This window comes from Lepidochelys olivacea (assembly GCF_965140295.1).
Source record: "Lepidochelys olivacea isolate rLepOli2 genome assembly, chromosome: 10".
NCBI lineage: Eukaryota > Metazoa > Chordata > Testudines > Cheloniidae > Lepidochelys > Lepidochelys olivacea.
This window is the reverse complement of record NC_140420.1, coordinates 78,346,043-78,473,600: the sequence shown is the minus strand read 5'-3', so window position 1 is coordinate 78,473,600 and position 127,558 is coordinate 78,346,043. Positions and strand designations below refer to the sequence as shown.

Genomic DNA, 127,558 nt, shown 5'->3' with positions numbered 1-127,558 from the left:
CTTTCTGTGCAATTACCACATCAGTTTTACAAGTCAGTTTTGCTACAGCCAGTTGTTGAGTCTTATCAAACAATGCTGTTCTGGAGATTTCTAGAAAAATCCAGAGTGCAATTAGCCTAGGTCAGTTAATGAATATTACAGGCCAGCTCTTCAGCTTGATACAAACTGGCACAGCTCTGTCGTTGTCAATGGAGCTATACAGATTTACAGCACCTGGGGATGCAGCCCTAAATTGCTTTGCACTCAGCAGAAAGTGTGACACATGCACCGCATTTCCGTGAGGATAAATGGGCCTGATTCTCTTCTCACTCAGCCCAATGGATTTACTTCCGATTTAGTGAAAGAAGAATCAGTCCCTGATTCTATGCTTCTGCCTCAGAAAAGTTCTCAGAATCATTTGACTCCATCAGATTTCTCAATATCATTTTTACGATTATTCCCGTTGCCCCCCCCCCCAATGATAAAGCTATTGCACCTACATGGTGTGTATATTGAGTAGATCCTGACCCATCTCTGAGCACCTTTCAGTGGTCCATTTAGCAATGTGACTTGCATTTGTCAGACTTGGTCACCAGGCATTGGCTCCCTCCCCATCTCAAATGCAAATTCAGACTTGCCCTGCTGTTTTTCAGTGGTCTCACTCTAAATCACGGCTCTGACCTTTTCTCCACAGGGCCAACCTAGGGCCGGTCCCAACACTGGGGAAGAAGATCCATCGATCCCCCTTTACTTGCAGTGTTCCTTCTCTTTAGAACTCTCCTCCTCCAATTGCCCATTCTCCCTCGGCCGCTATTTCTCTTGGAATCAAATCCTAGTCCTATGGCTGTTGGTGGAAATGACTGACATGTAAAGACAGCCACTTTGAAACATGTCACCCAATTTCTTTGTATGTTAAAGAAACTTTGTGCCAGAAGTCTTTGTCCTCCTAAAGAAACATAATGGAGAAATATTCTTGAGTGTACGTGTGCACTGGAATATTGTAGGCCTTAACTAAGGCGTACATTTTTAATGATGAGAGTAACTAACCAGCAGAACAATGTACCAAGCATCATGGTGGATTCTCCATCACTGACAATTTTTAAATCAAGATTCAATGTTTCTCTGAAGTATCTGCTCTAGGAATTATTTTGGGCACGTTATCTAGGAGATCAGACCAGACGATCACAATGATTCCTTCTGGCCTTGGAGTCTATGAAATGAAGGAGATGCAGCTTACAAATAAACTATTAATTCCTCAGTGAAATAGTTAGACTTAACTGTATTTCTCTACTGCTAAAAACCACTTAAGTCCCTAATGAGATAATGAAATTGAAGCGGGCATAAAGATGAAGAAGATCTTGTTCAAGGACTGTGGTGGGAGGGATTTGATTTCCCTTTGCAAAGTGTATTTAAAAAGAGGCTCTTTAAAAAAAAATCTACATTGCAGATGGATCCAAACAAGAATCCTATATCCAAAGATCCACTGATATCAACTGGAGTCTTTCCATTCACTTCAGTTGGGCCAGGATTCCACCCCAAACTTGGGGAAACTCTAGATCCACATTCAAACTTTGCAGGCCAGGTCCAACTCTGGCTTTTATTAAATTAAGAGATGTAGCTACAATTTCTCTGATGCTTCAAACTAAAATCGGTCTCTCTTGTCAAACTGTATTTTACACTTCCATCACAAGAGCACACTGGTCTTCAGTCTAACAAGTGTTGTGCTGCCATCCTATTCCCTAGGTGGTGTGGAGGCTATAGCTGGAGAGAGGATTTCCCTCCCACTCCCACCATTACCCCCGCTGCTGCAGTAGTCCCTTGGCTTTTCAGGGTGTAGAAGCATCCTTCAGGCTGCTCTAACTTATGCCAGGAAACCAGGCTGGCACCCAGCTGGCCCAGGATCAAGGGAGCACAAAGGTATATTAAAGCCATTTTTGCCATGGAATGAACTCACTGTTTCTTGCAAGCAGCACCACAATTATATATTTAAATGGACATGTGTTTTTTTATTTTCTCTTGTGTGTGATTTCCTATAGTGTCCATGTATTGGCCTGTTTCGTACTAGACAATGATACACAGGTTGGCATGTTAAAAATTAGAAATAAAAAATTCATAAAAAATAGCAAACAGCTCTCTTCTTTACTTCTTCCTTCTGTCACTTCAAGAGAGAACACTGGGTTCTTCTTTATTCTGGGCAATGCTCACCATCTGCAAATCCATTTTAAAGAGGCACTATGAATTAACCAGATGTTGGCTTTGAAGCACAGTATACATTCATCATTTGCTTGCACACCCAGTCATTCCCGAGCCCAGCCATGGCCTGCTTTGAAACATCACTGCTGTTTCCTTCCGTGTTGGTTAGGAAGGTGTTGATGAGGGTAGAAGGTTAAAATTCTAACTGATCTGCACTGAAACATCATCACCAGCACTTCATAGGCAAGCCATCGGGAAAACATATGCAAGCTGGAAGGCCCAGACTTGAGGTCACTAGCAAGTTGTTCCTATCCTTGCATCTCTGCCACCCCTGCGAGGCTGGGTCTAGCTCTAGGATGCTAAGAATGGTGGATGTCCGGGTTTGGTTCATACGTGGATTGACCTGTTCTCAATAAACAAACGTACAGTGCATGTAAATCATTCCCATCCTGTTGGACTCCTTTATGGGAAAGGGACATTTACACAAGTTGCTTTCGCCACCACTCTCCCAATTACTTGACCAGGTGACCAGTTTACACAGGAACTGTGTTATCGAAAGATGGAGCAGTCGTGCATCTGGCAAGCTCCCCATGATCTAATATACAGCACACACTTCAGACGTGAGAGCTAGTGTTGGGTAGACAGCTGATGTTGCCCAGTCTTGGACTCTTCCTTCCTTCCCTCTCCAACTGATTTAAAATAAACCTAAAATCTCCAAGGAACATAGGAATTGCCAGACTTGATGTGCCGCGGTCAGGCCTAGCGGTCAGAGCAGCAGTGGTCAGAGTCCAGGAACAGTGCCAAAGGTCTGAGCCAGAGTCAGGACCAGGAGTCAGACCTGGAGTTGAGCCAAGAGTCAGAGCAGGGGCGGGGACCAGGAACAAGGCAGGAGCCAGAACAGGTCAGGAAAGCAGGGCTCAGGAGTTGGCCAAGAAAGTAGGGTCCAATGTAGCAGCTAGCCAGGAATCTTATAGCACAGCCAGTCCAACTGGGGGCAGTGGGGGTGCTCCTTCAATCAGGACACCCAATGGGTAGTACCTCTGGTGGGGCCAGGGCTCCATTAGCCACTGGCAAGCCACCACCTGGTGGCCAGGCTGCAAAGATTGCCCGAGACCCAAGGTCAAGACCCATGGATCCTCACAGGATCAAACTCATGACTCATCTAGTCTTTTAATATATATATACAGCAGAATTAAAATGGACTGACACTGTCTGGACCTTAGGTTCTTGGGATTCACTATCAATATGATTTTGGCATTGCTGTTAGCTGCCCCTGTCCACTGCACTTTGTGATGGACGAAAGAGAGTGTGGAGTAGTTGAATGTGCTCACGTTGGTATAAACCCAAAGAATAATTCACAGTGTTTTATATGCAACAAGAATAGTCTGTATCCACTAATTATGAAATAAAGTAACAATATCATATCATATGATACAAGTACAGTCCTATCCCTTTAAGAATTCTCCTATCCTGCAAGGAATCTCCTGCCCTACAAGTGAGTTCCATTGAATAACACTGAGTTCCTGGAAAACACAGACCTTCTCTTCTGGCAGGGCAGGGGAAATTTTAACAGGAGACAATATTGGTTTACCAAATATAGTCTAGTCACCTAAGAAAGGGTCATGTGAGCTAAATCAGTTTTGCACTAGTCACATCTTAGCTGGACAAGTCCTTGGAGCCCAGAAATGGCCAGCTAGCCATGGAGGCCCTGTGTACTGCCTTCTTAATAATTTCAGAGGCTCCTGGACCCAGTGTAAATTGGGGGCCCCTGCCATATTACAGTAGGAAATAAATAGTAAATCTTGTCTCTAAATTTTATTGTGAGCCAAAACACAACATAGCTCTCCCCCAGATGAGGCAGTGGCGAGAACATCCTCTTTGCCTCTGGATGACTTTAGGCAATTCCAAGAACTACAAATCCTGCATCTGGGCATCTGATTAGATTAGATGACCCTTGTGGTTCATTTTAACCTATGGTTCTATGCTAGTGGTAATAGAAAAAGTTTTACACTTATTTTCCTGATTTTAAAACATTGTTTTCTGGATGTGTGGGCAGCAAAGTCAAGAATGACATCTGAAAATTCAATTTCCTGAAGCACATTGGACTCAATATTCACCGTAGATAGAGAATTCAATCTTGGCTGTAGCCTATGACAGATGTAGTCGTTTTTTATCAGCTTCAAATCTGAAAATGACCATTCACCACTGCAGTTTGTTACACTCACAGACAAGGAAATTCACAAAGCAATTTCAGTGTTAGTGAATTGAATGTGGAATCCAGCTTGTCAGTCTTTACTTCCAAATGAAGGCTTGACATGGACACTGATTCTTCTCCTTCTGCTGAGATATCATGCTTGAAATGCTGATATTCAGAAATAAGGTCTGCTTTGCCAAAGTCATTTTGTAGTAAAGAGAGGCAAGCTTCGCCCGCTACTTTGCGATTTCCTCAGTATTCATATCCTTTGCTTTCATAAAGAAAACAAATTGCCCATTGATGTCTTTGTATAACTTGCCTCATCTTAATCCATGAGTTGCTGATTGGTTTCAATCTTTTTTCAATTATGAACTTTTGGCTTCCTTGAAGAACCGCGTTACTAGCAGCTCTTTCAAAGTGACTTAGGCAACAACTTCATTGTTTTACTGTTACTGTAATCAGCCTCTGGACCTTCTGCCTTTGCCTTGTATTCATATTCATCAAACTGGTCTCTCAGATCTTGTGTATATGACTTCAAAGATTGGACGATGATGACAACAACAGACAAATTCACATCTCCTTTTTATATAGTCTTGCCTGTTTCACTGAACCAGATGAGAATATCATGCCAAAGAATGGTTACAAATACTGTCTCCAGGGTGCCCATTTTTTATGGAGATTTTGAGCATCATGCATGGTTTCTCTTGGCTGATGGTAGGTTATCACTGGCCAAAGAATCAAGAGTTGCTTGAATCCCTTCACAGACATCACATGGATCCTTCACTGGGTCAGCATGAGCTGACCATTGAGTGTTAGACAAGTGCTTCACCACCTTGTAAAGACACCAATGCATTCCAACCATGAGTAGATGAAGCAAAATATGTGTACAATCTTTGCGTAAAGTCAAAGTATGAAACAACTTGCATGCTCCATTCAGCAACCTTAACACCTACTAGGAACAAGGAATATCTTGCACAGGGAACGTACACAGGAAATTCATTCATTTCTTTTAGCCTTCCTGCAAATTTGAGTTGCTTGGGTGGAGCAAAATTTGGACCAGGGTTCTACTCATGTGAGTAAGGGCTAAAGGATGTCGTTCCTCATGTGGAAGGGGGCAAAGAAGGCTGCTGGGCAGGACATTGAGAGCATTATTATTCCTGTTAAATCCGTTGTTTTTTCCAAAGTCCTTCTAACCTGAATATAAACACCCTCTCCTGGCTGAAATGTGGCTGACAAGCTTCAGCCCCAAAATTAAATTAAAACCCTTTTTCTTTGCTTTTCTGGAGAATCAGTCAAAACAAAAGAGCCCTTTCCCAGCCTAAAATTGTTATTCCACTTAGGAAAAAAAGATGCTAACTTTTCAAATGTGATTGTTTGGAAGCCCTCGGTTCTACTCCCATGGGACTCAGCAGCAAAGCTCCATTGACACCAGTGAAGCAGAATCAGGCCCAGAGATCTTTCTTTGGTCTGATGCGAGCTGGCTTGTTGATGTTTGAAAATCAGGATCTGTGCATGAACATTATATTTCCCAGTATAGACTCAGGAATAACTCCATTCTGTGGGGAGACACCTTAACCCTCTGAAAGAGCCAACTGTTGAGATGCACTGGGCCATAACCTCAACCAGTGCAATACTTGGAATTGCTCCATTGAAGTCTATTTGTACCAGCCGAGTATCTGCTCCATTATGCCAAGGAGATACTTATTGGAGTCAATGCACCAAATTCAGCACTGGCATAACTCCACAGAAGACTGTGGAGATACACCAGGGATGAGTATGGCCTGATATTACTTAGCAGAGCTAGGAGAATCTTGGCCACTTTGCTTGCCAGAGATTTCCACAGACAGTTTCTTCTTCTTCTTCTGTGTGGCATTCACTTTCTACTCCCTCAAGTTTCACTGTTAATTTACATTTGAAGAAACCTAAACATCTCTAAGAGAAACGACTGCAAGTTGAAGCCACCAAATTTTCACATGGTTTTGCATCAAAACCTCAAATTTTCCCCAGTATCAATATGAAAACACAACATAACCTGCATTTCCTCAAAAACTGGCACCAGATGTGCTTCAAAGGGTCACAAACCTTTCAATAAACCCAGTCTGAGGTGAAAACAAGAACCCCAGCCAATAGACCACTGCCTATCATGCTCACCAGTATTGTCGCATTATTTCTTTGTGTTCCCCCATCTGTCTGTATGTATCCACCTGTTGTCTCATGTTTTATACTTAGACTGTAAGTTCCTGGAGTAGGAGATCATCTTTTCGTTCTGTGTTACAATGCCTAACACTGTGAAGGCTGTTGTGATAATTGGGCCTACAACTTTACCCTAATTATGAGCTAAACTTATAAGAAGTACATGAAAGTTCATAAGATATCACAGTGACCTATAACAACAAACGTTGATGGGAAAAGGCACGATAGGGAGACGCCAACATGGAAAGAGTCCAAACACAAAGCTCTACTGATATAATTCAAGGACTGTGTTAAAATCATGCTTGGTAAACAAGAAAAGTATGGAACCAGAAAACCGTGAACCCTAATTGGTGGGCAAAACCATGAGGGGATAAGCTATTCTGCCCACCATTCCCTTTGTGGGTCCTTAAAGAAAGACTTTGGCTTCACCATTATGGCTGCCTCTCCCACCATTTTCTGGAATGCCAGGCCTTCATCAACCTGATGCTGAGAGATGGCTGAGCAGACCAGGCCAGAGAGAGGGACCCAGATGACACTGCTATTTCTACTGGCTCCAGCTGAATCCCAAACACCACCTGGGATGAAATGGGATTGGATGTTAACAACAACAGGTCCAGCCCATCTCAACTAACTTCTTCTCTTACCATCAGTTATTACCATCATTGATACCATCTAAGAGACTGACAAACAAGGTTTTTTTTCCCTTCTAAGGACTCTTACCAGCTAAAGAAAAATGGAACAAGGGATGTTGTTAAAATGAAAGCCTTATTTAATAGTTTGCATTTCAAATACTTTAAGTGATTTTCCTTCTTTTCTTTATCTTTCATAAAAGGTTTAAAGGATTTTTAATGGGGTGTTTGCCATGTTACCAAGCAGGCTGAGGTCTCTGTATGCCCCTGGGTTATGTTAAAACCTTTAGCTCACATATTCCATCTAAATTAATACCACAGGTACTGGTCGATGACTAGGGCTCCTATGGGCGACAACAATCAATATATATCACAAAAAAACCCACAACAACGGTGACTGTACTTTTCTGTGGTTCCAGATGAATATTTCACACATAGTGGCTAAGAAAAAGTGTTGCCCTCATATTTTTGTTTTCAGGAACCTGCTTTTAATCCATGGCGTGGTGCATTACAACACATTGAGAAGTCAGCAATGAGACAGAGACCATCCTCCCCTGCTTGTTTTGTTATAACTATCCTGCCGTATTTTGTTTTGGAAACATTGATATGGAACATGCTTCCTGAGATCCCCAGGGACCATGTTTTTTTTCTTAGAACTTTAATTCCTAATTTGCTTGACATTTTAGGCAAAGCTTCCCAGAATTATAGTTGTAGCTTAAAACTAATCTTTCACCAGCCACAGATTCTCAAACTCCCACAGTGGTTTTAACACTTCAGAGGTAGCTTTTACATCTGTTACATAAATGATGTATGTAAAACTGAATAGCATTTAACCATGGTCCACAGTTTAACTCATAACCAAATCCTTCCAGTGGGAAATGTCTGGTCATTCCTTGACTCCTAGTCACAGCCTGTAAATTCTCCTTTGGGCAATAAAAGCAAACTACTGTAGTACATTTTCTGGATCTTTTCCAAAAATTTTAGGCAGATGGGCCACGATTTTAAGCTTAAGGATTGTTTGTTTTAAGTCACAAAATAATTTTGTGCGTGAAAGGTTTGATGATGGTTCAAACCTCACAGTGAGCCCCTGGGACTCTATGACATCTCCAAGACTGAATATATAACATGGAAAACATTGCTAGGGGCTGGGGTATCAAACAAGATTTTAAAAAAATAGTTGGCATTAGTTATCCCTGTAGAATGGTTGGATAACTCCAAGGAGTCAGGTGATAAATGAAATCAGAACTCCCAGCTCATTGTTCTAGAATGGATTTAATTTTATTGTAAAACAGTGTTTGCTGTGGAACCAAGTAGGCAATTAGGCCCAGATCAAAGGTATTTAGGTGGCTAACTGTCAATGGGTGCTGAAACATGTGAGGATCTGGGCCTTTGTTACTTAAAATCCTGTATTCTCCTGCATAAAGATGCAGGAGGGAGGAATTTACAGAGAAATGCACACATCAGCAGAGGGAGATTAGCATCAAATCCCTATGGTAGGCTGGCAGTGTGAATGGGAATGGAGCCAGGAAAACAAGAGTAGGTGCTCAGATACCATGGTTATGAGTGCAGCATAAGAACCAGAATAGAAAAGAATAAGGTTTAGATTAGCAGACTCATTGCCTTGAGATGTTGTGATAGCCAAAAGTATAATTGGGTTAAAAAAAGAACTAGATAATAGATCCATCAATGGGTATTAGCTAAAATGGTCAGGGATGTAACCCTATGCTTGGGGTGATCCTAAACCTCTGATTGCCAGAAGCTGGGTGGGGAAAACAAGGGTGGGTCTCTCTAAAATTGCCCTGTTCTATACACTCCCCCTGAAGCTCTGGTACTGGTCACTGTTGGAGAATTTATCAAGCAAAATTTATCAAGCAAAATTCAGATAAATATGCTATTGTTTTACAATTAGTTACATTCCCTATATCAAATCATAGAAGTAACTGTGTAAGAAACCACACAGCCTCCTGAGAGTTAATCCACAGTAGCAAACGGGAAGGAGAGTGAAGAAGAGCAGACGACCTGGCATGGTAGCTGAGCAGACAAGCCGCTAAAGCCCTAGACAATCTCTAAGTACCACTGGATGAATCATCCCTTTAGCCTCAAGAGGGACTGAATGCTAATTCAGGAAGAGATGAAGTTTCAATTAATTCCAGCTTTAAATTTAACAGGTGAAAAGCATTAAGGGGGAAAAAAAAAGAGGATGAAAAAATGTCCTTTTCATTCTAACACATTCCTCTGTCTTAAATACTGAATAAATTTGTGCTGGTTGAAAATCCTAGAAACCAGAAACTCTGGAGGGATTCTGAACTGCGAGTTCAGATCCAGATTTAGAACCTAGAACCGAAATTGTTCAAAGTTTGGGTGTTGTCCTGATTAGGGGCTCTTATTTGGACCACTGAAGATATAGTCTGACACTTGGCTCTGGAATGAGATCTGGAGCCCAAAGTTCAGCAGTATTTGGCTGTTCAGATCCGTGTCCACTAAAAATGGGTTAGTCTGCACACTAAAACACAGAGAAGGTATTTGACTAAGAAAATTCCCAAGTATCCCTCACACAAAAAAAGGGAACAGTGGAAGCTAAAACCTATCTTATATCACAAATAGTCTCTCTCACACAGCCTCAAGAACTACAACATTAGAAATTAATGAATTGTAACCCACAAGAATCATGTATATGTAGTAATAATATATTTACAAATTTTATGTCCTCAGTAGACTTCAGCCACTGGAAGGCGACATGGCACACATTAGAGACAACTGTACCTTAATAGAAGTTAACCACTACATGGTGACACGATCCTACACACTCATACACTGCTCTGCCATTACTTATGGCAGAGAACACATAAAACCTGTTGGAAGACGGGCAGACATACAAATACAGTGCATTATTATATAGACATCGTAGCAGTCGTGGAAAATGTGAGGATAAACCAAATTGGACAGGCCCAGGGAGAGCCATATATCATGTTTGTTATCAGCTCATCACACATTAGAAATACTCAGCTCTTGTCTGGCTGTGTAGCTTACAACTCCGAGGATGCACGGTAGCAAAGCAACATCTCCCTGCCAAGCCGGAGAACTGATTATATCTTCCATATTTGGCTAGTGGAAAGAAGCTGAACTCCCTGCGGAGAAATACCTGTCAGGCTCAAGCTCAGCATGCTACAAAATATGGCATTCAACATTATTAGGTAAAAATCCAGCTTGAGAGAGTAAATAAAACAGTTCAGCTCAATTTGGGAAGCCACTGCCTCACTAAGGAATTTCACACAAGTACATTCTTCCAAAACCCTCTTAAACATGTGTACTTTTCCTCTAACTCCTTCCATTGCTGATTATTACCAGAATATCTGCATGTGAACAGAAGATTCATGTCATTTAACAACAAAGTTAATTAAACTCGGGCTGTCGATTAATTGCAGTTAACTCACGCGATTAACAAAAATATTAATCGCAATTAATCGCAGTTTAAACAATAGAACACCAATTGAAATTTATTAACTATTTTGGATGTTTTTCCTATATTTAAAATATATTGATTTAAATTACAACACAGAATACAAAGTGTACAGTACTCACTTTATATGATTATTTTTATTACAAATATTTGCTCTGTAAAAATGATAAACTGTTTCTTTGCTATTATAATAGCTTTTGGTGAGCTCATTGGTTTTGTTCTTTTACACTGTAAACATAAAATCTGAGTAAGTGTAATTAGAGATCAGTTGTTTATATGACAACGCCACAAACATTTTCAGTTTGTTTTGGTCCGTCTGCCAGCAGGAATGAGAAGGATTAGAAAGTGGGCAGAACTCAATTTAACAACCCTTCCAAACCTCATTTTCTCCTTCATACTCAAATTAAAACAAACATTTGAAAGAATTTGCCTGCACTTCGGCTATTGGCTCCTGAGGATCCAAGACCCACATAGTTTAAAGGGGATCATTTTAGACAAACTGGCAGGCACAGGTGATAAGGGGATGTGAGACAGTCACTTTTTTTTGCCTAACTTTGAAACGATTACTGTTGAACTTGGACATATGGGACAATAAATTTAAAGTGGAACCAACATTCGAGGGGCCCAATTCTTCACCACCCCACAGGATATCAGTAACTCCCTCTGACATCAGAACCAGGCCCCAGTTTGCTAGAATTAGCTGAGGACCAACAGTAGCGTGCTTGTGATGGAAGGAACAATCTGTTTAGACTAAATGACAATCCCTCGACTAGTTAGGAAACCTTTTTTAAAGTCCTCCATTTGCTCCCTCCATGGCTCTGTGTATCAAGTTGGAATGCCTTGTCCTTGCTTTCAAACCCTACTTCTCAGAGACTCATAGACTTTAACATCAGAAGGGACCATCATGATCCTCTAGTCTGACCTCCTGAATGTCACAGGCCAAAGACCACCCACTCCTGTAATAGATCCCTAACCTCTGGCTGAATTACTGAGGTCCTCATATCTTGATTTTAAGACTTCCAGTAACAAAGAATCCACCAGCCACACACCTGGGAAAGAATTCTCAGAGCCCTCCCCATCCAGTGTCCCATCTCCAGCTGTGGCCGATATTTGCTGCTAACAATCATGGATGGGCCACATGCCTTTGTAGGCAGTCCCATCATACCATACCCTCCATAAACTTATCAAGCTCAGTCTTGAAACAAGTCAGGTTTTTTGCCCGCACTGCTCCCCTTTGAAGGCTGTTCCAGAACTTCACTCTTCTGATGGTTAGAAACCTTTGTCTAATTTCAAGCCTAACCTTATTGATGGCCAGTTTATAGCCATTTGTGCCAGCACTGGCCCTTAATGTAAATAACTCTTCCTCTCCTTCCCCTGTGATTATTTCTGTGATGTATTTATAGAAAGCAATCATATCTCTCCTTAGCCTTCATGTGGTTAGGCTACACAAGCCAAGCTCCTTAAGTCTCCTCTGGTAAGGAATGTTCTCCATTTCTCTGATCATTCTTCTTGGCACCTGTTCAAGTTTGAATTCGTCTTTCTTAAACATAGGAGACCAGAATGGCACACCGTATTCCAAATGAGGTCTCACCACTGCCTTGTATAATGGTACTAACACTTCCCTGTCTCTACTGGAAATACCTCGCCTGATGCATCCTAGGACTGCATTTGTCTTTTCCACAGCTGCATCACATTGGCGGCTCATAGTTGTCTTGTGATCGACCAGCGCACCCAGGTCGTTCTCCTCCTCTGTCACTTCCAACTGATGCCTCCCCAGTTTATAGCAAAAATTCTTGGTAGTCCCTAAGTGAATGCACTTTGCACTATTAAATTTCATCTCATTTCTACTACTCTAGTTTTCAAGGTCTTGTATGATATTGTACGATAATCTCTATATTGGCATACTTCCCAACCTTGTGTCATCCACAAATTGTATTAGTATCACTTTTTGCGCCAAGGTCATGAATGAAAATGTTCAGTAACACTGGTCCAGTAGTAGGGTCCTCAGAGGGCTGGGTGGCCTAGTGGTTAGTGTCCACTCAACTGTGGGACAGTGGTTGGAGACCCTGGGTCCACGCGTTCCACTGAGCTACAACCCAGGGCCCTAGGAGGGTTAGGAGTGTCAACCCCAGGAAGAGGCATGGGTGCCCCCTCTGAGTTACCCTCCCTGGGTCGCTTCCTACCATTGCTTCTGCTTCTGGTGCCAGATAAGGAAAAATAAAAAGGAAGCCAAACCGTCAGCACCAACTGGGCTCAGCGCATACTACTCAGAGACATGTCTCTAGCCCAGTGGCTCTCAACCTTTCCAGGCTACTGTGCCCCTTTCAGGAGTCTGATTTGTCTTGTGTACCCCAAGTTTCATCTCATTTAAAAACTACTCGCTTACAAAATCAGACATCAAAATACAGAAGTGTCACAGCTCACTATTACTGGAAAAGTGCTGATGTTCTCATTTTTACCCTATAATTATCAAATAAATCAATTGGAATATGAATATTGTACTCACATTTCAGTGTGATACTTGAGCCTGGTTTTCACTTGTGAGCCTTGTCATTCTGGGAGGCAGTGAAGTGACAGCAACCATTAGGTTTTTCTCCATGCTGAGCCTATTCCTACTCTTAGGCCTGGCGTCAGGGAGTGGCAAGCAGGGCAATTGTCCAGGCCTCATGCCACAGGGGGCCCTCTGAAGCTAAGTTGCTCAGGCTTCGGCTTCAGCCCTGGGCACCAGTGAATCTAACGCTGACTCTGCTGAAGCTCAAGTCCCGCCGCGTGGGGTTGAAGCCTTCAAGTTTTGGCTTTCTGCCCTGGGCCCCAGAGAGTCTAACCAGCACTGGTGACCCCATTAAAAGGAACTCATGACTCACTTTGGGGTCTCAACCCACAGTTTGAGAACCGCTGATATAGTAGACGGAGCAGGAGCCTGCGGGCTAGGCCTGCACTCATCCCCAGTCTCCAGAGCTGAGTTGCTCCCTTGGAGGGGCAGGTCTAACTGGGCTCAATACTGTCCTTTAGCCCCTTCTGTCCCAGTGTGGGGTCTGTATACCCCATCACAGGTCCCAAGACCGATCCCTGAGGAACAACACTAGTAACCTCCCTCCAGCCTACCTGTTCACCTCTCAGGGTGGCCTGTTGTAGTCTCCCCTTTAACCAGTTCCTGACCCACTTTTTGATTCTCTGATTAATCCCTGTCTTCTCCAATTTAACTAATAATTTCCCATGTGGTACTGTAGGAAATGACTAACTGAAATCCAGGTAGATTAGATCCACTGTGATTCTTTTGTCTAAAAACTCAGTTTTCATCTCAAAATAAGAAATCAGCTTGGTCTGGCACGATCTACCTTTTGTAAAACCATGCTGTATTTTATTCCAGTGATCATTTACCTCTATGTCCTTAACTACTTTCTCTTTCAACATTTGTTCCAAGACCTTGCATACAACTGAGGTCAAACTAATGGGCCCATGCTTTCCTGGATCACTTTTTTTTCTTTTCTTAAATATAGGTTCTACAGTTGCAATTTTCCAGTCATAGGGCACAACCCCTGAGTTTAGGGATTCATTAAAAATCCTTGCTATTGGGCTTGCAATTTCATGTGCCAATTCCTTTAATATTCTTGGATATAGATTATTTGCTCCCCTCTTCCCCCCCCCCATTTGGTCCCATTGAGGTATTCGACTTCCACCTCAGATATGGTAATTTCTACTTCCATGTCCTCTCTGCTACTGTCCCCAGGCTCCTCATTATTCTTATTAAAAATGAGACAAAGTATTCGTTTGGATAGTGGGCCATCCCCATATTATCTTTAGTCTCCACCCATCCTCAGTGCTTAGTAGTCTCACTTCTTCTTTCCCTACTTCATCACTCAGCTTCTGCCAACATCTTGGTCTCCTTTGGTGTGTTCCTCCTTCCAGCCTCAATTTCCCCTTCATCTCCTTCTCTAACAAACGTCTCTGCCCCTTCTGCCTTGCCACCCAGTATGCCTGCAACTCTCTCTCAAAATCTCTTTGCCAGCCCAGCACACTCACCTCGTTAAATCCCTCCTGAAACCCAGGGCCACTGCAGAGCCGCGGAAGAAAGAAAAGAACTGAGCGAAATTAAACAGAAAATAGTAAACAAACTTCTCCCCACCATTATCCCGCCCTACCCCAAAAATAACCCAAAAAGGTTGCTCTCCAAGAAGTGCATGTCAACTAATCAAGGTCTCAGTTCTGTGATGAGCTCTGAATGGGCATAGGGCTATTCCCATTAGCGCTCATTGCAGAGTTGGGGCTTATGTCACCACATAATGTTATGTAAATGGCCCTGTCTGATCCTATGCTCTTGTGTTATGACATCTAAATTTTAAAGTGTAAGCTCTTCAAGGCAGGGAGCTATCTATTTATCAGGGTTCTTATTTGGCCCCCACAAGCCTAGTATCTAAACCTCTTCCACAAGTAAAATCGAAAACAGTAATCTCTCTCCCCCTCTTATCTGTCATCCTGTTCAATGAGGCTCTGATTACACCTCCGGACAGGGTGTAAGTAATGAAGAAACAATACTCCAGTACTAAACTACATACTTGCTCTCCAGTGCAGTTTCTCTGTCCTTTGTCAGCCCCTTTGCTCTCTCCGGTTACTTATCTCCATTAGGGCACTGCAACTCCCCAGTCTGCCGTTGGCTTGCATTATTTTGCAGAAAGTTGGAATATGCAATCACCTTAAGGGATTACTCAGACTGTGGTTTCCTCACTCTTCTATTTGGTTTCCTCTGAGTTCTGTGGCTCAGTGCCACCTCCTAAGCTACACGCTGTGCTATATAAGAGACCCCAGTGGCTTCAAGCTGCTGAGATCGCTTGTACTGTACCATAGCTCAACTCAGAAGTAGCATACAGGAGACTTTGGTAAGCTGCAACTCTTATTTCTTCTACTAAAGGGTTGTAAATTCCTTAGTTCAAGGATGCTGTGCGTGCAACTAACTCTTGCTTCACCTCTCATACTGTAGCTTGGCTAAAAACTTTGCAGCAAGTGAGATTGGATTTTCCCTTAATTGTTGTCTAGGTGATGTATGCAAGTGAATTAATCTAGGGTTTTATTCCCCCTCTGGTTACACGATTATAGATCATAAATATGTAATTAAGGCTGAGTAATTGTATTTGACTGTGTTTATGGTTGAAAGATCTATATACTGTAAGTGGTAATTCATTGATGGCGTGTTGAGGGAAATATTTCAGAGACTGAGTGCTCAACAGCTCTGAAAATCATGGAAGGGGGGAAATATACATTGAACTGTGGTCTGGCGCGAGTACAGGACAGATCATTAGCCTAGGCAGAAATGATCACTTTTAATTTCTATTCAACCCAAATCAGTGCATGGGAGAAAGTCTCCTGACTTCCTTCTATCAGATTTCTATATTACACAGATATTAGCAGCCCTCAAAGCACAATCTTCCTTCTGTAGGTTTCAGACCTAGGGGTTTAAGCACAAAATCTGTACATCCAAGCAAGGGAGCCTCTTAAGGAGCTGTTCCAACCTCATTGAATGTGAATATGTTTCTACATTGTGACTAGCTCCTGATTCATAATCCTCTTTCCAGATAAACGGGAATGTGCATAGCATACAGAGTGCTTAAACTCCTCTGGCTTAGTGGGAAGCTCAGCTGGAAAATGAACATTTTAAAAACCCTCTGTGTCTTGGGCTTCCAGGAATGTAGGCGGTTTCTGGCTCCTACACCCTATGGGAAAGGGAAAAAAATGTCCTAATTCTTGGCTGAGATTTCCACGAAATCCAGTTTATAACAAGCTAGAACTGAGGTACAAAAGTAGCCTCCAAATGGGAATAGGCTTTTAACTAGGGGTGAATTTTCTTCTGCTATTGTTAGACTGTAATTTCAAATTCTCATTATAAAGCCACAAATTGTCCCGAATTTCCTGCTTATATCGTTTTTTGGCCACTCATAGCTTTTAAGTTATAATAAACATATTTCCCACCCCTATAGTGCCTTTTCTCAGAGACCCTCATAAATATGACTTTCTAACCGCTAGGCATCATCACGACTGTTATTAAACATCACCACCATCCTGCAAGGTATGTAAATCTTAGCCTCATTTTACAGATGGGCAAACTGAGGCGCAGAATGGTTAAGGCTATATTTTCAATATGTCCACTAACTTTAGGGACATCACCTCAGACACTGACAACCCCAAGTGACTTAAATGGGAGATGATGCTCAGAATTTTTGAAAATTAGGTCAGAAGGTGGGCACCCCAAAAATCTGGGACACTTGTAAATTTGGGCCTATGTGATTTACTCAAAGCAGCCTCATAATGGACAGAGCTGGGAATAGAACGTAGGAGCCCTAACTCCCAGTCCGTGGTCTGTAACCACTAATGTAATAATAATCCTTTTTTGCAGCATGTTGGTCCCAGGATCTGAGACACACAAGGTAGGTGAGGTAATATTTTTTATTGGACCAACTTCTGTTGCTGGAAGATACAAGCTTTCAAGCTGCGCAGAGCTCTTCTTCAGGTCTGAGGAAGGAAATCAGAGTGTCTGAGTTAAATACAAATTGGGACAGATGGGTCAGCAGAAGGGGTAACGCATGCTGTACATGATATTGTAACATGCATTACCCTTTCCGCTTAACAATCTGTCCCAACTTGTATTTAGCTCAGACACTCTGATTTCCTTCCACTGACTTGAAGAAGAGCTCAGTATAGTTTGAAAGCTTCTACCTTTCACCAGCAGAAGTTGGTCCAAGAAAAGATATTACCTCTCCTACCTTGTCTCAAAATACTTTGCATATATATAGAATTTTTACACTTTCAAAGCACTGTACAAACATCAGTCCTCACACCTCCCCTGTGAGGCAGTTAAATAAATAGGTAGCTTTACCCCCAACTTGCAAATGGGGAAACTAAGCCCCTGAGCAGTTACTATATAACTTACAGAAAGCCACACAGCAAGTCAGTGGCAGAACTGGGATTGGACATTAGATCACACTTGATGCTATTCCACTTTGCAAACAACAGAATGACATTGATGTCAGAGGCATGTGATCTAATCTACAGTGCTGACAGCTCTGGAACTTGTCTGGGTGTATGTTTCAGTTACATTTTATTTCCAAACCATATTTACTATTGGTTGCAACTCCTTTCCAGTATATGCCATTGTACTTGTGTCATTCTTGGAGCAAGGTTGCGGTTTCAGAAGGAATGTGGGACTGTCGGGCTTGGTTTCTGCAGCAGTCCTGAAACATCATCATTGCATAGAAATTTAATCCATGAGAAGGCGGTTTAATGATCTTCCATGAAATCATTGTCTGCAGAACACATCTAGGGCATGGCTTGAATGGGGTGGGAGGATACAAATACTAGAACTCTGTGCCAGATACACCTTTCACACAAATAGAAATAAGGAAGAATTCAACTGAAGTCAATAGAGGTCCACCAGGGTGAGAGAAGAATCAACCCAAATGTTTGCAATGGGGTAGAGACAGAAGCCCAAACTCTAAGGCCTGTGCTGTACAGGAGGTCAGGCTAGATGATCATATTAGTCCCTCTACCAGCTTTAACATCTGTGAATCCAGAAGTGATGCCATTGGTGATACAAGTGCCACGTCAAGTGGAAGTTGGTCAGAAGACAGGGAGGGTGGGTGTAAGTGGCAAAGGAGTGTATTTCACATTGCTTGGTCAATACTCACACTAGACTGTTATACTGTGAGGGCCCAAAAATGATTGGATACTGTAAAAACTTAACCATTGTACCTCAGGACTGTTTACCCAAGACGATCTTTGGCCCACACTGGTAAATGTATATTTAATGAGAATGGTCATACGGAGTAGTTCCAAGGAACATAGTCTTCAGAGCAGAACTCCTGGCTATTCCTACCAGACAGGTCAAGTCTTGTGTTTAGGAATCAAGGCCATTCTCGGCTCTTTTAGCACCAGATTTTGCCATCTATAATTATGCTGAGTTGTACTTCAGTCTTGCAGGAGCCCCACTGACATCAGCCATAGCATGCTGGGGCCTGAAATCACCCAGCCTCTAACTGAAGGGAGGTGTTACCCAACACAAGGAAGGCTGGGAAAATCTGGCCCTTGATGAATTGCCTTTCAGGACCTCTTTGAGAGAGCCATCACATAGGGCCTAGGCCAAATCCCATTGATATCAATGGGAAGATTGTCATGGACTTCAATGGGCTTTGGATCTGACCCATGATAATTGAAATTGTTTTCACAGGTGACCTAATTTAGGGAAACTACCCAGGGACTAAAATTATTTGAAGACTCTCCATTCTCTGTGGGGGCTCAGCCAGTGAAGAAAAGGATGATCGCAGCAAGAGGATGGATTCTCTCACTCTTTCTTCTGGATGCCACAGCTGTTCTAAGTGAAGGTTAAACAAACATTATGGTTGTGGCCCAAAGCTGTCACCTGCTGATAGCTGTTTGATGGCCTACATGAAATGAGCTGTTGTTTTCAGGTCTATTCCAAGGGGAATTGCCCATGTCAGAAAAATCACTGGTGCATTGGCACTATCTGCTAACATTTCCCATCTAGATTACTTATCTGGCCCCCATCACTGTAGGAGCCGATCCCCTCACACTCTTTAACACCCCCCTGAGGTAGGGCAATTATTCCAGTTTTGCAGATAGGGAACTGAGGCCCAGAGACACTAAGTGACTTGCTCAAGGTCACACAGGAAGTCTGTACCAGAGGTGTGAATTGAAACTAGGTTTCCCAAGATCCAGGCTAGTCCCCTAACCACTGGACCATCCTTCCTCCCTAATCAAAGTCCCATAATTTTCACTCCCACCTCTGCTCCAATATTTGAACCCAGGACCACGCACATTGTAAGTGAGAGCCATACCCCAGACGAAATGGTGTAGTTTGTGGGCACTCTACTACACTGTCGCCTCTTAGGCAATGTCTATTCTGGGAATTTTCCCCAATTTCAGCCGTCAGCAGGCAGCCATCAATGGCACTGCTGAATTGTTGGCCCCCCCATATAGACCAGCGAAGATGTGATTTGCACTGATACAGGTTACCCTGGATTCAAGCAGGAGTAAATTAGATTGGTGCAAATTATGGCTTATAGCAGTTCATTCTTTCTACACTAGGAGTTTGCACACCAATGATCGGCTGCCCGTTGCTGAAATCCACAGAGACAACATGGTCTTAGACATGGTATCCAGGGCAGGATCAATATGTGAATGGGGCAATGTGGATTAAAAAGCCTGCAGTTACACCGCTTGTGCAATAAAATAGAGCAGATAACCCCTTCTGCCTCGAGGCAGGATCTCAGTCTCTGTCAACAGAGATGGCTGGGAAATTTCTGCAAAAAATTAAAATTTGACAAAGTAGAAATGAAATTTTGAGAAAATCCATGGTGGTTTCCATTTTCTGGCCAGCAGCTCTAACTTTCCATCAGACACCTTTCAGCAGCACAAATTTAACTAAAGAAAAAGGCAACGGAAAACAAATCTAGATCATCCCATTGTTGTCCATGTCCACACCCACAAACTCCTTAGCTCTCAACGAAAGCAATTAAAAAATATCTAATCGCAACACTGGTCATAAACTAGTTCCTCATTTGTGTTACAAGCCATCCCTGCCTGCCTCCTGCTTCATGAGTTTCCAGTCTAAACAGTTCTAAATTTCATTCAAAACACGTTTGATCTCCAACAACAGGGCTAATGGCTCACTCAGAGTCAGCAATGACCCACTGCCCACGTGTGATTAAACTACTCAGCCTCAAACCTCATAGTTTATCACTTTGGGAGGGAAACTAGATTATTGTTCCCCAAATTGCAAGGGGGGTGGGCTAGATGACCTCTGGAGGTCCCTTCCAGCCCTACATTTCTAAGGCAGCACATGGCTATTATTGTCCCTTCGTTACTGAATCTTAAGCATGTTCCAAGCATGCAGACATCAAAGAGTTGGGGCTGGGCTAAGTATGGGCAGAGATGGGGCCAGAGAAGCATGCTGCAGTCTTCGGGGAGGATTCCTTCCTCTTTTCCCCTATGCATTAGCCCAGTGCCCAATCCTAGGCAGGGCGCTGTGTTCAAGATTTAGCCTTTGGGGTTAACTGCAGCATTAAATAAAACAAAGCAGTTGGCAGCCGTTACATGGAATCTGTAACACACTTTGGAAGGGTTATTTTGGTGAGTCAGCAGTGCTAGAAACTGATTATTGGACTACATTTCCGGTCACATCGATGTCAATGGGACTTTTGCCATTGGCTTCACTGGGACCAGGTTTTGGCCCCATGGTCTGCAGAGCAGCTTGGTTCACTTAGAATTTCCACGGCTTTGCAGTCAGAAAGGAAACCTGGTGAGAAGAGTTTCTTTTGTGAGATTCCCAGACCGACTGCTTTTGGCAGGGATGGGAATATTGTGAGGTCTGTCTATCATTGTAAATAATTTTAAAATACAAAAGTTTTCAGCCCACTCTTAAATTCCACCGAAGACACAGGCCCTTTGTAGCTCAGGAGGGCCACATAGCAGTTCTCTATCCAGACCATTACTGGTGCAAAAGAGAAACTCTGAGATGGCTGTGCACAGAAACTCTGGACCCAAACACTGTCACTGAGAACTGGATCCACATCAGAGTCTCCTGGCAGGCCCCTAAGTCTAGAGTGGCTGAATCAAAACCCAATTCTGCACTAAGTTACATGGGTGGTGCTCCCTTTAAAGGCAGTGGGAGATGCACCCTATGTAACTCAGAGCAGGGTCAAGCAAGCCCTGGCTTCATGTACCTCCCAGCTTTGGGAAAGCCCAAATCCAAACTCTGCAGCTCAGACCCATTGCAGAGAAGCAAATTCTTGAGGATATCGACTATTAATAAAGCCAGGGCTGCTTCTAAAATAATTATTTCTAGCTTTTAAAGAACAGACTTCCTTTGACCATCAATGACTACTTTGAATCCCCAGCAATTTATCACGTGACTGAAGAGCTACTCAGCTATCTCACAGTATCGATCCATTCCCTCGCTCCCACAGCACTAACATTGGGGGTGCATTAAAAGAAATTTTGGAAAAAATCAATTGCTAGGAACAGCCGCTCCTCAGAAATGTTCTTCTTCCCTGTGTTGTAAACTTCTCCCCCAGGTGAGAGGGTCCTGAAGCAATCCGTCAGCAGGATCCAGCCCAGACAGAAACCCCTCACTCCCTTTGTAAAGGACAACCTAGCAAGTAAGTCATTTTCCATCTCCAGAAGCTTTGCTTGGTGGGGACAGAGGTCGTTTTGTGCACGTTTATTTTTTTCATGCTTAATATCCAACCTCTTTAACAAGATGAGGTGCTTATACAATGGACTCATCCCCACCTCTGGCAGGATTTGGTTGTCACTGCAATATGCTTCTGGCTTCTCTCCTGGAATAGTGAAGGTCAAATATACAACCACAGCCCATATTTCTAGCTGGAATCCAGCCTCACACACTTCCCTTAGGGACGTAAGGTTCCTCAGAGAGGAGGAATGCATACAGATATCTTGAATGTTTCACTACACCCTCCTCCCCCACCAGAAATCACACAGTGTCAGTCCTCAGAAGAAGTTTGATAGACAGCTCCCTGCCCTACACTTTTTCCTCGGCACACAATGCCTCTTCAGAAGAACTCTCCAAGGAGACTTTGTCCCACACTGTACACATGCAGAAGGAAGGTGCCCTGAGAAAGTTGGGCTGGGCAGAAAAACATCCAGCCCCAGGACCACTCAGAGAATTAAGAGCTCTCCCCACACGACCAGCAAAATGAAAAGACAAGCCACCATCATCAGAATCAATGGCTGGAATTTCTCAGGGGTCCCCTACAAGTTCTGGGTCAATGTAAATATGCTCTTGTAACAGGTGCATGTGTGCTGCTAAAGCAGAGTAAATGTGCCCCCCGTGCTCTAGCTGAAAGCATCCCCTCCCTCTCTCCTGATTTAGACATTTCCCACCAGGACTGGGAATAATCTGCAGGCAGGGCTATGCGTGGGTGCCATGGGTTAACCAGGGGGCCTATGTGCAAAAATGTATACACCACCAGCCAGAACCCTACATCGGCGTCACTCCACTGAAGTGAGTGGAACTGTACCGATTTAGCCAACGGAGGATCTGGTCCCCAGCTCCCTGAAGCTCCACCCTGAAATGCACCTCTGTGGCATTTTTGCAACTGGGGAGTTAAAGAAGGCAGATAAATTCCATCTAATGCTCCCATCAGCTGTGGGTGGGTTCTCTGATAAGCTCCCTGCCACGAACTTGGCCCAAATACAATGCTGGTAGATAAGCCTAACAATGTAACTGGTTAGCCCACCAGGCACAGATCCTCTAGCAATGCTGAGCACATGCCAGCTGCCGCAGTGTCACCCTGCAAACAACCCCTATCTTTCTACAGTCGCGTAGGGTATTTCTTAATGATAAACAACCAAGCAGATTTAATGACCCACAGCGTCATCTTTGCCCATCAGCTCATCCCAGCTGTTTCTTAATCCTCAGGAAATATCCTGATGCCTCAGGTGATGTTCCCTAATGTCAGGCACCACAGACTAGGATTTAAATTGCAGCAGATACTGAAAGCGATGAACAATAATGATGTTATGGCAGAGGGATTGCCAGACGTTCACAGCAGTTACCCAAACCTTCCCATCCCATTTTCCCTTCATTACCATTCTTAGCAGTGGTGGGGGTGGGAAGGAACCATCCATGTGTGATGAGCTAAAAGCACAGAACCAGGGACGCAACACCTGCATTTCAAATAAAGGATTTGCATTGGCTCAAAAACTGGAATGCCAATTTAAGCTGCTTGTTTCCCCCTTAAACTGGTGGTTAAACTCACTCTTGTTACCAAACCTGTGGTTAGAGCTAACATGGCAGTTGGGGATAGCCCATGTTTCATGACAAGGGGAAATATCTAATATTTGACAAATTTGTTTAGAACAGTGTTTCTCAAATTTCATTGCACCACACCCCCCTTCTGACAACAAAAATTACTACATGACCCCAGGATTGGGGACCGAAGCCTGAGCCCGCCCAAGCCCTGCCACCCTGGGAGGTGGGGGGGAGGGAGGCAAAGCCCAAGGGCTTCAGCCCCAGGCAGAGGACTATAATCTGAGCACCGCCACACAGAGCTGAAGCCCTCAGGCTTCAACTTTGGCCCTGGGTGGCAGGGCTTAAGCTTCGGCTTCTGTTGCAGGCCGCAGCAAGTCTAATGCCAGCCCTGGCGACCCCATTAAAAAGAGACCACAACGCACTTTGGGGTCTCAACCCAGTTTGAGAACCGCTGGTTTAGAACAGAAGCTTCTAGACTTGACCACACTTGGAAACAGGGATCTGAAAGCACCATGCACACATTAATTGATTAAGTCTCATACATCCCTCTTGGGGAAGTATTATACCCACCTTTTATGGCACAGAGGTTAAAGGACTTACCCATGGTAACACAGCACAGCTGGCATTAGCATCCAGGATTCCTGACGCTCCAGTCCCAGTTTGGGGACATACACAAGAAAAAGAAAACATTCAGGATGAAAATTAAATGGGAACAAGAGCCAAAAAGTGGCGTGGTGATCATGCCTCCAAAGCTGACTGTCAGTACTGAAGCATCCTTTCTGTTATCCAGATCATGGGGAGTGGACCACATGGTTCAATGTTGATCATCCAGGTGGCAACGGGGATCACGAACGTTTAGACGCCATCAGGTTTTACTTCAGGGATAAGATGTGCGAGAGACCCATGGGAATTGAAGCACGAACCACAGACTGGGTTCCTGCCCAGAATACAGGCCAAGTGGTCCACGCTAGCCTACAGGAGGGATTCTGGTGTTTGAATAAGGAGCAGCCTGCAGGAAAAAGCTGTTTGAATTATGCCATACGTTTCCTGTGTCCCACAGGTAAGTGCAGCAGCTCTCTGGGGGGTTGGAATTAATATTTACCATGTCACTCTTAAAGAAATGAGGTCCAACATGCCATCCAACGAGGACGTACAGGGTATCTCTACACAGCGAGGGCAGTGCATCACAGAGCCCGGATCAATGCTACAGTGCAGGGCTCACACTATGACGCTAGAAATAGGTGTGTAGACTTTACGGCTAGGGCTGGAGCTCAGGTTCTGGAGCCCATTGTCCTCTAGCTTCAGAGCCCGAGCTGCAATGTCTACTATTTTTAGCACAATAGCACAAGCCTGAGTCTCTTGACCTGGGCTCCAGACGTAAAACAGGTCTTATAATTAGAGCCCTGTGAAATTGCTTTTATTTCTCAGAAATATATTATTTTATTTTATCCATTCCTCCACCAAGGAGCTGGGCCCTGCCCCTGGGGGAGGCTGGGAGGCCATGAGGGGATGGTTGCAGAGCAAGTCCACCTTGCATCGGACCTGCAGTGATGGCTACTGTCCTGCAGGTCTGGGCCTGGCTCCGGCTCCCTGCTCCAGGCATTGTGACCTGGCACACAGGGTCACAGTGCCACTCACTCAAATTTGGTCCGACCATTCCCCCATCCTCATGATGGAGTGGCAGTTGGGCCAAACCGGAGTGATGCTGCAACCCCATACACCAGACCCAGGCCGACAGGACAGGAGATACAGGAGCTTCCACTGAGGGTTGAGTTTTTCATTTTATGTTGTTTAAATGTTTGGTTTTTGTTTTATTTTGTGCTATTTCACTTTTGCATAAAACACAGGGCTCCATTTATCATTCACCCCATAGAAAGCATTTTAACTTGTACGGTCGTCTTTTGAAGACTGTCATCTGTCAATCAACCAACCAGAACACAGGATTTGAGGCACCAACAGCTTTAAAATGTCCATTTAAGCCATGACACTTCTTGACGAACCAGCCATTACAGTTCTGCGGCTGCTGTACTTCGCTTTCCTTCTCCAGCCACCAAAGTCCACATAAAACTTCTGCTTTTATAAGACAGGGGTCAAGTATCCGGGGGTAGTCGTGTAGTCTGTATCCACAAAAACAACAAGGAATCCAGTGGCACCTTAAAGACTAACAGATTTATTTGAACATAAGCTTTCATGGGTAAAAACCCCACTTCATATGCATGTTCCAGGCATCTGAAGAAGTGGGGTTTTTACCCACAAAAACTTATGCTCAAATAAATCTGTTAGTCTTTAAGGTGCAATAAGACAAGGGGTTCATATTCCAACATTGTTATTCAGACACTTAGCTGGGCATCTGTCTGCATTTCTACCAGGTAACCTGACCTTCTAACTGGTTTATTACAATAGGTGGAAGAACGTATAACATGGTGCTTAGACATTTTTCTGTAAAAGCAGATTTGTATGTATTTAAAAGAATGTGCTAATAAATATTTTATGGGGCACGGTGACTTTCATTTTTAAACACTTGGAGCAGACCGTGTATTTTGCAAGCAAGCAACTTAAATTACATTAATTCCTTCTAGTAACTTTTTTAACTGAAGTGTCTTAAGATCCCAAACACACACAAGACCATATTATGCACTGCAAATAATCTGACCATAAAATGCTATGTAAGTGCTAAGTGGTATTCCAGGGTTCTGTTCTGCCCTCAGTAAAACAAGTGCAATTCTCACAATGGGAGATGTACTTATGTTATTGTAGACAACGTTTAATTATCAGAGTCATTGGACTAGCTTGTGCCAATTCTCTTATATCCTTCCATGTAAGTGACAAGGTCTGTTTGATTTCCTTTAAAACAAAGACATTCAAAACTAAGCATCTATTGCCCTTGAGCAGTGGTTCTCAAACTTTTGTACTGGTGACCCCTTTCACATAGCAAGCCTCTGAGTGCAACCCCCATCTATAAATTAAAAACGTTTTTTAATATATTTATCACCATTATAAATGCTGGAGGCAAAACGGGGCTTGGAGTGGAGGCAGACAGCTCACGACACCCCCCCCCCGAATAACCTTTCGACCTCCTGAGGGGTCCCGACTCCCAATTTGAGAACCACTGCCCTTGAGTTTTACTTTAGCAATTCTGAATGTAGTAGCCTGCACAGATTTAAGTCAGGCACATTTGAAAGTCTTCTCAAAGCTTATTACTCAGAATCATTAATATGTTTTGGGTTTTTTAAAATCTAAATTTTTTTTTAATAATCACTGCCTTTTTCCCAGGCAAGAGAGAATACGCAGTAAATGTAACATGCATCTTAGTAACACAGAAATGATGTTATTCAAGGGTCTTTGCCGCAAGATTCAAAAAGGTTTTGGTCTCCATGGTCGAAATGGAGTGCGTGCTCAGCAGAATGTGGCAAAACTGGTGTCCAGACTCGTATCAGAACCTGCCTGGCAGAGAGCCACTTGGACCTGCACTGTAATGAAGTGACTGAAGAAGGGCAACTCTGCATTGGACATTCTTGTTCAGGTGCTCATATAAACTTGATTACAATGTCCTTTACCTACATGAAATAATGTCACAGTCTCACTCCAACTACTAGAGTTCAGGAACCACCTGTACGGTTTTAGCATCTTTCTTGCCAGTCTCAGGCAGGAGTGAATAAGCCACAAAGCCTGATCTACCCTTTCACCCCGAGGGTGGTCTTGTCAGATCATGACTGAAGTACACCGATGGGGAAGCATGGGGAATTCATATGCTGCGGTCTATGCTGTGCTTACCCTGTGATTAAACAGAGGGCTCCAGAGATGAGCTAAAATTAAAATCCCCCAATTTTGATGCTTTGGTATCAAGATGTGGGAAACACTCAGGGCTCCATCAGGGATGCTGTGGATCTCTTGGATTAAGGAGCATCTACATGTAATGTCCTGATAGAGCAGCACTCAGACTGTGGCTTATGGACCACTGGTAGTCTGCAGCGTACTTGCTGGTGGTCTGCTGGCTGGTTACGTAGTGTTAGCTCTCCTCTTATTAGCACATGGTAAGTAACATTAAAAGTAGATAAACTACGTTATATACTTTCCTAATAGTGCTGTTGTTGCCACAAGGCAATTAAGCAATTGTGAATGAAAGAAGAAATGGTGTGAGCCATTGTGATGGGAAAGGGAGATGGTTCCCTGAAACACTCTCTATTAGGTGTAGTCCACCTTAGGAAAAAGTTGAGATTCACTGTTTTGCAGCTAATCTATTAGACCCCTAATTCTGTCCTCAGAGAATGCCCCTTCAGTACCTCCCATTGCGTACTAAAGTCAGGACAGAACTGGACCCACAGAGTTAACTAGGTAATTAGTTTTATAGACGGACCTGAGTCATGCCATGTACACTTGGATCTGCACCCCAACTTTCCCAGTGTTCAGAGCGTTTGGATTTGTGGTTTTAATTTGGCCCGTTGTATATCTGTGGCTAAGCTGGAAAGTTCACATCTAAATCTAGATTCAAATTTCCCCAAGGTACAATGCTGGGAGGTAGAACGGAATGTTTGCAGTAGCTAGTTATTTCAAGGTAGTGACCAATAGTAATAAATTTTCATTAAGTGATTGACTACATAGCCATTAAATCTATCTGCTTCTAATACACAGTTGCAGATCATCAATAAAAATGTGTTTTGGATAAAAGTTATTTCACGTGCTATATCTGCCTTATTAAATTTGAATTAAAGTAAGACTCAAGATCCTTAACGGAAAGCATTATCAGACTGAATCCGAATGCTCCATTTTAACCTACACTCCTTCCTTCCCCAGAGTGCAACCTCACTTGCTCCATGGGCCGCGTGAATGCTGAATGTGATGCCTGCATGTGTGAGGACCACGTACTGCATGGGATGGTCTCCCTTGCAGACGGAGCACCGGCTGCTGAAGCTACTGTCTACGTGCAGTCTGAGAATCTGAAATTGTTAACCGAGTCTGATAGCAACGGAGGGTTTAGGATTCCTGGAGTGTGCCCTGACGGCAAAAACATTCTGAAAATAAAAAAGGCCAGATACGCCACTGTGACTGTCCCCATACCTGAAAGCACCAAGAAATCCTCAATAATCCACGTGCGTCTGAAAAGAGCAGGTAACTACAAAGACTCCTGGCAATAAAATTTACTGCTATGATCCACTGATTGCTTAGTAGTTTGCTCCTGCTTTTAACATTCATCAACTCTAACTGTGGTTTTAAACTGAAAAGAATACAGATTTTCTTCCCTCCCACAGACAAGCCATACAATATAAAGAATCCAGTGGATAAAGTGAGAAGAATAGGGCAAAGCGTGATACTCTGCTGTAAAGCTGTGGGGAATCCAGCCCCTGATCAATATCTCTGGTAAGCAATTAAAGATGGCCCACAAAAGTTATTTTTTGCCTTTGAGCATGCTACAGATATAAAAGATGCAACAATGCTCTTAAGAGTTCCTCTGCAGAACCACAATAAATCCTTACATTATTGTTAGTAGGAAGCATTTATATTACGGTAGTGCCCAAATGTCCCAACTGTGCTTGGTGCTGCAAAACCATAGAAGAGTCCATCCCTGCCTTGAGGGGCTTCCAGTCAATAGTGTGTCCGGTCATTTGCATTTGGAATCTCAAAAATCCCCTGTAGAATTCGCTATTGAGGAAGGGTTTAGTATAAAGATGCCCAAAATGCAGCCTAAATCAAAGCACACTGCTGATTTAGGGCCAGATTATAATACTCCTTACACACCGTAAATAGTACTTTACTCCCAAAGATTGACATTAGTTGGATTGCTGATGGTGAAAGGTGTTATTCACAGTCTGGTCCTTAACTTGTGTGATGAGTTGATACAGTAAAGCTGATGGATCAGAGAGTAATTTTCTCTGTAGTGTATATTTTATTTTTATCTCCTTATCCTCTTAGCAAATACATTTTTGAAATGTGACACAAATAATGTGTAGGACTTCATAGAATGGGAAATTATTGTTGTAAGTAATTGTTTCTCTAAGATTTATACTATATTACTTCTTGTACAAGTCTGCAGTTAAGAGTTCGTATGGAAAAAATATATAATGATTTAAAAACCCCCTATCCCAGCAGAACCTTCAAATGTGGCCGGGAGACACTCTCCAGTCTGCTGTGTTTTAGATACAACCTGTGGGGGCTGGCTATGCTAAAGCTAGATTTACTTTAAGAATTTTTACCAAGTTTAGCACCATTGTGGTTCTCCACGTGCCAGAAATGGTAGAAGCACCACCATAGGCCAAGTGAAGGCATTTTGACCACCATATATCTTACCCTGGTGACATGGTGGCAAAAATCATGCACTAGCATTTCCACAGTTTCTAGCAACAGTGAAGCTGAACCAGTGGGCAAACGGCCATGGTAGGAAAATTGCTAGAAATTCTCAGCGCAGACTAGCCTAGCATACCAAAAACCCACAGCTAAATTCTGAGCTTATTTAACATCACTGAATTTACCCCCACGTAGCTCAGATCGGAATCCAGCCAAAGACTGATAATGCAATGGTCATATTAAATGTTTTTACCCTGTCTGAAAGTTTTTACCAGTTTGAGAGAGAGAGAGATCTCCAATACACAGACGGCCTGGGTCCAATGTCCACAGGAGTCACTGGAAAGACTCCCATTCCCTTCTATGGGGGTGGGATATGGTCTGCTGGTAAAAGCTTTCAAACCACAGAAAAATTCTGAGTGGTCTAATATATCCCTCCAATGTCTCTGTGAATGCTTGGGCATTTTGGTTTCAGTGCTGGTGAACTCAACCAACGAGCGAGTTCTAGCCACCCATCAATGATAATACAAGCACAGGCAGATATTAGGGCTGTTCGCATATATTTTAACAGTAAGTGTAAATTATAACTAGGACTATCTACAGACTCCTAGAGAATTGCCAATGTATCCCTCAGTGTCAAAGTTTGGACAGCCCCACCATAGTTTATTTACTGGATACTCATAAAAATACTTTGCTCTTCTGTGGGGCCTTCTACTTAAGGATTTCAAAGCACGTTATTAGAGCGAGTTAAAAGCTCACATCACCTCCATTAGGTAATATTATTCCAATTTTGCAGATGGGAAAACAGCAACCCAGCAATGTGTGGCAGAGTTAGGAGTAGAACCCATATCTCTAATTCTAGTCCAATGCATTAGTCATTAAAACCATCCTTTCCTTGCCCCATCAAGTTGCTTGACTTTTTAATCAGGCTATGGAATGATTTCTGTTTCTTACAGGTACCACAATGGAACTCTGCTGGATTCCTCAGTGTACAAATATAATAGCAAGCTGGTGTTAAGGAACCTGAACACAGACCAGGCAGGAGAGTATTTCTGCAAGGCTAGCAACGAGGCAGGGTCTGTGAAATCCCAAGCTGCTAAACTTTCTGTAATAGGTAAGAAAATGAGGCATGTTACAAGAAGTTTGGGAATTGCCAATGTGCAAAATCAGCGGGCACATATGTTGAGGCTATTTAGGACAAGTTTTGCAGAAATAATATTCGTTATTAGAACATTAATACAAGATACATTCAATATCAGATAGTTGCAAAAGAACGAGCCTTGTGCACTTTGGATCACCTACCAAATTTCAGTTTAATGACCTAACCAAAATAATTGTCCTTTACACTCACTGCCATATGAGTGGAGTATCTCAGTACTTTTAGACACTGGGGCTGAGGCCCCAATTCAACAAAGCACTTAAGCATGTGCCTTCCCTTAAGCATATGTTTAAGTTCATCCCTATTCAGCAAAACACTCAGGCACATGCTTAAGCTTAATAACTAAAGGATATTCTTCATTTGAATGGGATGTTAGCACATGCTTGAGTGCTTTTCTGAATAGACAGACCCTAATCACATATTTTAAGTATGTGCATTGCTGAATTAGAACCAGAGGCACTTGACTAAACAGAAGCTTGTAACGCATCCAATTATTCTGAATTTAAAAACCTTATTGCTATTGAAATAATGGTTATCAATATCGGAGGGGTTCAGATGTGGCAAGAAGCAGCGCAGAAATATCTACACATTCATTGATCAAAATCTATTTTAACAGCACGCGATGAAGCTTCCTGCAATCCAAGACCTGAAAGCTACTTCATCAGACTCCCGCATGACTGTTTCCAAAACGCAACTAACTCCTTCTACTATGACGTTGGTAAATGTCCAGCAAACACATGCGCTGGAAAGACAGATAAAGGACTCCAGTGCAAAGACAGAGTTGCTTACTGCTGCGGGGTCTCCAAAATGGAAGCGAGAGAGATATCGTGCAGTGGATATGCCCTTCCCACTAAAGTTGCTGTGGAATGTGGCTGTAGCATGTGCACGGAGATCAAGATGACAGTCCGGGGGACAGCCACAGCCGCAGATAACGGTGAACCAATGAGGTTTGGCCATATATACATAGGGAGCAACAGAATCGGCATGACTGGCTACAAGGGAACCTTCTCCGTCCACATCCCAGCAGACACAGAGAGGCTGGTTCTTACTTTTGTTGACCGCCTACAAAGGTTTGTGAATACGACTAAAGTTTTGCCTTTCAACAAAAAGGGAGGTGCCGTGTTTCACGAGATCAAGTTACTAAGAAAGAAAGCCCCCGTTACGTTAGTGTCCTCTGAAACCAACACGATTCCCTTAGAAGACGTGGAAGGGGATGATCCGATAGCTGAACTAGAAATTCCTCCCAATACGTTTTATAGGCAGAATGGTGAACTCTACACAGGCAAAGTGAAAGCCAGTGTTACGTTCCTGGACCCAAGAAATATGTCAACAGCTACGGCAGCACAAAGTGACCTGAACTACATAAATGAGGAAGGTGACATGCTCCCGCTGCACACATATGGCATGTTTTCCGTGGACTTCACTGATGAAACAGCCACCGAGTCTCTTAATGCAGGGAAGGTAAGGGTTCACCTCGACTCTACACAGATCAGGATACCAGAACACCTGAAGCAGATGAAGCTTTGGTCACTGAACCCAGAGACAGGATTATGGGAGGAAGAAGGGGACTTCAAACCTGACCAAAGCACACGTCACAAAAGGGAGGAAAGAATTTTCTTGGTTGGGAACATGGAGATCAGAGAGAGGAGGCTCTTCAACCTGGATGTCCCAGAGAGCAGAAGGTGTTACGTCAAGGTACGAGCTTATAGAAGTGAGAGATTTCTGCCAAGCGAACAAGTTGAGGGGGCTGTGATTTCCCTTATAAACATGGAGCCCACATCAGGTTATTCATCCAACCCTAGAGCATGGGGACGCTTTGACAGCGCAGTCACTGGTCCCAACGGGGCTTGCTTACCAGCTTTCTGTGATGAGCAACGTCCAGATGCCTACTCAGCCTATATCCTGGCAAGCCTTGGAGGAGAAGAACTTGAAGCTGTGCCCTCTTCTCCCAGACTCAACCCTAACGCCATTGGAGTCCCTCAGCCATATCTCAACAAGCTCAACTACAGGAGGACAGATCACGTGGATCCTAGAATTAAGAAAACTGCCTTCAGTATCACAGTGGCCAAACCAAGTCTGAGCACTGCAGAAGAGAGCAATGGCCCCATTTATGCCAATGAAAACCTAAGAGAATGTGAGCAAGCACACTACAGTGCCGCTCATTTCAGATTTTATAGAGTAGAAGGAGACAGGTATGATTACAATACAGTTCCCTTCAATGAAAATGACCCAATGAGTTGGACTGAAGACTACCAGGGATGGTGGCCCAACCCAATGGAGTATAGGGCATGCTATATGAAAGTAAAAATTAATGGACCCCAAGAGGTGAACATAAGATCTCGCAACATGGGTGGTACGCATCCGTACACAGTCGGCAAGCTTTACGGCATCAGAGATGTGCGCACCATTCGAGACATGGAGCAATCAAACCTTTCGACAGTGTGCCTGGAATTTAAGTGCAGTGGCATGCTGTATGACCAAGACCGCGTGGACCGTACACTGGTAAGAATCATTCCCCAAGGAAACTGCTACAGAGAAAGTGTTAATAGCATGCTCCAGGAATATCTAGTGAACCACCTCCCCCTTGCTGTAAATAATAAGTCAGATGAGTACACAATGTTGGCACCTCTTGACCCTCTTGGACATAATTATGGAATCTACACAGTCACTGACCAGAACCCTAGCATAGCCAAGGAAATAGCTCTGGGTAGATGTTTCGATGGCACGTCTGATGGTACTTCCCGAGTTATGAAGAGCAACGTAGGCATAGCATTAACTTTTAACTGTGCTGAAAAGGAGGTGGCGCAGCAAAGCTTATTCCAGTCTCTGCGGAATTCACCTAGGCAGAGTGAAAGAATAGGGATCAGAAGGCAACAAAGAGAAATCTGCATTGGCCAGGCCAATATGAGGAGAGTTACCCAACGCAGGAGTTCACCAAGAGTTCAGTGTACACCTACAGATTAGAAACACCAAAGCGCCATTACAGTACCCATATTTGACTAAATATATTCTAAAAAGAATAGCTACTTGCCAATAAGCTAATCTAAGTACATCTGTTCAGCTGCAGTTGGGGATCATTACTGAATTTCCTGAGACATCACTTCTATGCTCACTCAACTCTAGTAATTAAGGTTCATCAATTTCTGATTTTCTTTTTATTGCACCACAAAGGAGAGATATGAAGCAAACATACTTGGGGCCAATCATATTACCATGTTAACATTCTTAGTTAAATGAAATCACCATAAAAATCTTATTTTTGCCTGATGTTAAACAACTTCAAACTTTGGCCTAAAGGGCAAAAATTCAGAGATTAAATAATGTACCTAAAATATTGTTCTAATGTTCTGGATCCAAAGACGTTGCCAGCTAGGAGTACATGAACATTAGTTGGTAACAATTAAAAGGAATAAACTGATTTCTTCATAGTGAATTCAACTGCAAGATTTTGTACTTGAAATGTAAATATTTTATTTATTTCCTTGCTTATTTTAGAAGTGTGTATTCATTACTGAAGTATTGTATAGTGCATTTATTTTATTTTGTGTTTTTGTAGCACACTGAGAAGAAATCATGTGGATTTTTAGGTTTCACTTGCCGAAGGCTACAGTTTTATTTTGCTTCTTGCTTGATTCAAGTAAAAAGTCCACACTGTAGAATAGTGTAGATTCATAAAAAGGTAATTTTTGTAACATTGATAGCGCTGTATTCCTTCTGTGTCTGATGGGTCTGTATTAATGTTCAAGTAACAAAATAGTTATTCCTGGCAAGGAATAATTTGCTAAATTAAAAGGTGAAACTTTCTTTTTGTGAACAATTCACAAAACAGATCACAAAATCCTCAATTTGAGTCCGATTCTGGCTGATGCTGTGGGCACAGTTCTGGTAGCACAAAGCAGCTGTAAAGCTGCTCTAAAAATGGGCAACTGGAGATTCTCCCAGGGTGTGAGGGGGCATAGTCAGAGCATGTTGCAGCAATTTCTTCTATTACGAGCCAATGCAATTTGGAGCATCCCTGGGGCTACTCTAATGAACACCAGCAACCAAACTGGCACCCAGCAGCCCCCGAGATGGGGAAAGTGCTTCCCCCAGCCCCAATCTCCTCGGCTGCATTGTGCAGAGCTCTCATGCAGGTGAGGATCTAGCCCTTACTTTGGTCTTTGAGTTCTAACTTTGTTCATTCTTGGAAAGTTATCATGAATTTCTTCAGTACTTAGAACCTGATCTGCTGATTGCTCATGAACCACGAACTGCAAACATTCACAATCTGCATTGCACTGGCTAGTTGCACAAGACATATGGTATTGTTTCTCTTCCTGGAATGGCTGACATATGCAACTAACCAACAAAGAGCAAACTGTATATTTTACAGTCAAACCAACCATTTTAAATGAATATTTAAGTTTAAGATTTGGGCTAGTAAATCTCAAGCACTAGAATGCTCATGGAAAGAGATCACAAAAAAGTAACCAATACACTTAGATTGGGGAGGACAAACTATGGCCTGCGAGCTGCTTCCGGCCCATTAGACGTTTTTATCTGGCCCTCGAGTTCCCACCTGGGAGCAGGGTCGGAGGCTTCCCAGCCCCAACTCACAATTCCCTTGATGAGCACCATCTTCCGACATGCAGAACCACACTGCGCAGGTGCGATTTCACGGTGCTGTTTCCGGGATTGGAACCCTGCCCCTACGTGGCAGCCCCCATCCCATGCGGCAGCACACCCAATCCCCTCCCGGTCTCCTACGGCCCCCCCTCAAGAGGCTCAAAACCGCCCAGGGGCCGCACCCGTCCCAGCTAGGGTGCCTCTGCCAGTGATGGTGCCTGGTACGGCCGCCTTGGTGACACTGCCAGCAGGACCCTTAGGAGTCCCCAGTACTGCCCCTATAGAACCCCCCCCCACGCCCCATGAGTCCCCGCTCGCCCCACCTCAGTAACATCCCTTATATAGCCCCCCCCCCATGCTACACCCCATACAGTCCCCCTCTCCCACCAGGCATTCATGGCCCACCATACAATTTCCATACCCAGATGCGGCCCTCAGGCCAAAAAGTTTGCCCATCCCGACTTAGATCAACAGTCACTTCAGAAGTGAAACAAATACTCAGGGCTAATTTTTTCCTACTATTCACTCAACCCTCATGTATAGTAAGTAATTTCTAAACCAGATAATATGCATGACCCTGATCCAAAGCTTACTAAAGTCAATGGAAGTCTTTCAGTATATTTTAGTGGCTCAGTCCTCAGTGTTGGGGGTGGGGAGGACGGCAAGAAAGTTCAGCTTCACTGATTTTAATGGTTATAAAAAAAACCCCAAAAACACCTTTGATCAATAGACAAGAAATGCCACAATAAGCCTTGTTTTTGTGGATCAAACTGTCAATTGATGAGACTAAGTGAAAAGAAAACTGGAGACTATTTGGGCATTTTTTCCTTTTCATAATAGTGAGTTTGGGTCATTCCTCTTTTATGTGTGTCTATTACTCTGCATTGGTTTGCCTGGAGCTGCTGCTGGCAGAGCCAAGATGGATCACTGACTTGATTCTTCCTACAAAGTCGCTGGCTTGCCTAGTTCAGCAATGCATTTTTTAGACTAAGCACCCCGCCCCCTTTTTTTTTTCCTTCCCCAGACACAGAAAGTAAAATTCTGGTCTCAGCTACACCCATTTAAATCTGGAACACCACTATGGGTTTACACTGGTGACAGTGAGCTCAGAATCTGACCCAGCGTATGTGCATACTTAAAGCTAGAGTTTTCCCTTTTGGGAGAATTTTCTAAAATTCATTTAGTACTGATGAAAGGGTCCTGATTCACAGCCCAGGGGACTGAAATCCTCTTTATCCAGAGAATGGGTACAGCATGGGACGCAGCAACGCAAGCTTCCCTATGCTGCCCCACCAATAAGCCTGACCTAGAAAGACAAGACGGTTCAGGACTCCATACCTATTCAATCCTTGATCTCTCTGCTGACAAGGTTACCACCAAGAGCCAAGGGTGGTCATGGGTTTTCTGATGTGGAGACTTATTTGCTGTTAACTAGATGGAGATCATCAACTCATTCCATGCAGCCTCAAAAGCCACTAGTCAGATGCTAACACCCTTTCACTGCTAACATAGGCAAGAAGGGTTCCATATCCCATTACCCATCTCAGGAGCCATCTAGTCCAAACACAATTTTAAGACAACTCATTAAAGAGACACACAAAACTTAGCCAACCCCCATCTCTGATCCACAATCTTTATAATATTCTTCAGTCCTGTGTTCTTCGTTTGCATCTGTCCTTTGACTTCCATAATACTTAGCTCTCGTGTTTATTTGTTAATTTCTTGCATGAGATGCATTAGCTGCAACCTCTAGCTTCATGTGCAAAGTTATTACACACTAAAACACAGGTAGATCATGTCAACTACAGGGAGCTCAAGAACCAACCCCATGGGAAAACTCAAATTCAGCTCCTCCCCTGTGACGGCTTCAGGCCCTCAACCAAGGCATCATTCAAGTAGATGGGCCTCACGATGCACCGGAAGATCCACCAATTAGGGACTAACAGGAAAATATGTTCCACCGAGAACACACTTCCTCCCAACCCCAGATAAACATCTACCATCAAATTCTATTCCCGCTGAAGCCAATGACAAAAATCCCATTGACTTCAGCTGGAGCAAGACACCACCATTTGGAACCATCAAGCACTCATTGGTTGGTCTCAACTGTTGGGATAAGACACAGGAAGAGGTGGTTTCTTATATACTCACAACTTTAATTTCTTGGGGCTTATGCATCTTAGCCTCCAGGGCTTTGTGTGGGTCTACACTGGCTCACCTTTAGTCATCTGTAAAATACTCAGCAAGAAATAGGAGAAAGTTAGAGCTTTAAAAAAAATCCTTATCTTTCGAGCAGGAGCAGCCCAATTGCTGCAGTTACAATCATACCGAGAGATATGCCACAAGGTTTCCTATTCCGCATAGTATTTATCTGAAATTCAAAATGACAGCATCCCTATGCAACACCAATGCCTCTCCAGAGTTCAAGAAGTTTTTTAGGTCCCCTATTGACCTGGCTTATAAAGCTCTTAATAAATTAAAGCCTCAGTGGATGTAGGCTTAAAAATATAAAGTTGCTACAATTTTCTCTCTCCTCTGAAAAGGCAAGAGTTGTTCTGCTTAGCTAGCAACAATTTCTGAATACTAGGGTTGCTGTTCTTGACCTTAATAGCGATGCTGGGAATTGAATCACAACGGCTAACGCATTTTAGTAAATCTTGGCATGCTATGTCACACCTCATCAGCAAACACCCCACTTTTATTATGTGCCTTCTGCAAAAATAATCATTCTTCATTGCTTTCTGGGTTAAATCCCCATATCATGTAGATTCTGGAAACACTGCTTTCAGACACTTTGGCTGAGATTTTCAAAGATGCCTGGGGGACACAGACATCCAATTCCCAATAATCTCAGCCATTGTGCAAAAGATATTAGAGTCAACTGGGTCCCAAACTGGGAAATAGAAGAATCATCTTTTCCTCCATAAAATAACTACAAGAAAGAGACCTCTTCTCAGCTTGTGCATTAAAGAGTTACTAAACAACTGAGAATTTCCTAACATTTGAGCATATAAAGTTGCTTTTGTAAAAGAATAATTTAGTGGCCTCAAACAGAACTTTGTGTGGATTTAATTATGAGCAAAACTGGGCAGCTCTGGCCATAGCAAGGATTAAAAATGGTTTTCCAGGAGACAAAGAATTATGGGTATTCTGAACCCTATATTTACTTTGTGATTCTGGCACAAATGAGCCATATACTTAAAACAGATACTTCTATCAACATCAAGGGCAATACGCTACTCGCATGTGGCACAAAGATCAGGATCAGATACAGACAGCACCATCTGCTGATCTCTTGACTGTAAGTAACTGTGTATATCCAGAAAGTCACAAATAAGGAAACATCTGCACTATAGTGTGTAGTTAGGCTTAAAATTACAGCAATAAACCTCACACAAAGCGCAATCTGAAGACAACAGCAAGAAATGTAGAAGCTACTTTGCAGCTTCTCTCTGGTTCAAACATTTACTGCAGTATAAATGTTGCTCTCTCTTCCAAAGCACTATAAAGTAGATATTCCAACAAGCCGCTCTGTTGCCCTCTGATGGGGTGATACTCTTGCATTGCTACACAGGACTCCACAAAGCACTCTTAAGACTGATAAGGCACCCAACTGCACAGTGACTGGGGATTTCTGCTCTGTGAATATCATCTTGCAAGCAAACATTAGAATAGCACTTGTGCTCAATCCTTAGGGCTGTTTTGCAGGAGGATCTTCTTTCTGACCCACACAATGCTAAATGCCTCATCATTTTGGTTTAGACAGAGGCAACTTTATGGACCCAGCCAGGTCAAAAAGCACAGAAGTAAGGAGAAATTAAAGAAAAACCAAAGACATTACAAGGAATTGTTTTAAAGCATTAGCACGAACAAGACAGGTGAATTACATAGGCTGGTCACCAGAAAATCTTTAACCCAAGAACAGCATGGCTATAGTCAGCACCTCGTTCAATTTACAGACATTACAGCTTATTCCTTTTGGTCAGGGCCAAATGGGCAGACATACTGACCTACCTTCTCACGGACCCAGTACGTTGGTGAGGCGTGTAAAAAGCTAGCCTAGGCAGTGCCATGCCATCTGTTCTGCAACTGCAGCACTTTTCATAATCACTAGATTCCTTTCCACTGTGTGCTAGAAATGATCTGTGCATTAAATGTTAAGTGATTTATTTCCTCCATTCCTCTATATTAAGGAGATTCCTATGATTACTTATGAAGCCACAGTTGTGTGACATCACAACTAATCAATGTCACAAGTGGACTCTCTCCAATTTGTCCACATCTTTCCTAAAGTCTGGCACCCAGAATTGGAGACAATACTCCAGACGAGGCCTCCCCAGTGCCAAGTAGAGCAGGACAATTAACTCTTGTGTCTTAAATACAACACTCATGTTAACACACCCCAGAATTAAATTAGCCTTTCTCGTAACTGCATCATATTGTTGACATACTGCATATTCAACTTGTGATCCCCCAAGTCCTTTTCAGCAGTACTACTGCCTAGCCAGTTATTCCCCATCTTGTAGATGTGCATTTTATTTTTTTCCTTCCTAAGTGTAGTACGTTGCACTTGTGATTATGGAATTTCATCTGGTTGATTTCAGAACAATTCTCCAATTTCTCAAGGTTGTTCTGAATTCTAATCCTGTCCTCCAAAGTGCTTGCAACCACTACTAGCTTGGTGGCCTCTACAAATCTCATAAGCATACTCTCCACTCCATTTTCCTAGTCATTAATGAAAATATGGAATAAGTACAAGCCCCAGCACTGACCCCTACAGGGCCCCACTAGACTGCCACCCTCCATCCCCAGTTTGACAGCAAACTCTTGATAACTACTCTTTTAAGTATGTTTTTTTAACCAATTGTGCACCCACTTTATAGGAATTTCATCTAGACCACATTTTCCTAGTTTGCTCATGAGAATGTCATGTAGTATTGTCAAAAGCCTTACTAAAAACAAGATACATCGCCTGTATCACTTCCCCACTATTCACTAGGCCAGTAACATTATCAAAGGAGGAAATTAGGTTAGGTTGGCATGATGCATCCTTGACAAATCCATGCTGGCTATTCCTTATAACCCTATTATCCTCCAAGTGCCTACAAACCGATTGTTTAATAATTTGCTCTGGTATGTACCCAGGTTTTGAAGTTAGGCTGGCTGGTCTATAATTCCCCAGGTCATCTTTATTCTCCATTTTTAAAGATAGATATTATGTTTGCCCTTCTCCAGGCCTCTGGGACCTCAGCTGTCCTCCATGAGTTCTTGAACATAATTGCTAAGGGTGCTAAGATTCCTTCAGCTAGCTCTTTAAGTGCCCTAGATGAATTTCATCAAGCACTCCTGACTTGAATACATCTAACTTATCTAAATATTCTTTAACCTGTTCTTTCCCTATTGTGTTCCTACCCCCTTGTTAATATTGCATTGAGTAGGGGCCACCATTAACCTTTTTAGTGAAGACTGAAGCAAAATAAGTGTTAAACACCTCAGCCTTCTTGATATCATTATTAGCTGTCCTTCCCCTCTACAGAGAGGGAATACACTTTCTTTCATCTTTCTCTTGGTCCGAATGTATTAAGACAATAAGATTCTTTAAAGTACCTTGCTAGATCTAACTCATTTTGTCCCTATATGCTTGTGCCATTCATTTGTACTCCTCCTTAGCAATCTATCTTGTTTCCACTTTTTGTAGGACTCCTTTTTGATTTTCAGGTCATTAAAGAGCTCCTGATGGGAGTCATAGTGGCTTCTTACTGTTACTTTCTCTCTTTTGTATCTGCAGTGCGCCTTTAATATGGTCTCATTGAGAAACGACCAGCTCTCCTGACCTCCTTTATCCCTTATATTTTGTTCCCATAGGACTCTACTTAGTAGCTAAGTTTGTTAAAGGCTGGGTTTTTTTGTCAAGCCAAATTTTGCCTCAGTTTGACAATGAACTCCATTGTCCTGAGCTACCACAGTATTTTATAGGAGTTGTCATTCAGCTGATATCCAGCCTCATTCTTCCCAATAGGCCAGCTCCCCAGCCAGACAACGTCTCCCATGCCAGTTCAGCCAAGGGGAGGCTGTGATGCATCATGGGAGAAAAGTCTGGCCAGGGACTTTGGCCCATAGGATTATAGGGCTTCCAGTAGGCACCACACTTGAAGGGGACATACATTAACGCCAAACTGACCCCAAAATGACAGGTTTCAGAGTAGCAGCCGTGTTAGTCTGTATTCGCAACAAGAAAAGGAGTACTTGTGGCACCTTAGAGACTAACCAATTTATTTGAGCATGAGCTTTCGTGAGCTACAGCTCACTTCATCGGATGCATAAAGTACAGTGAGGAGATTTTATATATACACACAGACCATGAAAAAAATATACATTGTAAGGAGAGTGATCACTTAAGATGAGCTATTACCAGCAGGAGAGTGGGGTGGGGGGAGAGAAAACCTTTTGAAGTGATAATCAAGGTGGGCCATTTCCAACACATTTCCAGGAGTTAACAAGAAGGGGGGGAGGGCAGGAGGGGAGGGGGGAGATAAACAAGAGGAAATAGTTTCACTTAGTATAAGGACTCAACCACTCCCAGTCTCTATTCAAGCCTAAGTTAATTGTATCCAATTTGCAAATTAATTCCAATTTAGTAGACTCTCGTTGGAGTCTGTTTTCAAAGTTTTTTTTATTGAAGGATACTCACTTTGAGATCAGAAATCGAGTGACCAGAGAGACTGAAGTGTTCTCCGACTGGTTTATGTTATAATTCTTGACATCTGATTTGTGTCCATTTACTCTTTTACGTAGAGACTGTCCAGTTTGCCCAATGTACATGGCAGGGGGGCATTGCTGGCACATGATGGCATATATCACATTGGTAGATGTGCAGGTGAACGAGCCTTTGAAAAACCAAAATGGTTTCATTTTGGGTCGAGACACAAGACAAAGTATGCTGATTTTCTCTAATAGAGAAATCGGAGTTTTCCCAGGAAAAAAAATTTTCATTTGGTGGAAAACACATTTCCCACAGAAAAAAACATTGATGGAAAATTTCCAACCGGCTCTCGCTGGGAAGAAGGCTTATGGAAAACAATGGAGGAAAAAACTGAAATAACAATTAAAGTTGTACATAAAACCTAGTCTGAGACCCATCTTGCTTTCAGAGATGCAAGAAAGATAAATGACATTAACAAGCTAATCTCCTTGTCCTTGGTGGAAAAGTTGAGCTAGAAAAAATTAGAAGAGTCAAATATCGGACCACTAGCTGAGAAGCGGGCAGAAGGCATTAGTTTGAGCATCTGTCTGTTTCTAAACACAGGCTCAGTTTAATATTTGTAACTCATAAAAGCGTAATAAGTTACAGCCCTATTTATGTGCAGTTATTTCAAAGTGACAAATTCTCAACACGATCCAGTCTTTTACCATGATACTGCGTCCAGGTTTACATTAGGAGTCAGAGGCCTAAACATCTCGGAAGAGTCTATGTTTTGGGAAACCTGTTACAGATTCATGGATAGACTGAGGGCAGTAAGAAAAATATTGTGACGTGTATTGCATTAAAACGTTTTCCTCCATGTTATATAATGTAAGGCATTTTTAATGGATTTTTCCTCTCTTGCCCAATGCATCTCAGCTATTTCTAGGATGCCTGCCACCTTGGTGTCTATACATTTAGAATAACTTTATGGTCTGTGTTTCTCTTCCAGCTTTAGTCACATCCTTCTTTACGATCTGAAAGGATGTACACACACTGCCATTGAAAGATTGAGGTGGCCAACAAGGCAACCCTAGATAGACCAGGAGGGAGAGGTTAAAGCAGGAAGTCTGGGCATATCCAGAACTTGAAGCATATCCACCAACATGAGAAACGTTACTTAGTGACTGTGAGAACTTGAGCCATTTACTTCTATAGAACTTACACAACTTTTTGTAAAGTATACAGCCCTTAGGATTTCATTGATAACTTTGCAAAATATGAAATGCCATCATGTGCCAGCAATGCCCCTCTGCCATGTACATTGGTCAAACTGGACAGTCTCTACATAAACCAGACGGAGAACACTGCAATCTCTCTGGTCACGCAATCACAGACATGAAGGTCGCTATCTTAAAACAAAAAAACTTCAAATCCAGACTCCAGCGAGAAACTGCTGAATTGGAATTCATTTGCAAATTGGATACTATTAATTTAGGCTTAAATAGAGACTGGGAGTGGCTAAGTCATTATGCAAGGTAGCCTATTTCCTCTTGTTTTTTCCTACCCCCCCCCCAGATGTTCTGGTTTAACTTGGATTTAAACTTGGAGAGTGGTCAGTTTGGATGAGCTATTACCAGCAGGAGAGTGAGTTTGTGTGTGTATGGGGGTGGGGGGATGTGAGAAAACCTGGATTTGTGCTGGAAATGGCCCACCTTAATTATGCACATTGTAGGGAGAATGGTCACTTTGGATGAGCTATTACCAGCAGGATAGTGAGTTTGTGTGTGTGGTTTTTGGGAGAGGGGTGAGAGAACCTGGATTTGTGCAGGAAATGGCCCAACTTTATTATCATGCACATTGTGTAAAGAGTTGTCACTTTGGATGGGCTATCACCAGCAGGAGAGTGAATTTGTGTGGGGGGGTGGAGGGTGAGAAAACCTGGATTTGTGCTGGAAATAGCTTATCTAAAGTGATCATCAGGTGGGCCATTACCAGCAGGACAGTGGGGTGGGAGGAAGTATTTTTTCATATTCTCTGTGTATAAATAAAGTCTGCTGCAGTTTCCATGGCATGCATCCGATGAAGTAAGCTGTAGCTCACGAAAGCTCATGCTCAAATAAATTGGTTAGTCTCTAAGGTGCCACAAGTCCTCCTTTTCTTTTTGCGAATACAGACTAACACGGCTGTTACTCTGAAACCTGAATGGAAACCGATGCAGTGTGTTTTCCTGAGTTTGCAAACAGCTCCAGTAGCTCTGTTGATTCTCCAGCTTCTCCCAAGCAGCCAAAAAGTGAAATTAGCAATACTCCAAAGTTTCACTGCTGCTATTCAGGACCTCATAGGCAATAGTAATGCAATCCAGAATCAAGTCAATGTCACGCTGCTTGAGAAAGCTACAGGTAGGAGCAGACATGAGTACTAGGGTTATTCCCAGAGAAGCTCTTTCTCTCCCCCACTCACTCCATCATCCCCCCACCAACCCAAATATTTTTCTTCCATCTTACCTCAGCAGGCAGGAGACTGGGAAGGGTAGAGTAGCAAAGACCAGCCCCCTTCACAGCAGCCCATACGTTCTGCAAGAGGGCAATACATAGCAGCTAGAAGGTTCCAAAGGGGAAAGGAGGAACAGAATGCATCTTCCCCCTTCCAGCAGCTAGAGGGTGGTGGAACTTCCAAGTTCTGTTGTATACCTACAAGCCAGAGGTTGCTACAATACATGGAAACCCCCAAGCAGCTTCAAGGATAGAAAGTTGCTAAAAATCCCAGCACTATATGCAATCCCCACAACTGAGGATGGCAGGCTTCTAAGAAGTTGCCCCTAGAATTCTCTGGTACCTCCTGTTTTTCATCTATACTTCCAACTGGTAGGCTCTAATAAATTGTTTGATACAATTTTCAAGTCCTGTTTATAAATGCCAGAGGTTCGTCCCATTGTTTTTCTAAACTTTAGTTATTTCCAGAGTTGGATGACTATAAACCGCTGAAGATAATTGTCCAAAATCTATGTAAATGACAACTTAAGCCTAGTGGCAAAGGTTAGTTTACAAGCATAACAAAAGCGTTACCATAATACAAATCATAGTTCTATTAAATAATCTTAAATGTAAATATAAAGTCATTTTATGGGGGGGAAATTTCTACTTAGATACTTTAAAAGCACAATTTAATAAGAGTCTTGCAATTTTAATCTTGACTATGTAAGCACAGTGCAACTCTGAAAGACGAAAGCACAAAGCATGCAAGGGCTGGTGTTTGCTGGTTACTGTTCTGTAGCCAATACTGGCCAGTCCTGTCTCCTCTTTGGGAAAACAGGGCTTCTTGACCCTTTTTTCTTTAAAAATTGACACTCATCTGGTAGAAAAAAGTTTTTCTTTAAAAGAAAGTACTAAACTTCTGGCTGTTTCCTCTAATGTCAAGCACTAAAGTGGGTTTTTGAAAGATCTGTGTGATAAGCCTGGACAGAAAAGCATTCCAGACTGCTGTCATTAATCAACAGATATCCCTGCATCCAGATGAAGCAATAAAGCCTTCTACATTTTCCCAAAACATTATCAGAACAAAATACTGTTTCCTGTATTCTACAAACATCAAAATGTTTGAATGACCATAAACAAACAGTTAATTCAATGTACGTGTTCAGTGCCAAAATTGTACTAGCTTTTCTTCCATTAGACACACAACTTCTCTGGATGGCCGTCATCCAGCCAAACACTAGTCAAATGGTGTGTACTCTAAGAGAACAATTCTAATTCCAGTGGGTATTGATTTAGAGGCTAAATTTCTGCTTTGTGTTCTCTAGTTTATTTTAGATAAAAGCATGCAAAATTACCAATATTATCCTCCTGGACAATTCCCACTTGTGGACTTCACTTGAAAATGTTCCACTAACGAAAAGTTACAAATCTGAGCCTGAAATACTACACAATTACCATATGCCTTTGTACAAATAAATATCTGGATCCAGTAGGATTTTGGCAGATATTACTTACCAAAATAGGTTTTGTTTCACACAAACAGGACCTTGCAGGTAAAAAAGTGTTTCTCATTAATTTCCTATGCCATTTAAGGACAAACTACTTTAAGTTTGTCAGATAAGCATAATTAAACAGAACTATATTGATCTACCCTCTGACAAAGCTACGTTGGAAAAAAAAAATCAAGCTTTTAAATTATTTTTTACACAAAATTTAAATTGTCTAACAATAGAAACAGGGTTATTCATTGTCTTAGTTAGGCATTCACTAACGTGTGCTCTTCTCTTAAGGAATAAAACATAGTGCTTCGTAAAAGAGTAATGAAGAAATCTTCTTGGCTGATGATACCAATATCACACACTTTGCAGTTGAAGCGCCCTTAAAGAAATTCCTGCTTCATTTATTGTAATGGACGATGAAATACTTAATGTTTCTATTCATTTACAGCCATCCTGTTTGACAAATTTCATGCACTTTGTTTTATATTGTGCACCACCATTTCCTTTTCTTTCAGTCTTCTTCACTGTGGTAAGTTTGAGAGTATGAAATCTGCAGTCCCTATAAAGAGTTTTTGAATTCTGCTGGAACCAGGGATGTAAGTACCCATTATAGAAGTCAGCAGCTGTAAGCTTCTTCTTTAAAATGACAGTTTTGACTCCGACCCAGCCTTCCTAGAAAGGAAGATAAAAGATGCACACACTAAGGACTCTATCTACTAGCTAAGTTTGTTAAAGTCTGATCATTCTTATGTTAGGGTGCAGATTATTAAAAACAGAGGTAGCAGTCTAAAAATCATCTTCAGAACCCTGAATAGAAAGCAAAGGCAGAAAACATACCTTGCAACGTACCACCAATGTCTGTGACGATTTATGGTATAATACTGATCCTGGAACAATTCCATGCTCATTTAATAGTTGATCTGCAAACAAATAGGAACTTCTTGCATTTTCACGCTACTGAATAAGAGTAAAAAACATGAAACTTATTTTTATGCCTGTCTCTGAAACTAGACAGTTATGTAAAAAAGTTATGACAGTTACCGGTTTGCACAAAAAACCTCATTGTTCTTTATGATATATAGCAGAGAGAAGCAAGTCAGAGTAAGGGGTGAAAGTGTCCCATAAGTAACAGAAAATATCTAACATGGTCCCCAACTTTTCCAAAAGTATGCATAAGCTCCCTTGTAGTAATAACGGCATGTTTGCTCTCTAGGGGACTTAGTGAAGCCACACTCTGCAGTACACTGCTTTCTAATAGGTCCCCAAACAAAACAGTCACTGCAGTAGAGTAGATACTAGAGGTACCATTAACTTCTTCTGGATGTTACCCATCTCCCCTGAGAGAGGATTTCAGGAAACACAAAAGAGAGGCTGGCCTTCCCTATGGATGACCCAGGCTCAACAGGTCTACGCCTATAACTATTAATTTTACCAGACACAGAAAATAATAGAATCATAGAAATGGAAGGCTGGAAGGGACCTCAAGAGGTCATCTAGTCTAGCCACCTATGCAGAGGCAGGGCTAGGTAAACCTAGACCATCACCGACAGGTGTTGGTCCAATCTGTTTTTAAAGACCTCCAACAATGGGGATTCCAAAGCCTCCTTTGGAACCCTATTCCAGAACTCAATTACACTTAGAGTTAGAAAGTTTTTCCTACTACCTAACCTAAGTCTCTCTTCCTGCAGATTAAGCCCATTACATCCTGTCCTACCTTCAGTAGAGATGAACAACTGATCATCATCCTCTTTATAACAGCCCTTAATGTATTTGAGACAGTTATCCAGTCCCCCCACTCAGCTTTTTTTTTTTTTTTTTAACAAGACTAAGCATATTCAGACTTAAACTTTCCTCATAGGTCAGGTTTTCTAAACATTTTATCATTTCTGTTGCTCTCCTCTGGACTCTCTCTCCAATTTATCTACATCTTTCCTAAAAAGTGTGGCACCCAGAATTGGGAACAGAACTCCAGCTGAGTCCTTATCATTGCCAAGTAGAGTGGGACAATTAACTCCTGTCTCTTAAATACGACAGTCCTGTTAATACACCTCAGAACGACAATAGCCTTTTTTTGTAACTGCATCATATTGACTCATATTCAGGTTGTGATCCACTATAACCCCCAAGTCCTTTGGCTAGGCAATAGTACTGCTAACAGTTATTCCCCATTTTGGATTTATGCATTTGGCTTCTCCTTCCTAAAGGTAGTACACTGCATTTGTCTTTACTGAATTTCATCTTGTTGATTTCAGACCAACTCTCCAATTTGTCAAGATCATTTTCCATTCTAATCCTGAAGTGTTTGCAACCCCTCTCCCCTGCCTCCCCTTGGTGTCATCTGCAAATCTTATAAGCACATTCTTCACAGCATTATCCAAGTCATTAATAAAAATACATTGAGAGCAATTTATAAGTTTCTATGCATTTAGATGAGAATATTTAGTCTTGTTTAATTCCACTAGACTCCTAGTTAAAAACTTGCATCATGTAACTGTCGCCTAGCATAGCTTCATGTTCACTTCCAATTAAATTAAATCACTTTCAGGGTCTGTAAAATCATGTAGCAGAAAATGTTAACAAATTATAATAAATACCAGCAAAGCTACGGATGTTATGCACTTCCACAAAATCCAGAAGTTTAACAGTATTTCCCATCCACAATGTCTGCAATGGAAGCTGGAAATACATAAGGAGATATGACAAACTGAGAACGTTTCTACAGGAGTCTCCGTCAATTACTGTGTTTTTTCATGTGAAAAGTGTGGTAAACAGCTCTAAGGCAAAGGTTTAGGAACTATTCCTGGTCGGGTGGACTGTCTACAGGTCATCATGCATATAAGCATCTGATCTTTTTTGTTCTTCTCCTATTCCTTCCTCTCAAACTTCTTTACAACCATATTAAGCTACATATTAAAAAAAATTACTCTAGCACTAACAGTGCATGATAAATACCTAAATACACTTGGATGGAGAACTCAAGAACTCCTATACCTGTGAAATTTTAACGCTTCACAAACAAGAAGTGTGTGTACACAAACCTGGTATGTTTGTAGTTAATATCTGAAGGATACATTTGCATCCTTTAAAACAGTTAACCATAACTTTACTCAGTACTTCACAAATATAGCATCATTCCTCTGAATGAATGCACTCTCTGAAGTACCACACATATCCCCATTTTACTGACAGGGAAATTGAAGCAGAGAAGTTAAATAACTTGGCAAGGTCACAGTAAGTTAACAGAGCCAGCATTAGAACTCAGGAGATGTTCTTGGATCCATGTCCTATCCTCATGCAATGTGACTGCTTTGCCTCTCTAAAAAGAGCCAATCCACCATTTAAAAGGCTAAAGCATCAACACCCAATTAGGGTAAGATTTATCTTATAGGAAAGCTTCTAAAAAATTATTTGTTTTGTCTTACTATAGCTCCTATGGCACGTTGTAGTCGTAATATCTGCTCAGGAGTTTGTTCTTCCCATTTTATACAACTCATAGCAACAGTGACTTTAGGAGCTAGAAAAAAGCAAAGCAAAAAAAAGAGACTTTATATTTTTGCTTTGTGTTTATTTACAACTGAATAAGTGTAATTTGTAAAGCCATTAAAAGCATTTAAGTCTGTCTTCTTGTTGCACCACCAGCACTAGAAGATCACACAAGTTACCACCACCTATGCTCAAGCCGAAGAGTTAATTTTCTGGTAACGCAGACAGGAACAGCATGAAACCGATTAGAATCTTGAGATGTAGTCTTTACTTTAGTGGTTGCAGGGGCTGTCAGAAAATTGTTACTCCTGGAATCTAAGGAAAGATTCTGCAGTGTTCTACCCCCAGCCTCCCCCATGATGTTAATCCTTTAACACAGAAGTCATTGGAAGTTTTCTGTTGATTTCAAGAGATACAGACACAGCCCTAAATAAGAACCAACACATACAAGAGTGCCCAAAAAACACAATGTAGGATCACAGGAACTGAATTCTATACCCAGGTAATATTGAAAAAAAAAAAAGAAAAACATACAATTTGCATTAAATACTCAGTACCTACCAAATGTTACTCCTTCATTTGGTTGCTCCCTTTTGTTTTTTAAACTTTCAGGTAAGTTTTTCAAAACTGAAATGAGCTGCAAAACAAAAAAAAGGCTTTGTACAGAACAAATTTAAATAGCACATGAGCATTATATTAGATATATTGCCAGTAGCATTCCTCCAAGACTTTTAAAGCCTCAAACATTTTGATCAGTCCAACTTTCTAAAAGCTCAAAAGAAACTCATTTCACTGAACTAAGAACACACTTAACTGTGCTATAAACTAATTTTTTCCAATTAAAATTGAAAATTCCTCAACCTTATGCTGGCAGCTAGCCTGCTAGTGTCACTGGGTGTAAAATCAAATGAAAAATCTGCCACTGATTTCAATGGAAGCAGTGTCAGCCTGAGTATTCATACAGTGTGTTTAAAAAGTTGTTCTTTGGACATAGGCGCTGACTCCATGGGTGCTCCAGAGCTGGAGCACCCACAGAAAAAAAATAGTGGGTTCTCAATACCCACCAGCCACCCCTGAACAGCTGTTTAGCAGTGGGTAGGCGGCACAGTGAGGATGGGGCCTTGGGGGACGGGTGGAGTGGGAGCAGGGCCTCTTGGTGGAATGGGTGTGGATCACCCAACCCCGAAAAATAAAAGACAGTGCCTGTGTTCTGGACAGTTAAACCAGAACTAGTGTCCACTGGAACCAGTTAACAGACTGGGACACCAATACTGCCAATGCATCTTTTCAGCAACGCAGGATGCTCAGAACTGCCAAATTTCAGACCACCTATATCTATTTTCCTGTCAAAGCTTGCAGTTAAATCATGGTAGCATTAAAAGCAGTTAGGTTTGTGTATTGAGGGAATGTACGCCTTTGTTTTCTAATGCATTTACAAATAGCTCATAACAAGGAATGCTTCTCAGAATGGAAACTGAGGACAATGCAATGAATAAAGTGGACAGTTACTTGCGTAGGTTTACCATGTTTGCACCCAACTTTGATAATATTGCTTCTAGTTCTTTTGCTGTGCACTGAGAAGGAACAGCAAACTTTTCCTGCTTAATAATTGGACCTACATCAAACCTAAAAACAAAAAACATATGCGTTAGCTTCTTCCTCTAGTGGACTATCACTTCATTCACACTAGCTCTCGTGTACAATTTTGGTCTGAATATTGGACTTACAATTCCAAGTGCTTCACCTCAAAAGAAAAATGGCCTGAAATATTCAAGGTGAATTTCATACATTGTTGAGATATGTTATCCAACAGAAGTAGGACAGGAAGAATATTCCTCTAGTATAGCTAAAAAACAGACAGGTCCACAGTAAAGGGGCACAGCATGAACCTTTTAATGTACTCAGTACACTATGCCATTTCATTTTATGTTCAGTTTCAGAAATGAACAAGTTTGTAGAACCTGTGAGTACACCATATAGCATCTAGAAAAGCAGATCAGAGGAGAGAGGTAATTTACCAGTTTCACTGCACAGTTGAGTTGAGATCGGTAGTCCTGCAGATCTCGTGCTATTTTTGACTTGTACAGCACCAAGTGCTTAACAGACAGCTGTGATAAATCAATTTGTCCACTCACAAGCTATATACATGACGAGTCACAGCAGTTCAGGCAAAACTTCTGAACTGTTTGAAAGTACTTAATATGAAACCATCTGTATGGGTGCATAGATGCATTTTAATTAAATGAAATTAACGTCAATACTATTTAACTTAAAAAGAATGAATATTCAACACAGTATTAACTTAATATTTGTTAAAGGCAGACATTGCAGTGATTGAATCTTTTTTAAAATGTTTGCTGTACCTTTTAGGCTTAATTTGCATAATTGTCACCCCAGTTACTGTATCACCATGAAGCACTGCGTGGACTATCGGTGCAGGGCCACGCCACCTTGGGAGATAGCTAGGATGGACATTCAAGACGCCACTGAATCAGAATATTTTAAAATTAGAATAGGACCAGTAATTCTGTAACACATATGAATGGGTATTAACCATTTATTATACTGAACTTCCCTCTTATAAAAACATGTTTTAGCTCTTCAGATGTATTGAAAATTCAATCAGTTTCACGAAGTCATATTTAAAATGTCAATCCTAAGAGCAAAGCAGCCATTTTAGAGTCATATTTACACAATACAGCTTTAATGTCTGGCAACAAGTGAACACAGGAATGGGAACAGAAGTAGTAAGGGGAACATACCACATATTTACAAGGACCTCTAACTTTTTTTAAGTCATTTCCATATGTCAACGTTTTTGTTTTTGAATCTACTATTGTTACAAGCAGCACCCAAGCTAACTGGAAAAGATTCAAGAAAATAAATTTCGCTATTTTGTTCAGTTTATTAACTTTGCACATTTGATAGCCTTTCTGCATAATTAGTTTTCACAGTTTGCAGAGCTTGTGATGTTCAAAGCCATAAAAATCTGCTGCAGAACTCAGCAACAAGCTTAGCATTGCAATGACTCAACTTTTTTTGAAAAATGACTGATTTTTTGAGTTGATGCTGTCCCTTTAAAGGGATTCTTCAGAATGCAAAAGACCCAAAGCTCAGATGGTCTTTTCACATGCTACTGTAACCAAAGGCTAGATGACAAGAAACATATCATACCCGAAAACATGCTGCTGCTCCATCATGTCTGACTTACTATGGAAACTGAAGAATGAGGTCCTCACTCAGAAGACGCCCAAACGATGCCACCACCCCGACATCAAACTGGCCATTGGGTCCTGTATCCGGCCATTCGTGGGTTGGGAGTTGAAACTGTTTGGTGCAGTTTTTCACAGGAAGACCCCTCGGCAAAGGGGATGGCAGAGTCACCACCTCCAGCCTGTCTATGAGCGGCTCCTCCCTGGGCTCCCTGTGGCAGAACGACAAGGCGGCATATGCCAGTGAGTGACCAGCACAGCTAGGAAGGGAAGGCAAAGCCTCTCTACGAACAACAGGTAGAGAAACAGCTGCTCCTTTCTTTCTGCTCCCCCAGGCACCCCAACCTACCCCACCTCACGGCCCCTCACCACCACCCCTGCTGCCCATCGTCCTCACCCCAGTCCCGTCTCACCCTCCTGCTTGTCTCCACTTCCCTCCCTCACAGTCTCCCACCCCTTCACAACCTCCCCTCTCAACCCCGTTACCGCCCCAGCCCGCTGCCCAACTCTTCCATGGTCCCCACTCACCACCCTCCCCATGATCCTCCCTCCTCGGTCCCTCCCTTCCCACCCTCCCATGCCAGCCCCCCCACCCATCCACCCCCCTTCTCCCCATCCTCCCCTCCCCCGGTCCCTGCTCACCCTCCCCCTGGTCCCCCACCTCCCTTCCTCCCACCCCCACGGTCTCCCCCCAACCTTTCCATGGTCCCCACTCACCACCCTCCCCATGATCCTCCCTCCTCAGTCCCTCCCTTCCCACCCTCCCATGCCAGCCCCCCCACCCATCCACCCCCCTTCTCCCCATCCTCCCCTCCCCCGGTCCCTGCTCACCCTCCCCCTGGTCCCCTTCCTCCCACCCCCACGGTCTCCCCCCAACCTTTCCATGGTCCCCACTCACCCTCCTCCCCATGGTCCTCCCTCCTCAGTCCCTCCCTTCCCACCCTCCCATGCCAGCCCCCCCACCCATCCACCCCCCTTCTCCCCATCCTCCCCTCCCCCGGTCCCTGCTCACCCTCCCCCTGGTCCCCTTCCTCCCACCCCCACAGTCTCCCCCCAACCTTTCCATGGTCCCCACTCACCCTCCTCCCCATGGTCCTCCCTCGCCAGCGCCCCCACCCATCCACCCCCCTTCTCCCCATCCTCCCCTCCCCTGGTCCCCGCCTCCTTTCCTCCCACCCCCACGGTCTCCCCCAAACCCTTCCATGGTCCTCCCCCCTCGGTCCCTCCCATGCCAGCCCCCTCACCCATCCACCCCCCTTCTCCCCATCCTCCCCTCCCCCGATCCCTGCTCACCCTCCCCCTGGTCCCCCACCTCCCTTCCTCCCACCCCCACGGTCTCCCCCCAACCTTTCCATGGACCCGCTCACCCCCCTCCCCATGGTCCTCCCTCCTCGGTCCCTCCCTCGCCAGCCCCCCCACCCATCCACCCCCCCTTCTCCCCATCCTCCCCTCCCCTGGTCCCCGCCTCCTTTCCTCCCACCCCCACGGTCTCCCCCAAACCCTTCCATGGTCCTCCCCCCTCGGTCCCTCCCATGCCAGCCCCCTCACCCATCCACCCCCCTTCTCCCCATCCTCCCCTCCCCCGATCCCTGCTCACCCTCCCCCTGGTCCCCCACCTCCCTTCCTCCCACCCCCACGGTCTCCCCCCAACCTTTCCATGGACCCGCTCACCCCCCTCCCCATGGTCCTCCCTCCTCGGTCCCTCCCTCGCCAGCCCCCCCACCCATCCACCCCCCCTTCTCCCCATCCTCCCCTCCCCTGGTCCCCGCCTCCTTTCCTCCCACCCCCACGGTCTCCCCCCAACCCTTCCATGGACCCGCTCACCCCCCTCCCCATGGTCCTCCCTCCTCTGCCCCCCACCGCACCTGGCGGCCTCCAGCGCCCTCAGGGACTCGGCGGCGAAGTCGTCGGTGCCGAAGAACAGCACCCGCCACGGTGGCTTTCCCCGGGGGACCCCGAGCTCGGCCAGCCCGCGGGCGGCGGCTCCCTCCCGCCAAGCCCGCAGCAGCCGTCCCCTCATGCTGCCCGAGCGCGAGCCGCGGAGCCCCAAGGCCCAACCGCTCCCGCTTCCGGCGTCGGGTCTCATAGTGACGCAAACACGCCACGCACACCGCCCGAGCACGGCCTAGCGCGATGACGTCATGGCTCGCGGGGACTTGGCGATGGGAGGGGCCTGAGGAGGGGGCGTGGCCTGGGAGGCGGGGCGGGGCTCCGAGGGCTGGACAGGGCCGCAGAAGCTTGAGACCCCCGGCTGGAGCCTCCTTTGTCCGGAGCCCCCTCCCGCGCCTGAACCCCTCATTACTGGCCTCACCCCGGAGCCTGCACCCCCAGCCAGAGCCCTCACCCCCTCCCGCACCCCAACCCCCTGCCCTGCCCAGTGCCCCCTCCCACACCTGAACCCCTCATTACTGGCCTCACCCCGGAGCCCGCACCCCCAGCCAGAGCCCTCACCCCCTCCCGCACCCCCTGCCCGGAGCCCCCTCCCACACCCTGAACCCCTCATTACTGGCCTCACCCCGGAGCCTGCACCCCCAGCCAGAGCCCTCACCCCCTCCCGCACCCCAACCCCCTGCCCTGCCCAGTGCCCCCTCCCACACCTGAACCCCTCATTACTGGCCTCACCCCGGAGCCTGCACCCCCAGCCAGAGCCCTCACCCCCTCCCGCACCCCCTGCCCGGAGCCCCCTCCCACACCCTGAACCCCTCATTACTGGCCTCACCCCGGAGCCTGCACCCCCAGCCAGAGCCCTCACCCCCTCCCGCACCCCAACCCCCTGCCCTGCCCAGTGCCCACTCCCACACCCTGAACCCCTCATTACTGGCCTCACCCCAGAGCCCGCACCCCCACCCCCTGCCCTGCCCGGTGCCCCCTCCCACACCTGAACCCCTCATTACTGGCCTCACCCCGGAGCCCGCACCCCCAGCCAGAGCCCTCACCCCCTCCCGCACCCCAACCCCCTGCCCTGCCCAGTGCCCCCTCCCACACCCTGAACCCCTCATTACTGGCCTCACCCCAGAGCCCGCACCCCCACCCCCTGCCCTGCCCGGTGCCCCCTCCCACACCTGAACCCCTCATTACTGGCCTCACCCCGGAGCCCGCACCCCCAGCCAGAGCCCTCACCCCCTCCCGCACCCCAACCCCCTGCCCTGCGCCCCTTCCCACACCCTGAACCCCTCATTTCTGGCCTCACCCCAGAGCCCGCACCCCAACCCCCTGCCCTGCCCGGAGCCGCCTCCCGCATCCTGAACCCCTCATTTCTGGCCTCAGCCCAGAGCCCGCACCCCCAGCCAGAGCTCTCACCCCCTTTCACACCCCAACCCCCTACCTCAGCCCGGAGCCCCCTCCCGCACCTGAACCCCTCATTTCTGGCCTCACCCCAGAGCCTGCACCCCCAGTTAGAGCCCTCATCCCTCCCGCACCCCAACCCCTACCCCAGTCTGGAGCCCCCTCCTGCACCCTGAACCCCTCATTTCTGGCCTCACCCCGGATCCCGCACCCCCAGTTAGAGCCCTCACCCCCTCCCGCACCCCAACCCGCTGCCCTGCCCGGAGCCCCCTCCTGCACCCTGAACCCCTCATTTGTGGCCCCAGCCTGGAGCCCACACCCCCCGTTAGAGCCCTCACGCCCTCCTGCACCCCTGCCCCAGCCTTGAGCCCCCTCCCGCACCCTGAACCCTTCATTACTGGCCCCACCTCAGAGCCCGCACCCCCAGCCAGAGCCCTCACCCCCTCCCGCACCCCCACCCCCTGCCCTGCCCGGAGCCCCCTCCCGCGCCTGAACCCCTCATTTCTGGCCTCACCCCGGAGCCTGCACCCCCAGCCAGAGCCCTCACCCCCTCCTGCACCCCAACCCCCTGCCCTGCCCGGTGCCCCCTCCCACCCCCTGAACCCCTCATTAGTGGCCTCACCCCGGAGCCCGCACCCCCAGCCAGAGCCCTCACCCCCTCCCGCACCCCAACCCGCTGCCCTGCCCGGAGCCCCCTCCTGCACCCTGAACCCCTCATTTGTGGCCCCAGCCTGGAGCCCACACCCCCCGTTAGAGCCCTCACGCCCTCCTGCACCCCTGCCCCAGCCTTGAGCCCCCTCCCGCACCCTGAACCCTTCATTACTGGCCCCACCTCAGAGCCTGCACTCCCAGTTAGAGCCCTCACCCCCTCCCACACCCTTCCCCAGCCCAGTGAAAGTGAGTGAGGGCGGGGAATGGAGTGAGTAAGGGGCAGGGCCTCAGGGAAGGGATGGGGCAGGGGGTGGGGTATCTGGGAAGGGGCGGGGCTAGGGCGTTTTGTGCGATTAGAAAGCTGGCAACCCTAGCAGGTGTGTGGTGCTTCTCACCCCGGTGTCCAGGGGAGCGCAGCCTTTGCGTTGGCAGGGCGAGGATAGCGACACGGATAACCTGAACATCTACCAACCTGAGTGTGCAGAGCTGCCCGGGCTGCGCTTAGCAGACTGTGTTAGGGTTTGATTTAAGACTATTTGTGTATTTTGACGTATGATGTGGACAATTTGTGTTTTAATGGTTATAAATATTTAACTTTTTGAATTGCAATGTCTACTGTTATGAAATAATTATGATTTGGCTTCCCCCACTGAATTTCCAATAACTGTGAAAATTTAAATCAATACAAAATTTTAAAAGTTTAAAAATAAACATCGCTATTATCCCTCAAAATTGTAAAAAAATAAAAATAAAATTCTACCATGCTTATATATATTATACTATGCATTATCTAGTTAGATATTACATTCTATTTAATAGAGAGAACATTATATTGTAAAATCAAAGGAACATTATGAAACCAATACAATAATTCAGGACTAATGCTTTCAGGAACAACAGTGTTCCTGGAAAAAGAACAGGAGGACTTGTGGCACCTTAGAAACTAACAAATATATTTGAGCATAAGCTTTCGTGAGTTACAGCTCACTTCATTGGATGCATGCAGTGTTCCTAGACTTACTGTATTTTCACTGTTGGATACTGAAAGACAACGAGGAGGCTCAAAATACCATGAGTAGCCAAGATCTTACATCACATCAGCCCTGTAAATGATACTCCAAGGTGTTAAACGCATCACACCCTAATCACAACGTTATGGCTCTCCAAATTTATTTAATCCCCTTTTTAGGAGCTACTTTAATCCTGTTTCCTGCTCCTGTTTTGTTCTTGCTGTGGCAAGCAGCAAAATGTCAGCTTCTGTTCCTTTTCAGAATGAAGCCTCATGGAAATTTCAGCTGCAACCAGGCAATTTTGTGAACCCAAGTGGTTTTTTGCCCATCTGTGTGTGCTTTCTTTGATTATCTTCACAACCAGCAACACAGAATCTAACCCTCTTTCTTGAACATGATCTTGTAACCTTCAGCCATGTGTTTTAAACTGGCTACATTTAGACGGAGTACAGTGTGTAAACATTAAGTGGAAAAATGTCAGGCAAAAAAAGGGCGACTGACACCAAAGTCACTGACTTCCTTCTGGTTCTGAGCAAGATTGACAATTAGATGCTGCGTTGGAAAAGTTAGTTCTTTTGGTGAGGCATGTTCTGTCTTAGCGATGGTTATAATTTAAGGAACATTCTGTTCTTGTAAAGTACAAGGTCAGGATAATCACTTAATGAACAGTCTTCTCCCGTAACATAAGAATGAAAATATTTTATCATCTTCTAAGAACATTCTTTTCTCTATGTTTATATATGTAACTCTGACTAAGTTTAATCAGAATTATGTGGTCAAATTTCCTACACTTCTAGATGACAATGTACCCTAGTAACTTTGACATTAAGAAGTTCTTCAGCATAGTATCTAAGAATTTGGGAATATTGTAGGTGGTCTAGTGTTGATATGGATTATTTACTCGTTAGATTACAGAATTTGTATAAGAAGCATATGCAGGAAAAGTTATCTATAGATGGCACTGTCCATTGAAGGTCATGTAATCTTTAACTTTCCAGTTTCATATTAAGCTCGGGTATAGAGGTCCTACTCCCTTCCAGCTCTCCTTTGCCCAATTTTAGGTTTCTGGAGGTGGCACTGCTCAATGGGTATTTGGCCAGTGCCATATCAGTGACTCTAGCCCCATGTGTGGAGGCAGAGAGGGAGCAGCGACTGGTGGTGGTGTGTAGGGTCTGTGGAGCTGCACACCACAGTGAAAAGCAGGTTGTGATGTGCAGTTGTGCATGTCATTGAAAGGCTCTGGCAGGGGGAAGGCGGCAGGGGACACCTCAGACAGCAGGGAGACTTTCCCGACAGCAGGGCAAGGCTTCGTCTCCCTGTGACAGGGAAAGATTCCAAACAGAGGTGGCAGTGGGACACGACACTGCTAAAACTAGGAGTGTGAATGGGGAAGGCATAGCTTGGATATGTAGAGAGCCGGGTAGTATGGTACGTACCTTAAGGTTCAGATGTGTCTTTACTCACATAAGCAGTGCCTCACTGTCTACACGATTTATACTTGTGCTGGGGGTGCGTGCAGTGTATGTACTCTACACGCCCGGTAAGGAGTGTATGGTGTCAAATAGGGAGTGCCTATTTAACAGATATCTTGCCATCTATGCCGGGAAAACCACACACCCTAGGACACATGCCACACAGCCTGGGACAGGGAAAATCTATCGCCGGGAATCGAAATGTTTTGTTTCTAATCATCCATTCAGACTCAATTCTTACTTAATTTTGACTTACAGAATCAAAACTTTACTGTTCCTGGAAGTCTTTGTCCTGAATTGCTGTGTTGGCCCCATGAAGTCTAGTCTCCCTTTGATTTTGCACTATAATGTTCAATATATTATATTACACACACAAAAACTACTCTTGTAGACAAAATAATGCATGATCGTGTAATAAAGACTGTATAATCATAATACATATGCACAAAAAAATAGAATTTCCACCATGTGCTATCATATTGACACCCACATAGTTCATCAGCATGGTTGGAACCTTGAAATCCAACATGCAGATCTCTGCCACTTGAACTGGAGTTTCTGATAGCAGTAGTAGGTTGTCGTCCTCTGTGGAGACCAGCACTACAGGAGGATGGGACACTTTCAGTGGGTTTGACGGATATTTACTGAGAGCAGAGGAATGGTGGGACTCAGGACTCTTGGTTTCTGGTGGGGAGTGTGATCTAGTGGTCACTTATTCTTTTGCCCATTCCCCCCAAACTTGACCCCTTCTGCCCCATCTCCTCCAACTTGCCCCTGTTTTGTCTCTTTCCCACCCTGACTCCTTGTCCCAGTCCCATCCACCTTGTCTAACCAATCCCAGCCTTCACTCCTACGGCCTCTCATCTCTGATCCAGCCTCCTTGTCCATCAAGTCCTAGTCTCCCAGCTCCAGATTCCCCATTCCAGTCTCCCCAACTTACATTCCCTGTCTCTTTGCCCAGCCATTCCTCTTTCTCCCCCACTGCAGGCTCCTTCTCCCTCGTTCCCCTCCCCCAGGTCAGGCTCCTGTCCCCTCTGCATTTGAGTCAGACAACTTCCTTCTCCATGCTGCTTGGGCCCAGAAAGGGTTCACCGAGAGCACAGGAGAGACAAGCTCCCTGCTCTCAGTTCCAGTGCCTGGCCATGACCCAACCCACCCCTGCATAGAGCTGCAATTGCAGGGGAAGGCCTGCTCAGCCCTGGGCTGGAGCATGTCCAGTATGTAGAGAATCTTTGGGGCTTTAAGCTGTGAAGCTCTAGCAGGCCTCTACTAAGCAAGTTCAAACTGCAATATCTCAAAGGCATATAACTCGGGGAAATGTGGGTGGATTTTCAAGTGGGCCGCAAATGGCACATCCCTGAACAAATTCCCAGCATCCAAATTGCAAGTTCCCGCTCCAAACCTGGAGCATTTTGGCTGACATTTTTGGGGAAAAAAAAAATGAAAAGGTCAGCCCGAGGCAGACACCTGGCATAGAAAGTGTCCGCTTTGCACATCATATTTGGCAATGTTACAAGAAACAGAAAAAAGGGTGTTATAATTGGAAGTGTAACACAACAATAATAACAAGTGGTGCTGCCAGCCCTGCCTATAACATATGACTTGAACAGCTAGTATGTAATATACATTAGAGATGCAATACATCAGATCTTGAAAGATATCATTTTGCTTCTCACCCTCCTTTTATTTGCCCACTTCAATTCCAATGTGATTTTAGCAACCACAATCTCATAAGCATACAATCACAGGACTGGAAGGGACCTCGAGAAGTCATCTAGTTCAGTCCCCTGAATTCATGGCAAGGCTACGTATTATCAGTGAGATCTAGAATTGTGGGGCATGAATCTGTCCAAATCAGAATGGCACCGTGGATAGGTTCAAAGCAGTGGAAAAATCAGGTCCTACTAGTTTGCGTCATCGTAAACATAATATCAAGTATACCGCTTGATCTCTCAGCCAACAGGAACAGCCTTCAGAGACGGCCATAACTGGAGCTGAGGGTGCTTAGCGCCTGGCAGGACTGGCTCAGTGAGTATGTCTATTGCAATGGAAGCTCAGGGTTAGTAGAATTCAAGTGAGCAGAGCCTGGGTTTGTTAACCTAGGGCTTGGGTGTCTACACTCAATTGTAACCCTGGGTTAGGAATTGTTGACCACTGAATGCGAACCTGGGAGGGGTGGTTGAATCCCGCCACCCATATCCAGACTTCCGAGTGCCCCCTTCCCCCCAAAATATGGCCACTCCAGCCCTTTGTTTATGGTGCAGCATGGGAAAACTTGACTGTCCACCAACCTTGACTGTTCAGAGGACAAAGGAAGCCAGACTGTGGGATACTTCTGGCAGACTCCCAGAGCATGAGTCCAGTGGGCTGTGTGTACACTGCAAAATAATAGGGCTAGAACCCTGGGTCCTGGCTGGACTCAGGCTTGGAGCCTCCACCCCCGTGGGATCCTGAGGTGGAGCCTTGGGTTAGTGTGATTTGTGACACTAAGGTGCCACAAGTACTCCTTTTCTTTTTGTGATTTGTGAGTAGATGGAAGGAGGGGTTAGGCCTGAGCCTAAGTTTGAACCATGGGCTTACACTGAAAAGAAAACAAAAATCCAGCAAGAGGGTGGGGCTCAGAACCTAGCCTCCAGCCCAAGCGGGAGTGTCTACACTGCTGTTTTTTGCCCCGTAGTGCAAGTCCTGTGAGTCCATGTCAGAAGACACGAGCTCTGAGACTCACTGCTGCAAGGTTTGGTTTGTTTGTTATATTTCAGTGTAGACATACCCTAAATGCCAACATTCTGAGCTCTTGGGGTGAAATCCTGGCCTTTTTGAAGTCAACAGCTAAACTCCCATTGACTTCAGTAGTACCAAGATTCCCTCTCAGGGGTCTACGAGGGCTAGAAATGCATATTGACACCATCGGAAAATGGAGAATAAAAGATTCCAGCTTTCTGGTGACCGTCATTAATTCTAGCTAATGGTTCACAATATATCAGACTGGTCGTTCATTGGTAGATTTTCATACTGATTTGTAATTTAATATAGCAAATGTAGGCCTCAGAATCCTGCCAGCAGGTATACTTAAGGATTCTGGAAATACTGAAACTTCATGCTGAATTCTTGCCAGACTCATTTACAAAATAATTAGTGTTTTGTTTCTGGTGCTTTCATGAAATGGTTTGAAAGTCACTCAGATATATTTTACTCCCAAGCGTTGATTCATGTCAGTACTGTAACCGCATAGTTCAGCTAGCTGTTTCATTATGACACACTGTACGGTGTACATGCACTGTAATTAAAGGCTTGTCTGGAAATAAATGTTTATTGCACAGGCAAAGGCACGATTTTTATTGTCATTCAAATAAAAAGCTCAGAGCCCTTGCTTTCCTAAGGGATTTGAGCTCTGATTTTGTATATGGCACCAAAAAAAAAGAAAAAGAAAAAGTGCTGAGTTATTCTGTAACCAGGTGTGTGGGGTCAAAGACACCAAAGGGATCAGAAACCTGTAATACAAACAGATAAGCAAAATCAAAATGCCAAGGACAGAGTCTGGTTTCTTCCTAGAAATACCAAAGACAAATCTGGGGAGGAGATGGAATACAAAGTCATGTGCTACCTTGTGGGTGGAGCCGAAGAGCTCAGATAAGGGATACAAAGGTGACAGTCAAAAGCTCTGGGGCATAAGGGCTCTTTGGAGCCTGCAGGAATCTTTTCCATTATTTCAGACGGTGGATCAGGCCTTCAGGGAGCCTCAGCCACGCACCATTCCCCCCAGGCGCACAACTTACTCCTGTGACCAGGAAGGGGGCTTAGGTCCATAGACCACTGAGTTTCCCCTGTGCAGGAGGAGTCCTCTGACGACTGAATAGTGCAGCTGCCCTAACACAGGACATGAACCAAATAATCACTGTGGAGCTATTGGACCTGCTCCTGGCTTCAATGGGAGCTGCAGATGGTCAGTGCCTCTAATTATTAGGCCCCTAAATATGATTTTCCATGCCTCACTTACATAGGCCTTCAAGTTTGGAAACGTAAGCTATAGTACAAACCCAGCATGGCTGGGCTTTAAGACCCCAGTTAGGGCAATATCATTCTGAAATCATAGATGATGATCAGCTTTAGTTGGATAGACCTTGGTGCTGGCTGGTCCATGCTTTCACTTGGTGACTGGTCTGTGTGGGTCAAGATCTTCCCCTCAGCCCCTTGATCTTCTGTTGAAGCCAACAAGTGAGGGGGATGTGACACAGTTTGGCCCTGTGATGGTGGAGGGAACTATTTGCTCAGTCTGATGTACACATTACGTATGATCATTTAAGGGGAAAGAAAAGCCATACAAACTCCCTGGGAATGGGTGATAATGCTGCGTCCGATGCGACAGAGCCCTTATAAATCATACAACTTGAAAGAAGAAGGAAAAAGACATTATAGAAAGCCTGGGAGAGAGAATGTATAAATTACAGCAAATCCCCTGCCTTTTAGCCTTAAGCCTCTCTCCTCAGGCTAAGTGAGCCTTTATGCCCCTAGGAATGGATTTTGAATGAAAAACTATAATCCTGTTTCCTGCCTGACTGAAGCTGAATAGTAAATCCTATCTGTCTGGGGAGTCTGAGCATTGGCAGGATAAGGTTTTATAGGGACGGGCAGAGAATGCTCTGAATTGCATATAGAGGGAGAACTCAAAGATAAATGATTGCAGGATGCAGCTTCAACACCAAAGAGGTTTCAGTTCAAATTGGAAAATGCTGAAGGCAGGGAGAGAACGTGGAGCCTGTGACAACCATTCCCTGACCATATGCTATTCATGATACTTGGCTGCTAGGAGCCTCACCACTGATATGGTATCTGGTTTTTCCTTTTTATTCACCGTTCAGTTGTGCACTCAGATGCTAAGATCAGACACGTGTAAAAACGCTAATGGCTTCTGTGACATTAATCCCTATTTGCAAATATGGCTGACATTAAAACCAATACGTTGGCATTATTATTGCATTGCAAAGTTTTACTGATTAATCAGTTAGAGTGTACCTGCAAGGGACCCGATCTGGCTAACTACAATACTTTTCCTACAGCCCTCACCCTTTCTCCCCAGTAAATCGCAGAATGGCCTTCTGCCACTATATCACATGGAACAAATAGTTATCCTACCACCTTTTCCTCCAGCGAATATGTCTTACAGTTCTTCCATGGACTGCTATAGTTAACTGCCATTATCACAGTGTAACTTGGCATGTTAATTATATGTAGAACAATCAGATAAAAATAAGCAAATTCAGATTTGGTGTGTGGGATGCCCAGCACCTCTAAAACAAGGCTTATGTACCTCTTGTATTATTGTTAACAATAATAATTTAGCTATCTCACCTTTCTCCACTTGTATGATGGGGATAAATATGTCCCTGCCTCCCAGGGGTGTTTTGGACTGTGTTTATTAACGCAGTCAGGTTTGTAAAGGGCTTTGAGAGCCTCAGCAGGAAGGTGCTATAGCAGTGTTGTTATTATCTACAAACACTGGGCAACACCTGTAATGTGTCTTTTTATGACAGTGGTGGATTAACACACGGGCCCCTGGGGCCTGTGCCCAGGAGCCCTGGGAAGATCTCATGATGCTAGGGCAGGATGATTTAACTGCTGCGCCCTCTGCTCTGCTGGCCAGGCTTGGGGCAAGGCTTCTTGGATGAGGCAGTGGTGGCGAGCGTGGTCAAGGGAGCAGCCACTGCCTCTTCCTCACCTGCTTGTTGTTTTCTTCGCGGCTGCCCACAGCTTCTCGCCGCTGCTGGTGACGGGCTCCCCCTGCATCCTCCTGCGCCTGGCCGGGACTAGGCGGCGAAGGAAGATGGAGACCACCACCACCTCCTCCCGCCCCAAGCTGTGCCAGAATGTCCACTCCCGGCTGGAGTCCTGCCGCCCCGAGCTGCGCCGCTAGGGCATGAACTGCAACCTGTACCTTAAAGTTATGAATAATAGAGTCATTTTACCTCAGGTTAGGATTATTTCTTTTAATTAAGTTACTTTCTGGACTTGTGCCTAGTGTCTTTCAGACCTCTTCCTGTCACAGTAGAAAAACTGAACTGTAACAGGATCAATAGGTGGAAAAACATGCATAATGGTCAGGTTAAAAAATATTGGGGGAGGTGAAAGAACCATTTGTTGACCTGTGGACAACTGATTCTTGAAATGCCAGTGTTGTCCAGATGAGCTGCGACCACCTTTGTGTGCTGGTATGGATAATATCTAGCCATATTAATTTTCTGTGTGGCAAAATTGAGCAGTTAATTTAGGCATAATGAACTGGGATATGATTTGCTTTCTTAGTAATGCAGTGTGTAAACACTGAATGGAGTCTTTGTATTAATGCATTTTGATACAGTCTTATTTTTAATGGGATGTTGGGGGGGGAGGGGGAGGGGAAATGTTCTTTGTGCCCAAGGCTCCAATACGTCTTAATCCACCTCTGCTTGTATGGTTTCACATAACGAAGGTTGAGCCACGAAAACCACATCGTGTAATTTTTTTTAAAAAACGGAGTACTAGGTTTCAGTATCTAGTTTTATTCAGAGCTCCTTTTTCATACTGATTATGCCAACAACTTGAGTAAATAAATGGAACATTCTTAAAGTTCATCTTGGGGGAAAGTTCATTCACCCTGTGTTGTAAATGGAACCAACAGCAGAGGGTGGTGTTATTTTCCAGGACTTTGAAAAACATACCTATAGGTTTCTGCTTTCCACATGATTACGAGCAGCAGAATGAATCACTGTGTGTGACTTTCAGACCGTCAGAGCAAAGAAGATCTAACTGCTGATGTGAAGTACTGAGAGGTGCTCAGCCGAGCACGTCAAAGCTGCAGATGGCAAGATTTACATAAGAAACGTAATTTCCCTTCCTCCAAGAACTACTGGCTTTCTGGTGAGTTCATGTTAGGTATTTTTAAAGGAGATTTTCTTTCTTTTTTAAGTTAAAATTATGGGATTTTTTTGAGATTTTTGTGTACAGCCTACATGATATTCTTAAGAAAAGTTAGTGTATCCTTTTATCAATAAGAAAGGGACCCATATTCAAATGTTTAAGCTCCTATGTATAGAAAACCAGAATAATACTGTGATTGAAAAATGTTGTGTAGATTTGCTCCTAGATTTCCAATTATGGAAAAGTTTAAAAAGTGCCTCCCTGTTTTAATATTTTTTCCTTTAATATGTTAAACAATTTTGCTCCCAAGTGCTAAAAACTTTGGGTTGAAGTGATTCCATAGTTTAACTTTCTTGGACACAAAAACATTGGCTTCTGTTTACAAGGTATTGCACTGTGTACACAAATTTATTACTAGAGTTAGGATGAGAGTATTCAGATCCAATATCTGGGATGACATGCAAAATTTAATGCAATTAATACACAGCCATCACCATAAACTGAGTCCAGCGGAACAGAGACAAGAGAATACAATTTTCTAAGGTGCTTAATCCCAAAATTTGAGTATCGTAATTGTATTATAATATATTGTAGGATGATAGGGCAAGGAGACAGAAAGGACATAAATCATTTTTTATCAAATAGTCCACATAGATGGCCTTTCTGAAGGTTGGACTGAGCCTTTGTTGCCGGTATCAACAAGATAAATCACAGATGGGGTTGGAGGACCTTCAAGGCCTGCTGGCCAGCTGATCTAATTTGTCAATAGAGTAAAAAAATTGGCATTGCGCTTTTATGAGCATCATTGGGAGTTCTACGCCCAGACTGAGCACAACATGTCTCCTAGTAAATGGCCTAAAATGTTAATGCCCAATAAAAGTCAACATGCAAAATAAAAAGAAAGGGTATATTTGCGACATTCTGGAACAGATTTTGATTGTGCAATATGGTGTGCCCAACCGGGGGTGGGGTGGGGGGGGAATATACTCTTGTGGGCCAGATCCTCAGATCCTAATATCTAGAGCCTGATTTCACAAACTTACTCGTAAGTTGATCAGATTGGCTGTATAGGTGCTGGAACTAGAGCTGCTGACCGTGCTGCTGCATGCCCTGGCTTGAAGCAGTTTCCATCACATACAGGGTTTGCAATTTGGTTCAATGGCTCTCAGCACCCCCACAGTACAAAATGTTCCAGCTCCCCGATTGCCTGCATGCCTAAGGATTGCTATCATGAGTAAGGTTTTGCAGAACTGGGTGTTGGGTTGTATAAAATATTCACAATTAATGTGAGTCTCACCATTTGATTTTCCACATTTCATTGCAATTTAATAAACAGGGTGCAATGGCATGACAAAACCTGCAAAATTCCATAGCACCTGGTTTTGAGTGGAACCTTGAGGTTTTTTGAAATGTGAAAGTCCATGCAGATGAGCATCCGTGTTTTCTCTGACTTGCATGTTTCAGTGAGAAAATCCAGGGTCTGAAAACAGTATGAAATTTTGCAGGTGTAATGTCACCCAAAATAACCTGAGGAAAAAATGTTCACCAAACAGGATGAAATATTGACCCCATTGTGCACAGGCCTGAAATTAACAAAAGCTAGGAAAATTGGGAAACTGGCTTTCTCTTTCCTGAGTTCCCCAAATTGTACCAAAGTATTAAAGGCTTCAGAGTAGCAGCCGTGTTAGTCTGTATCCACAAAAAGAAAAGGAGTACTTGTGGCACCTTAGAGACTAACCAATTTATTTGAGCATCAGCTTTCGTGAGCTACAGCTCACTTCATCGGATGGACCTCTGCACAGTGTGCGGTGTCTCCATCACAGACATCAGGAGGTGAGTCTCTAATAGGACTGCAAACTTAACTCTGAATTGGTCACGGTGCAGCTCCAGCGAGTCTAGCCCAGTGATCTAAGGCTGTATCTACACTATGAGTTAGCAGTATGATTCCCCTGTTTGTATACACACATTTGCATTGGAGCTCATTGAGCTAATGTCAGTGTACAAAGCAGTATAGCCACGGAGGCTTAGCTGTGCCGAGTACAAACCTGCCTGAACCTTGTGGGTATGTACTCAGCCTGGCTAACTGGTACCTTCACTGCCACTACCCATGCTACCATGGCTACGCTGCTGTTTAGACGCACGCTCGCTCAGTGAGAGGTAGCAGGAGGATGTGTCGTGAGTGAGGGCATTGCATCCCTAACTCCTTGTGTAGACGTAGCCTTAGTGACAGCAACTATGGCTGTGGTTTCAGAGTAGCAGCCATGTTAGTCGGTATCCGCAAAGAGAAAAGGAGGACTTGTGGCACCTTTGAGACTAACAAATTTATTTGAGCATAAGCTTTTGTGAGCTACAGCTCACTTCATCGGATGCATGCAGTAGAAAATACAGTGGGGAGATTTTATATACACAGAGAACATGAAACAATGGGTGTTACCATACACACTGTAACGAGATTGATCAGGTAAGGTGAGCTATTACCAGCAGGAGAGGGAAAAAAAAACCCAAAAAACCCCACAACCTTTTGTAGGGATAATCAAGGTGGGCCATTTCCAGCAGTTGACAAGAACGTGTGAGGAACAGTGGGGGGAAGGGAGGGAAATAAACATGGGGAAATAATTTTACTTTGTGTAATGACACATCTACTCCCAGTCTTTATTCAAGCCTAATTTAATTGTGTTCAGTTTGCAAATTAATTCCAATTCAACAGACTCCAAGGAGAGACCAGCTCCCGGCTTTTGGTTATCGAAGCAAAAGAGCCAATGATTTTAAGCATGAAATGCTGCACATCATAATACCTGTGAGAGGGCAGTTTACAAGGCTGTGGTTCAGGCTTGAAATGCAAAGCTCTCTGGAACCATATGCTCAGTTCAGGCTTTCATATGCTGGAGGCAGATAAACGGAATTCAGTGAGTTTATTTTGTGTGTGAGAGAGATGAATGAGGCTTTAAATATGGAGCTCCTGTCAGGAACATGTGGACGTAAAAGATTCCTTCACCGTTTCCATAATAGCAGGGGGTTTGCCCTAATGTCCTTTACCAAAATTTCCCCTTCTCCCACTCATGCGCAAAACACTGCTTGGTTGCTGCTCTCCACCCCAGAGGTGGTTGCTGTTCATTGGTATTTTATGGGGCTAAATCCTCTGAAGCCACTCTCCTGAATTCGCAAAAAGAAAAGGAGTACTTGTGGCACCTTAGAGACTAACCAATTTATTTGAGCACAAGCTTTTGTGAGCTACAGCTCACTTCATCGGATGCATACTGTGGAAAGTGTAGAAGATCTTTTTATATACACACAAAGCATGAAAAAATACCTCCTCCCACCCCACTCTCCTGCTGCTAATAGCTTATCTAAAGTGATCACTCTCCTTACAATGTGTATGATAATCAAGTTGGGCCATTTCCAGCACAAATCTCCTGAATTCATTGCTGTCCATGGGAGTTTGATCTGAGCAAGGACTTAAAGATTTTGCCCATAGTTTATGAAGCATTTTGGGATAAAAAATGCCATATAAATGTCAAATATTATTATTAGAACATGCTATTACACAGAAAACATCTCTTCACGATTTAAAACATTCAGTGTTGGACTTCTTGTTTGGAGGTAACATTCAGATAAGTTGCTTCCTGTGGCACACCGTAGTTTGCTTGTTCTTTCTATGGTGAATGATCTATATGTAGGCATACAAACTTAATGGAGAGTGTGGTAACTCGTACGTCCCTACAGGGGTTTCAGGGGTTTCATTCTCTGAAAGGCCGTGCTATTGTAAAACATAACATTGCAGAATCCCATTTGCACATGTACTGCCTATAGCATGACTGTCTGTCACGAGGAAATGAGCCTGCATGCTTAGCTGGCCATAAAATATGAACTTTGAATTGTTAAGACATTGTAATCCATGACCTAAGGCCAGAAAAAAGCAATCGCTAGGTGAATAACCAGTAGTACAGATTTTTCATGTAATAGTCAGCAGGGTCCTTATTAGCATTCATTGAGCAGTGTAATGTGTTGGTGAGCAATTGACCAGGGGCAGTTCTGGGGTCAGAAGAAATAACATGAGCTATTGCACCTTAAAGCAAGAGTGTGCAATGGATGCAAAAATCTCTGTGGTTATAATAGTAATTAATGAAATATGAAGACAGAGTAGCTCAGGGAATGGGATGAAGAGTCATCCCAGTGATGGGATGAAGAGTCATTTACCTAGAGGTAGGTCACAGTTCAAATCCAGAGTAGTTTGGGAATGAAAGTTTTTACCATCTAGTGGACTGAATAAATGAAGTCTCATGGGCTCATTCCAGACCTTAACAGGCAAGTATCCCCACCTCAATCCCTCCAGATGGGACTGAGGCACACTGGTGGTGGGACAAACAGGCAGAGTGAGTGTAGGAGCTGAGGACTTCTTAAGGGGTGGGTGGTGGATGCTCAGTCTGCTCAGAGGAGTGAGAGGTGCCTGCTTCTAGGAGCTACTCAAGGAACAAGAGACACCTTCCCTTCAGCCTGGTACCAGGAGCTGCCTCCTCCCCCTTCTGATAGCTGAGTTCTCCACTCTCAAGGCTTGGTCACTTCTTCTGCTTTCCTCTGACTAGCAGCAGATGCTCTCACAAGACGTATCTCTGGTGCTGAATGGCAGGGGAGCCAGTGAGGGAAGCAGCTGCCACTTGAGGAAGGAACAGAGGAAAGGAGCCTTGCTGGGAAAGGAGCTGGCTCCTGGCAGCAGGCCAAGGGGCTGCTCAGGGGATGGCAGCTCCCTGGGTGGCTCTTAGAATCAGCTCTGCATCCCATCCTGTCAGCTCGGCCTGGTGTAATGAGAAGAAAGCAGCACAGAAGTCGAAGCTGGACGTCAGAACATATGTCTGAAAGGGCCGATCTAGCAGGCAGTGGAATGGGCTGGATCTCCCATTGCTCATGTGTTTAAAATGAGACGGAAGAGAGCTCAGATGCTGGACACTGGGAAATGGACATGCTGGCCTAACATCTTTGGTTCTTCTGAGCCTGTTACAGCAGCGACATTGTTTTGCATGGATATGGGCAGTGACCTCTACTACTATCAAACTACGACAACCCAGGTTCTCAGGGTGTCAAGAAAGTATCCATAACCTCTTGGCTTTTTTACTTTCCCAGGTTTCCAAGTACCATACTTTGAAGAAGGCCTCTCCATTTCAGACTAGTACCTACAACTATGAAGTCACTCTGGATAATCCTCTTTCTACTGGTGCAAGGTAGAGTCTCTGCTTGGTGAAAGGACAGCGTACGGAGCAGCCCCCCCATACCGAGACAGCTCCTGGGCTTGGACTCTTACCCACGTCAGGCTGAGCAGGCGGCACTGACAATCAGGGCTACAAAATGAATCACTCTGGGGCTAGGTGCCCTACTTAGATGCACCATTGCTTCCCTATATCTGCATGCCCAGTTGCCACATCTGGCTTGAAAATGGGCATTGGCACCTGAAGTGGCTCTTTCAATGCCAGTCTGGCCATTGGCAAACAGAGGTTCGGTTTGAGTGTGTGCGTGCACACACGATACCTGCGTGTGTAAATATAAGTGTGCTATTGCAGTCATGTTTTACACAAGTGGGGCTCTAGCTCCTTGATCATTTGGCTGTCTACGTTCTGAGCCATGGGCCAGTTCTCCTCTAGTCCATATTGGCGTAAAACTGGAGTAACCCCAGTGACAGTTACTTCCAAATTCTGCCCTCAGTTAGGCTGTTGCGATCCCATTGACGTCAGGGTCGTTACCCGAGTGTAACCATGGGCACAATGTGACCCAAAGTCATTCATTATAGGGACGAGCTTTCTCGAACTGCCCATAGCAGAGATGTGCTAGGACTGAAATACCCAAGATTAGCTAGGAACAATAAAAGGTCTAGTAGCTGAACTTGATATTCCCCCCAATACCGAGAGAGCCAGATCACAGATGTAGCTGAGCAGTTGGGTTGTAAGCTGGGGATGTTAATGAGGACATGGATAACCTCTTCCCCCAACTGTAGAGCAGCAGCTTATAAAGGACTGCAGTGGGTTTCCTTCTGATCTGAAACACTTAGGCTCCTTAGAACAACAACAGGTTGAAATCCCAGGAGAGCTGACTCAGTCCTTCCAAGAGAGGGAAACTGAGCTCCATGCAATTCACTGCTTGTGTGGCTTTTGCATGAGTCCTGTCTGCTCCCTGTAGACATTAATAGATTGCTTGACTTGATTACAGTCTGTACCATACTTTGTAGATAACCGTCCCATCCGTACAGGATGACTGTGCTCAAGCTCTGGTTTCTTTGCAGGCACACAGGGTTTTCTCATTCAAAACGTTAAAGTCAAGCTGTGTTTACAAGCCAGCACAACAGATGAGAATTTACTTTTAGAGGACTGTAATCCCACTTCAGAGTTCCAACACTGGTCTTGGCAAGACAACTCCTTGATCAATCAAGGCACCAGGAAATGTCTGTCTTCAGATGAAGCCAACAGCGTGCGGTCAAGTCCCTGTGAAAGTGCAGCACATGCAAACTGGGAGTGTGTTAATTTCATGCTGCACTCTGTGGGCAGCATCCGTATGTACCTGACTGCAGAAAAGAATAAAGCCACTCTGACGAATACAAAAAGCCCAAGTTCCCGATGGCGAGTCAGTAGGGGGCAGAGCGTATGCGATCAGAAGCCAGGTAAGCATCAGACACCAAAAAGAAAAGACACTCACTAAACTCATGGAACGCTTGCTAATAATATGCAATGAATTTGCTGCGTTCTTGCCATCCTGTGTATCACACACAAAGGGGATCCGCAGTGTCCGCCAATCAGCTGAAAAAAACAACACTGTTCACTGGGCAGCGTCTCCCACAGATAACAAAGGGCTTTAACAAGCATGCAGATAGGTATTGATGCTATAGGCCCCATAAGGTAGAAAGTCAACTTCAGATTTCTCAGTCCCTTTAGGTAAAACCTGAGTATAAAAGAACGAGATCTGGTCTCACTGAACTCAAAGGTCAGAGTGTCACTGACTTCCTGATTTGGCCATAAGTAAGAAAACCTGACAAATAAAGATCTATATGGAGCACAGACATTTTTCTCAGATTCCTGTTCCTGGGATACTCTGAGCCACATTTTCAGCTGTAGACCCTGTTTGCAAGCTTACTTTTGTGCATGCAATGGCCTGTGCCCACAAAACCCCATTTTGCATACTTGAGTTGCACCCGCACAAGCATACATGAGAAACAAGAGAAATTCAGCCCTGTGAATCAGTAGCGAGGCTCTTCTATCTTGTGCATTTGCAATGGAAACAGATGTCCCGTCCATCTTTCTGTTTTTTCACAGCAAAGGCAGAGGGCAGTAGATATTTCGCTATGGCTCTTACCACCGCACAAATGCATGACGAGGTGGAAGGCAATCCCATTTCTGGAATGTCTCAAGAACAACTACAGGAGATGTTGTGGTTTTTCCGGACAGAAGATTGTAAGTACCATAACTTAACATGGTAGACGGCCGGGGGCTGCAGGGGAAGCAAATGTCTGGTTGTGAACCTTGTTGGCTAGTGGCAGATAGCAAGGGGAGTTACTCCAGCCGTAGAGGATGGCCAGAAATGGTTTTCCTGTCCCATGAGAGTTTATGAGTTTCCAAGATTTTTTTTACTTGGGTGATTTTTAAAACCAGCTCTTTCCCACGAACAATTTCAGTGTTGATAAATCAGCCTTTTCCCAAAACATGTTTCATCAGAAAATTCCCGACTAACTCTCTCCAGAGGTAGCTGCCTATGTTACAAACCTAGGTCCTTCCCTGGCTCTGGCAGGGCCTCTAGAATCAAGAGGCAAATACCAGTGGGATGGGCGACATCTTATTACCGAGATCTCCCTTGCATATTTCTACATCCCACATGGAAACGGCTCCAGTGTGCTGACTGACCTTTCTGCCGAATGGGTCTTCCAGCCATTGGAGCAAAGGTCTGATCAGCAGCTGCTTCGGCAGAACAGGAGGCACGGATGATGCGGGCTGGGCTGAGGACATACGGTCAGTCCCACACCCACTGAGGTCAAGGGCAAAGCTCCCCTTGACTTTTGTGGTGCAGGATCAGAGTCCTAGCACCCAAGGGAAAAAGCCAGGCTATCCTGGGCTGGAGCTGGCTCCAGAGACTGGTACAGAAAACACTGGGATTAAATCCAATAAAGAGTGTGTAGAAGAGCTCAGGCATGCCATGGAGTTTGATCATCAAATATTAGCTTTTAATGGGCCAAATCCCAAAGTAAATGGAGTTTTGCCTGAGTAAGGACTTCAGGTCTGGACTGCTTTCGATTACTTGCTGATAACACACCAGGACAAATAAGTTCTACTCTCTGCTTCAGCCCTAGACTCCCTCCTTCTCTTTGGGTAAAAGCCCACTCACCCATTTTGAGGTTTAATTCTGCCAGGTTCTTTTCACTCCTGACAAGCAGCTGCCTTGGGGTGCTCCTGAATTGGGGTACACAGCCTACGTGATGTGTCCTCAGGAGCAGGCCACGTAAGGGCACGTTAGAGGTCCTGCAAGGTCACAGGGGCTACCCTGCCTTTCACAGCACTTGTGAAATCAACAGGGGCAGAGGGCGTTTATGCATTTTGCAGGAGACATTCAGGCCCGGTTAAGTGACTAAAAACCTCCGAGGATCTGGCCCTCAGAGCTTCGGCAGATTAGGCTCTCATGCAGCAAGCTTATGAAAGAGCTAGTTTTCTTCAGGCATATAATGTACGCACGGTGGGCCAGATCCTGAGCTGATCATCCTCCGAAGCACCAGGCATGGCCATGGCTGGAGATGAGGAGGCCAGGGCCCTGAGGTGGCAGCAAGCAGTCACTTTCTCAGGTCCTTGGCTGGCTGGTTCTTGCTCACATGCTCTGGGTCTAACTGATCGTCATAGGTGGAGTTGGGAAGGAATGTTCCCTCAGGTCAGACTGGCAGTGACCTTGGGAGGGGGGTTTTCACCTTCCTCTGCAGCATGTGGGTACGGGTCACTTTCCCGGATTACCTGGGTATAGCTCATTAACCATTTCCCTGCCAGTGCAGGGGCCTGGGACAGTGGTACACCCTCCTGTTCTTTCCCAAAGACACCCAACAGTCTAGCCTCTTGTGGGCTGTAATCTGTTGGTCTCATTTCGGTGGTTGGGTCAGTGTGCGGGTGCAGGGTGGGGCTGGTGGCCTGGGATCTACAGGAGGTCAGACTGGGTGATCTGATGGGCCTTTCTGGCCTCAAACTCTATGACTCTTTGAAGGGAGCTCAGCACAGGCCCCTTTGCACTCCCCTAATCCTGCAGCTGATCTGCACCAAACTCATCGACTCCGCACAACTTGGAGCACCCCCGACAGAACTTGGCTGTAACGTGGTTGTCAGAATGGCTCTGCACACGCTGACTTCACTTGTCAATGCTTCTCCCCGCCAGCATCCACGTGGAATTATTCCATTCTAGTCCTGTCCTTTGTGGTTCTGTTTCTGGGCCTCCTTCTTCTGGGAATAAACATCATGGCAAACAGGTAAGACACACAGAACTTTAGGGGTACAGGGAGGCTGTAAGACCCACTGCAGGGGCACAGGGGAGAGCAAGGCCATGGAGACACTGGGACAGCACCTGCAGGAGGGACAGCTGCTAAACCCTGTACAGAGTGCTCCATGGATGTGCTCCTGAGCGGGACAAGGCTGTAATCCCCTCAGTGCTTGTCCTTAGAGGCAGCCAGGGTAGGGATAACTGGGTTCCCCCTCCTTAGGTGCACAGGCTCTCTGCATGTGGAATGCCAACAGACCCGTCGTCAGCAGGCGGGATCGAACCTGGAGTCTCTGGAGCTTAAAGCATGAGCCTCCCACATGAGCTAAAAGCCAGCTGGCTGTTAGCTAAGGCTGTAGAGCAAAATCATTTAACTCTCTCTTTAAGTGGTCTCGGTGCCACTAGATGGGACAGAACAACTCACCCAGGAGGTGTGTGGGTTACACATGCCCCCCCCCGACACGCCCGCGCATCACCAGCCAGGACACAGCCTGTGGGATTTTGGTTGAGGAACATGCTGTTTTAAATGGGATCTTTATTACGATTGCTTTTAAGAAGAGGTGATTCAAAAAATCATTCCAGTGGGTGTCCACACAAAGACAGAACCATTTTCCAACCTACTCCAGTTCTTACTTACTCACTAGGCTGCTAATCTGAATTCACTGCAGGGCTCTAGTGACTGAAAGCTGTTGCCATCTGATGGCTGCCGAGTGGCCAGCAGAGAAATTCTTACGATTGTGTGCCAGGCACCAAACAAAATCACTTGCACATCTGAAATATTAGATCAATAAGAGTTAACAGTTTGCATTTCCATCATGCTTTGGACCTGTTTCCTGATGTACTGTGCAATGGCAGGCAGTTGTTATCCCTGTTTTACAGATGAAGTAAATGATGCCTGGAGAGGTTTAGCATCTTAATACCCCATTCCCACAGTGGAAGAAATCCCAGATCTGTGCTCTTTCCTTTAGAACAGGAAGGAAGGCCCAGTGGTCAGTTCAGTTTCTTGTTCTGCTCTACCACCAACTTCTTGTATGACCTTGGGTAAGTCACTTAGCCTTTCTGTGCCTCAGTTTCCCCATACATAAACTGGAGATAATAGCATGTCTCCAACTCACAGAGCTACTAAGAGAAAAGATCCATTTAAATAAGATTGCGAGGAGCTCAAATACTCTGAAAATTTGGGCTGAATAGGTACCTAAGATAGATGCCCCTTTGCCTCGCCTATTTAAAATAATCTTTCACACCATTTGGTTTCTAGAGCAAAAGTAGGATTTAATCATTGTCAGATACAGCATCAGAGAATGTGCCAACCCTCATAATCCAGGTTCTGCTGGGATAACAAGTATTACACCACTCTGCTGTGCTAAAACACATTGGTCGAGTACCACAGAGCTGAGAATGAGTCTTCTCCTCAAGCAACAATCTTTGCACCACACTCAGGTTATATAATAATAAGAGTTTTCTCTTCATCTAAAAGAAGAAAGAAGCAGCAGCAAAGTGTTAGGCATTTGATTTAGACCAGGGGTCTCAAACTCGAATTACCAGGAGGGCCACATGAGGACTCGTACGTTGGCCCAAGGGCCGCTGCCCCTGCCCCCCACTCTACCCCTGCCCCTGCCCGCGTGGTGCAGCAGGGGGCTCAGGGCAGGGGGTTGGGGTGCAGGAGGGAGTGCGGGGTGCAGCAGGGGGCTCAGGGCAGGGAGTTGGGGTGCAAGAGGGAGTGCGGGGTGTGGCAGGGGGTTGGGGTGCAGGCAGGGGGCTCAGGGCAGGGAGTTGGGGTGCGGGGTGCAGGAGGGGTTCAGGTTCTGGCCCAGCGCCGCTTACCTTGAGCGGCTCCGGGGTGGCAGGGGTGCGCACCGGGGCCAGGGTAGGCTCCCTGGCTCTGGCCCCAGCCCCATGCTGCTCCGCTCCACTTCACACAGTGTCACCAGCAGCTGCTGGAGTCAGCAAGCTGGGAGCTGTGGCCCTGGGGAGAGGCGGTGGCAAACAGCTGGGGGCTGCAGGGACGGCCACTGAGAGTAAGGGGGGGCATGCCTGGGGGGCACATGACTCAAGCTGTTGGGGGAGACAAAGCTTTAAATTGTGCCCCCCCTCCCCCCAGCAGGCACCAGTTGTCTCTGGCAGAAGTCCCTAGCCCCACTACCCCTGCCCCAGGGCAGAAGCCCTGAGCTCTCCCCCACCCCCCAGTCTGGTGGATGGAGAAGGAACGGGCGGGGCAGCTCTGCGAGTTGCACTTTAACTGTAAAAGAGCTGCAGGCGGCTCACGAGCCATGGTTTGGCCACCCCCCGATGTAGACAACTTGGTGTATTATGTTTTCTCGTTGGATTCGCTGTAGTAATATAAACGGCAGCTGTGTGTGTTAAAACACTTCACTCCATTTAGACGCCCGGACGCCTCTGGGGTTTTCTAACCACCATCGGCGAATGTACGCACCACGCCGAGCCGTGCATATGCCAGTTCCACACCTGCCGCACGGAAGCCTGCGGTTTCACTTCTTGATTCTTTTTGTATCCCTCCCCATTAGAAATAGGAAGATTATCCTCATGTGTGAACAAGCTGCCAAACCAGCTGAGCCGGAAGCCAAGCCACCCTTTGTGGATTTGAAGGAAGATAATAACTTGAATCCTTTCATGCAAGATTTGCTGCCCAAAGGACAAAGACCAGGGGAGGTTTTGGTTCAGTGGAAGGATGGCAGTGTTACAGCCCTGTATGCAGAGAAGTCTGAGGAGGACATGTAACCGTGAGCGCAATCCAAGTCTAGACCCCAGACAAATATTTCACCAAGTGTCATGTAGCTAAATTCATGCTGACTGGCGCTTTGAAAGTTAAGCACAGCTTATCAAAGGGAATAAAAAGAAATGGCAGAGGAGATTTCTTAGCATGAGCTGCTCTTGACTCAGATCGTCTGGTCTGGTCCCACCGGCTTTGATGCCAATACGGCCTGATCCTTACCTGCTGCTGTCATTTGGTTCCAAGGCTACTCCTACATGCCAGCCTTGCCCACCCTCTCTCAGCTGTCACTCGCTTCCACTGCAAAACAATTATATGAGCCAAACCAGACAAGGAAAGGGGGAGGATTTTCCTACAGTCAGCCAGGGAATGCATGCTTTTAAAAAAAAACTCTGCGAAGGTTCATCGAGAAAATGCTGAAGCTAAGCAGATAGGCTGACGCCTCGTCAAAAGTTGCCTTTATTAAAATATTTTCCAAAGTAGTTGATTGAAATTGTGTAATTATAGATACATGACTTTGCAGAGAAGTGCAATTCCATACAGAAGCAGAGCAGTTACTGTCCCCAAACCATGGACAACAAGGAAAATAAAGTACATAACCTTTCTTAAGGAAAAGGGCCTGTTCATTGTGAATATTGCTCTTGGTTGAGTGTTACTGAGCATTCTCCACAGAGAGCATGGACTGGAGACACCCACAAATAATTTAAGACAAATGGAAAATATATCAATCTTATACACAAACGATTTTGTTTAAATCCACCCAGTAAAGGAGTATTCCATTGGCTAAGTCTTTGAAAAGGAACATTGCATTGTAAAAAAAAAACCTTACTCAATATATTTTTGGTACAAGTTATTTCAGTGCGCAGGCTTTTGTTTTTAGATACCTGGAAGTGTTTATTCTGCTGCAATTATAATTTGCAATTTGCAATATTTATATTTTTCCATTTCATTTGAAAACCTCTCCTTGCTTATTGCTTAAACAGCAAAATGCAAACACTGCTGATTTGATTTGATATGCATGCCATCAGCTTTGTTTGAATTATTTAAATCACTGTGTCACTGGATGGGTAATAAGTACTGCTTTCCTTTTTCTGTATAGACTAGACTCCACCCTGTGTACATTTCTGGATTCTAGTTGCGGTTGTCCTTTCATGAGAAAGGCATACCAGTTGCAGCGTGCTAACATTCCACTAGGGGGGGCTCTGTGGTCATTAAATGATATTTATTGGCCTTGGAGCACACTGTCAACATTTTGCTAGCTTTTGCTGAACACAATACTGGCAATAAGGACTTTCATCTGCACACGCGCTGTAGCAAGTTACCTGAAATGGGATTTGTAGATCTCTAAACAATGGACCTGTTCCTGCTCCCATGGAAGTGAAGGGAGTGTTTCCACTGATTTCAATGGGAGTCACACAGGATACAAACTCTGGATTTGCAGACCAATCCAGTTAGGGCTGTAAATACATATCAGTAATTTTAGGGGACAGAACCTTAGAAGAACACTGACATTTTAAAAAACGCTGGAAAGCTAGGAAATTTTCAGTTACAGAAACCCTTTAAAAACGTCTAAAAAACCCCAAACCCCTAATGTTGGAAAGTATGGAAATTCAGTCAAGATACCCCAAACAACCTTATCTCCAACATGTATCTCTGACCACCTTCTATCCAGATTCATCAGACATTATGCCTTCACACTGCAGATCTTCAGCACTGACAACATGAGCCAAATACTACAGCTTGTCCGGAGTACAGCCATTCCATGTTGTGGTAACTTTCAAAGTTGCAAAGAGAGAGCAAGGTTCCTGGGATGTGGGAGCCCTGGGTTCATGTCCCTGGTCTGCCAGAGTCGAAGTGATCTCAGATGAAAACTCTGCTGTGAATCAGCCAGAAGCAGGACTTTAACCCAGGCCTCCCTCATCCCAGGACAGTGCACTGACAACTAACCTGCTCTCCCCCATGCCAGCTGAATGCCTTAGCCACTCGGCTGCTTTCTCTCTCTCTCTCTAAAAACTTCCGGGCGAAAGTTTTGTGAAAACCAGTATGTCTCCACAAACCATCCTGGCTCTGATGAAGTCGTATATTCCATCCAAATATTCCCACTACAGGGTACCAAACTGGGCAATACATTTGTGCCCTCTACATGATCACTGCATTTAGATACTCTGGACCCACTTATTACATGGGCCGCACTGCTTGTCTAATCAGCTAGTGTGTATTTAAGGGAGCTGATTTTTCAAGAAGTGGTGATACACACGTACAAGCAGAGGATCTGGCCTCTTGGGAGAACAATGTAAAGTTTATTTACCCTACGCACAGGGCGAGGGCATTCGGCTTCTCATCCTGCTGACGTGCCGAATATAACATAGGCTTCATCTCTCCCTCTCTCTGTCCTGCTTCTGCTATAACAAATAGCTCTACCAACACCCAGTGCAAACGCTAGGACTAATGTGCAAATATCATGTCAATACTGAGCTATAGGGACTGGACAAATAGTCAGTGATTTAGAAGGACGTTATGACAAAGTTTCAGACTCTTCTGCACTCAATCCCAGGCCTGTTCGCTGCATTCCTACCAAAGTGCTTGGCTGTAGATCTAAGGCCAAATGCATTGTCAGTAAATCATGGAAGATGGTCTGTAAGCCACTGCTGCCATGGAGATTGTCAAATATGCCACTGCAGAAGTTGGAGAAGGTTCCTCGGGATGCCATGAAATCCAGTGGCTGCTTCTTTCCCATCCCTTGGAGGGGCCAAGGCTTAAAATATTTTAAAGCCCTTCAGTAAGGTCAACGTGGGAGCTTTCCTCTTGCTTTGAGCCCGTGACGATTTCACCGTGACCAGCTTGGCTTGTGCCACGGAGGGAATCTCTTTGTAGTTGACCGTGGAGAGAGTGTTGAGCGTGCAGCTGGCCAGGCCATGCTTGGAGGCCACGGCAGTCGGGGCAGCAAGGTGTAGGAAGGGCCTCTCCTCTGTGATGAACAGCGGTCGGACTGGCAGGTTCCTCTCCATCTCCCTCCTCACTTCCCGCGCAGCTTCATGGAACACATGCTGTACAGCCTCAAACTCCAGGCAGGCAGAGACCTCGTAAAATGAGCACCCATGCTTGGCAGCTAGAGACACCCCTTCGGCTTTGGTGACCTGTCTGTCAAAGGAGAACAGGAAGGATGTGAGCGGAGCAGAGACCACAAACCATGACAGCTGATATGCACGGGCTCAGGGCCTGAGATCATTGCTCCCTCTAATGGCCAGCCTTAGCCACTACAACAGCCTGATACAAAGTGGCAGCTTATAGAGAGGGTTTGAGCGCCAGATAAAGGAATTTACGCTGTAGTACCTGATCCATTTCAGTCAATGAAAAGACTCCCATTGACTTCATTAGGTTTTGGTTTGCTTCACACTAACTACCCTAGTGCCTGGATATGCACAGCCACAATTTATTACACTGGTACCCTTCTAAAATGAGGGTTCAGGCCCCGATTCAGCCAAAACTCAACATTAAACATGTGAGTAATCCTATTAAAGTCAGTGCATTTAAGCCAATCGGACTATTCCTATGCTTAGTTAGGCATGTACTGACTCAGGGCCTTGGATGCCACAAAGTTAGGAAGTCTGGCAAGAGACCACCCTGGCTTAACCAGGAAACCTTCAATGATCTGAAACTCAAAAAAGAGTCCTACAAAAAGTGGAAACTCGTTCAAATTACAAAGGATAAATATAAACAAACAACAGAAGTCTGTAGGGACAAAATTAGAAAGACCAAGACACAAAACGAGATTAAACTAGCTAGAGACATAAAGGGTAACATGAAAACAGTCTAGAAATGCATTAGACGCAAGAGGAAAACGAAGGACAAGGTAGACTTGTTATTTAATGAGGGGGGAAAAACAATAACAGGAAATGACAGAAGTGCTAAATGACACTTTTGTTTCAGTTTTCACCAAAAAGATTAGTAGCGACCAGATGTCTAACTTAGTGAACACCAGTGAAAATGAGGTAGGATCAGAGGGTAAAATAGGAAAAGAACAAGTTAAAAATTACTTAGACAAGTTAGATGTCTTCAAGCCACCAGGGCCTGATGAAATACATCCTAGAGTACCCAAGGAACTGACGGAGGAGATATCTGAGCCATTAGCGATTATCTTTGAAAAGTCATGGAAGACGGGAGAGATTCTAGAAGACTGGAAAAGGGCAAATATAGTGCCCATCTATAAAAAGGGAAATAGGTTAACTTCAGTGCCTGGAAAGATAATGGAGTAAATAATTAAGCAATCAATTTGCAAGCACCTTGAAGATAATAAGGTGATAAGTAACAGCATGGATTTGTCAAGAACAAATCATGTCAAACCAACCTAATAGTTTTCTTTGCAGAGTAACAAGCCTTCTGGATATGGAGGAAGTGGTAGATGTGGTATATCTTATCCTTAGTAAGGCTTTTGATACAGTCCCACATGACCTCCTCATAAACAAATGAGGAAAATACAATCTAGATGGAGCTACAACAAGGTGGGTGCATAACTGGTTGGAAAACCGTTCCCAGACTAGTAGTTACCAGTGGTTCACAGTCAAGCTGGAAGGGCATAATGAGTGGGGTCTCGCAGGGACCAGTTCTGGGTCTGGTTCTGTTCAATATCTTCATCAATGATTTAGATAATGGTATGGTGTGTACACTTATAAAGTTTGTGGACGATACCAAGCTGGGAGGGGTTGCAAGTGCTTAGGAGGATAGGATTAAAATTCAAAATGATCTGGACAAACTGGAGAAATGGTCTGAAGTAAACAGGATGAAATTCAATGAGGGCAAATGCAAAGTACTCCACTTAGGAAGGAACAATCAGTTGTACACATACAAAATGGGTTACAAAATGGGTTACAAAATGACTGCCTAAGAAGGAGCTCTGTGGAAAGGGATCTGGGGGTCATAGTGGATCACAAGTTAAATTTGTGTCAACAGTTTAACACACTTACAAAAAAAGCGAACATCATTCTGGGATGTATTAGCAGGAGGGTTGTAAGCAAGACACGAGACGTAATTCTTCCACTCTACTCTGTGCCTCAACTGGAGTATTTTGTCCAGTTCTGGGCCCCACATTTCAGGAAAGATGTGGACAAATTGGAGAAAGTCCAGAGAACAGCAACAAAAATGATTAAAGGTCTAGAAAATATGACCTATGAGGGAAGACTGAAAAAAATTGTGTTTGTTTAGACTGGAGAAGAGAAGACTAAGGGGGGACATGATAACAGTTTTTTGTACATAAAAGGTTGTTACAAGGAGTAGGGAGAAAAATTGTTCTCCATAACCTTTGAGGATAGGACAAGAAGCCATGGGCTTAACTTGCAGCAAGAACGGTTTAGGTTGGACATTAGGGAAAACTTCCTGACTGTCAGGGTGGATAAGCACTTGAATAAATTGCCTAGGGCAGTTGTGGAATCTCCATCATTGGAGATTTTTCTGAGCAGGTTAGACAAACACCTGTCAGGGATTATCTACATAATGCTTAATCCTGCCATGAGTGCAGGGGACTGGACTAGATGACCTCTCAAGGTCCCTTCCAGTCCTATGATTCTATGATTAAAGTGTTATGAAAGTACTCATTAGGAACAATCGATCAATCTGTCATTGCCTTCCAACCCAAACTCACTTTTCAGAAAATCAATAGACTCTCTGTGTGTAACTGGGAAGGGAAAAACGAGAGGGGAAACCCTAGTGATTACCTGAACTCTTCTTAAAAAAGCCCACAACAGGTGTCCAACTGCCTGGCCCCTGCAGAATGGAGGGCTAAGGCCACCTCAGCTTCCCCTCCTACTCACACAAATGCTATGGGCAAGGACATTACTGGTGAAGGTACCTTAGGGGAACCACACCCAGGGGCTTGGGGCTGGCTGGATCCTGAGCCTGAGGAGATTGCTGTCTGCCCAGCAACCTCAACTGCTGGGAAGGTCGTAGCTAGCGATGGGCCTGCCCCAAGCCTTGAATACCAAAGCCCTGGATGTCCTGACCAGGAGCCAGACTTTGACCTGCTCTCTCGAACCCCTGGAGATTTAGGGACAGGCAGACCTGGACTGCCCAGGTCAGGCTCATCCATACTCATAGCTGGAAGTCAAAAGGAGCTCCCTGAAACCCACCGAGCCACTGTTGTTACATCAGACGTTGCACCTAGCACATAACAGCAGGGAACAGTCAAGCTGCTGAGCTGATGGCATTGACCTGGCTTTGTGCTGGAAATGGCCCAACTTGATTATCATATACATTGTAAGGAGAGTGATCACTTTAGATAAGCTATTACCAGCAGGAGAGTGGGGTGGGGGGAGAGAAAACCTTTTGTAGTGGTAAACACCCATTTTTTCATGCTTTGTGTGTATAAAAAGATCTTCTATACTTTCCACAGTATGCATCCGATGAAGTGAGCTGTAGCTCACGAAAGCTTATGCTCAAATAAATTGGTTAGTCTCTAAGGTGCCTCAAGTCCTCCTTTTCTTTTTGCCAATACAGACTAACACGGCTGTTACTCTGAAAGGTGTTTGATAGAGGATCTGCACCCCAACAGTGTGCCTAGGGATCTCAAGACAGGGACAGTGCCTGGACTCTGTTCAGACTCTGGGGGCTCAGAGAGGTGGGCGCAGTCTGGTGGGTACCAAAGACGGGGTGTTAAACTATATCTGTGACAGGGGCTTATCTGGACTTCAAAGGCTGGTAGGGAGCTTCGCAAGCTCCAGCTGTGATCATCTGCAAAGAGAGCAAGGTTTCCAGTAATAGCTTGGATTTACTCGCAGGTTATTGTTCTCAGCTTTACGGGGGGGTGGGGGGGGAGTGGCTGGCACTGGTGTTCCAGGGACACCCTGCAGTTCCTTCCAGCTTTAATCAATTCAACAGGGAAAATGTAAAACCCCTCCCTCTGCGTGCAGTGGGTTCCTGTGGTCGGAATAGACACTGGTGCCACCAGGCTCTAGAATGAGCAAGAAGTGGGGAGTATCGGCCTAGAGTAGCATGCAAGGCCAGCAACCACATCAAAGGCATTTAGCCCCCTGCCGAGAGAACCACAGGATAAAGAACTCTGCGAAAAGGAGTCAGACAACGTAACAGGAGGAGCTGGAGGAGGTTCAAATGTACGGTTACAATGCAGCCTAAAAAAACCAGCTAAAAATAACAGCAACCTCAAAATAAGCAAATCACCTTCCAGCCAGTGCCCGGACACAGGGCAGGGAAGAGGGTGGGGTATGGGGGGGAAAATGTTCGGAACAGGAGGCAAGGTCACAAAGAGCAAGGGGTGTCCTGACCCACATCTACAACCAGCAATTAGGGACTATGGGAAAATGAACAAAAGATTCAGCATTGGATTGTGCATCTTCGCGCTACAGAACAACCGAGCCATCAGAACTGAATCTGTGGGCGCCTCCCTACAGTGGGAAGCCGATCACAGGCTGCCATCCGGCCAAGAAAGGGCAGAGGGGGAGCGACAACAGGGCAATGGCAGCCAAGAGTCAGATAACAAATGCCCTGTCTTAAATATAACAGAGGGAGTGTGACTGAGTGTGTGTGTGTGTGAGAGAGTGTCTGAGTGCGCAGAAATTCAAAACAGTTAGCTAAACTCGAGTATCAGAATAAGCCCTCAGATGCAATAACGAAGGCATTTAATATAAGTTAATGGCTCTGCTTCATTTTTAAAACAGATCTGCCATTTAAGAAGGTCTCTACTGTACAACAATGGACCCTTCGGCCATTTTAGGCAGTAGCTAGCAGGATGCACATTCTGAAGCTCATAGGAGTTAAGCCCCAACAGCTGATCAGCTGCGCTCCCCCCACCCCACACACACATCTGTGAGATCTTCAGTGGATGACAGTGATGTGTGTTCCCTTCAATTCACCTTAACAGAATAAACATACATCTATCTGCCTGGCTGCCAATCCTACATCAACTATGCAGCTAAATGTTCCCCTTTCTCGGCAGAGAAAATCATCAGAAATGACAATCTCACATTCATGCTTTCAGAGCCTCCCCCAAACATTAACATCAGAGCCACGCCTCCAGCCCTTCCGCGAAACCCATTAACTTCAAGAAGACAATTAATGAGTGAGGACAGCAGCATCTGGTCCTGGGGATTCAGCCAAACATATGCTCCTTGCTGCACTTTTCAACCCAAAAGCGAGTTCATTTCTGAAGGAGAAACACTCCATGGCTCAGTGTAAAATAATATCATATTCTCAGTCCAGAGCTCAGTGAACAGGTGTTCACGTCACAGAATCACCACGATCATCGGGACTAACTTGTCCCCTTTTCTCAGCAGAGACATGCAGGCCTGGCTGGAGCCCAAACTCCCTTGTCCCCTCCAGATCAAGTTGAGCTACCTTGTCAGGGAAGCTTGCATTGCAGCTGCCCTTCTCTGCATAAAGTGAGGACTCTGGGGCTAACAATGGGGCAACTTGAAATAAATTAAAGGTTAAAGTCAGCACAGAGCGCATCTCCACGGGACCGTCTGGGCTAAGCAACGTCACCCTTCTGCATGGAACAGATCGAAGATTGTTACCTGTATTGCTCCAAATCCAGCTTATTTCCCAGCAGGAGGATGGGATAATCGTGCTGAATGCCTTTCGTGTGGAGGGAAATGATATCCAGGTACTGACGGCAACCTTCAAAGCTCCTTTTGTTGTCAATGCTGTAGACGACCATGAATGCATTGGCCCAGTTGAGATAGCGTTCGCAATTCACTGGTACATCCTAGAAGAGTAACACAGGACAGCATTAGCATAGGCCCCCAGTGCCACTGTCAGAGCCCTTCTGGGGGCATTTGCTCGTCTTGCGCTTTGTACATTGTTTCAAAACTAAGCTTATTTCAAAAGGCCGTTTAAGAACAGACTTGGCTTGGCATGAAAAAGTTCCTTGTGCAACGAATCAATGATATGAAACAGCTCACGCTGCCCCGAATCAGAGCAATCAAAAGCACGCAGTGGTGGAGTCAGGTTTTCTCTCGGGCAGGCTTCCAGAAAGACTAGCCTTTCAGGCAGCCTTTTGCATTGATTCATTTAATCGGTGGGTTTTCTTTGTAACAAAGAAATTCTGTTTGTGGCAGGGAGAGCCGGTGGGAAGGCCTTCTGGGATGGACTCCAGGGGGCCTGATCCAAAGCCCAGTGGAAGGCAGTGGAAATCTTTCCATTGACTCCAGTGGGCACTGGTCTAGGCCTTGAGCATGGGGGAGGCCCATGAGAGACAGGACTATCTGTGAGCGGAGGCGTAAGGTTAAATCTACGTAGTGTCCCAGGGCACAGCAGCACCAGGACCCCCCTGTAAGTTACTGCGCTATGTGTTTATCCTGAGACTTAAGCCTATGTGACCCGATTCCCCAAATATGGATGAAATACACACAGTACAAATCAGCAGAGGGGAGGGTGTGCAAAGGTGGCTTAAAGCTCACTTCTCTGTGGCCCTGATCCTGCTGCAGCTGACAATGAAAGGCCCCCTCTCGCCGGGCCCCCTTTCGCTGGCGACGCCAGCAACTGGAAGGAGTCTGGGATCAGAGCCCCTGCCCAACTTGCGGGTCACCAGTACACAGACACGCCAGCTGGTCTTGGTTAAACATAGAATCTGGAGTTACTCCATGAGCTACAAACAATAAAATATATATCCACAAGTGAGTCACTGTCTGTGTCGCGCTGCAGAGACATCGCTGATGTATTGTACAAGTGAAATTGGCTAGCCTGGACTTGTAACGAACAACGGAACAGCCTGCCCTGGGGGCCGTGGGAGATTGGAGAGCGTTCACTTCAGTGGCAGGAGCGGCGGTCAGCGCCTGGGCTAAAGCTCTGCCAGCTCTTGATGGGACAAGCAGCCCCAGTGGTGTTAGGGCCCTTTCGGGCTGGAGGTTTTTCCAAGGAGCCTCCGAAAGTTGAGCGCCCAGCTCCCACTGCACTTTGGTGAGTTCCAGGTACCACCAGCTATCTCGCCTTTATTACTCACAGTGCTCTCCTAGGCAACAGATACAAACCCTCCACCCCTAGCAGAGTTTTCACCCCAGCTGGGAAGAAGAACCAGAGATGTGAGGAAATCACTAGGGACCTTGCTATAACTATCAGTTTTATGTGGCAGGCGCCCAGATACCACAGTGACAGGCAGCAGGATAAAACCCTACCCTTGATTAACTTGGGTAGAAATAGCTGATTCGCGTAGTCAGCTACTTGTAGCTCTGACCTCCCTGCTTGCTCCTTTTCTCTCTCATGACGAGGTCGATATTCGGGATGAAATTGGCCCCTGTGCATCAGGCCAGAACAGGGCCTCCGCACTGAGGCCCCCTGGACATACGCCTCGTGCTGGCCTCTGCACAGGGGCAACGTTCACTCCTGGTGAAATGTGAGACTTCACAGCAAACCATGCAGAGACGGTTTCCCCATTCGTTTCACAGTCACCACCCCGTTCTATTGAGATCCCTGCTGCGTGCTCCACGGGGAGCAGGAGCCTGCCATCCTTTCTAGAGGCACAGAGACTTCCTCCTTCGATCCCCTGGAGAAGCCCTTCGCCATTACCTGGTCAGCTGTGTCCATCACTTTCATCAGCACTGGTTGCTGGTCCACAGTTTCTTCTGATGTGTAGGTGTCCTCTGCAAAACAGATGAGCTCTTGTGAGCGGCTGGGACGAGAGCCTTTCACATTCTGGGCCACACACTCCGGGAAGGCTGAGCCCCAGGTATTTACATCTTCCACTCAATGAAAGTGGAGACACAGGCGCCAACTCTGTGGGTGCTCCGGTGCTCCAACGCCCATGGAGAAAAACTAGTGCGTGCTGAGCACACACCAGCCACAGCTGTTTGGCGGCGCCACCGGTCAGCTGTTTGGTGGCTGGGGAAGGTGCTTGCGGGAGGGCGGAGAGCAGCGAGTAGCAGTCGGGTGGGGGGTTCGGGGGAGGGGGCGGAGCAGGGGTGGGAAGAGTCGGAGCAAGGACTCGGGGGAGGGGGCCTCAGGGCGAAGTGGGGGGTGGAGCACCCCTGGGGAAAAATAAAAGTCAGCACCCATGAGTGGAGGTCCCTGGTCCTGGCCCCTGAAGAACAGCACTGATCACAAGGCTCTAGCCACGAGATCTGCTAGCAGTAGGTGAATCGGGATGGCATAACAAGCCATTACTTCTCACTGCTTAGCACACGTCCCACACGTTCCATCGTTTTAAGCACAACTAAGACGAGTCAGTGTTGAGCTTAGCCATATAATTTGACTAGACCACGGTTATGCCTGAACGCATTGCTATTCTTTCATAGCTGCATCACCGTAGTGCCTAGAGGCATTACTCAGACTCGAAGGCCCATTGTCCTAGGTCAGGGGTTCTCAAACTGGGAGTCGGGACCCCTTAGGGGGTCGTGAGGTTATTACATGGGGGGTTGCGAGCTCTCAGCTTCCACCCCAAACCCCGCTTCGCCTCCAGCATTTATAATAGTGTTAAATATAAAAAAGTGTTTTTAATTTATAAGGGTGGGTCGCACTCAGAGGCTTGCTATATGAAAGGGGTCACCAGTACAAAAGTTTGAGCACCACTGTCCTAGGTGCTGTACAAACATGTAAAAGGATTGTCCCAGACCCAAAGAGCATACCCTTGAAGACAGGTGGCATGTGAAGGATGCAGGGGAGTGAGACGCAATGAAATCAATACAGTTGTTACCTAGAGATACATTTGCCACGTGTTTATTACTACAAAGAGACAAAAGAAGGCCCAATTATTCCCATTGGCCCCTGAAGCTAGTTGATTGGGTGGTTTCTGACGGGACTTGTGCCAGAAGTGAGTATGGAAAACAGAGCTTTTTGGACAGTTGTCTGATTGGAGATGGAAACATCCCCCGTTTTCCTAGATTCTTGGAAAACAATCTACTCTAATTGCTTGTTGGTATTTATAAAGTGCTGATCGGACTGATCTGGTCACAGGAGCAAAGTCACCGAGCTGTAACGCCAATGAAGGCAATGGCAGTTACTTCAGGGATGGTTTTGGCCCACAGATGTTACTGCCATTAGCCCATCACAGTTTCCCTGTAAAGAACACTGGGCCAGATCCTCTGGCACATATGGACACTTTGTGCCGCACCACAGGTGGATGCTGGCTGTAGAACCTGGCCCCAGGAGGGTCATCCCAGTTCAAAATGGACCCTTTGGTGGCTCAGAGTCAATCATAGACACATGCCTTCAACACGCCCTCCCTGCTGCTGTCATGTGGGCTGTGACCAGAGGAAAGAGGACATGTCTGGATGTCCCCATCTTGTGCCAATCGCTGACTGGTTTCAGCCCCCTCAGCTGGTGAAAATTAGAGCAGTCTAGAGGCTGCTCCAGCCTGGTGCAGGGGGCTGGCCCTGCATATAGCAGCCCCAGGATCAAGGGGATGGACTAGGGAGATTTCTATGTCCTTCTCTGAAGCCTCCACCCCGCAGCTGCTGCCTTCTGTTGTGAGCTCCTTGGCGATAGCCACAGATCCAGCCCATTATTGGTACAACAGCCTCCAAGGAATTTCAGTGAGATTCTCCTCCACAGTCCTGTCTCTGACCCAACAATGAGGCCTTTGGTGGCCTGCACCGCCAGCATCCCTCAGTCTCTTTTGTATTGTGCAAAGCTCTCCGTTGAGTCAACGCTTCCGCTGCACAAGTGTCCTGAGCCCTCTTTCCCAGGTAAAATAAAGGCTGTATTTTCACATACACATCTGTGTCTGCACCCACAACCAACACATGTCACATTGCATGTGTACCCATGTAGCCTGGGCCAACCTGCATTTGCATATGCAAATCAGGTATCAATGCACTCAGCTTACCCATTACACTTCTTAACAAGCCTTAAGATCTAATGTAGGCTATACTTCAGAATCCATAGAGCTCACAAGGACCTTCTGCCTACCTACCTATCACTGTAGTACCTATGGGCCATTGCATACATGTACATGCATTCTATGGTTGGCTTCTCATATGAATGGCCACACTGGGTCAGACCAAATGTCCATCTAGCCCAGTATCCTGTCTTCTGACAGTGGCCAATGCCAGGTGTCCCAGAGGGAATGAACAAAACAGGTAATCATCAAGTGATCCATCCCCTGTCACCCATTCCCAACTTCTGACAAACAGAAGCTAGGGACTCCATCCCTGCCCATCCTGGCTAATAGCCATTGATGGACCTATCCTCCATGAAGTTATCTAGTTCTTTTTTGAACCCTGTTATAGTCTTGGCCTTCACAACATCCTCTGGCAAAGAGTTCCACAGGTTGACTATGCGTTGTGTGAAGAAATACTTCCTTTTATTTGTTTTAAACCTGCTGCCTATTAATTTCATTTGGTGACCCCTAGTTATTGTGTTATGAGAAGGAGTAAATAACAGTTCCTCATTTACTTTCTCCACACCAGTCATGATTTTATAGACCTCTATCACATCCCCCCCTTAGTCGTCTCTTTTCCAAGCTGAAAAGTCCCAGTCTTATTAATCTCTCCTCTTATGGAAGCCGTACCATACCCCTAATCATTTTGTTGTCCTTTTCTTAACCCTTTACAATTCCAATATATCTTTTTTGAGATGGGGTGACCACATCTGCACAAGGTATTCAAGATGTGGGCAAACCATGGATTTATATAGAGGCAATATGATATTTTCTGTCTTATTATGTATCCCAGGGATCGACAACCTTTGGCACACAGCCTGCCAGGGAAATCCGCTGGTGGGCCGGGACGGTTTCTTTACCTGCAGCATCCGCAGGTTCGGCCGATCGCCGCTCCCACTGGCTGCAGTTCGCCGCTCCAGGCCAATGGGGGCTGCAGGAAGCAGTGTAGCCAGAGGGATGTGCTGGCTGCCCTTCCTGCAGGCCCCATTGGCCTGGGACAGCGAACCACAGCCAGTGGGAGCCGCGATCGGCCAAACCTGCAGCCGCAGCCGCTAAACAAACCGGCCCGCCCCGCCAGGAGGCTTACCCTGACAGGCCATGTGCCAAAGGTTGCCGATCCCTGATCTACTCCTTTCTTAAGGATTTCCAACAATCTGTTTGCTTTTTTGACTGCTGCTGCCCATTGAGTGGCAATTTGAAGGTAATTTTTTCCATTGAATTCTACTACTATGGTTTTACTTTTTTCTTTTGGACCCAATAGAACTCACTAGCTCCTCCACATTCTGAGCTTGATCCAGCTTCTATCAAAGTCAATTGAAAAAGTCCCTTGATTTCACTGGGAGTTTGCCTGGGCACTGTGTCAAGTGAAAATAACCTCCTGCTTCAGCTGTATCCTTCTGCTAAGTGGCCATCCCTCTTAAACCAAAAGTTGAATCTCCTTTTTAGGTTGAGTAAGAACCATCGTTTCCCCCTCAATCATAAACATTTCGACATATCTGCTAAACCTGGTTTAACAAACAAGTCTACAGTAGGAGAGCAGCATGTAGGTCATGTTTTGCTGTTAAAACATCAGCTGTCAAAATAAATCCTGTCACAAATGGTTCAGACCGGAACTGGAAAGAGTTTAACCCATTTCAGAATTAATGTGTTGCTTACTTGGCAATAGCAGAGGTTTATGTAAGTGAATGTCGCTATAAATTCATTTGATGAACTTCATCTGTTGCACATTTATTCAAGGAATGACATATCTCTGGCATGGGGGCTGCAGCTCAATGCAGGCGTTTGATCTTACTTCACCTGGGTTACGAGTTCACATCTCAATTATCCTGATGAGTTCGGTTTTGAGAAATGAGAGCAAAGGAAAGAGGTTTGCATGCTGCTGTTCGCCAGGGCTGGAAGTTTCATGGCCCAGGACAAGACTGTTCCATGCAACAAATATCAGGAAAGAGCAAGCGCAATAAGGGAAGGGCAGAATAGAAACATTCTGTTAACAGAAGGGAGGAGAGCGAGTACTGTAGGATCTCCTCTAAATTAATCAGCCAGGAGAGTTTGCCCATTCTAGCTCCTCTTGCTGACTAATATTCAGATTTCTGTTAGCCGGCAGCCATAACATTCCTAGGCAGAGGTACTTGGTAGTAACGGCCATGGGACTTCATATGTGCACAGACAGAGGGTACTTCTACACAGACAGGGGTGCTAGAACCATCTGTATCGTGGGGGGGCTGAGAGCCATTGAACCAAACTGTAAACCCTGTGTATGATGAAAACCACTTCAAACTAGGAGGTGCGGCAGCATGCCCAGCACCCCTAGTTCCAAAAGACCTGTGGCATGGCCAGGGGTGGCCTGGGACAGCTGACCTGGGCTTGCGAGGCTCAGGCTGAGAAGTAAACATGGCTGTGTAGATGCAGGATCCCAGAGCTCAGGCTCCAGCCCGATCCCAGGTGTCTACACAGCAATTTTTCAGCCCTGGTCAGCCGACCCAGGTCAGTGGCAGGTTTTTATCCCTGTGTAGACATGCCCAGGGAGTACGGCAGGCTAGTAGTCTGAGTGCAGGTGTAGACACCAGGAATTCCTGACACTTGCTCTGCAGCCTTGTCACATAACCTTTCCGCCATCATTTCTCCATCTGGAAAATGGGTCAATACTTTTCTTAACAAGTCTGTGGCCACCTAACACCACACGAGAGATGTCACTATGCTGTATGCCATCTCTTCTCGAAAATTCATGCTGACAGCAGGGATAGATTGCAATTCTTTCTCCTCCAAACACAGATGCCACTCACACTTGAGCTATAGGAAAATCTCCTGTAACTGATAGCAATAGAGGGCATATGACACACAGTCAAGCAATTCTGATCCTATCCTGTACAGAGCAGTGGTACACACATACACACTCAGAGTAGCCGATTCTTTACAAAGCTTACTTGCCTACTACACAGAGGAGTGGGAAAGCTAGTGGGCCTGATTTGCTATTGCCTTATACCAGTTTTGTGTAACTTCATTGATTCCAGTAGCATTAAACTGGTGTGAAACTGGAGTAACAAAGCAATGAATCCAGGTCAGTGTCTCCAAAGCCTTGTGATGATTACCAGTGCTAGGTATTACAATACAGACAAGAGCGTCAGTATTTTTCTCCAAAAATCCAAATAGCACAAATCAAGAACTCATCAATATATTTTCTTTTTTGGCCATCAGTAAAGGTAAAAAACACCAATTCAACTGGAAATCAAGGGTGTCTATTTCACAGTGGACCTACGGCTCAAATGCACATGTGCATATTCTGACAGGGGAGAGCATAGGCCAGCTGTCGCACAGATATGTTCAGAAAAGGTTTGATCTGGTAAGAAAAACAGAGCTATGCAGAATCAGGAGCCGGAGGCATGGTGGTGTTCTTGTCTGTTAACTTATGCTGCAATGGCTGTCTTTTTTTTTGAGAAATGGGGAAGAAGAGATTAATTGTGAAATAACAATTGTGACAATAATGAATGTTCAGCAATTGCTCCAACTAGATATTTACAGTCATATTTTTGAGAGGTTTTAAAATATGGGAGGATTTCTCTCTCTTCTCCCTTCTTTAAAAATGAGTTCTTGAACAAGATCTGAGGAAAGGATTTTTAGGAACACAAGTTGCTGAGTTATTAGGTCTTTAGTCCGTTCTTTGCTAATGGCCACAATAAATCATTTGCAGTTCTTTATGATGCCCTGGATTTGGGCCCATAAAAATAGTTGTTAATTACTCAAATAGAGATTCAGTGGAAAAAATGCCCAGAACATTTAACTGCAGTCAGTGCAAAATACAGTTATCTTCAGACTTCTGCATCTGTTGCTCATTTCTGGGATATTAGTTTTCTACCAAAGTTAACACATTCCCCAAATTGCTAGCTTGCAATTTCAGATGGAGCAGTGCACAGCTGAGACAGTGAAACACACTACAGGCCACATCCAAAAGCCACTGGGAATCTTTCCACTGACTTCTCCAGGCTTTGGAGCAGGCCTTAAGGGGAAAGAAAATAAATATGTTTGGAAGCATTGTTTCTCTGAGCAATGATGCTGCCTCTCTTAGGGCCTGACTTAAATCCTTTGAAGTCAATGGGAATCTTTCCATTGACGTTGACGGGCTTTGGATCACACACTTTTGTTCCAATGCAAACTCCTTTGCCCATGTGAAGAGGGCTTTGAGTAAGCGCAGGACAGCCCAGAGGTCAGTGGATGTGTCTCCTAATTTAGGATAGTTCAAGCCCCAGATTTGCTCTCTCGGTTTTGTTACAGAGAATGTTCATTTTCATCTGTAGTACTATCAGGTTTGTTCTAGGCTGGTTCTCTGCAGCAAAATTTTGCTCTGTTTTTGTGTAGCTCATTAAAATGAATGAGTTGTTTTGGGTTTACACTCACGCGCTTAGGGATTGTTCAAAAGACGATTGCAATGAACCTGAGCCTTTCCCTGAAATCAGCCTGAGCCTTTCTAAACTCACGATTGGATCCACTCTACAATAACGAGCCAATGTGTATCCATGTGATAGGGGATGAGCAGCCTGGCGAGGATATAGAATACACTATCGAGATTTCAAGAGATTATTCATACACAGCAGATAATAAAGGAAAAATGATGTGAAGGATACAAACCCCCCTGCTTCAGGGCATCACCAACTTCTAACTAGTGGGGGTCAGGAGGAAACTTTCTCTATGGAGAGATTATCCCATCACTGCCTACTGCAGAGTACACGCACCTTCCTCTAAAACCAGTGGTGGTTGCCACTTTCAAAGACAGGGTAGGGACTAGATCGTCTGATCCAGTCTGGCAATAACTACATTGCTTTGCTAGTGTCTTTAACCGTCTTTCCCCCGTTATGAATTTTTATGAGTTTTCAAACAACTCTGGCCAAGTCCTTATTCCTGACGAACACTGTGCCTCTGGAACAGAAGCCTTTCCATGTCGCCACAGTGAACGCCAGGCAGCTACGTATTTTTCAGCTGTCCTCTGTAACTGCTTCACAGACATCTGGATGCAGACTGAGAGGGAACCAAAAATAAGACAACTTGTGCCCATTCTCCCCTAGGTGGAGGAATCCCATGTAGGAACCGGGATTCTCTAGGCGTTCTCACCGGCAGAAGTCCCTTTATTCTTTTCTCAGGGTTGGGGAGGGAGGTAGAGACTTAAACGGTGCATAGCCCTGGTGCTGACCTGCTGTGCAGGGGGAATTTTACCGCTTTGTGAAAGATCACTTTGTAAAGGGGGAACATATTCCTTGTGGCCCCCTGCTGATGAACATGAGTATAAGAAAAAAGGCTCTCAAATGCTGGGCAAAATCGTATAGTCCTTGCTCAGGGCCAAATTCCCACCCGTTTCACTGCTGCTGACTTCACTGGGAAGTTTATCTGAGGAAGACTGCAGAGGGAATATTTCTGAAATCATCTTGTCTTTTAGAGTTATTAATTGGACTAGTAATCCAATGCTACCTCCATAACTATGGAAGCTGTTCTTCGTATATTTATATATCTCTGCTGTCTGTAATGACAGTTTCAGTTTTCCTTTCTAGTCAATTTTCTGGGACAAGAGTTGTGATTTCTGTCATCTAGCCTGTGGCGAAATGACAAGCAGAGAGCAGGAATAATCCCTTTTTTCTTAAACAAATAAGGCGCACATGATCTAGTCTATTCTAATCTATTCTATTCGCTCCTCTGGCACAATGGCGCTCTCTTCAATATGGGTAAATCTCGTCTGTGAGGAAGACAGGACGTTCCCAGGGGCTGGTCTGAGACTGTGGAGTGAACTCCCCCAGGATCTAAGGACCACCCTCACTTTCCACTCCAAGTGCACAGTGCATTTTTTTGACCTGCCATCTCTGACATAATATAGAGCAACGTGCGCTTGTGCGCACACGCACGCACACAGAGACAACACCCTACCAAAACAACACACTCCACTGCCCACATTTCTCCCACGGGGGAGAGGATGAGAGAACAAACAACGTGTGACTGCGGTTAGTTACGGTTCTGAATGCCCTCCGGGAAGAGGCTCACGCACTATAATGATGAGCGTAGTATAGTAACCTACACACAACAGAGAACAGAACAGAACTGGTGTAAATCAGCGTAGATCCACCGACACCAATGGAGCTATGCCCGTTTATACCAACTGAAAATCCGACCCATGGTACCGGTCACTGACCCACAACTAGTGGGGCAGATTCTGCTCTCTCAGCGGTGTAACCCCATTGACTTGATTTATATTGGTGCCAATGATGGGAGAGTCAAGCCCATTGGTTTACTCTGAGTCTAAAGCAGATTTATCACCCAAACCTGCCTCAGAGCCACTGCTGAACTCAGAATTGACACCAAAGGGCTAATTTGAGAGTTGGGTGTGCAGTACATGGCCAAACAAGGAAAGGTGAAGCACCAATGATTGGAGAGAATGAGGAGGAATCATATATATTTTTTGGAGATAGAAAATAGAAGTTTGTGTTTTCCATGATTTCCATGAGCACTGAGAAATACAATAAAGAGGAGGCTAATTTCATCAGCACACACCCTTAGCGATGACATTCGGAAGCACCGATGTAAAGTGCCTGGAAAATGAGATTTATATATGAGAAAAGTGGTTTTCAATCGGCATTTTTCAGTGTAATTAAGTTCTCGTGGTTTTATATTTCCCAAGTGTTTAGTTGTTTTCAAAGTATCATACTTTCCCCACCCCCCTTAAATGCCATATGTATGGAAACCCTAGACCTAGGGAAGAATTACTGTCCACTTATAAAGGAAGAATGTTTTCTCATCTGCCAGTGTAGAAAGCCAGCTTGGTACCAGCTGGCTAAAGAAAGCTGCAGAAACTAACTGCTTGATTTATATCACAACAATAATAGGACAGGCACAAAAGTGTTCCCAGAAATGGCATGTAGACAACAACCAAGGGAAAAATAACTGCAAAGAAAATGTCTTACCCAAATTGGGATCATATTCACTTATAAACCTCTTGGTTAGAAACTTCACAGTCAGTGCTGTAAAAGGTGAAACAAGATTCGTTTAGTCTCAGTTTTGTTCGCCTCTGTGCAACTCAGCTTCACACCAGTAGCAAGTAGCTCTTGCAGCCACGTGCAAAGGGAAATGGACAAACTCTCCCTTGAGAAATGGTTCAAGGGCCGGTTTAGTTCTGCTCATGAAATTAAAGCATCCCGACACTTATTCTTTCCCTCGGGGTTAGGCTCAGAGTTCCCATCTGTCGAGTGATACAAACTATTACACAGTATATTTATACACACTCATTTCACTTTTGCTGAGCTGCAACACACTTTCGAAGGATCACTGATTAGATTTCACCAACACAATTCCCATAGGAGTTTTTCAGAAATGGGGTCTGAGCACAGGACTGGGAACCAACAACTTCTACACTCTAATCCCACCTCTGACACTGACTAGCTGAGCCTGCTGGAGACTGGCGTAAATCCACCAGTCAATGGCACTATAGCAACATCTACCAGCTGAGGATCCGGCTCCAGGATTCCTTTCCTCCAGCGACCCCACCGACAGAAAGATTTCACCCAAAGTTTCTCTTATCGCCAGGTGTCAAAACCAAACCAGCCCTAACTTATTACACCTTGCAACTAACCACAGCCCAGATAATGTCACTGGGCCCTCCTATCCCCAGCCAGCATGAACCAGACTGAGTTTAAAATGCACAGTAGGTACTGCCGGGAAAAGCACAGCTACATACAGCATTTCTGAGTTGGACGTTTGTTGTCCCAGGACATAGTCACAGACCCTCCATATTGTCTGAGTGCAAAGCCACGGGGAGGCTTGGGGCAGAATAAAGTCATTTGCATTAACTAGAAATTATAGGATGGCTTTTCTCATGTTTATTTACTTTATGCAACATTGTACAGACAGAAAATATGGAAGATGAGTGGCTGTACTTCCCATGTGATAATTGTGGTTATTCACTTCTGACTGCTCCCTGAACTCTGCCTACCCATCTAGCTCCACCAGGCCTTATGTTACCCTTCCAAACCTTCCATCAGGCACCAGCTGCTTATTCTTTAAAATCAACCTACCCCTTCTTCCTTCAAATGTGGAATTTCCTCCCTTGCTGCTCTCCAGTTACTCTGCTCATTTGCAACTGGCATCTGCAGATACTGACCCCTGCCATGAAACAGTAGCCAGGAAACAAAGGCTATGATTGGGCAATGCACCCCTATTCGGCAAAGCTCTTGAGGCCTGATCTGGCAATGCTGACGGGAATGGGAGCTGCAACATTGACGTCAAAGAGCACAGGGCTCAAGCCCGTAAGCGGGAGCGGAGAGTTAAACGTTTGCTTAAGAGCTCTGCTGAATGGGGCTGAACAGTAGCCTCTCCACAGCACTCCTGTGCCACTCACAACTTTCTCGCCATGTGCAGCGCAGGCTGGGCAGTACTCAGTCTGCAATAGTAAGAGGTCGAGGGGCTGACATCTTGTGGCTGGAAATGGGACCTTTCCACCACGGGCGAGAAGGTGGCTCAGCTCCCAAACCTGGAGCTCAGAAAAGCTCTCCTGGGGCGTTTTCAGATGTGTTAGCTACAATTCTTCTCCTCCCTCTCCATGGCCTGCATGGTCAGACCTGCAGTACAAAGGCCTTTGGCTTTACGGCGATGGAGTTACACAAAACACACACCCAATCAAATTGTTGATAACTCTCTCAACCAGCTTTCCTGCTCAGTAGCCTACGTATTACCTGTGGGGCGGGTAATACAAAGGGTTTACTGGCGTTCCTTTGAGACAACCTTCATAACTCTCTCACGGCTCGGCCACTCGTGTGTAACACAGCCACCCCAAACTACTGCTCATCATTTTATACCATGCTGCCATGCCGTTATGGCAGAGAGTGTAACCAAGTACATAGGACACTGGCTGGCACTTCGGAGACCTCAGATCTAGTCCCAGCCTGGTGGATGCTCTGCTGCGTGACCTTAGACATGTCATTTCTCCTTTCTGTGCATTAATTTCCCCATCTGTAAAATGGGGAGAATTATACGTATCTCCTTTGCAGAGTACTTTGCAATCTATGGACGCAGAGCACCATATAAATGGAGGTAGATAACAGGATTAGGATCATATAGTCTGTATAATATATGAAAGGAGAAAGATATATTATACATCAGGCACTTGAGACTGATCCTGCAGTCCTTACTCCCATATTCTGCTTAACTCATAAAATGATTTTTAGATTGTAAGCTGTTTGGGACCGATACCGTCACTTAGCATGTGATTGTACCATGCCTCGCACCATGGTGCTACAAATGATAATCAAAATCAATGGGTGTTTGGTCTGTGTAAGGAGAGAAGGATCCAGCCGGATATTGAGTAGATTCATTTTGCTGCTTGTTATGGGTTGAATTTAGAACGAGGCTAGTCTGTTAAGAGCAGCCACCTCTATTCACATGTTTCTCAAAGAATGCAAGAGACATTTTAGTAAGGAAGCGGCAGCTAGCTGGGTGTCAAAATTCACCCAGGGAGCATTGTGTTGATGCAGAAATTAGGTCACTTTAATCAGTTCACTCAAAGAACAAAAGGAATGAATGAAAGTCGAAGGTCTTTGCAGTTCTTTGGGTTTGGGTGGAAGGCAGAGCAGATCAGATGTTAATCACAATTAGAACAGAGCAAAACATTTTCAGTTAATAGAGAAGTAGAGAAAAAATGCATTTTCCTGAATAATTTTTCTGAAATTATTTCCACATTCAGGTCAAAGTCAAAGAATAGTTTTGACTGAAAAAGAAAATGTAAAAGGAAATCTGGAAAAGTTGAAACATTTTTTTCTGACCATTTTGAAACATTTCATTTTGACTTTTCGATTCAAAAGGGCATTTTGTTTAGACATGTGGGCCATTTAAAAAAAAAAAGGGGGGTGGGGGAAATCACCCAAAACAAAACACCAAAGTGAATTGTTTTCAGGGGAAAACCCCGCTGAAAATATCAGTTTCAGTTCAAACTGGACCAAAATTTATTATTCACTCAGTTCTAGTCAGAATTGTTTAAAGGTCAACATGTAGAAATGGCCATTCCAGAGAGAAGCAATTTCCCACTACAGATTCACCCAACTTTCCCCAGGATTTCTAGCAAACCTCTTCAGGAGCCATATCCTTCTTGCCTTGCAAGAAGTGTGTTGACTTCAATCGGAATAATTGCAGGATGGTGGAACAGGTTTTGTTGGAAAATTGGCTACATACTATAGAATCTACCAATGGCCAACAAGCGAACGCTATTTAGTTTACGCTTTAGCAGGTAGTGTAAATGCAGCCATCATGGTTACAGTAAACAGAATCTAAAGGTTTTGAGCTGTAGGTCCAACCCAGCAAGGCACTAAAGCACATCATAACTTTAAGTGCATGAGCAGTGCAGTTGATTTCAATAGGGCTATTCGCGTGCTTAAAGTTAAGCATGCACATATGCACTTTGTTGGATCAGGGCCTTAGTTCTGATCATCACAATTTCTTCTCTGTGGGGTTTCACCCATCTGGAGAAGGACAAAGGGAATGAGGAAAGTTCTGTTTTCCAAAAGCAGCTCTCCTCACCTGGAAGATTCCTGGGCCACATTTTATCCTGGATGGGCCACCTGGGTGTCTGGTGTGACTGCTGTGAAACCAGCGAGATACGTTTGGCCCTGTGATGAAGGCTCAAATACAATGGAGTTCCTACAGAACTACATTTGATTTCACCCAGACTACTCTCCCGGACAGCTTAGCACAATTGACGTTGTTCCAATGGAAGCTGTGAGGATCTGCCACTTTCATAACTTCAGGTGAATTAATGCCATATTAGCAGCACTTTGCTATGTTCACCTCCAGAATGAGCGGGCATTGGCTTTTGGTTCCCTGGGCATGATCATGGGAGGCCTGGGAACCACAGGGCAGGGCCAGGATCAAGGCAAAGCTGAGTCTCTATGGTAAATTCCCATTTATTACCAGGTGGAGCAGCGGGGCAAAGTTTTAACCCTCTTGCTTGTTTTTACACCCATAGATTCAAGGAAATAATAACAAGGCCTAGAACTTATATAGTTCGTTTCCTCTATAGATCTCATAGTGCTTCATAAAGGATCAAAATCCACACTTTACAGATGTGAAAACTGAGGCACAAAGAAGGGAAGTGACTTGCCCAGGGTCACCCAGCAGGTCAGTAGCAGAGCCAGGAATAGAACTAAGGGTCCCTTGAGTCCCAGCCCAATGCACTAGGCCACACTGCCTAAAATGAACATGAACCGAACATGTTTTACCCCAAAACCTCTCAGCCCAACCCTGGGGCTCTCTCTTGCCAGATGCATCTTTCTCTCTCTCTCTCGGTGTCACTTTCCTCTCACCTGATTTGCCAGATCCTCTGCATCCTAAGATCGCCACATTGCACTCAGGCAGCAGGCTGGGGAGGTGACGGTCAGTGGTGCTGGGGGCGGCCCGTGGCTTGCCAAACATCGAGGACATTCTCTTGCCTTTCAAAGAGAGCGAGGAGAAAGCATGGGAGCATCACAGGACTGATCACCCTATGGGGAGGAGCTCAGGTTACCGCTTGCGAGACAGAGCGACACAAGTGCTGAGTGTTATCCCCTACACCAGCTCTATCGCCCCCAACAGATTCTGCAGCACAGGTCCACCTCTGCCTCAGCGGGATCGAAGCGCATGGGGGGGGACGTACGTTACTGGGGAGACAGGCACCCCCTCCTCCTCTCTCTCTCTCTCCTTCCCAGTTCTCTGCAGCAAACTCATCTTCAGCACCACCTGTCAATTTCCAAGCCCCCTTGCAGGGCACCACTAACTTCTTCCCAGCCTGAAGAAGTGAACAGCTACAGGGCTTGGGAAATCAGGGCCGCAAAGTGTCATTGGAAAGGTGCACAAAAGAAATCTCCCGTTCTTCTGAGTGCAATTTCTTTTGCATCCTTTAAATAAGCAGCGGCCCTGCAATGCTCAGCCTCCCCACAACACACACCTCCTTGCAGGAAAGGATTCACGTTAAGTTTTGCTGTGTATTTCCTTACAATTCTCCCCCTCCCCACCCCATTTCAACCAAACCCGCCATGAACACACGGAAAAGGATGCTTGCTTTCCAAAGACAAAGCTGCAACTGACCTCTACCCCTATGCCCTCCCCTCCTGCTATTAGAAACAGAAGATAAATTAGTCCTCTAACCTTGAAATCAGAGCTGGATTTTCATGAGGGACACAGAGAGGATGAGTTTGCTGGGCAGGCTTTGTTGTTTATATCCACAGATCCATGGTTTGCCCCCTACACACACGCTCACACTCACACGCACGCACACGCCTCCTCAAGGCAAGGCCAGGGCTGCACCCACACACCGAATCCAGAGGAAGAAGCCAGCCACCAGGCACCGATGAGCCGAGTGAATCATTGGGAACTCAGCGTCTGCGCCGTCCCCACGGCTGCTGGCTCCGGACCTCAGCCCCGCGCGTGAATGAATGAGGCAGGGAGGAAGAGAGCTCAGGCTCCCTGCAACTTTCGCCAGCTGAGTCCCAGCCAAACTCCTTGTAAGGAAAGCTGCTGCCTCTCTCAGGCTCCGCTGGATACAATTTCCCATCAGCACAGGGGACTTTCCTCACAGCAAACAAATAAACCTGCCGAAAAGGCCTCCAGGGCTCATGGTTAAAGGGGATAGAAACACAGCAGCTTGTGGTTCCCCTGGGGGCTTCTGTATGCTACAGTCCTGGCCCCTCACCCGGACACTGCAGCATCACCCTGCACTGGACGGCATCCATGCAGCACACTCGTTACTAATACTTCCGTTATTAATAAAGGGCGGCAGCAAGAAGCTGTTAAAAGGAGAAAGAAAAACCTCTCTAGGAACCCACCCTCTCCTCTTTCCAAGCCCTCCTCAAATCACACGGCTCCCCACGAGCCTATCAACTGTTTCAGCCGCCACCCAAGGAAGTGCAGTGGCTCTGTAATAAATACATATGTATATGTGATCATGTCATTTCCTCTGCACGCTGTGCTGTCTGGGTCCAGACTGCATTATCATCTCTCGTACAGAAACACAGGGAGACCCCAGGCAAGATCCGGGTGCCCACGGTCACACAGGAAGTCTGTGGCTGAGTTAGGGATAGACCCGAGGCGTTCTGAGCTGCCGCCCAGTGCGCTACCCACTGGGCTGCCCTTCTGACCCGTAAATCCCTTCTGAAATGTAGCGCCCAAGGAGGTTTTGCTTTGGTCCACAGGAAATGTCTTGGGTAATTATGGGGGCGCTTGTCTAAATAAACTCAGAGCATCCGAAGAAAATAAGCAAGTAATAGCATGGGACTTGGTTTACCTGGACTGGGAGTGCTGGGGCGCTGGGGGAGGGGGGCAGGAACCAGGTTTTTGTTATTCGTGTGTCCGGTGTCTAGCACAATGGGGTCCTGATCTCTGTGTGGCGCCTCCAGGGGCTGCTGTAACACACAGAGTACATCAGCAGTATTGTCTCAGCTATCCCAGATGCTTTGGGAAGTGAATCTGCCCGGCCCAGTTTAATGCAGCTCAGCTGGCGTTTATATATTTTTTCACGTGACAGTTAGTTGAAGGTCAACAGAGGCCAACTTCTTCTAGAAAGTGACCAAACACAGCTGAAGACAGTAGGTCCGATTCAGCTCCCCATTAGGCCAGTGAAAATCCAGAGTGACTTCCCTGAACTCCATGGAGTTCCCCCCAACTCCGAGCTGAGTCAGGAATAGAACCCAGGCAGTCTGGCCCCCAGTCCTAACCACTAGGTCTCACTGCTTCCATTCATTCATTTGCTATAAGAGATTTGTAGCATGCCTGTTGCTGTAGCAACTGGCTGTTGCTGTCATCTCTGAAGCTCCCTGCTCCAGCAGGTTTCAAAGGGGCTAATGCGTCTGCCAACCAAAGTGCCAGCTTGGGGGCAACACAATAAGCAAAACAGAGAAACCTCCCCACCCCACCCCACCCCCCCAAATCCCCTAATATTAAACTCAAGCCATCAATTAAAAGCTAAACAAAGTCAGCTGGTGTAAATCAGAGTCGGTGGGGTAAACTGAAGTCAATGTTGCCATGGTGATTTATACCAGATTGGGATCCAGCCCTGTCTCCTTGGATCACACAGACGCGTGCTCTTGTTTGGGGATCCGTCACACAGTCCTTAGGCCTGGTCTACACCGAAAATTCAGGGCGCTCAGTGACAGCACTCAAGGCTATAACAATCCGCACCCCTGAGCACGGCAGCTATGTGGGTGTGGACACGGCTAGGGTGACAGAAGAATGCTTCCGGAGAGCTAGCTACCATCACGTGAGGAGGTGGATTACCTACTGTGAGGGAAAAAATCCCTTGCATTGCAGTAGGCTGCGTCCACACTCCGGGGTTATGCCAGCCTTGCTATGGCACCATAGCTACCCGCTATAGCTCCCCTAATGTAGATAGGGTGGCCAGGTGACCCGGGTGTAAGGGTGGGAGGGGAAAAGCAGTGAGCAATGAGGGGTGGGGGAAGAGGAGTGGACAGGGGCGGGGCCTCAGGAGGAAGAGGCGGGGCAGGGGTGGGGCCTCGGGGGAAGAGGCGGGGCAGGGGAGGTTCCAGCACCCCTACTGGAGTGTCCAGTTTTTAAATATTACCAAGTTGGGAACCCTAAATGTAGACATGGCCTTGCTCACACAGGGCTGTGAGGGATTTCATTGGGAGGGAACGCAGGACTGGGCTCCTGCTTTGGGCTCCGTTGGGACCAACAGCTCTCTTTTAATATACATCATTACAGCACTACTCTTCTGATTGCCATCCAGGAAAACAAGGGAGTTATTTTTAAACCTGCCAGAAATAGTCTGTGATCGCAACGGTCCAGCCTCTGCCTTGGAGACAGGCTCTGGTGATACTATCTGCTTGGTGCATCAGTTAGCTCTTTTTCAGTACTGGGAATCCAGAGGTCATGCTGGGACCACCATAGAGGCAGTCATTTTTTCATACTGACCTCTATTTCAATAAATATGGTAACTGGTCGTTACTGCTACTCCCATGGAAAAATGGCTCATTTTTCTAGCAGCTCACATAAAACAGTCTTATCAAAACACCCGTCCGTTAACTATAACCCATGACTGCCACTGACTGTAATTTACGGTGCAGTTAGCAAGGCCCTTACATAAACACGGCAAAGCACTGGAAAAGTCCGGTCACCAGGCCTAATTAACGCAGGGCCTAATCCTGCAGCCTTTAGACCAACAGCCCCTCCTTTGGGCCCGGCCCGGCCCTGATCGCACACTTACTTAAATCAGGAGTAGCTCCAAAGGGAGCTCCGAATCCAGCCCAGTGGGACTGCTCTTATGAGTAAGGTCTTAATGAACACAACACAGGCCAAAACTCGTTCTTGGCAGCACACACAATTCCATCCATTTTCACAGCCTTGCCCTCAGCTGGTGTGACTCAGCTTTGCTCTGGTGCGTTCAGAGCAGCAAGGCCGATTTGCAGCCTTCTGAAAAGGTGCCAGGCCTAGCATGAGGTCAAAGGAGCCAATTCTGACCTCACTCTACCTTTACATCACAGCTATTCCATTGGCGTCAATGAAACTAACACAAGCCCCCAAATGCCTCCACTCCAATCACCCCCAAAACATGGTATGGGCTACCCCCATGCTGCTTGAAGCAGCAGTAGTAGACTCTGCCGTCGTTTGGCGACTAGTCAAAGCCATTTATTAATTCATCCTCACAGCATCCCCGAGGGTAGTATTGCGCACACACCCCGGAGAGGGGTACGTTGAGGCTCAAAGAGGGCAAGTACCTCGCCCAGTCATTGTCAGGGCTGGGAAGAGAACACAGAGGTCCCCACTCCCAGAACCCTGCCCTAACCATTAGGCAACAGATTCATAGATACTAAGGTCAGAAGGGACCATTATGATCATCTAGTCTGACCTCCGGCACAACGCAGGCCACAGAATTTCACCCACCCACTCTTGCGAAAAACCTCTCACCTATGTCTGAGCTATTGAAGTCCTCAAATAGTGGTTTAAAGACTTCAAGGAGCAGAGAATCCTCCAGCAAGTGACCCATGCCCCATGCTACAGAGGAAGGCAAAAAACCTCCAGGGCTTCTTCCAATCTGCCCTGGATCAAAATTCCTTCCCGACCCCAAATATGGCGATCAGCTAAACCCTGAGCATATGGGCAAGATTCATCAGCCAGATACTACAGAAAATTCTTTTCTGGGTAACTCAGATCCCACCCCATCTAACATCCCATCACAGGCCATTGGGCCTATTTACCATGAATATTTAATTACCAAAACTATGTTATCCCATCATACCATCTCCTCCATAAACTTATTGAGTTTAATCTTAAAGCCAGATAGATCTTTTGCCCCCACTGCTTCCCTTGGAAGGCTATTCCAAAACTTCACTCCTCTGATGGTTAGAAACCTTCGTCTAATTTCAAGTCTAAACTTCCTGGTGGCCAGTTTATATCCATTTGTTCTGTGTCCACATTGGTACTGAGCTTAAATAATTCCTCCCTCTCTCCGGTATTTATCCCTCTGATATATTTATAGAGAGCAATCCTATCTCCCCTCAATCTTCTTTTAGTTAGGCTAAACAAGCTAAGCTCCTTGAGTCTCCTTTCATAAGACAAGTTTTCCATTCCTCGGATCATCCTAGTAGCCCTTCTCTGTACCTGTTCCAGTTTGAATTCATCCTTCTTAAACATGGGAGACCAGAACTGCACACAGTATTCCAGGTGAGGTCTCACCAGTGCCTTGTATAATGGTACTAAAACCTCCTTATCCCTACTAGAAATGCCTCTCCTGATGCATCCCAAGACCGCATTAGCTTTTTTCACAGCCATATCACATTGGCGGCTCATAGTCATCCTATGATCAACCAATACTCCAAGGTCCTTCTCCTCCTCCGTTACTTCTAATTGATGTGTCCCCAGCTTATAACTAAAATTCTTATTATTAATCCCCACCTCCCTTGTGTGGGATTGCTTCTGTGTAATGGTTTTTGCCAAATGTTTGTAACAACTGACTCATGCTGAGAGTCCCATGCCCACTGGCTGTGCCAGTAGCCAGTAAAGCCAAAATTTGCAGCCATTCATCTGAGTGCCCTCCTGTCTGAGGGCTCTGTTCACCTTGCAGTGGAGGGGCTGGGTTTCTACACCAGCTCTGAGAGACAGGGCCAATGACCCAGATGCTCTGCTGTGTCCAATTCGTGGTAGCTGCAGCTGAGGGGGATCACAGTTATTGTCTGCAGCTCCTTCATCCTGAGCCCACTCCTATACTGGCCCAGTCCCCAGCATAGTTTAGAGCAGCCTCAGCGCTGCTCTAAACTACCCCAGCTGGCTAGTATGCGAACTGGGGATTACCAGAGTGTAGCAGGGCTCTGGCCATGCCATCTTCCTCCCAGCCTTGTGAGCAAAACAGTCCTTACACCAGAGGATGGAAGTATAAGTGTTACGTATTCCCACTCTAAGATGATCTAGGGATGCCCTCACCCTAGGGGAATGCCCAGCCAGCTGGCTCCACTGGTTTACAGCTGCTTTGCACTAGCCCAATGCAAAAGGATTGAATCTAGACCGGTGTCTTTGAGAGCGCAGTAGGGAAGTGCATATAACATCTATAAGAAGGTGTAGGGTGCCAATCAACCCATCCCTATGGTGCTTCTAGTGACTCCATCAGAGCTAGGGCCCCGAGTCCTTGCACGCTGGGAGAGCACAGACCAAGGCTGCATTTGGTCCTTGCACAGCTCACAGGATAAAGGACCCAGCTCCTAGCACCTCCAGACCCCCCAGCCCTCATGGCCCCACTCATAGCTAGCCACAGTCTATTCCCTGCCACCACTTTGCTACAGGTGGACCGAGGGAAAGACATTAGCAGCCCTTCTCTTTCGGGAAAGACAGGCTGCATGTGTTTAAAATTAATCACAGTTCAGAGCTAAGTGTTTTTTCAAACCCCAGCCCTTGCCAGGTATTTGGAGAGATAAATCACCGCAACAAAAGCAAAGACGACATGTCACAGATGCTGCTGCATGACAGAGCTGCACTAATCGTTCCTGGAGCCGAAGGGGGAAACAACTTTATGGGGCAGAGCAACATAAATATTTATATGATTCCAAAAGGTCTTGCAAAGATCATCATAAAATTCCCCTGTTATTAAGGCTTTAGGTGCTAGGGTGGAATTTGTTTACCTTACATCCTGAAACTGTGATTCTTTTAGACGCTAATAGCCTGGTGTTTTCCTTTGTCCCACGTGTGCCTGCGAGCATGAGCTAGACTCCACTGTGCTGATATCAGATCTGGCAACTTGGGTTTGCAAAAATAGCACTTTATGGTACATGTCTTTATATAGCTATTTTACCAGAATAGCAAATATTGCAAAATTGCCCGAGTAATCTTACAAACAAAATCCCTAGGATTCCCAGGGGGAGTGAAAGGTTTGCTCTTTAGATCGGTCTTTAAATTAAGCCACGATGAAGGGACCCACTAGAGGATGCTTCCAACCAAATGACTTCCTTCCTAACGCACACTGGAGGCAGCCTGGGCTGGAGGAATGAAGGAACACGTGGCAGAAGATACCAAATTCCCATCTGCTGCTGGGTGCTCTCAGGTGAGCCACTTTAAATGGTGACTTACCATATGTATTGCAGCAGCACCTAGTGACCCCCACTTGAGAGCCGGGACCCACTGTGCTTGGGGCTGCCCCTGCCCAAAGAGTTTACAATCTAAACAGACAAGGCAGACGCAGGGGAAACAGAGGTGAAGTGATTTGTCCAAGGTCACACAGCAGCTCAATGGGAGAAAGCCCAGGTCTCCTGACTCCCAGTCCAGTGCTCTATCCACTAGCCCAAGCTGCTTCTCCACTCACTGCCTCTGTTTTTTTCTCCATTCATCAGGGACAAAATGTAACCACCTCCTTCACATGGAATGATTGTGAAGCACTCTGAACATGTGCGTGTATATAAATGTTATAGATTATTATTAGGAATGTTTGGTAAGTGTGTAGGTAATGGCCTTTGACATCAGGTAATCTAACATTGACATTAATGCCAAAACTCCCATGGATGTCAAGGAAAGCAGGACTGGGCCAAACGTTTGCAAGTGGGCTTTATGCTCCACTGATCTACTAGTAGCGCTGTTATTCTGATTGCTTTCCTATCACAACACTGATTGTATCTCTGTGTCCCAGCTGTTCTGGTATTTGGGTTAATAATACAAAAAAAAATTGCAAGGGACTTTAAAAATAACATCCAGCAGTGAGATCACTTGCATGAAATTACACAGTAAATACAGACCTCGACCGCAAGCAATTATTTAAAGGACTCAAAGGGTCTTAATTCTCTGAAAGCCAGCTCCCGGACCAGATCTCAGCCGATGTAAATCAGCAGAGTTGCACTAAGACCAATGGAGGAATCTGCCCCATGTGAATCAGTGCACACATGAGCGACACACAGGAAAGACCACACATATTGCTTCTGACTCACAAAATAGGACTGGTGCACAAGATGCCAAACCACAGCAAGGGAGCCAGTTAAAACACCCAATGTCTATTCTGGTAAAGAGCACGCAGTATGTGGGGAGGGACTATCCCAGCTTTAACTGTGATAGGAGGAACCATGTGGGTGGAACATAATTAATTGTTCTTCCCATGATGTTTCCATAGTATTTGATTTGCTGTAGAGCCTTATCTTCCCCAATGCTGTCAGCACAGCAGTGAGAGCTGTGGGTCCTCAGCACCTCTTGGGATCAGGCCCCTAAACTGCACCTGCCATCTCATGGCCCTCCAGAAACAAAATTAACCTGGCCACATGGAATCACTGCCCTGCATTCTGCTGTCCATGGCACTGGTGCGGATGCCCTTGGAGGTAAAACAGCATCTTCTCTGTTCTCCATGTCTGATGCCACAACATAAACATGCTCCAAGGGGAGTCACAGGGCAAGTTGGTGCATGATCAGAATTTGGAACCTGATGCCACAGCTCAAAGAGGTGCCCAGCTGATAGCAAAGAGAAAAACACACCCAAATTCACCCCTAACATCAGAGGGCCTTGATTCTCTGCTCCCTCCAAGCTAAAGTGGATCAGAGCTGTTGAGAAAGCAGGGTACATTTTTACAGTGTTGCTGTTCTGACCCTCATTTCACTTTGTGCTTTGACTTTACTGATTTGGGGCATCCATGGCCTTCATCTGAGTTCTCCCCATGTTCTTTCATAGCACTTGGTTCCCCTTAGTAAACAGGCTTCTTCCTCGCTAGGTGGACCTTTAACACCAGGGCGAGTGAAACACACACACCTCCTGGGTGTGGTGTTCTGTCCCATCTAGTGGCACCAAGACCACTTAGAGAGAGATTATGAGTCTACTCTACACCCTTTGCTAAGAGCCAGTCAACTTCTAGCTCATGCAGTAGCGGCTCATGCACTAAACTCCAAAGGTCCCAGGTTCGATCCTGCCCGCCGATGACTGAGGTCTGTCGGTTTTACACTAGCATGACATGGAGTTATGACTGTTGTAACCAATTCTTCCCTCTTCTTTGGGTTGAAATTGACCGGGACTGGAACCAAGCCGATGGCAAACGATTAGATTGTTACAATCGCTGCATAGCAGGACCCCAACCAGAAACAACCCGATGTTTTTCTAAAAGATCAGATCTAGTTCAAACAGGAATTATTTCAGGGATGTTCTAGAGCCTGTGTTATGCAGGCAGTCAGAGTAGATGATCACAGTGATCTCTTCTGGCCTTAGAGTCTATGACCCTATGAAAACCTGCCTTATGGTTTTTGTAATCAAACCAGGTGTTTGTTTCAAATTCTGAAGCATTGAACAACATGATACAAATCAGCAGATGGGGGTCATATATGACAGCTGTTCTCTTAATAGATTACCAGGCCCCACTATACTCCAACTTCAATCTGCTGCTCTCACTGCAGACAGACCTTCTGAACGGCTACATAAAGCTGCTCAGGGAGAGAAGAAAGGTTTTGACAAGCTGGAGAGTGTAAATTATGATATATTAGAATAATGTAACAAGGCCATGAGATCTGGCTGGCAATACGTTGAGCATGGTCATTCATGACACGACTATTTTGTAGAGCATCAGAGAGAGAAGATGGGTGACAGAATAGCTTTTATTGGACCAACTCCTGTGGGTGATAGGTACAACTTTCGAGCTACAGGTCTGGAGAATGAAATCGGAGTGTCTGTCATACAAAACTATCTCCCCAAGATTGCTTTACAGAGTTAAATACTGGTAGTAATGGGAGAGAGAAGTTAAGAAGTGAGGCCTGGGGTGGGGAAGATCTGTCATTCATCTATGATCTGAAATGAGGTGGAGAGTTGATGATGTAAAGAGACACAGGAAGTCTCCGCTAAATGGCTAGAGAGGAGATTCACCCTACATCATAACGTAGCAGTGCTGGGGTTTGGATTCAACTGTGCTGTAATTTCGTGAGCTGTTCTGGCAAGATTTCGTCTCATGTTGTTTTGGCTGCATGCAAGTCTGAACCAAGAACCAAGTCCCTTTTGGATCTGACATAGACGTAAGATTCCCTAGGATTCAGGGATTCAGATCAGAACCCTCCAAAATGGAAAGGGTCCTGGACTGATAGCTGCACATCCAGCTATTGCAATTCCAGTGTCAAAAGCTTTATATGCACAAACCAGGCATGAATCTGCTCCTGCATCACCTACAAATAACATATTTTTCCCATGTAAAATGGTGTGCATTCAGTTCTGCATGTGCTGTAACAGCTGCAGTGCAAAACTGGGCAGGACAGTGCAGAAGCTGGGGCTGGAAATGTGATCCACTGTGGCTACTGGTCAGTTCTAGTGTCATTTGTTTAACCAGATACACATGCTATCATAGAATCATAGAATAGAATCATAGAATATCAGGGTTGGAGGGGACCTCAGGAGGTTATCTAGTCCAACCCCCTGCGCAAAGCAGGACCGATCCCCAATTAAATCATCCCAGCCAGGACTTTGTCAAGCCTGACCTTAAAAACTTCTAAGAAAGGAGATTCCACCACTTCCCTAGGTAATGCATTAAAGTGCTTCACCACCCTCCTAGAGAAAAAGTTTTTCCTAATATCCAACCTAAATCTCCCCCACTGCAACTTGAGACCATTGCTCCTTGTTCTGTCATCTGCTACCACTGAGAACAGTCTAGAGCCATCCTTTTTGGAACCCCCTTTCAGGTAGTTGAAAGCAGCTATCAAATCCCCCCTCATTCTTCTCTTCCGTAGACTAAACAATCCCAGTTCCCTCAGCCTCTCCTCATAACTCATGTGTTCCAGTCCCCTAATCGTTTTTGTTGCCCTCCGCTGGACTCTTTCCAATTTATCCACATCCTTCTTGTAGTGTGGGGCCCAAAACTGGACACAGTACTCCAGATGAGGCCTCACCAGTGTCGAATAGAGGGGAACGCTCACGTCCCTCGATCTGTTGGCAATGTCCCTATTTATACATCCCAAAATGCCATTGGCCTTCTTGGCAACAAGGGCACACTGTTGACTCATATCCAGCTTCTCGTCCACTGTAACCCCTAGGTCCTTTTCTGCAGAACTGCTGCCTAGCCATTCGGTCCCTAGTCTGTAGCGGTACATGGGATTCTTCCATCCTAAGCACAGGACTCTGCACTTGTCCTTGTTGAACCTCATCAGATTTCTTTTGGCCCAATCCTCCAATTTGTCTAGGTCCCTCTGTATCCTATCCCTACCCTCCAGCGTATCTACCTCTCCTCCCAGTTTAGCGTCATCTGCAAACTTGCTGAGAGTGCAATCCACACCCTCCTCCAGATCATTTATGAAGATATTGAACAAAACTGGCCCCAGGACCGACCCTTGGGGCACTCCACTTGATACTGGCTGCCAGCTAGACATGGAGCCGTTGATCACTACCTGTTGAGCTCGACAATCTAGCCAGCTTTCTATCCACTTTATAGTCCATTCATCCAGCCCATACCTCTTTAACTTGCTGGCAAGAATACTGTGGGAGACAGCGTCAAAAGCTTTGCTGAAGTCAAGGAACGACACGTCCGCTGCTTTCCCTTCATCCACAGAGCCAGTTATTTCATCACAGAAGGCAATTAGATTAGTCAGGCATGACTTGCCCATGCTATGACATGCACCACCAGGTTCGGCTACGGCAGAGAACTCTGAAGAAGGTTGAAGGTGGCTTTGTTGGCATTTTGTTCCCCACACCCTCTGAAGACAATAGAGAAAAGACTGCTGAATGCCCTCTGGACAAGAGAGGCCTGTGGTGGGTCAGAGACTGGCAACTAATCCCACATTTAAGAAACAGCAGGATCATACGAACAGACTTCTCCACTTCTTCTCCAGAGAGAGGAACATCTTTGATAGAGGCTACTACCACCTCCAGAGATAGTAGGATCCTTCCATTTGTCAGACCTCTAGTTCCTCCTGCTTAGCCTCACTTTCCTTCTGTTGCTGATGTTGGAAATAAGGGGCATGTTTTCACAATTGAGGATAATTAGCCACTGGAACAGATTCACCAGGAATGTGGGAAATTCTCCATCATTTGGGGTCTTAAACCAAGACTGGCCATCTTCCTCAAAGGCATATTCTTGTTCAGCCACAGGTCTGTTGAACTTGGCACAGGAATTTCTCTGGCCTGTGCTATGCAGGAAGTCAGGCTAGATTATCAGGACAGTTCCCCTTCTGGCCTTAAATCTATTAATAAGATGGACCTTGCTTCATCATAAGCCTCCTGGGTGAACTGAAGTGAACTCAGAACAATTTTTTTTGCTGCTAAGAAGCAAACATTTGCTCTGCTGCCCGTGTGGATATTCCAAGCTGGAGTAATATAAGAAACTGCTGCTGCTTAGATTTGACTTCTTTTTTGGAGGGAGGGATTTTTTTTTCTTTGAAGGGAAGGTTGAAGGACACCAGCCCAGGAAGCCATCTTCAGATGAGTCCCTTTGTTCTCTTCCCAGCAGTTCTACTTAGATAAAGACTCCATTGTGCTGTTGTGCAGCAGAGCCAATAAGCCCAGATGCCCCATAAGTCATTGATTTAACTACCATCAACCGTTAGATTAAAACGTGCAAGCCAGCCAGCCCAGTTTGGAACGTCCAGCCACCTCCACATCAACATTTACCTTGGGGTGTCTTCAGCTTGATTGAAACTGACACCCCCTGCTCCTTCCATCCGCTCTTATTCCTGACCTGCTGCTTAGGGTCAGTCTCCACTAGTTATTGCTTCTGGCCAGGCACCAGGTTTTCCTTTCAAAGGAATGGTCCAAATAATCTTGGCCACAGAAAAGCACTTTCCTCGCTCTCCCATGTAATAGATCTATGTAAATCATCACTGCTCAGCCTGGCTGGAGCTCAGTAGCCGTCTAGCTGCAGGAACAGGTGCACACAATCAACAGCGTCTCATTCAGACCATGGGCCCGAAAGGCAATGAACTGCGTATAGCAAAACAAAAACCACCCCTCCCCCACCTGCATTTAGCACACCTAAGACTCCCAAACCGGCTGATAAGCATGATTTAACTTCCACAGCTACCCTCTATGACAGGTAAGTCATTTTAGCTAGCTGCTTTGAAGTCAAGGAAACTGATTTACACCTGCTTACAACAGGTCTGAATTTGACCTGGGAGACCAGATTCTGAACTGCACCTCTCAGCCCATAATAGGGGGTAAAGGTAGTTCCAAGCCACCTTTGCGCTCCACCCACCCCCCAATTCTGGGAGCCTGCTCAGACTCCAGTATAAGTTAGAGCAACCCTGGGGTCTGCTTTAACTTATAGCAGCTTCCTATTGCTCAGCATAGCTGGAACACAGAGCACAATAGATACACCCCCGCCATCTGTGACACACGCCTGCACCCATCCCAGCATGCCTGCGTGATGGAGGCTGTGCAGGGGAGTGGCAGAGAATCCTCATGCCAGCTTTGCACCAGCTAAGGAAGGTTCCTGCTCTGGGGTTATTACCTGGGGGCCGTCTCTGCCACTTGTCTTTTATGCGAATTAAGGCGACTCGGGAGTTTAGGTGGCTCGCCCAAGGTGACAGTGGCAGAACTGGGGTTAGTACCCAGGAGTCCTAACTTCCCGTTCTGTCTCTCTCTCATCAGATCAGACAGCTCCCCAGCGCGGCTCTAGTATTTATCCAGGTGGCAGCATTGTATTCCAGAGTAAAACACTATAGACCGTTGGAAGTGTTCATCCTGAAGCCTCTTCCCTGTTTTGTACACTGCTCCAGGGTGCGGAGGGACACACACGACCTTTCCTCTGGTCTGTTTCAGTTTGAGATTTTTTTATAGCCATGATTTTAGAAGTGTAGCAGGAAGCCTTTGGCAGCTGCCCCTTTTCCAGCTGTTAACTGGTCTGACGGATCCCTTTTATGCCTTTTGCCATGGCAACCTGAACAAGACATAGAAGCTGTTTGAGGAGAAAACAAAACCGCTGTTATTTTTAATGCACCAGCTCTCTTCTGGCAAGGATCCAGTGGGTTCTGAGCATAAAAAACTAATACCATGTTACTCAGAGGCACCCAACTGCACATGTGGGGCTCTGCAGAGCATCCAGGAATGGCCAGATCACATGCACTAAGTGGGGCAGAGCTGACTTTTCTACCCTCTCCTCTGCCCCATGTTTTGGGGACCAGAAAATAGAATGTCCTAGTTTTACATCTTTACAGATGTTGCTAATCCCCAATGGGTCTGGGGCTGCCCCTGCAGCAAACTGTCTCATGGTAGGAGATTAACCGCCGGCTCCCATCCAGGAGTTTGACAATCACATTCTCCAGAGCCCCTTCCCACCCAATGGAGGGGCTGTGTCTTCGAGGGTGCACTGGGGGAGGGTGCAGGGGAATGAGGCTGCTCATCCCCTCTTTATCCCATTAGAGAAAAATTTTCAGTGCTTGTTAAAGGTACTGGCTTAGGTCATGACTAATTGGTAGGCAGACACCCCAGCCCCCTGACAATCTAGGCCCATCCCCGGCCTCAGGAGGCCAATAGACACAACCATTGCAGACTGCCCACTCACTGAGAGCTTTTTGGATACAGATATTTTCTCTTGCTGGAGGGGCAGCATCCCTGTGCTAACCGTGAAGCATGGGTTTCAAATGGCCTCCGTTTAATAGCACACTAGATGGACTAGGGCATTCTATGGTCATTACAATGGTTAAAGAATGAGTCATCTGATCAACAGTGAACTGTGTGTTCTCACTTTGAACAGAGTCATCAGCAACCGAGACCAAGAGACCAAGAGACACAGGGAAAGGGAGGCACTGGACAGCAATGATATAAAGCTTTGCCAATGAACCAATAACTCACAATACATTGCACCTGCTCAGCTCCTTTCAACCCAGGGGATCTCAAAGCATGTTCAAAGGGTCGGTTAACTATTACCATCTGCATTTCACCAATGGGGAAACTGAGGCACAGAGCAATGAGGTGAGCAATTTGCTCAAATCCATGTGGTGAAACAGCGGTGGCGCCCAGAACCAAACCTGAATTTCCGGAGTCCCTGTCCCCTGCCCTGACAACTGCCTCCACAGACCGTTGGCCACTTTTCTCTCCGGCATCTTGCATATATGCTGCTTCCTTAGCCCCGGCAGATTTGAGGTGCAAGCAGCAACTACAATGCTGCCAAGCGTGACACCCACACATCTGGTGGCCCTGTCATACATTCTCACCGCACAGCTGGCTCCTGACGTGTCCTGCGGGAACGGGGTCAGGTTGCATTTGCTCCTCGCAGCTATCAGGGGTCCAGCAGCAATTGCTGTGGAGACAGCCTTCCTACCTCTCCTCTCCCAGCTCCTGGTGGGGATCTGAGCAGGCCATAGCAGCAACAAAAGCAGGAGGTGCAGGCAAAGGCGACAGGTACAGCTGGTCAGAGTAACTTAGATGGAGCCACATTCCAGTGCCGCTGAAATCCAAATGCTTTGTGAAGAGGGGTCGATTCTGCCGCAATTTCACTCTGGAAGAAAAACCAGGAAAAAAATGTTCTGTCAGTGTTAAAATGTTTTGAAATTATTTTTTCCACTTAAAATATTTTTGCTTTGCATTCTGCACAAGGACATAAGACCTGCCCTGCTGGGACAGACCAACAGTCCATCTAGCCCAGCTTCACCTCTCTGACAGCAGCCAGCCCCAGAGCTTCGGAAGGGGGTGTGTGTGTGTGGAATGGGGCAATCTGGGTGAGATCCATCCCGGCTTCTGGCAGCCTATTGTAAAGTACAATACCAAACAGAAGACAAGCAAAATGAAACGTTTTGTGTCATCAGAACACAAGTTTGGGGAAATTTTGCTTTGCGGAGAATTTAGCCATGTTCCATTTTAGTTCTGCTTCAGAAGGAAGCCAAGTCTCAAAACCCTTTGCAAAACGGAGCTTCTGTTCTCTGCACGGCGGTGATGAGGGGCTCAACATGGCCCAGCCCCAGCTCCCCAAGGACACCCCAGCGACCAGCCCCCTAGCGCCCACCAGACACACCCTTCCCCCATCTCACCTAGCAGCCATTCCACTCCAGCAGCTTCACCATCCTTGACACACTCCAGCACCCAACTGACCCCCACCTGCCAAGTTCTGCGCAGTTCCATGCCCTACCCCTGCCACTCCGTGGGGCAGAGCGTGTTGACCAGAAACATACGTCTCCATGCAAATTCTTTGCACATAGGCAAATGATTCCATTAAATAACCTGCATAAAATGCCACCCATGGAGCTGCACAGAACTTGCCAGCTTTGCAGCCAAGCATGACTCAGAGCTGGCCTGAACTCAGGTGAACTTGGGGAAGGGAACTGCAAATAAATTCTCGTCCTTTTTTGGAGGCAGAAGGCTGAAGGTTCCTGACTGAGCAATGCCAGCTCCAAGTCCAGGTGTTGACAACAAGGGGCTGTTGTTCAGGAGCAAGGCTGAAGAACAAGAACAAAGTGGGGGTGGGGGTGGGGAGGTTAGAAAAACGGTACGGCAGCCTCAGCAAAGTACCACCATGTCAGCGGATTTGGGTCAGGAACGGCTCCGACGGGCTCAGCAGAGCAACGATCCCCTGGGCGCTAATTGCCTGTGGTGATTTTCCTCTTCTTGCTCCTCCGCGCGACAGCCACAGCCTTGGTTTTTTCCCAAATTCTATTTTTGTCTCTCTCCCCTGCAGGCAGCACAAGGCCTTTTCAGGCTTACGGGCTTGACCTCTGGCTATCCCTTGGGGTCTACATCCCCGTGCCCCCACTGCAGGCTGATGCTCACCAAGAGAGGGAGGAGGCAAAACTAAAGGCATGAAAGCAGCAGGCAACCTCTGCCCTCTGCCAGGAAGGCTCTGTTGAAACTGGAACAGCTCAGCTAATGCTGTTCCTAACTGGCCTGTTGGGGGAGCTGTAGATCAGTGCCTCCCAACGCATACCGGCCCCTCTGAATGGGAGGTAAATACACTGGGCTCCCGCTTCCTTCCTTAGTTTGTGCTAGCTTGAGGTGCCACTTGGACACATGTTGTCCAACCGCAGAGTGTGTGCTCTGCTCCAAATCCCCTCTCTGGAACTGTGAGCCTGGATCAACCCAGTTCCCCATAGGCTGGAGCTGGATGGAAGGCAGCAGAGCCCAATAGGTCGAGTGGAGACAGAGGAGCAGGGGAGTTACCCTTGCAGACCGGAAAGCAGTGTTGCAGAGGGATGCTGACTGCACCCTATCTACCTACCAGCGTGTTAGGAGCACCCAGTCCCCATCTGTGCCCAGGCAAAGCTGGGGCTCAAACCTCTACCTTCTTCTTAGCGCTTCCACTCACTGAGTCGGCAAATTGGGGTTTATTTTAGCTTCTGCTTTGCTATATTGTGATCGGCATAGATGTGGATAAAACCACTAATAAGTGGGGGCAGTCATTTAAGGTTAACCTCCATTGATTTCAAAGCTCCCCCTCCAAAATATAAATCACCTAAATTCGGGACAAATTTGATTGCTAATTCCACCTTCTTGATACTCCTGGGAGACAAAAATAGAACCCCTCCCCCCAGGGAGCTTTGCAGGGATGACTGCAACCATGGCTAGGCACATAGATGTGAAATCTTCCTCCTGTATCTGTCCAAGCCCCTGAATGAAGCAGCTAGCTGGACTATGCCTTGAAGGAGGCACTGAGGTTGTACAGTGGATGCAGTCCAGCTGTCAATCCAACAGCTACTGTAATAGCAAAAATGAATGATGTGTTTTTTCACCAACGGAGCCCACTTCTGTGGAACTTTCAAACCCCAAGGCCAACCGTTCACCACGCAGACCCCACGCTGCTTTTGCATTGTCTCTCCCAATATGCAAAATTAAAATAAAAACCTGTAATAAACCATCCCTACTGCTTGTCAAACGCCCTTTGGTGTGTGTGGCCTGCGGTGCTGGCAGACGCACCGTCCCATAATTCGGGCTTAAAGACTCAGGGATTTACGGAAGTAGTTATCTCATTGAAGCTATAAAACTTACTTTTATGAGGGGGGGAAATGTACGCTCTTTCCAGCAATACAAAAAGCCACAGCTGTGGGATGAAAGGCGATGAATGAACAGCAGGATTAGAATATCTATGGTCGTTTCTGCACTAGGGTCTGGCTCTCCCCCCGGGGAGATCGCGTCAAACAGTCTGTATGCACCCAGTAGAGAAGCCGCCTTTGGAATTCCTAGAACTGGGTTTCTCAGACATTCTCCTCCTGCAGACCATATCTTAATAGAGAGATTTTCTTAAGGACACCTCCTCATCAATTCACAATTGTGCGGATTGCCTCCCCGCCAGTTTGCAGTCACATAACTTTCTTGTGGCAACTCCAGCAATCGCTGACCTGTAAAAGGTCACTTTAGGGAAGCATTGAATGTATTTTTAGCTACTTTTAAGGCATTTTAACGTCTGGAAATTAGGAAGAAGAGCCGGTACTATGTGACTAGCCAGCTCGCCAAGGATCACCAGCAGTTGCTCTGTGGACCACAGTTTGGGAGCCTCTCCTAAGACAGTGGGTCAAACACTTAACACCTGTGTGTTTCCCTGGTAGAGCACCTCGCTCCCCCAAAGAGGTAAGCTCAGTCTGTGAGCCCCAATTCTGCTCCCTGATACAGTGGTTTAATTCTGGAATAAAAACGCTGACCAACTGCACTCCCAAGAGCAGAATCTGGCCTTCTGTAAAGCACTTAGAGGTCCTCACAGCAAAGTCCAAAGTATGATTATTACAAGCATCTCACTGTATAACTATTTCTAGTTCAGTAGCATCTATGGGTCTTTAGGAGCCCACAGGGAAACCTGGCAAAGACCCCAGGCAAGATTTTCAGAAGTCACTTGTGATTCTGGGATGCCTTCAAGGGGCCTGGTGTTTAGAAAGCACTAAACAGCCAGCCTCCTAAAACCAGGGCTCTTTGTGGCCTCAAGCGGGACACACAAAAATTGAGACACCAAAAAATCACTGGTTTCAGAGTAGCAGCCGTATTAGTCTGTATTTGCAAAAAGAAAAGGAGTACTTGTGGCACCTTAGAGACTAACAAATTTCTTTGAGCATAAGCTTTCATGAGCTACAGCTCACTTCATCGGATGAATTCACTAGTTACTTTTGGAAACCTTCACCACCATCTTCCCTAGGTAACCTTCTGCCTTGGGAGATCACCTCATGTCATCCCCTGAGGGGATTTCACGAGTTACAGCTGGGATGAATTGGACCCGTCCAGTACGATTAAGTTCCACCTTTATTTGATGACCTCCCCTCCCCGCACCGATAGGCAGCTAAATGCTGCCAGTCCCTGGAGTGGCTACTCTGTGTTTCATTGGAAGCAGTGCTGCTGGTATCAGCTGGTAAGAGAGCTCCATGGATGCCAATGACAGGCTCTGCTTATGGCTTTCATTGCTGGCAACTCCGATCACATGGGCCACAGCTATCTTTAGCTGGAGGTATTTATATTACAAGTTAGCAGCGTCTTAGCTGCTGGGGAGGCTCAGAAAGCTAGCAAACAACCACAGAAGAGATAGGAACAGTGCTCTGCTTGGGAAGCGGCCGACATACTGAGAAAGGCTTTGGGTTCCATTGTGTCCTTGCCCATGCATTGAGACACCATCACCACCTGCTTCCCTGGTTCAGGTCCCCGGCATTAGAAGGCTGACTCCGGAGCAGACCATGCAGACGTTCCTGCGGGGAAGAGTGCGTATCAAAGTGGAGGAGGAGTTTTTCGCCACGGACAAGGCTCTGCTGGTGGAACACAGTGAGTACTTCCGCGCGCTCTTCCAGTCTGGCATGAAGGAGAGCACGCAAGATGAAATCCAGATCCAAGACTTGAGTGCCATGGGATTTCTCCTCATGCTCCGGGTCCTGGCAGGGGAGAGACCCGTGCTGACCTGTGAGGAGAATCTCAAGGCGGTTGAATGTGCAGCTTTTCTTCAGGTGAAGACGATGACCAAGTATCTGATTAATTCCATCAATTCCGATAACTGCATTGTCCTTTATCAAGCTGCTGCCATGTTTGGCCTGCAGGACCTTTTCCACAGTGCTGCCCTGTACATTAGAGATGGCTATTCTGATTTAGAGGAGTACTTAGACTGCCTTTCCGCTGACCTGCTGGATTACGTGGACTCCCTTCTGCCCAGCACGTTTGTCGCAGTGGGAGCCCATACGCCAACCTTTGAGTTTCTACAGGACCTTTCGAGAACCATCTGCTACCTTGATGAGGACGACAACACGTGGAAGACGCTCTCCTGCTTGCCACTGACGGCCAGCACATTCCTGGCCGGCATGGCAACACTGGATAATAAGATCTACATAGTGGGCGGAGTCCGCGGAGCGAGCAAACAAATCGTGGACATCAGCTTTTGCTATGACGTAGATGCTAACAGCTGGAGCGAGTTTCCCAGTCCTCAGCAGCTCCGGTACGACCTCACACTGACAGGTCATGAAGGTTATCTTTACGCCATAGGAGGAGAATTTGAGAAGACCTTGCTAAAGTCTGTGGAGAAATACAATGTGTCCTCCAACACCTGGACTTTTGTCGCCGATCTGCCCCAGCCAACAGCAGGTGCGCCCTGCGCCCAGGCCATGGGGCGGATATTTGTCTGCTTGTGGAAGCCACTAGACACCACGATCATTTATGAGTATGAGATCCAGAAAGACGAATGGCTTCCTATCTCAGCCTTAAAGAGACCTCAGAGCTATGGCCATTGCATGGTGGCCCACAGAGATAATCTCTACATCATGCGGAATGGGCCCTCAGACGACTTCCTGCGGTGTGTGATAGATTGCTTCAACCTCACCAGCCTGCAGTGGACAGCTTTACCGGGGCAATTCGTGAACAGCAAAGGAGCTCTCTTCACTGCCGTAATCAGGGGGGATACGGTTTATACAGTCAACAGGATGCTGACCCTCCTCTACTCCATAGAAGAGATGGCATGGAGGTTCAAAAAGGAGAAGGCTGGCTTCCCAAGGAGCGGGTCCCTACAGACCTTCCTTCTCAGGTTCCCAAGGAGAGACCACAGCATTGCCACTTAGTCAGTCCCTGCCACAAGGGGGCGCTCTAGGATACAGGAGCCAGTGAAAGCTATTTAAAAATGGATCCTCAGCTTTCTCCTTTTCTTTCCAAGCCTCCAGCTGCTCAGTAGAATTCCGTGTATAACAGGAGGCTGCAGCACCACTCGGGTCCCAATCCACTAAGTGCTTCTAGCTCCTCCTACATTCGCCCTTCCAAGGAGCCAGCGTGAGGAGCTGCAGTTCTGCTGCCAAGCCTGCTGATTGCCCTCTGCTCCTGGTTACAAAGCATTGAGCGCTCTGTAATGCTCACCCTTTATTTAACCCGAGGTTGTCCTAATGTGTCTGGAGTTTGTAGAGCCCTTAGAGACCTCCAGATGAAAGACATTTCAGAAATGCAAAATAGACAGTGTGGCCTAAGGGACAGAACACCAGACCGGAACTTGGGTGACCTGGGTTGGATTCTCAGCTCTGCCACTGGCCTTCTGGATAACCTTGGACAAGTCACTTCCCCTCCATGTGCCTCAGTCTCCCCATCTTTAAAATGGGAATAATGACATTGCCCTCCTCTGTAAAACACATTGAGATCCATGGAGCTGGGTATAGTTCGTATTGACCGAATTCGTCAAATGTTTATAAAACCATTTATTCTAGGTACTGATGGGAAAAGATCAATTATCTTGTAGAATTAAAGGGAAGAGGTTTTTTTTAAATGTAGGCACATGTTTTAAAAGGGTCATTGTTTCAGGGAAATTGAATGAAATAACTTGTAACGCTGTTTATAAGTGAGGTTTTTATACTACCAGGGAAATGCTTTTCTGGCTGCCAAACATGTACTTCGGAGTGTATTCCCTGCATTGCTCTTGAGATACCAAAGGAATATATCCATGGACCTGTTTCCAATTTAAAGCGATAGCATGGACTGGAACCAGGTACCTGGAAAGTCTCTGAAGGACAGTGTGTAGAGGGGGTGGGGAAATTATACCAGTGCGATGAAGGGAAGAAAAATTATGCTGTTCTGAATTGATTCCAATAGGATTCCAAGTGAGACAATCCAATAACTGTTAGAGCTGGACTGACAGCAGGTGGTATCTGGCACATTTAGGCTGAGAGTTGGCTGGGCGGAGTCCGAGCACTAAAGCTTGGCTTCCGATCTGACATTCCCCACATCTTATGAGCCATTAGTGTAGGATTGTGGCTCAAAGTGGTAGAAATCTCCCAAGACCAGCTGATTTCGTAGCATTTCGGGCTGCTTCCAGCGTGGATTCTGAACCAAAACCAGGGGGTCAGGGATTGGGTCTGGAGGATTCTGATTCTGCAGATTGCAAAGGGTGGGGGGTCGGGTTCAAGATCCTGTTTCGGTGCATCTCTGGTAAGAACATTTGTAGGGTGAGTCTTGAACTGGAATCATCCGGATCCAAACCCCTGCCTCATGATTTTGGTACCAGATGCGGAGCTGGAACTGTTCTATAGAATTTCTGTTTAATACTTAGGGCCTTCCTCACTCATATTAGCCTGCCCTTCATGTGCTTAACAGCATCGTCCCCAGAAAGAGCCCTCAAGAAAGGTTTACCTCTGGGAATGACAATGCAGCATCAGTCAATGCTGACTAGCTGATCATGTGACACCTTTCGGAATGGTGCTGCTGGGACAGATATTAAAACTGTGGGTCAAATATCTCCCTGGTGTAACATCATTGACTTAGTATCAGAGGGGTAGTCGTGTTAGTCTGTAGCCACAAAAACAACAAGGAGTCTGGTGGCACCTTAAAGACTAAGAGATTTATTTGGGCACAAGCTTTCATGGGTAAAAACTCCACTTGTTCAGATGCATGGAGTGACTTAGGTGAGTTACAGTAAGGATGAATCTGGCCCAGTCTGCAGCCCTGGGAATGTGGGACACTTGTGGGTGCTGGGTTCAATATTTCCTTCTCATCCCGCAGTGCTTTACATCCTGCTTGTTAACGCTCCCTGCTCTCATTGGCAAGATTGCTAGCGACACAGGGCAGATTCCTAAGCCAGTCTGGAGGGGCCAGCAGAGGAGACTGGAAGTGCCGCAGTGACCCCTCCAGCCACTTTGGGGGCAGGGTTTATCTGCTCTTGAGAAGGCCACATCCAGCCCCCCCTGGTCAGGGACACTGGTCACTGAAGTACCCGTCCCTATGGGCAGATAGAGAATACTGCTGTTACAACAGAGGAGCCTGAACCAAATCTCTCAAAACTGAGTATCCCTGGACTTGGGAGTGCTCAGAATCTGAACCCAGGTCCCAATCCACATTTTGCAAGTGGCCCCCTCTTCATAATGGGCTAAACCAGAACGCCAGATCCAAACATTCATGAACTGTGGGGTATTTGAGTTGTCAGTTCCGAGGTGGAAACCTCACTAGGTATTAATCATCAAACCTCTTTCTGACTGGTGTATTTAGCAGATGGACTCTTTGTGTTGGGCTATAAACAAGGTGGACTATGAAAGGTTAATTGGAACCATGAAAAACCCTTCTCCCTGGAATGAGAACATATGGCCACTCTCATTTGTGACTTATGCCAGGTTTTCAAACCAGATCTCTGGCCCAAAGGACTAACCCCCTCCACACCCTTGTACGCCAGTCAGCTCTTTCAGGCAGGCAGGCAGGATCTCACTTTCAGTTGTCGTCCTCCTCCTCCATTTCCAGTAAGTGAGCATTACAGTAGCTGCCTGCATTCAGTTCAGTACTCGCGCACCCAGCAGCACATAGCCACAAGCTCAGTAAGAACATGATACAGGTGGACAGGCTCCCAGGCTACAATGGGAGTTGTATCTCCGGGTGGATCAGTTTCACAGCAACAGCGGATTCTGCAGTGGAAGTACAGGCAAGTCAAGAGCTGTGTGTCCCGGGAGAAATCCTGAAGTGGCCCATACGACTTCACAGTAATGGGTGTGTTAGTGTAAAGTACAGGGATCAAAATACAGCTCCCCATTCCACCCTCACTACAAATCAATGGGGTTATATGGGAGGAACTGAGAGCTGCATTTGGCTCACACTACTGGACCAGAATAGGAATGATGGGTCCAGTCCTCAGCTGATGTAAACTGGCATAGCTCCTTTGTAGTCAATGGTGCTATGCTGATTTACACCAGCTGAGGATCTAGCCCTGAAGCACCTTTATAATGGTCAGGGCATCTGGGTGCTACTTTTGTTATAATTAAACTGGCCTTGTATTGCACACTGGCCTATACTGGGCACAAGTACTTACCCTGGGGGGATTCCACTGACTTAAGTTTCTTCAGTCTTACCCCAGTGTTGCGGAGAAGGATCAGGCTCCCTGGGCCCAATTCTTCTTTCACTGTAACACACTGTAACTGTGTGAGGTATAAATGGCCCCGCTGCCTCTCCTGACATTATGGAGCAAGAGTGTGTTTTTTCCCATTTTTTGGTTTTCCAGTCTAACGCCAACATCGCTCTCATAGGCAGCCTTTTCTCTACAAGGTAGCCACTTGAGCGGTTCAGTAGCCACTGTTGTGACCATGCTTCAAATCAGAGAAGAGTTTTTAGCCACCCAGGATTTTACACAGTTGGGTATTGCCAGCCTGCAAATGGAGCTAAAATGGGGGGAAACTACTATGAGGAGCAATATGTAATCCCCATAGTATAGGCGTGAAGCTGCCTTCCTGACAGCATTGCTGAGGTGTCTTGCTGCTTGTGAAGTCTCAGGCACAGATGTCTTTATTTCCTGTCTTGTTTTCTCCTGCCTGGCTTGTCATTGCTCATTATTTTATATCCATCACAACAGAATTCTATCACCTTTCCCAATGCGAGAGCTGTGTATCCCCACACAGAAAGGCACAGCTCACGGGACAGGCTTTCGATTTGGAAGTGTGGCAATTTCAGCAGCTTTTAGTTCAGCCCCAAAATGAAAGCGTTAGCTCTTGAACCATATCAAGGTGTCTCCCATGCATCAACAGATTCATTGTCTCTAGTCACAAGTCATTACAGGCTTTGCTCTTGCAGTTCAACAGCACTTTGGCTAATGGACCAGAGAGAATAGCATGGAGGAGATGAGTCCATCTATC

At 45.7% G+C, this 127,558-nt stretch overlaps 5 protein-coding genes across 7 annotated transcripts; 3 read left to right on the top strand and 2 right to left on the bottom strand.

Annotated features, from left to right (window-relative positions):
• The first annotated feature begins 15,474 nt into the window (after window positions 1-15,474).
• On the top strand, window positions 15,475-34,286 carry CILP (cartilage intermediate layer protein). The gene is made up of 9 exons (XM_084641742.1): window positions 15,475-15,525; window positions 18,864-19,017; window positions 21,730-21,813; window positions 24,220-24,489; window positions 26,767-26,952; window positions 28,224-28,538; window positions 28,679-28,787; window positions 30,665-30,822; window positions 31,484-34,286. The coding sequence occupies exons 2-9, from the start codon at window positions 18,951-18,953 to the stop codon at window positions 33,829-33,831; spliced, it is 3,537 nt and encodes a 1,178-aa protein (XP_084497868.1). The 5' UTR covers window positions 15,475-15,525; window positions 18,864-18,950; the 3' UTR covers window positions 33,832-34,286.
• An 11,649-nt stretch (window positions 34,287-45,935) lies between these two features.
• On the bottom strand, window positions 45,936-54,926 carry MTFMT (mitochondrial methionyl-tRNA formyltransferase). The gene is given in 10 exon segments (XM_084641356.1): window positions 45,936-46,643; window positions 46,645-46,802; window positions 46,968-47,050; window positions 48,725-48,806; window positions 49,553-49,644; window positions 50,175-50,250; window positions 51,137-51,239; window positions 51,977-52,099; window positions 52,825-53,037; window positions 54,691-54,926. Coding segments are annotated over 10 exon segments (1,197 nt in total). The 5' UTR covers window positions 54,912-54,926; the 3' UTR covers window positions 45,936-46,597.
• A 2,244-nt stretch (window positions 54,927-57,170) lies between these two features.
• SLC51B (SLC51 subunit beta) lies at window positions 57,171-78,499 on the top strand. The gene is made up of 8 exons (XM_084641230.1): window positions 57,171-57,274; window positions 64,992-65,211; window positions 66,003-66,137; window positions 71,256-71,353; window positions 72,406-72,780; window positions 73,430-73,567; window positions 75,519-75,609; window positions 78,143-78,499. Exons 4-8 carry the CDS (start codon window positions 71,314-71,316, stop codon window positions 78,354-78,356), a joined length of 858 nt encoding a protein of 285 aa, XP_084497356.1. The 5' UTR covers window positions 57,171-57,274; window positions 64,992-65,211; window positions 66,003-66,137; window positions 71,256-71,313; the 3' UTR covers window positions 78,357-78,499.
• A 295-nt stretch (window positions 78,500-78,794) lies between these two features.
• On the bottom strand, window positions 78,795-103,954 carry RASL12 (RAS like family 12). 3 transcript variants are annotated; one of them, XM_084641232.1, is made up of 6 exons: window positions 103,310-103,954; window positions 102,490-102,666; window positions 98,107-98,163; window positions 88,861-88,934; window positions 86,871-87,061; window positions 78,795-81,489 (listed from the first exon to the last, which is right to left on the bottom strand). In XM_084641232.1, the coding sequence occupies exons 2-6, from the start codon at window positions 102,605-102,607 to the stop codon at window positions 81,105-81,107; spliced, it is 825 nt and encodes a 274-aa protein (XP_084497358.1). In that variant the 5' UTR covers window positions 102,608-102,666; window positions 103,310-103,954; the 3' UTR covers window positions 78,795-81,104. The 3 variants fall into 3 exon arrangements, with proteins under 3 accessions (XP_084497358.1, XP_084497357.1, XP_084497359.1); XM_084641231.1 differs by having other exon boundaries at window positions 102,490-102,615; window positions 103,310-103,953; XM_084641233.1 differs by lacking the exon at window positions 98,107-98,163 and having other exon boundaries at window positions 102,490-102,615.
• Window positions 103,955-122,170: 18,216 nt separating this feature from the next.
• Window positions 122,171-123,532, top strand: KBTBD13 (kelch repeat and BTB domain containing 13; the record flags this gene model as incomplete). Its single annotated transcript, XM_084641902.1, has 1 exon — window positions 122,171-123,532. One exon carries the CDS (start codon window positions 122,171-122,173, stop codon window positions 123,530-123,532), a length of 1,362 nt encoding a protein of 453 aa, XP_084498028.1.
• Between the last annotated feature and the right edge of the window lie 4,026 nt (window positions 123,533-127,558).

Coding starts and splice junctions, on each gene's coding strand:
- SLC51B (XM_084641230.1), top strand. CDS start 71,314: ATGAAGTCACTCTGGATAATCCTCTTTCTACTGGTGCAAG. Junction 71,354..72,405: donor CCTCTTTCTACTGGTGCAAG/GTAGAGTCTCTG, acceptor GTTTCTTTGCAG/GCACACAGGGTTTTCTCATT. Junction 72,781..73,429: donor CGTATGCGATCAGAAGCCAG/GTAAGCATCAGA, acceptor GTTTTTTCACAG/CAAAGGCAGAGGGCAGTAGA.
- RASL12 (XM_084641232.1), bottom strand. CDS start 102,607: ATGTCCTCGATGTTTGGCAAGCCACGGGCCGCCCCCAGCACCACTGAC. Junction 88,935..98,106: donor TGAATATGATCCCAATTTGG/GTAAGACATTTT, acceptor TCTGTTTTGCAG/AGGACACCTACACATCAGAA. Junction 87,062..88,860: donor TGATGGACACAGCTGACCAG/GTAATGGCGAAG, acceptor TTACTCTTCTAG/GATGTACCAGTGAATTGCGA.
- CILP (XM_084641742.1), top strand. CDS start 18,951: ATGATCGCAGCAAGAGGATGGATTCTCTCACTCTTTCTTCTGGATGCC. Junction 24,490..26,766: donor ACGTTTCCTGTGTCCCACAG/GTAAGTGCAGCA, acceptor ATGTTATTCAAG/GGTCTTTGCCGCAAGATTCA. Junction 28,539..28,678: donor CGTGCGTCTGAAAAGAGCAG/GTAACTACAAAG, acceptor TCCCTCCCACAG/ACAAGCCATACAATATAAAG.